Below are 120,438 nucleotides of genomic sequence, written 5' to 3'. Positions count from 1 at the left end.
TGCAAATGCGAAAATGTTTACCACATGCACACCGTTATTTTTTTTAAAATAACAGATGAAAGTTCAGCATAGTGTAAATCAGTGTTCACCAACCCTGGTCCTGGAGACCCCCTTCCTACAAAGTTTAGTTCCAGCTGTGCTCTGTCACACCTGCTCCAGTTAATTAACTCCTTCATAAGTCCTTGACTGGATCAGATGCTACCTGAGGGGTGCAGGTTGGAGCTAAACTCTGATGGAAAGTAGATCTCCAAAAGGAGGGTTGGTGACCACTGATGTAAATGCTGTTGTGAGCATGCATGATTGCAGCTTGACTTGAAGCTATATGAGGGTGCAAATAAAAAGCAGGAACCTTTGATAAAAGATTGTCATTTATCCTAAAACCAAACTTAAAACACATGTTTATTGATTGGCTTTTAGGAACTGTTGAATGTGTTGCACTGATTGAGGACTGTATAGTAGTGTCAAAGTGTGTTGTGTGTTTTATTTGTAAAAAAGACTGCTGTAAGTTCAGGACTGATGGTGGGGCAAACTTGTTTATTACTGTAAATCACTTTGATTTTAAATGTGCTAATTAATAAAACTGACTTACTAACTTAGTAACAAGGAATGAGAACCAGTGCACTAAAGTATGTGAAATCTAATATGTTCCACTATGTTTTTCTCTCTCTGACCGTGATAAATAGGGGAGCGCAGGGCGCAACCCAACACAGGGTAAAGTGTAACACAGTTTATTTTGTAAATAAGTTAAAGTAGAATGTGTTTCTGGTCATCTCATATTGCCGTAGCAACATCATCTGCAATTTTGTGCAGATTCACTCTGAAGACTTACATAACGCCCTGTTACTTAACACAGATGAGATTCAGAATCTGCATTTCCTCATCCACAGCCTAAAACTGTAAAAGAAAGAAAACGTAATGAAACTAGTATCTGTTGTTTGGCGTTGACATAGTGATGCATGCACATTGGACATGCATGAAGTGTGAAGTATAAGCTAAGACAAAAATGTCATTAGCAGGAAGCGCTGCCTGGGCTGAAGCAGTGGTTTGTATTTTCCTTCCTCTTCTTCCCTCAGTTGACAAAAAACACGCAGTCTGTTGCTGAGTTTCCTGGTACTGGTGTTGTGAAGCTGATTCAGAGCCACATTAGAGAGCACATGCTGGTTTCACTCGCACTACTTTGACTATGGCAGGTGTGCATCAAGTTTGGAAAATCTACACCCTCTTAGGATATCTGCACCTCTGCCAAAGCTCCATCACTCCCCGGACCTCCTTCTTCCTCGGTTAGTACACTTCTAGTGTCCTCACGTTTTGTTTGATTTTTATTTGATTAAGTTGTTTTATTGGCGTAGTTTCTCTTTATTTGCCCTTGCCTTTTACTTATAAAAGCTGCGAGGAGTGAAAACACATGAGAAACAATGAGACATTTCTCATCCTCTGACCAAATTCATTCTTAGCATTAATCTTAAAAAGTTAATCCAAAAATGATCAATCTTAATCTGAAATCAATTAAACAGCGCTTATGAATCAGTTTGACAGAATTACGTCCTTTTGTGTTTTAAAGGCAATTGCAAATGATTAAAATGATAAATAAAGGTTCCTCAGTAGTTCCTGGCTTTGATGTGCAGAGGGGGGAAAAAAGCTTCAATTGATAAATAATCTTCACATTATGCGGTTTGCTAAACTTAATTTTTTGCAATTTGTTTATTGTTTTCACTGTAATTGTTATATACAGAAGAATAACATATTAATCCATCTTAACAAACAAACAGGAACATTTAATGGGAGCACATCTAGGAGAATAGGCATAAAGTCCCAGAGGTCTTGAAAATTAAAATAATGAAGAATTAAAAAAAAATTAGAACTCTTGCAAAGTATTACAGAGCTCATGTCATGAATTTGAATACTTTACAGTTTTGTTTCCATTTCATAGTATAATTTAAGTTTTGGTTTGAAATGATAGGAAACTTGTTCCAGGAATACATTCTTCAATGGAAAAAAAATCAATGTAGGTGGCTGAGACTCTTTCCATGAATTTAAACAGAGATGTCACTTAAAACCTTTAGTCTTGAGTATATTGAGTGGTATATTAACATTAGTGATTAGTGACCTTCAACATAGATTTGAAACAAGTCCAAAAGCCTGTAATTTCTGAGGAGTATAGTGTATTCTGTGTAATTCTGAGGGCCATGAAGAAAGATCTCTTTCAATGAAAGGGGCTGAGCCATTACTTTCTCTAATTTAGGTCTTAAGGTTGAAGAGTTTGGAATTTCTTGACTATGCAGCCAGACATAATAGTTAAAAAGTTTATCAGTTTTCATTCTTGGTTGTTTAGATGCCCATGTGAAGATTTTAAATAATTTCTTAATCCTTTTGAAATAGTTGGCATGTCTTTTGAGACTTTGACCCAAAATTTTCTTTGACTGGGCTCGGAAATAGTTTAGACATTGTCTTATGTTAAATTTTTTGTAGAGGTAAATGCTTTTCTATGGATATTGTCAGAATTTCATGAATCACTGACAGGAGTAACAGACTAACTAAAACTTGAAAAAGGTCCTTTTCACACATCTCATTTACAAAAACAGTTCTTTAAAGAGAAACTTTCATTAAAAGGTTTCTTCAGAAACAAAAAGTAGTTTTCTGTGCTATCACTCCTGAGAACTCTTTTTGGCACCTTTTTCAAGCGTGTATGTGAGATGATCCTTGTTTCTCACTAATACAGTTAACCAAATCTTTTAATGGTTTTGCTTGAGAAACTTAGGTTGCAGATATGACTGGGGGCCAGTATTCTTACTTTAAGGTTAAAGAAGGTTGTAAGAAGAATTTGTGAAATTGATGGCAGCAAACTGTCAAAAGCACATTAACTATAATGAACAGTGTCTCACAGATTTCAGGCCACTGATATCTCACTGAGTGCAGAGTGCATCAGACCTGCTGGTCTTGAACATTTCTTGCAAAGTGCTAAACCACAGGGGACACACAGCAGCTAGACAACGCTATCTATAGTGACCTAGTTTCTCTGATTCACAATAGACCAGAGCACAAGAGCATACAATGTTCCAGGTAAAGTACAGGGGTAATCTTGAGCATGCTAGTAATTCTATGGTAAACTATGAAAATGGAACTGATCTCTTACCATACATCATATTTAGAAACTGTACTTGTTTTATGAGCCCTTATAGGTACATCATATAGGTGTACAAATACAGACTTTGTTACCACGCACCATTTCTCAGAGACAGTTTCTGACCGCAGGGCTACTGTTGACCAGATGTTATTTGGGTGGTGAATCATTCTCAACATAGCAATGGCATTAAGTGTTAAGTGGGCACTAAGTGTATCTGGCAGTGTTGCTGGGGTTTTTAAACATGTCAGAGTCACTGTTAAAAGTGGCTTTGTGGTCAGAAACCATTGATCAAGAACTAGAGAACAACTAACACAAACTGTACACCAACATGATCTACAGCAGCCACTATTCAGGCAGGAGCACAACTCATATAACTGATCAACTGAGACAAAGACTCGGACCAACTGATAAAATAAGTGGAATCAGGTGTGCATCTGCTTAACTGCAATGAAAAGCTGCAGGCACACCATTCATTCATTTCCTTTTCTTATGATTTGTTTTTTATTGTTATTTTTCTCTGCATTTCTGCCTTTTAATTTTGTTTTTTTTTCTTTTTTCGGAAAGCATTTTGAACTACTAGGGGTTTCTAATAAAGTGATCCATGATAATAATTGAATATTATAAATAAAACAGGTAAAATATTACTGTTTTATTGTTACTGACAGTTTATGGCAAAGAATACAGAGAAACAGATTGACTATAGTCTGTAAAAATACACATCCATTTTAAAAACTCCAGCAGCAACAACACACACAAACAAATACACCACCTCCACGTCAGTGTCTCTGCAGTGCTGAGAATGATCCACCATCCAAATAATACCTGCTCTGTGGTGGTCCTGTGGGGGTCCTGACCACTGAAGAACAGGGTTAAAGTATGCAGAGACAGATGGACTGCAGTCTGTATTTGTAGAACTACAATATGCTCCTGTGTAGTTAGTGGAGCTGACAAAATGGATAATGAGTGTAGATACAAGGTGGGTGTACTTATTGAAGTGACCGGTTGGTGTATATGCAATACAACTTGTTTGCGTCATTCTGCAGAAGTGTTTCAAATTAGGGGTTAGAAAAGTGTTGGAAATGTATTCTTTTCCCTTTTAAATTCCTTAACCTTGGTGACACAAACTAATTACAATTTAAAAAAATTGAAATCTATTTATATATTTTCAGAGTTTTTCCTAGCTCTAGATTTTTGTCTAAGTTTGTCAATATTGGAATGTCAAAGAAAATCAGTAATAAAAAAAATAGACTTATGTTGACTGAACAATAAAATAATTTCTTAAGGGCTGTTTTGGTTGTCGCCTGGGTTCGATTCCTGGCCAGGCGACCGGGGTCCTTTCTGTGTGGAGTTTGCATGTTCTCCACATGTCTGCGTGGGTTTCCTCCCACAGTCCAAAGACATGCAGTCAGACTGATTGGACACGCTAAATAACATTGGTCAGATGGCACTTCTGCAGTAACCCAGGGTTACCTAGACATCACCCAAATTGATCCACAGCTTTCCTCAGAACAATACCAATAGTGGTGGTAACTGAAATGTTCACACAGAAAATGCTGTTTATGCTTCTTGTTTAACAGGAAGTCCAGGCCGTGTGCTGTCCACATACAAAACATCTGATGTGCAGAACACCACAGCGCTGCTGCTCAGTCCAGATGCTGCCACTCTGTTTGTTGGTGTTAAGAATGCTGTGCTCTCATTGGATGTCAGTCAGCCTGATGTCATTACACTGAAAAACAAGGTGCTGACATGTAGCACTTAAAAAACAAAACAAAGGCATTTAACTGATAAACACAGCTTGTGTTTGTTTCTTAAAATGTTACTGTTTTGTTCAATGACTTCTTTAGAGAACATCTGTTTACTCAGCAATATTTAACGTTAAAGAAAGAGCACTACACAAAATAACATCAGATTGTATTTTACAGTATAACTGGACACCTCTTAAAAGTGATCATTACAGATGTGGGACTTCAGACAAGGTGTGGTGTGTTTTGTTGTCATTATTATTCATGCACCCACCTGTTTATTTTCTTATCCTCATCTTAGAAGCACCCAGTAGTTGGAATAAGATTTATGGATGTTTTCAATGTTGCAACATTTCTGCACACCTGATAATTAATAGTAGGCTAATTTTGCTCTCTCTCTTTATCAAGGTCATGTTTCAGAAAACATTCACCTCTACTGCACACTTGAATAACGTTCTTAGGATTTCTTATTTTACCTCCACACACATTTTATTGGGCACCATTGGGTGCTAAATCACAGAGACATTTCACAGATTTGTCTAATCAGAATACAGAAACAACACATTTTAAATTCAGTAAATATGTGTGTGGTGCTTGTGTGTATACTGTAATTATTTGTTTATAGTAATGTCTTGATTGTGTGTGTGTGTGCAGAGCTGATGTTTGTGTACACTGGTGTTAAAAAGTTTGAAACCACTAAAGTTAAAATTTATTTTGCTTGATAATAATGTATACAGTGTAGGCTTATAACACTATAAAGTTACCAGAAGGTATTTTAAGATTTTTTATTCAATATTTCGAGCTTTGAGGGAACACTAAGAAGTTGTTAAATAATACTATATTGTAATAATTTTTTTAGTCATTTCTTGATCATTTATCTAACTCAATTTTCAACGTTTCAAGAGGGATTCTGGAGGTTAATTTTTTTTATGGCTTTATTTCCATTTTTCACTTTGTGTTTTCTGTGTAGCAGAGGTTAAGTGCAAGGTAAAACTGAGGTTACTTAATAAATGTTTTCTCCGGTTGGCTAACATTGTTTTCCTCTAACTCTCTGTAGAATTGTGCCAATTTCGTCCGGGTCTTGCAGTTTATCAACTCCACTCATTTGTATGCCTGTGGGTCATTTGCATTTAAACCTGAAGACATAATTCTTGTAAGTTCTATTGTTTGAGTAACACATTTTCCCCTGCCTATTTACTAATGTCCTGGTGTAAGTCTCCATCCATTCTGTACCTCTCTCTTAGACTGCGGATAGTCTGTCGGTCAGCAGGGCAGCACAGTCTGCCAAAGGTGTCTGTCCTTACAAGGGATCTGAGAGGAACACAGCTGTTTTTGTTGGTGAGGGCCCAAAGCATATTCAGATATGTGGATTAACAGCACCATCTATATGACATCTTGCAAATTACATGCCTGTCACTATGTTTGTGCATTTTGAGGCTGATTTTGACTCACCTAAATGTAAAACATGGCCATATGTATGTGTATTATTCACACTCTTTTCATGACCTCTCTGTCCACAGATGGAGAGCTGTATACTGCCACAACAAAGGACTATTCTGGAGTCACACCCATCATCTCACGCCATTTCAGCAAAGGACGAAACAACTTAAACCTTGAAACTTCCCAAAAAACACTCAATGGTTTGTCTTCTAGCTCCTGGTGTGCTGCATGCACCCTAAACTATGACAGTGAGGCAAAATGACTTCTCATTCTCCAAAGTAAATGCTCTTTCTGTTTGTCTCAGATCCTACGTTCATCAGCTCCTCTTACATTCCCAGCGAGGGGAAGGTGTTGTTTTTCTTTAGGGAAGAGGCAACAGAGTACAGCTTCATGGAGCGATTCACTGCGTCACGTGTGGCCCAAGTTTGCACAGTAAGCGGTTTTCTCCTTATCCTCAACTGAATACAACTAAACCAAGTGGGACTGAATTGGATGCAGTGTTGTGCTTTCTGGGTGTGAATATTTACTTAATTAGAAACGTCCTGAAATGCCTAATTTGGGAAACTGTTTTTCAGTAAAAATAAATTAGCATGGCAATACAGATACAACAATAAACACTACCTGTTAATTCTTTTTCATAGTAGCCATAAAATGTAATTTCCAAATGCCCTGGAGATTCCTCAGTTGAACTACACATTATTTGTTTTTCTTTAATAAGGATGATTGAATAGACTGTGGCATTTTCATTAAAGACGCTGAAGCAGGAAATATATTCTGAACAGAAAAATGTTCTGAATTTTTTATTTATCTCACATTTATAACACTGAAAAGTAATAGGTGGGTAAAAACCAACTTGCCTTAGGCAAAACGCTGGAGGGGAGGTGGCTACTGTGAACAGAAAACTACACGACAGTAGGTGTATACAAAAGAGGAACAACAGGCATACAAAAACAAATACACACAATAAACCTCAACAGCAATGAAGCATCAATTGCTAAACAACTGGGAAAGAGGGCAGCGGTGCATAATGAGAGCTGTGACATTGCCTGCTGCTCTCTCTCTCCCTCTTTCTTGCACATGCACACACCCATCTCTCAATTTATGCCATCTTAGTGTTGCTGGTATGGGGCGCCACTATACAACCCAAAAAATTCCAAAAAAGTTGGGATGTCACCTCTCTAAAATTCTCTTTTTATACCCAGTGAGTTGGTTGCAAATTGCTCCTCCAGCTGTTTTTTATTAGTAGCACTTACTTTTCCAGCCTTTTGTTGCCCCGTCCCAACTTTTTTGAAATGCGTTGCTGCCATCAGGTTCTAAATGAGTTAATGCTTTTCATGAAATGGTAAAATGTCTCACTTTCAACATCTGATATGTGTTCAATGTTCTTATTTTAATAAAATATGCTATTAGATTTGCAAATCATTGCTTTCTGATTTTATTTACATTTATTTATATTTTACACAGCGTCCCAACTTTTTTGGAATTGGGGTTGTATTTTGGTGGAAATGTGATTTACAAAACCAAAAGCAACAGTTGTACACATTTTTTTTTATATGAAAAAAGCTGCAGTTGTGCTGTCTGTTTTATCTTAGCACGGCCGTATTTGTGGAGAAGTGTAAATTTTTCACATTAGAGGGTTCTCACCCCTCCCCTTTTACCCCCACCCCCATTGCTTGCTAGCAGCTCAACACAGAGTCACAACATTTCATACACAGACTGTGAGACAACAGTATCTTAGGTAATCTGATAACAGAGGGGTGGGGGGAATAATTAATCAATATAATTTAAGAATGTCCAAGTCAATTTTTTAAATCTGCCAGCTGAATGACCACTAGAGGGCCTTCAGAAAGAGGCTACACAAGTCCAACCATTGTAGAACAGTGCATTTAATTAGGTCATTGAGGTATGCATGGGGTAAAAATAAGGCTACTACATACATACTTAAATATTTTGGTTCAGTTATTTAATGGTCTGTGGTGTAAATGAAGTATGCACTGATTGTAGCAAAGGCATGGGGCTAAAACTTGTGACTGTTTTTGTTCTGTATTCTTGTTTTGCTGAAGTATCGAACTTCCTTTTATGTCATCAGTGTAATACATTTAAGAATCATTTTGCAGGATGACAACGGAGGGGAAAGAATCCTTCAAAAGTGCTGGACAACATTTGCTAAGTCCCAGCTCATATGCCAGACGGAGAAGCAGCCTTTCAATCTGCTCCAGGACATTGTAATGATGCCACCAGCAGATGATGAATCGCCTGATAATATACTGTTCTATGGCATCTTCACATCTCAATGGTCCACACACAGCTACTAACTCACAGCATTTACTTCGTTCTCCAGATTTCTGGAAGCCATGTGTTAACTGTATGCATGTTTAGACTTCCATTACCTTATCTCTTTGTCTTTCAGGGCTCTGGGACCCAGTCCGACTGCAGTGTGTGCTTTTACACTAGGAAGCATTAAGGCAGCATTCTCAGGAGCCTACAAGACCTACACTGCAGAAACCAACCAATGGAAAAAACAAACTAATCTAAACTCCAAACTGGGCAAAGTAAAGTGGGCTACATCTTGTTTTCACACATCTTACCTATCTCAAATATTTTTTTGCTGAAAATGAATACTTTCAAAATTGCAGTATAGTTAAAATGTTGAAATATAAATATAGTCATTCATAGTGGTTTGATGTCAAATGGTTCATTGTAGAGAAACTTACCAATGTTTTATTTTCATAATGGTTGTGACAGAAACCACCACTGAGCCTACATAAGTTTTTATATGTAATGTTGCTTGTGTTAAAAAAGAAGAAAATCTATTTTGCCTTACAACGTCCTGCATGGATTTTAAAAATAGATTTTAGGCCGAAACCTTTTCACAAAACTATCAAAAATAATTTTCAGGCAATAGACAGAGTATTGTAAACCCTTTTATGTTAGAACTTTCTGTGAGGTAGCTTTTGGAGGCCAGATATCTGGTTCCTTCCACCACCCCTGTGAACAATTCTGGTGTGGTAGTTTTCTCTAGAAAGTAGCATTTTACATCAAACCACTCTGGATGACTTAGTTTCCATCTTAGCAAATTAATTATTCAGACTTTTTTGCAGTGTGGGATACATAATGACAATGACATCACATTGAACTTAGTAAAGAAAACCTTCCTGACCGCTACCACTGTGAAGTCTGAGGGAAATAAGCAGCTTCTCATAACCAACGAACAGCTGTACAGTCGAATCACAGCACAAACAGTCCAGGCTGCCAGTGGTCACAATTACACTGTCCTCTATCTGCTTACTGGTAGAAATCTGCTACAACTATTCCAGTACACAATCATCTTCTTTTTTCTCTTAATTATTAAGTTACTTCCCAGACTTTCATGACCCTGTTGCAAATCTTTACTCTAGAGACTGGATTCCTTCACAAAGTTGTATTGCTAAAAAACGGATCCCACATCATTGAAGAGATCCAGGTTTTCACACAACCACAAACTGTCAAAAGCATTCTTCTTTCTGTTACAAAGGTACTACATCATGTTTTCTCATAACTTCTTGTGTCTAGTCCTATTATTTGCTTTAGCATATACACTGCATTGCCAGTTTGCACTTTTTACATTGTAGATTGTACATTCTGACATTTGCAATTAGCAATTTTAGCATCAGTTAATCTTCAGTGGTGGAATGTGCAAAACAACAAGTGTGACTTTAAACAATAAAAACATAAAACATAAAAATATTGATAAATCATTTCAAAGGTTTGATCTGCGATCTTGTGAGTAGGGATCAAAGAGATCAAAAGTCAATGGCGATAATCGTGAAAACAGATGGGCAACAATCCCATCCGAATTCTACATTGGTGTGTAGAATTTCATCTCAGAAAGCACCACTTTTCTTGAATGGGCTACAACAACCAAACACCATGTTAGGCATCATTTTTGTCAGTGAAGAATAAGAAAAGGTGTCTCCAGTGGACAGAGGACCATCAAAACTGGCCCTGTTCTGAAGGTCAAAGGTGGCACAACATGCTACTAGATAGATGTACCTGATAAACTGGCAATGCAGTCTTTACCTCAGTTCAGTCTGAGATATAGCCAATTTTCCTGTTCTGTTTCTACTCCCAATGTGAGCATTGTTTTATAACAGCAACCTCTGCAGTATCACCCCTGTCTATACTCAGATTGATGGAGAATGTGTTATATATGGTTCTGTATAGAGCATTTTTGAGAATGGTTCTGTATAGCACCAAAAAGCGTTCTTCTTTTGTTACAAACTTAACATTGTAACAAAAGAAGAACCTTTTTTGGTCATAACAATAGAAGAACCTTTGAAGAACCATCTTTTTTCAAGAGTGTAGGTAAGAGGAGGGTGGAATATCTGCATTACCTACCCCTTTAGTACAATGGCCATGTCCAAAAACATATTACTATACTATATGATCTACACTCATGAATGCACTTCCAGTAGGTGTCATATGTTGGCATACTATTTAGTATAGTAGTATATGGGGTATTCCTTTCTACTAACTCAGGAGTGGGGAACTTGGAGGACCAGATTCCTTTTTGGTGATTGGTGATTTTTCTGCTCAGGCACACCTCATTTTACCCATCAGTTAATTGTCAGGTTTAGGTGATGTGTTACTCCTGGTCCTGGAGTACCCTCTGTCCTGCACATTTTAGTGTTTTCCCAGCTCCCAACACACCCACTTCAAGTCATGAAGGGCTTGTCAATGAGCTGATTGGCTGGATGAGGTATGTTGGGAGCAGGGGAAACACCAAAATGTGTAGGCCAGAGGGTATTACAGAACCACTGTGCCAGAGCTGGGAAATCACCAAATTGGGCTGAACTCCAGCCCACTGTTCCCCACCCCTGTTTTAGCCAATGATCACATAGGACAGGTGTGTTAGGAGCTGTACAACTATGGACAGGTCCTTGGGTTTTTTTTAAGTGTGTGATGCAGCACACCTGGACTGGGTTGCACCAGGTTTGTGTAAGTTTATACTTAAGTTTGTGTGAAAAGTCTTTACTCTGTCCTTAGTTAGCACTATCCTATGACTAAATTCAGTCGCACCACAAATCTTAAATAGTAACAACTAACTAATGCGTATGTCACTTTAACATGACGATATCATGTTCAGACCAGTCAGTAAACCTGCTGCCGTGGAAACTCAGCAGCAGTTGGCTCTGACTTATCCATGGAAAAAATATCCAGCCTAGAAGAGAACGATGTATAGGTTAAACTGAATAAAGCTAATTATCTATAGCCACTGTCTGTTTATTCTTTAATATTTCCTTGAGAAAGCCAAATATGCAGCTCTTTAAACAATGTTTTCTGGCTGACCGACACAACAGCAGATCAGTTTAGCCTTTTGTGCAGCTGCTGAGTCTTACAGAGCTGAGCTGTGGGTGTTTAGCTTCATACTTGGAGTTTAAGCCAGGGCAATGATTGGAGACGTAAATAAAATCACAGCATATAGCGAGTTTTTATCTTAGTTAACCAAAAAAGTTATATTTTTGGTCTTTTATGTGCTTTCTATGTGGTTTCTGATGGTTTTCCCTAAAACTTACACCTGCTCAGGGGGAGGTGTAAATATTTAGAAACTACTAAGCTACTAAGCTGGTGCAACTCATTTGGATTTAGTAATGCATAAACCTGAACTTTGTAAACCTGAACTTAGTAACTTACGTTACAGATAGCCTACGATTGAACTTATGCAGAGCTGGTGTAACAGAGGTTCTCTACTTACATTTGACAATAACAAATAATTTGGTGTGTCCTGTACAGGGTGTGGTATTTGTGGGCTCATCTGAAGGTGTGATCAGGGTTCCTGTGTCTAACTGCTCCTTCTACTCGAGTTGTGCCGAGTGTGTGCTGGCTCAGGATCCATTCTGTGGCTGGGACTCACAGGGCGAAGCCTGCATCCCAGTGTCCGATATGAAACCTGATTTGTGAGTTCATTTGTGGTGAGAAAATCACCAAAGAAGTTTCTTTAGTGTGACACAGATAATGATCGTTGTTCAATACTAATGTCTTTTATTTGGCATGTTGTAAGTAATGAGTCAAATGTGTGCAATGTTCCCTAACTCTCCCTCTCTTTCTCTGTGCATGGAACATCTCAAGACATCAGGATGTAGAGAATGGCAATGCTGGAGAGCAATGTAAAAACTTGAAAATTAGTAGTGGTGCACTTGTTCCAAGTAAATACACTCGACTTACTTTTAGCTTTCAAATGTGTTTTGACTATGAAACTGAGTGGTCTACAATTCATTCTAAATTAAACTATGTGTCTCTATGTATGTCCCTCCTCCAGAGGTGGTGTTGGTCCAGCTGTACCGCTTGGTCATGCTGCCATGTCACTCAAGATCCAGACAGGCCAAAGTGACCTGGAGGTTCTCTAATCACAGCACCGTACCCCAGTCCCTCTATCTGCAGCATGAAGATGGTAGCCTGGTCTTCTTTGTAACTCCCAACACTGCCCGGGAATACCTCTGTGTAACTGAAGAGCAGGGCTTTCAGCAGACTGTAGCCATCTCTCTGAAGATACGGGCTTCCTCTCGTTCCCAGACATCCTCTCCTTATTCTGGGCTGTACGCTGGCAAGGAGATGGAGCCGATACCTACACTGGACTTGTATGAAGAAACAATTATGCATCAGAAGAGCTACTATAACGAGATGGTTGCTGTTTCATCTCTGTTGGCCATATGCCTCTGTGTGCTTGCTGCTGGGGCATTGCTGTGGTGGAGGAAGAGCCAAAATAAAGCTGACCCTGCTCAAGACATTGGGATACCGCTACACATTAATTAATCTGTATTTTTTACTGTCGTCTGAACTGCTAAAGCCTCCAAGAAGTTACCACTTTCCTCCATACAGGGACTCTTGAAGAACAACCTTTTCCTAGCTTTGTGGTCCCCAGAAGTTTTTGAAGTCTTTCAAAGTACATGGAACTATCAGTGGGCCATGGATGCAGTGTTTATTTGCAACATTGGGAAATGTGTTTGCTCTGTTGCAAAAGAAGTTTAGAAATTATGCTTTTTTAAATGTTTAAATGAGATTTCTTTCTGAGTGTAGAGCAAGAAAGTCTTCAAGATCATAGTTCGACAGCCAAACAAGTGGAAATATTTGCAGAAAGGAAATGAAGCTACTGCTCAAAGGAACATACAATCCTTTGTCCTTTATAGCTTTATATCAGTGTGCTTTCCACACGTAAGACTGTGAAAACGTGCAGTTTCGTACAGAATAATATATAAATATTTGAATATTCCTTTGCACTTGTGTTTCACTTTAACTTAACTGAATGTAAAACTGTATCAATAAATCATTTTTTAATAAATGCAAACTGTCTTTTGCATGACGATCTTAAACGACCAGAGTTAGTGAGGTGCTGGGGATCTATTCTGTGTGAAAAACAAGTCCAGTGGCTCCAAAGGAGTTAATATTCTTCAGCAGGATTTGGGCTGCGTCCGAGTAGTTCAGTGAAACCTGCTTTCAGTTGTCCTGCCCTTGATTTTGCCTGATCGTAAAGTCATGTGGATCCACCGGCTTGTTAAATCAGCCGTTCCATTTAGTGAGGCAGTGGGCTTTAGATCGGGCACTAGTGAAAGCAGGCTGGAAAGGCTGGTTTATCCAACTATTCAGACACGGCCCTGTAGTTCCCGTATATGATGAAGACTAAAACCTAAACCGAAACTAAACACTAGCTACGGTTATACGCGGCTAAGATTAACAATACGGGAACTTCAATAGGCGTTAAAGCACAGGTGAGTTTGGCAGAAGCTGTAAGGCTTCGTCTGTGTCGCCCATGCGGCTAAAATGACAGCTTTCTGAGGGAGAAGCGACACCTGCGCTGAAGTTTTGTGGACGGTTCCTGTTACAGATCTGAACTCAACACAACAAAGATGCGCTTTTTACTCGTAAAGCAGGTCTTCAGGTCTTGATAAAGACACATTGAAACGCTTAAGTGTGGTTCATAATAGCTGTATGATAGATCTATAACTAAGCACAGATAACGCAGTATTTTTTATTTGATTTTGTATTTTGATAAAGCATAATCTTGCAAAATGGCCACTGCTGCCCACGGAGTTTCAGAAAGAACCTGGACGGGTTACTGGATCAGCCATTTTCCTTGCCCTATTGTAAAAAAAATAAATAAAAAAAATAATAATAATAATAAAAGAATTTTGATTATTTAAATGTTTGATTGAGAAATTAGCTTTTTTACTGGTCATATAGTTAAGCATGAGTGTCTTCAAGAGATCATGGTTCATATATACATATATCGACACACATTTTAAACGACAGCAGACGATGCGTTGGAATCTAGAGCGTAATTTCCGTGTAAAAAACAGTCCAGTGTGTCTGAATGAGCTGTTATGATCCGCAGTGGGAGGAGAGAAGCTCAGTCGACCTGTAATTCCCCTATATGATGAAACCGAAACTGAACTTTAGTTAAGGTGTAGGAGGTGAACACACTTCTGGAGGCATAAACGCGCTGGTAAGTTTGTTAAAAGCTCAACAGGCCTTTATCTATATTGTCTAGAGGCCTACATTTGAAATGTCTTTATTATGAGAGTAACTAAACCTGTGCTCGAGATTAGCTTTTGAATAAAACTGAAGCTTCTCATAGACATAAGACAAGCATATAGGTTGACCGTTTAAGCGTTTAATAGCGTGAAGTAGCACAGATGAACAAACGTTTTCCTCCTGTGATAACGCGCATGCGTAAAGACTGGTCCTGATTTTCACCCGAGTATTATTTGCTAAGCCTAAATCATAAAGAAATGCTGTTTACAGTTTTAGCTTAAATAAATACTGAAATAAATGTGAGTGCACAGCCAGTACTGGAAGCGGATTGAGTGTCGAGTTTTTACAGGTTCGGAGCCCATAATGGCCACATCCGTGACTGCCGCTGCTCATGGAGTTCGGGTGGTGACCCACATTATCCCTCTGGACACCACTGGGCCTCCATGTCCCAGTGAGAACAAAGAGAGCCAGATGAAGTCAAGCTTGCCTTACATGACCAGGATGTTCCTGAAAGTGGAGCCCGTGGCCCTGGGGGTAAGTGTCCTTGCCATGGTGTAAAATGATGTGTTCATGGAGATAGAACCATAGAAAGGCACTCCAAAATGGACCCTGGTTTAAAACCATACCCTGTCTTGTCCATGCAGGGGAGTGCAGGGCACAGCTTAACACGATAAAATGTAACAGATTTTTAAGTGAACTAAAACATGCTTCTGGACACTTTGTTCTATTGCCATGGCAATGTGATCATTGAACTTTGGCAGGTGTTTGACAGACACTTCTTGAGTTTCACCCTGAAGATTCACTCATGTTTGCATTTGTTCATTGTGTCCTGAAGTCACACACCTATTTTATTTTTCCCAATCAGTGGCTGAGTGGCACCATTCTGACCGCAGAACACTAGAGGGCGCCCGCGAGTGAGTCCCTAGTGACTGGCAGAGAATGGCGCTAAATATCTAAAAATAATAATTAAAAATTGTCGTCTTTCACACAGGGAGATCATTTTAACTTGAGGAAAGTAGAATGATGTATTACCAAAGAACTTACATTGACATAAAAAGTGAAAGCTAACTGGTCGCTCCATGGCAACACCACGCACAGCAGTGAAAAATATTACAAATAAGCGTATTATAACTACAACTGATGCTGGTGTTTGGATGGACACTGAATGTTGACTTTCTTTTAATAGTCCAGAGATTTTATTAAATGTTTATAAACATTTTAATGCTTGAAACTCCTACAAAAAATAACTTACTTTATATATTAGTGCTTCTCATACAATTTACTGATGATTTGAAAAGCTCCCACTTGAGACTTGATTAATTTCTGCACTTTTGTGAGTAATTACCTGCCAGGGTCTTTGGGGAAACAGTGAAAGGCTTTTTACTGTTACACTGGTAACTTCTACAGTTTATTACCTAATACTGTTTTCTTTAATTCCACTTCTCTCTTCTCTGCCAAATTGTCTGTGGGTTCTATTTTTATGTATTATTATTATTATTATTACATTTTAAATGTATTTTAAACAATCATGTTAGGGGTAAATGTACAGCTCCAATTACATATAGGAAGAATTAAACATGCAAATTTATACTAAACCTATTCAAATCAAGGATAATACACACAGAAATACCAAGTAACAATTTTTTTAATTACATAAAGAAAATAAGAAAAAGATTAATCGTTTAAAAGTAAACAAAACATTAAAAATGTTAATAATAATAAATTTGGCCAGTATATAAGTCATACATGCATATGATCTATGTTGGTCAGTGCAGTGTTTTAATAATTTCATTGAACAGAAAAGATGTCTTTTTAGCTTTTTGTTCTGTTGTATTTGTAATAAAGAATCATAAAAAATTCAAGTCACAGCAGAATAGCCTAAAATTAGGAACCGATGCCATGACACTGGATCTGTGTATATAAAATTTGGCCAGTAAGGTTAAGTTTTATAGCCTCATTTAGTCTACTCGAATTAGTATCATAGTTTAGGAACAAGACCATCGTCTCATTTACAGAAATAAATTTGTGTAGAACATGAATGTCTGTAGGTTCTGTGCTGTTTGGCATTTTCAGTCCAAAATGTCGGCAGCGCTACCGCAGCACCATCTAGCGGCGGTTGTCAAAAAAGCACCAGAGTTTCGTCTCTTGGGCTTCTGTACTCTGTGGTATTACATTAAAAGAAAAGAAATTAAACGCCAGCGTAGTGATGGTTGGCTGGTTAGCTCATAGGGGTGGAGGATATAAACTCAAATTTATATCACAGTATTTTAAAAAAGGAAATTTATTTGTAAGACTAACAATAGTAATATCAATAACAAAACAACACAGCAATAATAATAAAGTCATTGTTATTACTGCTATTATAACTGTTATATAATAATGCGTTGTATTACAATTATATAATACTATATAAAAATGGGTTTTAAATAATTTTTGTTTTGTCCTCTGTTAGACTCTGCAGGTGTTCATTGGGCTTGTGATGATTGCTGTGGGAATAGCTACTTTGGTCGCAGGTACGCAACATGGAGAAGTCCCACTGGGTCTTGGAATATCGGTGAGTATTCACACCTTCCGCACCACAGATAAACTTATAGGGAACTCTTAAAAGTATACCTTGGATGAGAGTTTGGCTCAATCCCATTTCACACCCTTGCCCCTACCACTTAACCTTTAGCTCTCCATTTTGCGTGATCACGCCTAGGAGTAGGATGTCCAGATTTTTGTTGAGATAGAGGAGTAGGGTGAAGTGTTAGGGCTACATTACCCTCCAAACAGAGGTTTTTCAGAGGACAAGATGGCTGCACAAGCGATCAAAGAAACCCACGAATGTGATTATTTTCTCCATTAAAAAATGACAGCAACCATTGTTTTATCTTTTTATCTTTGTTTAATGGCGTTTAATTGTATTATGCTCCTTTTCTCCATAACAAGCATAAAAAATCGCTAGTATGCCGATGTCTCGGAAGCTGTTTTTCCTGTTCCACCTTAAATAGTCCAGCAGTTCTGATGCCTGAGGCGCCAGAATGTAATTGCTGCTCTATTTAAAGTGGAATGGTAACATTTTAACAAGAAGCAGGTGAGTAGCTGACTTCAGCTGCATATCACCGAAGGGTAGGTGATAATAAATGATTGTCTTATCCCCCCTCTTTGAAAGCATATGATGCTCTAAATTTAACTAAAGACCAGTAGCGAGGTTGCTGAACTTTACCCTCCTCTGCTGTCACTGCAGACTGGCAGGGTCGCCTACAGAGCACTGCTAATAGCTTGTTAATGTTCTTTTTATTTCAGGGTTGTCCCATTTCATTGGGGAAGATTTCAACCACTACCCCTTGTAACTCAGTTCCAAGGGGCAACGTGACACTCAAAAACAAGGAGTAGGGGTAAAAATAAGAAATGGGATTGGGCCTCTGTATCACTCTTTAATTAAATCTGAAACATGGATGAAGTACTGTACTGTATTAACTGCTCAGTGAAATCCCAGTCACTAGCATGATCACTGTTTTCTCCTTTTATCCTTTAAATTCAGTGATGATTACTGTTATGCCATCACCTTCTGTTTTAAAGCCACCGGTTCCATGCGGTTAATCTGGAAATATCAAGTTAATGAGCACAGATAGCAAGCTTACAGTAATGAAGTATTAAACAATTTACTCATTTTTTCTAGTGTATCATCTGTGGATCTGTAACTCTGGCTGCACACAAGGGAACCTCTCTTCCACTTGTAAGTGATTCACGTGAACTTTGTAAAATTTTGCTCAGCAAATCGTAAAACGTATGGTTTTTATCAACGTTACTATGCAGTGATTTCGTCCTAAATTACTCTTCTTACAATTTTTCCTTTTTTCACCTTTTTATCATATTTGAAGTTCCTGTATCACAGTACCTTAAGTTTAATGCTGTAAAATGATATATTGTAATTTGGTAAAGTATATTTTGTTTGTTTTCTTTCTGTTCAGATTAAAAGCACTTTGGCCCTGAACATCATTGGCACGCTGCTGTCCATTTCAGGCATCTGCTACTTCTGCGTTGAGCTTGCCATCAGACCTGATCTGGATGATTGCAGTACATATGATGGCTACTGGGATTGCTGGTATATGGCACAGCGATTCACTGTGAGTCTTCTAATGCCATTGCTGTCTGCAATGTTGTTTTCTGGGTACAGATAGTTTTTTTGTAAAAAGTAATGATCCTGCGTTGTGCACAGCAGCTTAGTTTGTCTGTCTAGACTTGGAAGCACCTGTCTTTAAACCTCCTCTAATTGCTGCAGTGTTACTTTTATTGTAACAGTGCTCAAATGCCAGATGTGCAGATAGGCTTCTTCCAAAGTGGGTAATTTATAGTGCACAGCCCTGCTTCATGTGTAACTATCGTAGATTGCGTGACTCATATTTGTCATTCTTTTCTTATGTTTGTGTTCTGTAGACTATAATGGACGGACTGAATGGTTTGCTGTTAGTTTTTTCTGTGTTGGAGGTGTGTGTCTGTATCACACTTGTCGTCTTTTCCTGCAAAGCCGGCTGTCCAGCCTCTGAGACCAAAATGGTAAGAAAGGATTAACCAATCATTTTGCCCGCTGCTTCCGTCACTCAGAACCCTGACATTTACTCATGATTTTTTGCTCTACTTATAGTATGTGCACATAAAAGCATGACATTTGAAGAACAGCCAATCATGTTTGTGAAGCACGAAGAGAATTTTTTAAAAAAAGAAAAAATAAATCTTTGTAAATATGTTGTATTGCATTTATAATACATTAAACATATTGGAGTAATAATTGCTTTATATTTTTAACACTTATGTAGTATAATATTCTTCATGTTAGTGATTGTATAATGTTAAATAACCACAAGAATAGAAACATTGCAGCTCTCTGCTTTTTCTTTGCAAAGAAACATGCATTTAATTTACTATTTCACTTTTCACCTTATTTGGAACACAAAATACTGGGTACATACAGTCTGTGTCCAAAGTTTGTAGACACTTGCTCATCCAAAGTTTCTTCAACTTCAAGGGTATTAATAAAGAGTTTGCTGCAGTAACAGCATCTACTCCACTGGGATGGCTTTACTCTAGATGTTGGAACATTGCTGTGAGGATTTGATTCCATTCAGCCACAAAAGTATTAGTGAGGTCAGGTACTGGTGTTGGATGATTAGTTCTGTATCATAAACGATACTCCAACTCATCCCTAAAGTATTGTATAGAGCTCAATGACTCCAGAGAACACGTTTCCACTGCTCCATAGCCAAATGCTTAGGTTCATGTGCGGCTGTTCCAGTGACCCATTCTGTTGGCAGTCCTGTGCAAAACTTTGGGTGCTAATGGTCAAATTACATGTTCTTTATTTACCATTGCTGGTCACTGCCAAAACCAGTATCTGTTGTGTTTTGGATGCTAGTATGCTGGTCAACCAGCACCTGACCCGCACTAGACCATCAGCATAAATCAGCATAAGCCAGTTTAGACCAACAAGTAATTCATGCTGGGATGTGCTGTTTTTTTCAGCAGTACACAACACGCAAGAGTTTAATAGACAGATGTGGAATATAAATTTGACACTGTTGACGCACATCATTTATCTGTTCAGACATCTAACTGCACAGTCTAAACAATGTTGGAACAAAGAACAAGTAAGCTATGTTACAAGCATGATCTATGGCTGTATGCAAGTTTTCTAACACCTCATTGTAATCTTCCTGCTAGCATGCTTTAGTGTATTGGACCATGATGTTCAAGCTCACTCGTGATATACAAAACTAAACTGCACTACCACACAATTTTTTTTTGGAATCTACTGAGAAAGTCTGTTTCAAGTGTAAAAATGTGAACTCTACACTATAATAATACATTTATCATGAATGTCATCTAATACAGTCATAAGCCATCCAAGAGAAGTTATCCATTAAAAAACAATTTCTGAGTGCTAGGAGTCTTTAAATTGGAACCACCCAACACTGCATTTTACCATTTTGTCCTGTATCACAGAGCACTGTTTGCTTCATTTTGTAATGTGAATGGGTGTCAGTAGAAATGGTTCACACACTGTATGATCGTATATAAACCTTGTTTTATGGCTTGTACAAATATAATGTTGACAACAATGCATGTGACTGCTGTAATTTATGCATCTGTTGTGGTGGATTGCAGGTGGTGAAGGTGCAGACATCTGACCAGCTGTGCCACAGCAGCCATGAGGCTCTTTTGACTGGAGAGGATGTGGGTGCTTGTGATCACCCTCCAGCCTATGAACCCTAAATGGGCACTTTTATTTTTTTTTCACCCACTATATACCAAGCAAAGTAACTAGACTACTTCACTAGCGTTATAGCATCTGAACTGATTTAATAGCTTCTCTTATTTTACTCATTCTTTTTTGCCACAGTAACTTTTAAGTATGTACAGTATAGTAAGTCTTCAGCAGTTTAATTTCACTTACCCAACTTACCCACTTACCCAAAAACAGCTTTTCACAGTGGCCTTGTGTAGTGTGGAGATCTTTATTGTTTCTTGTGTAGCTTGTGTTCACTGTAAATAAAATCCGAAGTGCATTTCATGTGTACGCCTCAGTTCATTGTGCAAACATTCGACTCATTGATAAAAATTCTCAGTGAGTCTGAGACGTAAAATATATTAATTTGGTCTCCTCAGCCAGTATAGCAGAGTAAGGTCATACTTTTGTTCATTGTGTCTTTGTTCAGCCAGCAAAGGTGCATTTAACACACTCTGAGACACAGTGTAGGCTTTTTTTTACAGTACATACGGTCTTAAGAATTATTGACATCCTTCATGAAAATGAGCTTAAATATATAATAAATAAACCATACATGCAATGAGAGATATTTGGGGCTTAAACAAATGGGTAAGCTGCATATGTTTATTTTAACATTGTATTTTTGGAAGAAAAAAGTTTTCCTTAGATTTCAAAAATATTGCCAACCCCGTTTTTAATATTTCGTGAAAAGCCTCCCCTGGCAAGAATAACAGTGCCCAGCCTCTTTCTGTGATGCTTAACAAGGTTGGAGAACACTTGCTGAGGGATCATGGGCCACTCTTATATGCAAAACATTTCCAGTTCCTTGATATTCTTGGGTCTTTGCTTTTATGCCCTCTTCAATACACACATTAGGTTTTTATTTGGTTTAGATCTAGAAGGCCATTGCAAAATTTGGTTTTGTGTTCCAGCAACCATTTCTGTGTGGACTTTGCTGTGCATTTGGGGTCATTATCTTGCTGAAGGGTCCACTCACAGTTTTAGCCTTCTGGCAGAGGCAGACACATTTTGGGCTAAGATCTCCTGACATTTAATGGAATTCATTATGCCATTGATTTTAACAAGAGCCCCAGGAACCTTAGCAGCAAAACAGCCCCAAAGCACCAATGATCCTACACCATACTTAACAGTGAGTATCAGCTGCTTTTCATTGTATGCAGTCTCTTTTTTTGCCAAACGCGATCATGGTGTGTGTGACCAAAAAGTTCCATTTTTGTCTCATCTGACCACATTACACAATTCCATTTGTGGTTCACATTTTGCAAAGGCACTGCATTTCAGAGAACTCTTTCAGAAAGTTTCTAGTCATTAAGGTGGTGTCTGTTCTGGATTATGGATTGTGAAATTTGAAAACCCTCAAATTGAACTGAAAATTTAACTAAAATTGAACTAAACTGTGCAGTTTGGAACGTTGTGATCCGTAGGGTTTTTTCTTTGCCTCTCTTATCCTCCTCCTCACTGTCATTGGGGGTAGTGTGCATCCTCTTTCTATCAAATTTTCAACTGTTCCATGCTTTTCAAACTTTTTATCACTCTGATTGTGCTTAATGATTGTGCTTCAAATACTGATTTTTTAACCATTTCCTAAACTGTTCAGGTCCACAGCTGTCAGACTCATTTGAGTTGACAGCTCTTTGGTTTTACCCATGTTGATGGATGAAAAAGGGATTTTGCATGCATATTACCTTGTATTTATACCACAGGGAAACAGGAAATGGTCATAGATAACAATGGAGTTCCTGGAGACTAGGAGCAATAAAAAGAATAGATTTTTTCCCCAAAGATACAAATTTCTTTGGTTTCATTTAAAATATTCTTTTGTGGGGGAAAAAGAAAATATTCTTTTTTTAAAATCTAAATGTGAAAAAGCATCCGCACACTCAAATCTGTGCAAAATTCTTTTAAATATGAAGGTTTTCAGTCAGAGACCTTCTTCATGGCATGAACAGGTCCATCAGTTTCAAATGGGTGGCTCAACATCATGGGAATTAGCCCTTAATCAATGCACTACAAGTTAAAGACAGAGTGTCCACAGGGACCTTTGAGAAACATTAAGCACCTCCGATATCCAAAATACACAAAGAGAATGCACAACAATAGAGATATAGGCTATGTAAACATCAGGCACCAGCCATCGTAAAATATAAAGCTTAAAGAATCCATTGTAGTTTATTCAAATAAAAATGCTCATCAAATTCTCATTAAGATATAATGGTTGCAGTGTTTCTAAGGTGCGAAACCAAAAAAGTTCTCTCTGGCATAACTTCCTGTCAACATCACCCCCTCTATGCGCAACCCCATTTCCAAAAAAGTTGGGACGCTGTGCAAAATGTAAATAGAAACAGAACGCAATGATGTGCAAATTGTTTAAACCCTATATTTAATTGTAAATAGTACAAAGACATCATATCAAATGTTGAAACTGAGAAATTTTATTGTTTTTTGAACAAGATATGCCCTTTTTGAATTTAAAGCCAGCAACACATTTTTAAAAAGTTGGGATGGGGGCATGTTTACCACTGTGTTGCATCACCTCTTCTTTTAACAACACACTGTAAGTGTTTGGGAACTGAGGAAACACTGCTGTAGTTTTGAAAGTGACATATTTTCCCATTCTTGTTTGATATAGGATTTCAGCTGCTCAACAGGCTCTCCTTTGTCATATTTTTCATTTCATAATGCGCCAAAAGTTTTCAGTTGGTGACTGAAAACAGGCCGGTTTAGCACCCGGACTCTTTTAATATGGAGCCATACAGCTGTAATATATGCAGAATGTGGTTTGACATTGTCTTGCTAACATAAGCAAGGCATTCCCTGAAAAAAATGTTGTTTGGATGGCAACATATGTTGCTCCAAAACTTTGTATGCATGGTATGTTTGGCCTTGTCCCTTGCGTAGAGATTTCTCCAGATTCTCTGAATCTTTTAATGACATTATGTGTCTTAGATGATGAAGTTCTTTGCTATTCACGTTGAAACATTATTTGCCCGTGCAGTCTTTCACAGAGTGGTGAACCCCTCCCAATCTTTACTTCTGAAAGACTCTTCTTATTCCAAATCATGTTACTGACCTGTTGCCAATTAACCTAGTCATTTGTGAGATGTTGCACCAGGTTTTTTTTTGTATTCTACAATTTCACCAGTCTTTTGTTGCCCAATCCCAACTTTTTTGAAGCATGTTGCTGGCACTGAATTCAAAATTGGCATATATTAAAAAAATAATAATAAACTTTCTCATTTTCAACATTTCATATGTTGTCTTTTTACTATCTTTAATTAAATGCAGTTTAAATGATTTGCGCATCATTGCCTTCTGTTTCTATTTAAATGTTGCACAGCATCCCAATAAATAGGGTTATAGAATAATCTGCTCTATGCCCTGGAACATAATGGAGGAAATAGGATGTGAATGTCCTGTATGTTTTTTGAAAGAATACACTATTCTTAATAAGAATACACACTCTTGCAGGAATCATTTCTAGATAAATGGTTAGCAATTTCTCTGTTTTTGAGGAACATTTGAATCATTATATGTATTGTATAATTAGTGTGATGCTATTATTACTATTCTGGAGTTGACTGTACACCTCTATACCTACACACAATTTAACAAGCTGTTGTAAAAATTACACTCTTCAGAAGCATCCAGACAACCACAATGATTAATAATTTTCGACACTCTAAATTTCTGCATATCTTGATTGTTAAAATGTGAATAAAGTAATTGAGAGTGGAAAGTAGCAGTTTTATTTACTACACAAATGAAAAGTTGACATACACACGTCTTCTTAGTTTTTATATGTAATGTTATGAACGATAAAATAGTTGCGGTAAGGGTAAATCTGAAAAAAGGAGTTTTCTTATGGTACTGTTTTTTTTCGTACAACGATCCACATGTACCTCTTAATGAATTTATTTAAAAATCTGTTTTAGGCTGAAACTTTCTCAACTGTCATTAAAAAAAATATGTCAAATTCATAAATCAGGCAGCATATTTATCTCACAGGCGTTATGTGCTTTAGACGTTTGGTTCCTATCCCTGACCACTTTGAACAATTGTGACTCTGTAAGTTTCTCCAGAATAAAGCATTTCGCATCAAACCGCTCTGAATGACTTTGTTTACTTCTTAATGATTTAATTATGTAGAAATTGTAAAAAGTTGATGTAACTTCCTTTTAAGGTGCGCCCACTGCTGACACAGGTGTTCAACTGCGCATTCGCAGCTTCAAGCATTGGCAATAGCATGGGACGCTTTGGAGCAGCCGCACATGAGCCTAAGATCACCATGCCCAATGCCAAGCGTCAGTTAGAGGGTTATGAAGATCTCCAAGCACTGGGCTGTAGGGTTTTCTGTAGAGATGGACCTCCGTCCAGTACCTTTGGATGAGCTGAAGTGATCCAGAACTAATCATCCAACATCCAACAACCTCACTACTCGTCTTGAGGCTGAATGCAATCAAATCCTCACAGCAATGTTTCAACATCAAAAGCCTTCCCAGCAGAGCAGAGGGGTTACTGCAGCAAAGGGGGACACACTCCCTCTTAACACCCTTGATCTCACAACAAACGCTGACATGCGGTGCTCATAGGAAACGTGCAGCAGTGCATATTCAGTATGTCCTGCAGTCTGCCAGACTAGCCCCAAAAATCCTTTACATAATTCATAAGTGGGTTAAAAATACACCACGCCGGGGCTCCTCCATCATGCGAAGTGCTGCATGAGTGTCCTGCCGAGTGAGAGAGAGAGAGAGACTGAGTTTTTTTTCCCGCCTCCCATGATTACATCAACAGTGCTGCATCGTGCTCGCGCTCGGGCTGCGGCGACCCCTCCTCGATTTGCACGAGGACAGCTCTGCACAACTGCTCTACAGAACAAGGTAAGAAGCGCTTATAGAAACACACGCACGCGCCCAAACGCTCACATTTACAGCCGCAGGGGATGTCTCACTTTTAAGGGCGAGGGCTGTGGGAGTGTGCGCGTGCAGTAGATGATGCCAGAGGAGGCTGCGCGTGTGTTTTGATGCTGTGATCGTTAACTTGCTGTATTTGGTGACAGTGTTTTGGCACTCAGCCCCGTCTGGAGCCAGCGCGATGTACCCGTCTCAGATGAAAGCGTTCAAAAGCGCCGAGCCCAAAACCCTCGGGGTGAGTTTCTCTCCAGCCTTCCAGCTGTGCTCGTGCTACACAACACTACAGCAAAGCAGCCTATAGCCCGCACACTCATTTAGCCATAGAACTCCACCTTATGACAGCAGGGCAGTCAGTGACCTCGTGGGAATGTTATTCAGGCAGATTTAATTATTTATTTATTTCTGCAGATGATTGGGTGTATGGGATATTAACGTGTGTTTTTTTCGCACCAAAACACTTCACATTGCTCAAAACGAAGCACATGTTAGTGCCTTTTTTAAATGATATCAGGCTCTCGTCCGAAGAAAACGCCCATATCTGAATCACGCAAGCACACACCCATACACATAAACAAACAAGCAGGCTGAGAGATGGAGCAGAGCTTTGGAGCAGCGCCATCAGTCTTACACATTTTCCACCTTTTTAAAGCACATTTGAGACGAGAGAATGGGGGATAGTAAACAACCTGCAGCAATAACATACAGTACTCTGACACTGCCCACAATACAGCACATTTTCAATTAACTTAAAAGAGGATCTTGTATTTAATCACCCTTCAGGGGTAAAAATTACGAATTGCCTTTTATTTGCATTCAGTTCCATAATTCAGAAAAAATTACTTTATTCCCATTGACTCTGAGACACTTGGTAGCTGTGTCTGTTTTTCTGTTTTGAAATGAAACTTTCATGCCAGTTTAGGAGGCCAAAAATGACCCTTTTACAATTTTTTTCAAATCTGAATGGCCCAGTTCTGGAATCCTTAGCAACTTTAACAGTCAGGCTATATGCATCAAGCTCAGGTTATAGTGTGATAACATACAGACCCATTAATGCTGTAGCTCAAACGAGTGCCTTTGTTATTGTTTTATCTCACTGATAAAGGACTTTTGCTGTTTATCAACCTCATCTCTATCTGTAGCATGTGGCCAATTAGAGCCGTTTTGACATGTTTCATTACACTAATTTGAAAAACACCAGAGTATTCTTTTAACTGTTTATCTTGTCTTTAGGCAGTGGAGATCATTATTGGCACACTGGCAGTCATTCTGAGCACGATCGTCTATAAACTGCACTACCACATCCAGAGGGAGATCATCATCCTCATTCTCAATGGTGCACAGGTGAGGCCGGGATCCTATTACAGAGCACAATGAACTTGTTTGAAAACATTGCACAATAACATAACTTTCAATCATGCAAGTGAAATCAAATTAACTCAAGCAGACATAGCATTGGCTTAAATCAACTTTAGCTAAAGAGTTTAGCTGTCTCAGGTAAGATAAGTTACGATCTTATGACTATCATAAATGACTAAACAAATAAATTCGATTTTATGATGTACATTGTCAGAAATAAAGGTACTGTGCAGGTACATTTTTCGCTCATTATAGTACAAGCAATGTAAATGTGTCTTCAAGCTACAACAGTGATTTTGTGATCTAATGTTGTGAAACAGAATAATAAAATAAAAAGCCTGGAGTCGAGACGGGGTGTGTGGAGTCAGTACAACTTAGAAAATATAATTTCACTGGATTATGGTACAAATATGTTCCCTGACTAAAGGTGCTGAGATGCATCTTTGAGGGTACAGCACCAGTGACAGTGATATCTATATAAATTAATTCTTTAATAATCAGTAATTATTAATATTTAATAATGAGATCTGTAATGAGAGGAAAGGTCTTAGCCATAGGATTGAATTTTGGCTGGGCTTTTGCACTAGTTAAATTACAGTTCTCAGTGCAGAGAAATATATAGGGCCATTAGCAGGTTGTTTGGCTGTGGTATATATTAGTGATGTAATCTTTCAAAACTGCTGGAGTAATATAATGTTTTATGTTGCTGCTTTCTACAGCTCATTATCACTGGAATTGTCTTGGTGCACGCTGGTAGAAGGCCTACTAAATGTCTGGTATGACATATTATATTCTCTAACATAAAATCCATTTGTGTGCTGTGTTTAATTTGTCCTCAGATCACAACAATAAAATGGATGTTTTAAATGACTGAACAAGTATATAAAATGCTGAGCAACTCACAAACATATGCTTATTACATTTTTACAATAAATGTGTACTATAAATTCTATTAAGCATCTTTATGTTAGAAACTGCTGGACAAGTGCAATACTGAACCTTGGAGAACACCCAGTGCTGATTGAAAGCTGAAATCTTGCAACTTCAGCAGCTTCAACAGCTCTGCCTTTTTTTCTTTTTTTGTGAGCCAAAGAAAAGGCAAATAGGTAAATGCCACTGTCTAGCTATTGTCCAGTTTATTAAAAGATGCTGTGCTTGTTTTTTTCAGCTCCTCATGCTTGTCGACACTGTGCCTTAAATGCAGTTTCAAACAGTGGACAGCTCGAGTCGATTTTATCCTCTTGAATCTGCTGCTGCACCACTCTCTTGATGCGCTTGGATGAAAATGCTAACTACTCAACTCAAAGGCTGATTTATTGTACCTGCAGTCACATCAAATGACAAAGCCTCCTTCTTTACAGCATTTATAGCTGTAGTAACGTCAGGGATGCTGTATTTATTTCATATTTGTTATGTTTTTTGTAATTTGACCCCTTGAGATCGTTCCCAGTGGATATTCCACCTGCTGTAATGAGTAGCCCTCGCTTTGTCACTCAGCAAGAGTGCCCAGCCTCTATCCTCTGGGAACGTGTCCAGCTGTACTCCTTTTAGACTTGGGCCACATGGTAGATTTCTGAGTAATCGAAACTGCAGGGTACACCCATACATTTTAGCAAGTGTTTGTAACCTGGATGCTGCTTGGTAATGTTTGTATGTTCACTAAAGATTTATTTTTTGCTTTCACAGGTGGGTACCAACATTGTTTTGCAGTTGCTGACTGCGGCATTTGACATTGTTGGATTTGGTCTCATGGCCAGACATGTACCCTTCCGTGGGGAGTCCTACTATTACAGAGACACTGAGGTAAAAACTTACTATATCACACAGTTCTGCTCTGATTTAATAAGCCTGCATCATACAGACAGACTGAAAAATGCAGATGTAACACACTGCCAGTAATCTATGATCATTTGGCTGAGAGATGTAAAACTAGAATTGGGGAAAAAAACATGAATGTGTATTCTGAGCCCTGGCCTTGAACAGAAGGCCTTGATTGTGTTGTGATGAAATACATTTGTGCATGGTGAGTTGAAATGCAGTTAAAAAGCTTCTCATAATGATGCTCAAATGGGAAAATGTTATACTTTTATACTGAGTAATTCCTCAATAATCCTTGATAAATTGTGAAATTTAATTTTTAATGTCTGATACAATGATATACTGCAAAGTTATTCTCTGATTAGCTAACTAAATATAATAGTTTACAGTATCTAGTAGGTAGCTCACAACATTAAAAATGAACTCCCACTCAAATAAAAGAATAAGGGGTACACTTTGTAATAAGGTATGTATCACCTGTGAGAAAAGTGTGACTCCAGGCTCTGCCCTGCTCCTTTCAGTGGTGTTGTGATCCACTCCATTCAGTTTGGGCTTGCTGTGGCGAAGGGGAGAAAAGAGGTCATAAGGAGGTGAGTTATATTCTGTGCTTTGATGTCCAGTAAGTTTTTCACATGCATTTTTTAACTGGCTTATACACTTACTTGGCATGGAAAGCCTCTCTAATATTGCAGCATAGATTACATATAACATTTTCCCTTTGAGCATCTCACATATTATTGCATTTTATATAGTAACTCTTACTTGCTTAGAAGTGAACACATACTTAGTTTACATGTAGGATCAGTTTACCAGACCTAGATTAAGCCTAAACCTAGTTTGAAAAGCTAAAACTTCCAAAATGAATCACCACTGGTACTGACATTTAGTCCAAGACTAGGATTAATCCATGTCTGGGAACCTGAGGCATAATGTGATCATCACTCCGAATGTTGCATTTATTTTTGTGTTATTTTCTTTCTAAATTTATTTGCAGTTTTTGGTGAACGGCATTTTAGGCACTCTGATTGGTTCTTTGGTGCTGGCATGTATAATTGGTTTGGTGGTGGCACTTTTTGGACTGTACGCCCTGTCTGTTAGTGCTATTAAGGTAAGCACAAACTACCCTCACAGGTTACTGCTGTGAAGCTTTATTTTATTCAGGGTTTTCTAAACCTGTGCATGCTGAGGAAACAGTACTACATTTAATTAATTTCTACTTCAGAATGATCATTAGATTCAATGTATTCATTTTTCAGGAGATATTTCTTACACTAGTACATTAGATTAGTACATTAGATATAAGATAATCATGTGCCACAAGAAAGGGGGAAAGTCAAAGTGGAAAAATTCACAAAGAGTTCACAAATAATTGAAAGATGAAAAAGACAGAGAAAATGAGACTCCTGACAACCATGTAAGACCTGGTAGACCACCAAACTGTCCCCATCAGATAAACAGTACTTAAAACTTTCATCTTTGAGAGAGAGGAGAAAATCAAGCTCCACTCTTGCTTCAGATCTGAAAAAATCTACATCCACATGATGTGTACCTGTCAAGAATCTGTTACTGAAAAAAGAAAACAGACAAAAAAGAAGAAAATTTGAGAATAAAACAAAGAAGCTGCTGGTGTTCTCAGAACAATTGCCTGACCACCAGACCTCAGCATCACTGAATGTGATAGGATTACTTGGTTCATGAGAAGCAGAAAATGCAACCAACTTCTAAGGCTGAACTTTGGAGGTGTGGAAAAATGTCATTGCAAATTTGAAAAAACCTGAAAGCAAGTCTCCCAGGAAGCAATGAAAGCCATAATAAAGGACAGTGGACACACTAAATATTAAAACATTGATATTATATTTAGTTGCCAAGGTTTATGTGTAATGTTCTTTTAAAACACCACTCATATTAAGAATTTGTACTTAATGGCTGTTGCATCATGTTTTGCACTGTTCTGTTTTTCACTAATATACAGTGTTACTGTACCCAGCTATTTGGGTTATGGAGGTTAACCGTGTAGTAAGTGTGTTACAGCAGTTAAATGTTGGTGTAAAATGAACTTGTTCTGAGTCATTTAGTGTTTTTCATGTTTTCCATTTCTCTTCCCTGTTTGACCACAGGAGCTGACACCCATTCCAAACTCCACAGCAAACCCACAGTACGGTTCTGGAGGACAGGCCAAGTCTGCAATGCATGCTGGGAACTGACACTACAAAAGACACTCACAATATATGATCAACAATTTTAGCACAGTTTCACACCAATCAAAAAGAGGACTGTTTCACCTACAAAACACTCACAGGTAAAAAAAAACAAAAAAACTTTGTGACTGTAAACAATTTCTATGTACGTAAAATGGCTAGCTGTCTACTGTTTGGCTGTTTTCTCACCTTCAGGCTCTGAAAATGTGTACGATTTTAATAGCTTAGCTAAATAGCTTCTAGGTCCTCATTCCTTTTGCAATAATAGACAGTAGTTTCTTTGCATGACAATACATCTGTAGTAGCAACAGTTAGCAATAGATACGAATGCTGTATAATTGGAACTGTAAGGGATCTTTTCTGAAATGCTAAACCGTGTTAAGATGGATTACACTCAGAATCTCTCAAAATGTTTAAGCTGGACTACAACTGCTTGAGAAACTCAGAAGAACTATGGATGAAGAGGTATGATATGGTAAACTGGTGCTCATTTGGTGCTTGATTAATGCAAGCCTGGCCTGTAGTACTGAAGGACATCATTTGCATGAAACATCAGGCAAATCATAAAACTAGTGAAACGTAAAAATACTAAACAACAGTTATCAAGCTTTCCCTTAGAAAAGAAGAATTGGGCCCTGAAAGGAATCTGGTCAACTCAATAAATCAATGAAAATTACACATTAATAAATGTTAAATCACCATCAGCATATTTGTAAGAAATAAATAATACACAAAAAATATGCATTTGCTTTTTTGCACTGAAGTATAACCGTATAAAGATTTTGCCAAAGAATGAAAGCTTGATAAATGTTACCCAGTATACTCTAGAAGACACATTTGAAACTGAGTGTGTTTCTAATGGGGAGGAACAATGTCAGAATCATCTAAGTGTAAACACCGATAAATGACTGGCATTGCTTGGCTTTTTTTGTCATCTTGTTTTATCTTTACTGATACTTCAGGAAAGCTATGATGACTGCCAACTTTGTAAGTGCCACCACTTGTGACCAAAATTATGGACACTCTAAAAACAAGTCAGAGGTTGAACCCTCATTCAAGGGCTCAACTGGTGTAGTAAATCCTCCTGTGGAAGCATGTGTTGTCAGTTCACAATACTGTTTGTGTCAGTATATCATTGCCTTTATGACAGCATGTGAGATTTACATTGTGCCTGTATTATATGACCTCTTTATATGTAGTGATGTGAAATGTAGACAGTTTCATGTGTGTTTATGGATGATTGATACTTAAAATAAATACAATTTACTAGACAAAAAATAATGATTTTTACTTGTTTTTCTAATTTAAGAAATGAAAAAGAAAGCAAGAAAAGTAAGTGAAAATCTAAAGGAGGTTTTAAGTTTATTTGTCATTTGCACATGTCAGGACATTCATGCATCGAAATGCTTGTGGTGAGGCCCAGGTAATCACTCTATAGCAGGGCAGCATTATATACTTACTAAAAACAGTGCAAACAAAACAAATTAAAAAACAAAAAGAAAATACTAAATAACTGAAATATAATAAATAGACCTATGTAAGAAAAATCTCTGCTGTGTATAAGTATACTGAACAGGATAATCTGAGAAGAATTATACATATTTATCTCTATGCATATATATATATATATATATATATATATATATATATATATATATATAAAAAACAAAGTGAAATGGTAATAGGGAAGGACTCACAGCTTCACAGCTTGTTCAGGAGACTGTGGGTAGAAAGTGTTCATTAGCCGGGTTGTTCTAGCCTGGATGCTGCGGTATCTGCTGTGGTAATATATGGAGTTCTCATGATTAATAACATGAAAGTGTGATTAAAACTAGTAGCCTATCTGTTTCTGTCTTAATTGCTTAAATGCCAATTCATTTACTTGGCTGTTTTTAGTATTCCTTGTTTTTTATTTTGTCATCAAATTTATTTCAATTATCAATTATCAATATGAGCTAATTGGTGGAGTTCATTAGCAGTATTAATCTACAGTCACTATTAGCTAGCTAACTGTGCAAATGTGTGCTTTGATGTCTAGCAACAGTCAATTGGCATAACAGTAGATAAAACATTGTAGTTAAGGCTGTCAAATCATGTAAAAATTTAAAAAATCATTTAGGCCTACTGTATAAACAAACGCTACAGCTACACAGTCATGTAAGCTGTAACATTGTCTGTCTATACAAACTTGACCAGATGCATCTGCGACAGAATAATCTGGAATTACCTTATATTCATTTAACCGAATAATTAATGGAAAATATTATAGGCTGAGGTACAATAAACAACCTATTCATCTATCTATCTATCTATCTATCTATCTATCTATCTATCTCTCTCTCTCTCTCTCTCTCTCTCTCTCTCTCTCTATATATATATATATATATATATATATATATATATATATATATATATATATATATATATATATCTGTCTAGAAATGAAAATGTTTCCAAGTATAGGTATAATTTTTTTTTTTAAATCTATCTTCAGATATATATGCAATCCACATTGCTGTAGATAGGTAGTTTTTTATTTGTCTGACCTGCGACTTTTATTATGAAATAACAGCAGCCATTTTTAGGAGAGCGTCTCTGCTGAGGGCTGGATTTGGGTTTGAGTTGGAGAAGTTTCTACAGCAGGAGTGTCAGTTCATTTTGTAAAGATTTTCTAATATAATGCCTGTGTTTTATAGGGGATAAGATAAGTCTGTTCCTTCGGTTTGCTGTCTTTTTTTCCAATTATCTGCCTAACGTTGCGTTTTTTGGCCACAGAGATAGCTCGCTCGCTATTTTCCGGCTACATAAGCTTGTGGTAAATGTTTTTGAATAATTGTTAACAATGGAGAAGGTACGAAAAATCCTTGTTCACTTGTCGAAGGATAACGCAGCCCCGCAGTGTGCCCGGTTTGTTCAGGTTGGTTGTGTAAGAGTAAGAGCTGCCGCCAGTGTGTCAGACATGATGGGGAGGGTGTGTGTTTGTTTGTTTGTGTTTTTAACTGTAATTTTATGATCACTGCGATTTTTTTTCCGTTTGTTTCTAGAGCATTACTGGGCACTTTACAGGAAGTGTTGACGACCAAGCCACTGTGAATTGCTCCCTCGAGAATAATCGATTTGTTCTTTGTGAGGGGAGTCAGGAAGGGGGCGTTCCCCTGAAGGTTAGATTTCAACACACATCAGTATGACCAGCATCACTGTATAAGCAAACCTTCCTTAACATTAAACTGTGAATCTATTAAGATGTTTGTGGTTTCCATTTGTCGGATATTGCAGTGTAATCATGTAAAGCAGCGGTTCTTGGTTTTAGTGCTTTCCCTGCTCTAATACCTAAACTCTGGAAAGGCTTGTTAATTAGCAGATGAAGTGAATTAGGCTAGCTGGGAGCAGAGGAAACTCTAAAACGTGCAGAGAAAACGAACTGAGGAATCCTGATGTAGATCTTGTGTGTTGTTTGTGGGTTAAACTTACTTTCTGCCTGTAGAGGGCGCCGTTCTGCCCAATCAAATTCCTCTCTCACTCAGAGGCAGCCTCCCTACCTCCAGATACACTGAACCGTGGGGTGGATGTGGGCGTGGCCGTCCTGCTGGAGACGGCCAATCAGAGGCTGTTGCTGACCAGGCGGGCTGCAACTCTCAGGATTTTCCCCAATGTCTGGGTCCCGCCTGGTGAGTGTGGTGCTGCAGAAAGTGTCTTCCGTCTTCTGATGTAGCAGCCGGAAACCCATGCTCATCTTTTAACGGTGGCTTTAAGGAGGAGCCTCGAATAACGGGCTCATTTTGTTCAAGATCAGAATTTATAAGTCGTATGGGATAAACTATAGAGATGGCGGCAATCATGGATTGATATTTTATTCATAGCAGCAGAAAATGCAGGTTAGGATACCGGAGAGAAACAAAAGAATGAATCCGATCCAGTCCTAAAATGTCTTGAAAAAGCACACATTCATGCTGTGTGATGTTGTTAGCTGCAAATTTCGTCCTGTGAGGATGTAGATCAGTTTGAGCATCATGACTTAATTTTAGATGCTCATCTTGTGATGTGCTTCAATTAAAACTAGTTCATTTTAAAGCTTAGTAGTTTTTTTTTAACTAAGAATACAGGATCTTGCACTATATGGCCAAAAATATGTGTACACACGTCCTAATTTCGAGTTCAGGTGCTTCAGCCACACTCGTTGCTAAAAGCTGTGTAAAATTAAGCACATGGCCTTGCAATCTCCATAGAAAAATATTGGCTGAAGAATAGGTCGTATTGAAGAGCTCAGTGACTTTAAACATGGCATTGTCATAGGATGCCTTCAGTTTGTCAAATTTCTGCCTTGCTAGATCTGCCCTGGTCGACTGTAAGTACTATTATTGTAAAATAGAAACATCTAGACAAGTAGTGATAGAACATACAAACTCACAGAGCAGGGCTGCTGACTGCTGAAGCACAAAAGGCATAAAAATCACCTATCCAGTGTTGCATGACTCACTACAGAGTTCCAAACTGCCTTTGGAGGCAACATCAGCACAAAAACAGTGTGTCGGGAACTTACTGAAATGGTTTTACATGGCCGAGCAGCTGCACACAAGCCTTTGAGCCTAAGATTACTATGCGCATTGCCATGCGCCAGCTGGAGTAGTGTAAAACATGCTGACTACTGGACTCTGGAGCAGTGGAAACATTTTGAATCGCACTTCACTATCTAGCAGTCTGATGGACAAATCTGGACTTGACGGATGCCAGGGGAATGCTACTTTCCGGAATGCTTAGTGCCAACAGTGAAGTTCAGTGGAGGAGGGATAATGGTCTGCGGCTGGTTTTTCAGGGTTTGGGTGTGGCCCTTAAGTTCCAGTGAAGGGTAATGTTAATGCTACAGCAAACTTTGTAGCAGCAGTTTCACAACTACATGGTTTGACGAGTTTGGTATGGAGGAATTTCCAGAGCCCTGACCTCAGACACCTTTGGGATTAATTGGAACGTTGATTGCAAGCCAGGCCTTCTCATTCTGCATCAGTGCCTGACCTCACAAGTGCTCTCTTGACTGAATGGGCACAAATGCCTACAGACACATTCCAAAATCTTGTGGGAAGCCTGCCCCGAAGAGTGGAGGCTTTTATAGCTGCATACTAATGTCCATGATTTTGGAATGGGATGTCCAGCAAGCTCATACAGATGTGATAGTCAGGTTTCCACATACATTTGGCCCTATAGTGTATCAGTAATGTTTAAGTTTTATTAAGGTTACAATATTGGTATCATGTCTTCTTTAGTAACTATGAACTAAAGATTAAAGCCATATGGCTCAAACTATGACATAAACCTATCCTGTATGGGGAAAACTGTGGACTAAAAATTCACTGCTGATCCTATTTCAATTATATGGTCATTATTGCTGATCATGTCATAAGGAGTTCAATTACATTGTCAATAGAGTGGGCCCTAGATCATGACTAATTCTTTTAAGATCCATATGAACCTCTGTAGCTTTTAACTGAGTTTCAGCTAATAAAGATAAATGGGTCAAGATTGAGTAGTGCTAACACGTAGCACAAACTAATGGTGGTTCTCATTTTCTGCAGGTGGTCATGTGGAAATGGATGAAAAGGTATGGTTTTATCTACCTACACCTATACATGCAGAAACCTTTTGTTGCACATTGTCACAAATTTCTTTGAACAGCCTTTATTTTAATGGGAATCTTCACTCACTTAGCAATGGCCTCATTTTCTTTGCTCCTGCTGTGTTAGCTGCTGGACGCAGGCCTGAGGGAGCTGAGGGAGGAGACTGGGCTCAAACTCAATCCTGAAGACATCTCCTCTACTCGACTCCTGGGCCTCTGGGAGGTGAGCTAATATTGCTGATTGGGTGCTAAAGTTCAGACACATGAGGCCAAAATCTGTCAAGCTGCTACAGATTTGTTGTGTAATCACATGAAGCTAAAAGACTATTGCACAGCTTTGGTAAAAAAAAAAAAATCCCTTGAAACACTGATGAAATTGCTGAAAGTGTGGTTCAGGGGTCATTATAACCACAGTATCTCAGCTCAGTGTGCTGGGTTTAGTTCACATTTTTGCTTTTTTAATCCTGAGTTCTTGTTTAACGGTCATCCAGATGATCATACATTTACATTTGCATTTAGCAGATGCTCTTATCTGACTCACAAAAGTGCTTTGCTGTCCACTCAGAGAATGTTTCCCCACCAGTACAAATAGGTTCCAAACTACCCTTGAGCTCACATACTGCCAGACACAAAAGCCATTGCTGATACCTAGAAAGAAAGGTACAGAGTTAAACACAGCATAAGTGCAATACAGTAAATTTCATTTTCAAGTACTTATATTAATGCTCGCTTAAGTGCTTTCAGTTTGCGTTTGAAGACTGTGAGAGAATCAGCTGTTCAGACAGCCAGTGGAAGTCCGTTCCACCACCTGGGTGCCAGGACAGAGCAGAGTCTTGATGCTTGTCTTCCATCCGTCTTGAAGGATGGTAGGTCAAGCCAAGCCACCAAAGCTTTAAGGGCTCAAGATACAGATTAAGTTGACCATTGCCATAAGGTAGGGAGGGGCTTTATAGGCAAGCATCAGGGTTTTACATCTGGTGTGGGCAGCTACAGGAAGCCAGGGAATGCAGGGAATGAAGTGGAGTGACATGAGTGAACTAAGGAAAATTGAGGATGAGCCATTCTTCTGCATTCTGGATCAGTGTTAAAGGCTTGATAGCCCGCATGTGAAGACCAGCCAGGAGCGAGTTGCAGTAGCCAAGCTTTGAGATGCCAAGAGACTGAACAAGCACGTGGGGGGCCTCCCGAGAGAGAAAGCGTTGAATTCTCTGGATGTTCTACAGGAGAAACCTGCATTACCAGGTCAGGTTTGCAAAATTAGCTGAGAATGATAATTGGTCATCCTTAATCACACCAAGACTTCTTGTATCTTCAGATGGAACGACCAAGGAGTTTTTGAATGAGATGGCAAGATCATGTAGGTGAAGGGATGAATAGCATCTCAGTCTTACTAGGATTGAGCTTCAGGTGGTGAGCTGCTGTCCATAAAGAGATGTGAGTCAGACATACAGAGATGCGACAACCTGAGTTACAGAAGGTGGGAAAGAAAGCATTAGTTGGAAGTCATCTGCATAGCAGTGGTAAGAGAAACCATGAGAAAATTTTCACCAAGAGAATGAGTGTAGAGTGAAAAGAGAAGAAGACCCAGCACCGACACCAGTGGAGAGCCTGCATGGGGTAGATGTGGACCTATTCCATGTTGCCTGGTAAGAGCGCCGCTCCAGAGAAAGATCAAAAGTGCCAGGTCCAGAACACTGCTCTGTGTATCTATAAAGACTGGTTGAGGGTGAGATCAAAGGATGATAGCAGTGGTAAGAGGCAGGATGACTGCAGCTTTTTCGATGGAAGGTTGAAGAAGAGAATGAATTGATGGGGAAGAGACTCGGAAGAATGTCTAACTCGTCTATGAAGTTGCCAAAAGGGCAAGGAGGGCAATAAATGACAATGATAGGAAGTTTAGTAGGGAAAGATACAGTAACAGTCTGGTACTCAAAAGACTAAAGATGAGAAAACGAGAGTGGAGTGAAAGATGAGAAAACGAGAGTGGAGTGAAAGATGAGAAAATGAGAATGGAGTGAAATGCCACTTTCTAGACAAAAGCAAACCTGTGCCACCAACCCTGCCAATGTGTCTCGGAGAACGGGAGAAGTTAAAGGCAAAGGATAGTCCTGCTGGAGTCATTGAGTTCTTGGGGTGATCCAAGTATCTATCAAAGGCAGGAAGTTCAGCGAATGGAGGGATGTTAATATATCCTAAGTTGTCAGCAAAGTGTCAAGGCATGTCTTGTGTTAAAAGAAAAACATTTGCTTATGTTCATATTAACGTCTTGTCTCTGCTGCAGTCTGTGTATCCACCCATGCTGTCCCGAGGACTACCCCAGAGGCATCACATAGTCACGTACATGCTGCTGTCTAGTCGCCTCACAGACTTGCAGCTACAGGTAATGCCAGCATTAGTGATATATGTAACATATAACAGTAAGATGTGAATAGGCAATAAAGCATTAAGCTTACAGTATGATGAAATACAACAGTGTTTAAAAAGCAGTGTATAGCAGTATTCAGTTTTTCTGCAAAGCAGTTTAGCCCCATAAGAGAATACTATGGTTGCCAAACAACATAACGATTAAAGATTATTGCATGAACAGTGAGTTTTTTTTAATAGTAACTTGGTTCATTAATACATTATTCCAGTCATATGTCTGAATATCAAGTATTTTAAAGCCAGTTGGATTATAGAACTGCAACAAGGTATTCCATTCTGTAACATTCTGTTATGGTCTGTGTACTAAAGAGTAATCTGGAAAGTAATGGAGAAAATGGTGTCAAATTCCGTCATCTGTGCATATCTTTATTATCTGTAAACATACATCTATTTGAAGCCAGTTTTATAAACGCTGCTTTGTTCTTACATAGTCCTGTCTGAGGCCAGAGCCTGGGGAGGTAAGTGGATGTGTCTGGGCTGATGTAGGTCTGGTCAAGGCCATTATATCTGCTGTGGATGGAGAGGAGAATTCTGTTCATTTACCTGCTGATCTGCCTCAGTATGTCAGGTACTTTCATTTTTTTACTTTTCATCTGTGGTGTCATGTAATATTGTTGTGTATCTCAAAGATGGATTGAAAAAGTGAATGTTAATGTAACCAGATTTTGTTCCAAATAATAAAAAACAAATAGGAGTTAAAAGTTTTTCACATGGTGGTGACGTGCTGTGGTGCTATCTACATTCTCTCTACGTCCTTTTTTTCCCACAGAAGACATAAGGCAAAGGCATTACATAAAGTAATTTAAGAAAAGCTGTCACTCAGTCAATCCCTTTTTCTTGTTCATGCAAGTCAAATAAAACGTATCTATAAAGCACATTTTAAATCAACTGTGTTGCCCAAAGTATTGCATGGTCATTTAAATTAAATATAATTGAAAAATTGCTGTGCTTTTAATGTCCTCCATGCTGCTGTTTGGTTTTGTAGTGTGATGGAGGTGTCTCCAGTAGGTGAGCTTTCTGAGTCCATGGTGCCGGTGTTAGTGTTCTGTAACCGAGCCACAGCGCAGGGTGAGGATGTGGAGCGGGTTAGTACCGGAACAAAGTTCGCTTTAGAGCTCTGGCTGAAGATCCTAGAAGCTCACTGTGAGAAGACCTAAAACCAGCAGACTCTTCCTCTTTCTGTCAGCCCTCATCTGTGGAACCAATGAAGCAAGGCCTTTAGGATCACTGTGCCATTGGCTTGTTGTCCTGTTAATCTTTCTGCATCCAAGTTATCATACCTGGCTGTTACCTTCAGTGAATCATTGTTGTTTTAAATGATTTTGTTTTTCTGAAGTGTCACCTTAAAGATCTGTCAGGATCTTAAAATTAGTTGTTAGGTGAGACATTTATGTTTGTTTGTTTTTTTTTTGATCGCTGTAATTTTTCACCGGTCTGTAAGAATTTAGTATTGCTACTATGAGCCACAAGGGGGCAGTAAAGACTATGTCCCCTTTAAAGTGACATCTGAAATTAATAGCCAGTGTGAACATGACAGGCAGATTGCTTTTTAATTGTCAGAGTAAAAACATATTTACATGTAATGTAGGAATTCAGATTAATTTTTGTGACTACTGCTTTAATATTCACGTTTTATCCTTCTTCTACAGAAATCAACCAAACCTTATTCAACAAGGTAATGAAACATATGTATATAAAGCGCAACCATTATCTGTTTCTTTCCCATTTGTTCAAAACATACACTGTAAAACAGAAAGTGTGCTTACATATAATGATAACAGTGGCACATAGGTTGTGCTGACTGATTTGTCTTATAAGGACTATGACCACTCCTATGCTTATATGTGCTATTTGGGTCACAGCTAAACTGCTTGCCTGTGGTGCTTATGAACTGAAAGGCCTAAGCTGTTTCATGAAATCTTAATCAGTGATTATATTGATTATCAATTTTATGGCCTTCAGCATACTGACCATTTATTGAAGAGAAAAATGTAGCACAACTGTGATAAAGAACACATGTGAACATGAAAGTGCTAACGCTGTTGTATGTCTGTACATCCTGGTCAGCAGATCTTTTGTGAACCCTAAGTCTTAAAGCAAACTCAAAGAAAGGGTGTATCATAATGTGTTTTGTTTCCTTTATTGAGCAGCAGAGGAGGACATCCTTCCTGTGGCCTCTTTATTGATACTGAATTTCACTCTTTCTCTGTGCTTTCAAAGCAGTTGTAAACACATGTACTGGCTGTTTTTTCTTCAGAAAAGTGTCAGTGGTGAAGTCTGAAAGTATACATTGTTAAACTATCCATCACTGATAAGCACATATGCCTGATGTATGCACACACGTGTCATTTTCTTTTCAAATACAGAATCAGAGTTACTTCATTGGCCAAGTACACGTGCATGCACTAGGAATTTGTATTGGTGGGATTGGAGCATATATAAATAGAAATATTTGCAAGTAGTAAACAATTAATGCAAATAAATACAAAAATATAGCTGCAATGAACAAAATACACATTTTCTGAAGTATGTAAAGTTCGTACTTGGTATTGAAATTTGCCATTCCGTTTTTATGCTCTCAAGTATAATTTGATCTACTGTGATCTGATTTATTTCTTTATTTTGCTCAAAGTTCCAGGAAGAGAGCCTAGACTGCATTGTTATTAAGTTTTAAGCCATTTTTTAACTTTTTATCAATCCGTCAAGGCCTGACTGCACCTTCTTATGCCACACAAGTCCAAGGAAGATGTTCTGGGTTTTCTCAATTTCATAGACATTACAGGCAGCATCAGTAATGCAGATGTAAGCAGATATCTTCACATTTTACTTGTCACATGTGCCTGATGTGACCCCACAGTGGGTGCAGCCAGTGAGTAATGCCTAAAGGTTTTAGATTCCTTTAAGAGCATACAACCAAACTGTGCTCAATCATTTGGATGTACTTTAATACTTATCAGTCTCAGCCCCACCTGGTCTGGACATGCTTGGGTGGAACAAGGTGTGGATAGAGATGCAGATTAATCACAAGATGAAGCTTGTACAGAAAACATGAGACAGATTCAGTTACTTTGTTGTTGTAGTTCAAATCTGATACTGTTTCAATCTACCCTCTACTATATGAGTGCCTACTATTAGTTTGAGATGTCATACACAAAAAAAGCAATATATTGAAAATGTATTACAAATGTTCAATTTCAGTCTGGAATAGACAGATAACATAAAATAATACATTTCATTTTCACTTCTATTTCAGGCTAAGGTCTAGTACATTAGTGACTTTCAGGTATCAGGTAAATAACACATTGAAAATATATAGCAGTATATTCTATTTATATTTTGAAATATTCTGATGCATATAACAAAATACAGTATTGTGTAAAACCCAGAGGCCACCCTTTATTTATGTAATTTTTGTTAAAAACTTGTTAAGTGTAAGTTATTCATTTTTCAGCATCAGAAAAAACGTGTATTTAACAGATGTTTAACAATTATCCATCATTCTCTACAACTAAATATAATATCATTTTTTCAGCATTTAGTCCACACTTTGATTTAATTACATTTTCCATTCTTTTTGGGAAGCTTGCTTTCAGTTTTTCAAAGAAATTGCAGGGATTCTCCAAGGATCTGTCCAAGTTACATTTTCTGCTTCTTACATTCCAAGTAATCCCCAGCACATTCAGTGATGTTGAGATCTGGACTCTGGGGTGAATAGTCCATTTTTTTTTTTTTAGAATAACAGCTCCTTTTTCTTTGTCTCAGTAATGGCTTCTTAACAGCTATGCATCCTTTCAGACTCGTAGTGTTGAGTTGTCTTCTCACAGTGGAAGGATGGACAGAAACACCTGTGGATTTTTTCAGATTGAAGAAAGAGTGGAGCTTGATTTTCTCCTCTCTCTCAAAGGTGAAAGCTGTACGTACTGTTTATCTGATAGTGACGGTCTTGGTGGTCTACCAGGCCTTGCACAGTTGTTAGGAGTTCCTCATATTTATCTTGTTAGAAATATCTCCTAAAATAAATAACTTAATTGGTGTTTTAACTGGAAATTATATAAATGAAGGGACTGGGACTGGTCTGGGACTTGTATGTACATTACTGCACATGTATATGATTTTTGGTCCTATTTCAGTCCACTCCCTAGTATATTAGTATGTCCTGTACAAAAAAAAACAGTACACTGTATGTTCAAAAGTATCCAGACATCCCTTGTACATAAAAATTCAGCGACTTTAAGATGCACCCATTACACAGCTTTTATAATATTTATAGAAAAGCATTGCTAATGGAATGGGAAGCTGAGGAGCAACCGAACATAAGGACACCATGCCAAATGCCAAGCGTCAGCTAGAGGGATATGAAGACCCCCAGCAATATTCTGTGGAGCAGTGATGGAACTGTGCTATCTGGATTGATGGAGCTCCATCTAATACATTTGAAATGAGTTGGATTGGAATTTGTGATCCAGAACAAATCATTCAACATCAGTACCTGACCTCACTAATTCTACTGTGGCTGAGTACAATCAAATCCTCACTGCAGTGTTCCAACATCTAGTGTAAAGACTTGCCAGATGAGTAGAGGCTGTTACTGCAGCGAAGTGAGGACAAACTCCCCATTAACACGTTTGATTTCAGAAGTAACATTGGATGAGCTTGTGTGTGTGTGTGTGTGTGTGTGTGTGTGTGTAAGTATGAGTAACTTTTAGAAACCCTCTAAAAAATAATATATTGAAAAGTATTAGTCATTTCATACATTACAATGTATTACATTCTTTTAATATTTTGGAATACACTGATCACATATAACAGTATATTTTCTTTTGGGCTGGAGATCGATGACGACCATCAATGCTTTGTTTGAGAGTGCGTGCACAGTTTTTAGATCTTAATTCATCTCAGTATGATTTTTATAAGTTGTACCAAGAACAACACATTTGAGGAAAAGCTCCCTTTTGTTTAGAATATCCCAGAAGAAGCAGCATTCATTACACTCGTTTACTCTCTTTTCTTTTGAGCTTTAACAGAATCTCAGTGCTGGTCCCATCTGCACAAAGGCACCTTTCTATTAGTACAATAGCCCTGAGAAACAGTGACCCAGGGGGCTGAGGTGATATGGACACACAGCTTATCATCCCTAAACTTACTGCAGTCCAGCACAATTAAACCAAGGAGGTGACTGAAATGTATTTATATTTTTCAACCAAACACATTCCTTTTTAAATAAAATATTACATTTTCTTTTTAAAGGAATATATCATGTTACATGCTCTTTTTCTTTGCTGCAGAGCATCATAAACTTAATTAAAATTACATATTACTGTAAACAAACAACAACTAACACGAGCCATTTAGAAGCAATTCTTTTATTTATATAATCAGAATATATACACTAGCATAATCAGGCAAACCATTTTAAAGCAAATTGATCCTGTCTTATGGAATATTACAGTCATGTTTACAGTCACAGGTCATGTTTTCAAAATTCCTTTGGAAATAACTGAATATTGTAGGAAGGTATTCCTGTTTGGTATTACAGTCTGTTTGATATTTGGTATTACAGATGCATTCAAAAGCAGGGAAGGACAGATGAAAGAACAACAAATGAAGGGGAGTCAAACGAAGCACCTGAATGAAGTTGAGTAGCTGTGAGTAAATCATGATGTGATTTTCATTGTTTCATTTGAAGGTTTATTTCTTACGTAATGAAGTGTTGCAGCATCACTTGTTCACTACGTACATCCCAGTCCGGTTTTTCGGAGGTTTCTCGGAATCTGAGTCCTGCTGATTGAGATGTTAAGATGTTAAAATACCAATAAACTGTTTGATCTGATTACAGACATTTTTTCATAACCTTGTCGATGATGTGTGAACATGCTGGAAGCAGTAACCTCAATACATTGCTACTCTAACTTCCCCTCTTTACAACCACAGATTTGAAATATATAAATACACAAGAAACTTCTAAATGTACAATGAGTGTACAATTAAAGAACTAAGTTAATTTCATATGAATTTATTTGACCTGTAAGAAGGGTAGAAAATGAGGGCTTTATGTAGAGCTCAGGATTTCCTTTCCATGAGCTGCTGTATGTGAGCTTGCTGCAATGCGACCAGCATGCAGTCTTACTAACAGCCCATCAAAGGCCTCTTTGTGTGAGGGAACTGGAGCAACAGTCCAGAATGACCTCAAGCAGAGCCATAGTGTAATCATTTACACATTGTAATGCAATATGTATCATGCAAATCTTTCTAATGAAAAGTGAAATAAAATAAATGGTATTTTTTTCCACCAGTATTCAATTCTTTAAGACACATGGCCTTAAAAGCCCATGCAAATGAAAACATCTTCAATCCAGCTAAATCCTAGCTATATATATTTCACATTTTGAGATGTTGTAAGAATATTATGAGATTGTAATTTGTTTCAGGATTTTCTTTTACTTGCTTAAGTGATTTTATCTGCTGAAGTTGTCTTATTTTATTGGTAGATAATTTTGCTTGTTTCCAGAAAAAAATGCTATGCCCTTTCAGAGCTTGTGTGATTAGCTGTCTAATCTACAGGCGGTGATAGCGTCAACTGACCAAAAAGTTAGTCCACAAACACATTTGTGCATTATGAAACATAGAGCAGTGTGTGAGGGCAGGATTACACTCTTAAAATTAAAGATACCTAAAGGGTTCTTTAGAGCGATCTCACAGAAGAATCACTTTTAGTTAAAGAACCTTTCAGTGCATCATTCCTTTTTAAAATACTCCTTCATTTATAGTCTTGTCCCATAAAATTCCTTTTGGCACCTTTATTTTGAAGAGTGTACTCCAGAATTCCTCGCTTCACTGCTGGGGGTTGAGCTGCAGACAGTGCAGTGTAAAGTCTGATAAGACAGCAGCTCCAGGGCGGTTTGGGAAACAGAAGCTCAGAGCAGGAGTAGAGTTTCCCACGCCTCAAATTTCTCTGTCAAAGCTGCCCGTGCACAAAGAGAGGCCTATACAGGTCTGAGGGAAGTGGGGCTGCTCAGTAATGGCAGCCAGCTTTGCCTGCTTCTGAGCAACATTGTGCTGGCATGTTTTACATGGATGGAGATGGAGATGGGGGAATGCTAATTCCTTGCAGGAGGTCTACTGTTACCTCCACATTAACCCCCACAATTCATGTTTTTTCTCCCCATATACAAAAAACACAGCTATTGTTACTATCTGTGTGTTCTTGAACACATGTACAACTTAACCTATAAAAACTGTACCTTTATTTCAGTTGCTCATATCTCTTGCAGGGGAGGTAGGCCTATTTGCTTGATTCATATGTGTACATTGCTTCCACGCTCTTAATAACAAAGAAACAGTTTGTAAACAGTTCTTGGCTTGGATGTATTGTTCTAGGAAAAACTTCTTAGTTTAGAACCTGAGGAGGTTCTTTAAGCTTTAACAAGTTTCTTCACACTCACACATCTCATTACATAATTGGTTCTTCAAAGAAGCATCTATTAAGGGAACCAAAAGTGGTTGTTCTATGGCATCTTTTTTGCACCTTTATTTTTAAAAGTACACATGAATGAAGTGTATTACACTAACAAAATTATTACCAAAGTTAAGTAAAATGAAAGACACTATTCATTCATGTGCAACCATTTGAATCAGGTAAATTACTTTTTAATGGCAAAAAAACAGCAAATGCAGAGGCTCAGGTTGGTATGAGTGCTCTCAAAGCATTTTGATGTAAACTGTAAAGCACTGGGCCGTGGCACTAAGGTATAGATCGAGATTTACTCACCGGTGACTTGCCGTTGTGCGAGTCAAACGTGCTGTGTGTGGAGTACATAGGAATGTCAGGGTTATAGTAGCCTGGGGGGTCCGGATCAGACACGTTCATGAAGCCCCGTCGTCTCCACCAACAGCACCAACACAGCAGCTGCGAGGAGGAGTAGGCTTCATTTACGTTTCAACACAATGCTAAGAGAGCAGCCATGTTCATTTCACCAACACTCTTAAAAATAAAGGTTCTTAAATGGTTCTTGGTTTCTAAGACAAGCCTTTCAAATGCTGTGACTTTTATTACATCCAATAGATTATTATTCATTAATTACATGGAAACAATGCAAATTGCTTGTTTTAAGAGTAAGGAATTCAAGTCTGGCGGGGTGTGCGGTTCCATGGAGTTTTTGAGGTTAATTGGTATAGAACATTTTCATTATATAGAGGTTCTTCAAATCTTAACTAAGTTCTTTATGTACTTAAAAAAAGGAAATGTAAGAGTGCAGAATCTTTTAAAGGCATAAAGAACCTTTGCTTGATATAAAAGTTCTATTCCAATTAAAGGGTTCTTCCTGGGACCTTCACATCATGTGGGGGTTCTTTAAACTTTAAACAAGGTTATTTACACTCACACATCTCATTTACAAAAATGTTTCTCATCCATTCACCCATTCAATGGTTCTTTAGGGAGCTAAAATTGTTCTTCTGTGGCATCACTACCTTTATTTTTAAGAGTAAATGAGAACAGTGAATTGGAAAAAAAAATAATAGCGCATTAAATAACATCACAGTCACACTGAGGTACAAAAAGGCTTTTATATGGGAAATCAAACAATCAGTACAGAAATAATACAACAGGATCTCCAGTATGTTACAGTCTGTTCAAAGTAATGTCTTCATGGTATCTAAAGAGTCATGGGAGATCATCACAACACTAGTGTACTCTTTTTACAGCTCTGAATGGTTTTATTGGGAGTCTATGTGAGACTCACCAGCAGTATGAAGAGGAGGAGGAGGAGGAAGAGTATGATGGCCGCCAGCACTAGCAGGGCCACGCCCCAGCCGGGCACGCCTTGCTCTGCTGTTGAGCCCGTGGTGGTTGAGCTGGAAGTGGAATGGTGCACTTGGGCTGTGCCTGGCACTTCGGGGCCTGAAGGCTTCTCAGATACATTTCCTCCAGGACTGGCTGAGTGATTGGCAGCTGAATGACTGGAAGATGCTGTGGTGAGGTTGCTGGGATTCACCGTGACACTGGTGCTGATCGTTGCAGTGAACGTTTCATTCTGATGATGCGAAGAATTGTTCGCTGGATGTACAGTTGAGTGAGTCTCATTATTCAAGCTGGTGGACCAGTGCGAAGTTGTAGAAGTGACATGTTGTGGTGGTCTAGAGGTGTGAGATGTAGGATCTGTGCTGGAATGGTTGGTAGTGATCGTTGATGCATGTGTAGAAGAGTTTGTGGAGGAGTGTGCGGAGGTGTGTGTGGAGGAGTGTGTGGAGGAGTGTGTGGAGGAGTGTGTGGAGGAATTTGTGAAGGATTGTGTGGAGGATTGTGTGGAGGTTTGTGTGGAGGACTGTGTGGAGGAATTTGTGGTGGATTGTGTGGAGGAGTGTGTGGAGGATTGTGTGGAGGGGTGTGTGGTGGAATATGTGAAGGAGTGTGTAGAGGAGTGTGTGGGTGGTGAGCTGCTGGTCACGGTGGTGTGTGTAGCGGTGGTGAGTACAGTGGTGGAGGTGCTGACTGAGTGAGGTGTAATTGTTTTAGATTCTTGCTCCAGAGGGAGCATTGCAGCTGTGGGTTCTTGATCTGTGAAGACATATCATACAGATTAGAATCAATCATATTTAACCTGTACAATACATAATTTATCTATACTGTACACAGTCCCAGACTCGATGTGCATGCATATGCAAATGTTAATCCCTTATGGAACAAATTTGTAGTAATACTACAGGAATTTCTTCAAGATTCCTATTAAAATCAAATTCAATTTGGACAGTTACTACACTGTAAAAATGTTATCTTTGCAAGTGAAGTCATATTAAGTCTAGTCAATATGCCTAATATTTCTCATTTTGAGATTGTTGTGAGAATACTATAAGATAATTTAACTTTACATATTTCAGGTAATTTCAGCCAGTGAAATTATCTGCAATAGTTCTTGAAACAAGAAAAATAATCTGCCGATGGATTATGTTATCGCAATGTAAAATTACGTAAAACAAGTTTGACAAAATCTGGAAAATGTTAAAATTTTCCAGATAATGAAATAATGAAATAAAATAATGAAATAATGAAATTATAATCATAATGAAATTGAGATGTTTTTTTTTTTGGTAAGGCGTACAGTTGCTTCAAATCAGTGTCTAATTTTACCTCTATCACACACTGTCATTTTCTTTTTTTTTTGCAGTAAAAACTCATTCTGATCAGAAGTTATCAGGAGGAAGGTTTTCTTTTACCTGCAGTATAGCTGGTGTTTAGATCCAGAATCAGAGATGGATGAAGTTCGTAATTAGAAACAAAGACATTTTTCACAATAAACTGATTGATTTGCTTGCTGCCAAACAGTGCAGTGGAAGTGGCAATCACAGATCCATTGCTGAGGAAAAATAAAATTATGCATGGTTAATAAAGCCTAAGAGAGTGTCATTTTTATGTTGTGCAGCATATACTTATAACAGTATCCGCAGTTTCTCTTAGAAAAAAGGATGAGAACCTTTAAAGGGAACCAGGCCATGGCTTGTAAAAATAAGCCCAGGCCAGATTTGCCTTTATGTACTGTTCTCACAATCATGTTAACTTTAAGCATTGTTGCAGTGTTGAGGATAATCTGAAATAATACTCTGTTTTAATGCTGTTTGAAACATTATTACCTGAAAGTCATGTCTGAAATGCCTTCATACTGGATCGATGGTGTATAGCTATAAGTGTTGGAAAACTGAACAGAGAGGGAAAACTTAAATGTGGTATTTGTACAGCTTTAAAAGGCATAAACACATAAATGCCAATGCGAACAACTACTGATACACTGTGCTTTCGCATGTTATATTTGTTAGAGCATTACCATATGCACTTGTTGGCATGTATAGTTGAGCTTTTGTCTTATGCCTCGTGAGTCACCAAGTACTGTTTGACCTGGTGTTATCTGAGGCTGTACTTTGAGGATAAGGCATCTTACCACATTCTCTACCTCCCGTCTCAGTATTTTGTACTGCATTGATTGTTGGTCCGTGAGTGAGTCATTGAAAATCCGGTTGATGATTTTGATGCCAATGATATAGGCAGAGCTGGCATGTGCAGACGTCGTGCCACCGTCAGGAGCTACAGTGACACTGCCAGGCAAAACAACACCTGCAGATTCAACACACTCAGAGATTATTAGGTCTGCAGTGGCCAAAGGACTTTTGCCTGTTTTTCTTGTTTTCTCTTGTTATTATTATTTTTTAACTACAGTAGTGCATATTCTGAAATGTGCAAAATTCAAATAAAAATGGCATAATAAAATAACTTAATGTATAGATGGCATAATATGGTGTCTTCATGTTATATGAATTTGACCCAGAATAACACAAACAATATTCCACTTCTTCTGGAACAAAATGATTGGTGACAGACGGAAAGCAAAAGTTGTGCATTTTGAGTTTTACCAAAAATTGCAAACATAACCTCTTTTAGAAGCCAAATGTTATCTCTTTTAAGAGCGTACAGTTGAAACGGTAATTGAAATGATTATTTTGATCTTCAATTACAACAAAAAAACAAATAAAACATATTCCGGTGAAAATGTTAATGCGAAATAGCTCATTTTACTGAACCTCAATTAACTTCCTTGTAACAAGTTTTTGTGTGAGCTTTGAAAGGAGTTTCACATCAGAGTTGTATAAACAGTGGTTTCAAACTACTCAAAGAATCAAATCTCAGAATTGGACCTGCTGAATTTGAAATGTGAAATATTAGAACAGTGCTCCTCTTGATACTGCCATGATTGGTGTAAAATTGTAAAATATGTATGAATCTTACCTGAAAAAGATACTAGGAGCCCAATAATCCAGTACAGAGACTTTTCCTTCATAATGTACGGCTCAGTGGAGTGCTAATCCTTCAGGCTGTAGACTCTTCTGGTCAGGTTTAGTCCTAATAAAGCAGTGCTTTGGCCTGAGTGCCTCACTATAGGAATGAACAGTCTCTTTATTGTTAGAGCACCTGAGCAGGTACTGCAGCCAGTGGGGTGGGACCCAAACTGCTTAATCAGTGCGTCACATTTACGCTGATTCTTTACAGCAAAGGCGACCATGTATCTGTGTGGAAATGATCGAGAATAGAACTAATCAGTACAAACTGAAGGAAACTGTCGACAACAATTAAAAATGTGTTCACTGATTAAGAGGTCATAGAGGTTGGCAGAGTAGAATGAGACAGGAGAATTTAGGCAAACATTTTTAATCAATTTCTTCGTCAGATGAATTTTGCTCTACAGTGCCCGCTACTGATTCATTTTAGAGCTTCATTCTGAGCCACTTTTAGAGCTTCATTTTAAAGCAGGGCTCCTGTTTCAAAATCAAAGGCTAAAGACTGTGATTAAATTTTTTTAATGCTGCAAAAACTGGTATATCAACAAGTAAAATCATCTTAAAACTAGTCGATATATCTAATAATTCTCATTAGAAGATTATTGTTTTGGTTTTATTTTAAGTAATGTTATGTAGTGAAACTGTCTAATTCCAATGGCAGATAATTTTGCTTGCTTCAAGAAATAATGCTTCAAACAAGGAAATTCTAATACTGACTTCAGATGATTTCACTTGAAGATTTGAACTGGTAGTGTTTTAACTTGTGTGAATGTCCAGTATTTGGGGTCAGTTCCTCCCAGCCAGGGCTTAATTTCCAACAGCATAACGGTGTGAAGATCTTAACTATCAAAGAGAGTACTATCACAACTTTTTTTAATCAAAAATACTTTTATGCCTTTACATAGTTCTGTTTCTTTACAAATTAGTTGTAGAGACGTTACGTTTATTGTATTATTCCATTGTCTCCTTGTTGTGTATCTTGGGTGATTTATCATTGTCTAAATATTTGGTTTGCTTTTTTTGTTTTGCAATGGTAAAAAAGGTAATTGTTCAAAATCAGAAACAAAGAAAAATCGACTCCCTTTGTGTGTGTGTGTGTGTGTGGGTGTGTGTGTAAAAACATATTTATGAACTCTGCTTTGCATATGTTATGCAATTATCGGCATGGAACCTCTATATGTATTTTAGGAGAGTTAACGGAAAGTTTGAAAGCACTTAGCCTATTTGTGGCTTTCAAATTGAGGTCATGAACCCTGAAAACAAAAGAGACAAAGAGAAAAGGGAAGATTTGTTGGCTTGCAAATGTGCGTGTAAGCATCTTTACAGCGTTTGTCTTCTGAACCATACGTTTACAGGGTTACTCAAGAAGACAAGATGTTTTGCAGCCTCTTTCTGACATATCTCTTTGAGCTTGTGTACATTGGTAAGGATGTTTATTACTATTTCTATATTAATGTATTAATCTGTTAGCATAAATGATCTATACGTTTTCTAGATTTATGTCCTATAATATTTGTTATAGATATATTTGATATAGATCTTTATAGTTTTTCAGCCAAAACAAAAAAAAAGTTTTTATGTAGACTTTTAACTGTATATATGTGTGTGGTTGTGTATTATAGGTGCAAGTCTGCTTTTTCAGTCTCCCAGTGTGACTGTGGATGTGGGTACAAATGTGACATTATTATGCGATATATCACATGCATTTGGTCAGTGCTCCTCTGTCAGGTGGCTACTCTACCAGCCAGTAGGTGGCCTCAGGATCTACACCCACCTCAGCAGAGGCTTCAAGGCCATCACCCATGAAGCTCAGCGAGACACGCAGTGCCTACTGAATATTCCCCAGGCCAGTCTTTCACATAGCGGCACATTTTACTGTCTGCTGTTGAATTTAGGGGTGGATTATATGGGTAATGGAACAGAGCTGACTGTCATGGGTAAACATACTCAAGACATCTATGCTGAATTACTCTCTATAAACCTCAATATGTGAAATACTAATAAAAAACACAGAAAACAGTGATTAGTAAAGTCTGTGAGAATGTTCCTAGTCTTCAATTAACCCTGTCCCAAATTTTTTGGAGCGTGTTGCATGCATCAATTTCAGAATGAGCATATGTTTAAAAACAAACAATTAGGTTGATAAGGTAAAACATAATATCTTTGGTTTTTGTACCAAATACTGTTTAAATACGTGTGATTTACAAATCGCTGCTTTCTGTTTTTATTTGCACCTCACTAACATTTTTGGAATTGAGGTCTGTATTTATATGTACACATCAGGTTCCCAGTTTTGATGTGATTTTCATTTGTTTTCATCTCCGTTCTAGACACAACTGACAAAGCAAAGGTGAATGAAGACCACAGAATGATTTCGGAACAAGGTACTATATTGGATTTAGAGCAAAGTAAAACTGTTGTTGCTGAAACACACCCTGTAATATCAGTAGTACTGAATGAACTTTTGTAGTACTAACTGAAGTTCAGCTGGTTTTAAATTCATAAGACATCTGTCCGGATGAAGCTTTTTTGACTTCTCAAGTATGTGTCCTTTCTGGGCGATTTTATGAAGACCTGTTAAGGAATCATGTGTGCTTGCATTGCAGCATAAGGATACGTTTTACTGAAGGGTACACTGACTGTGCCCTAACTGTGCAGATTTAAATTAAAAAGAAAAAAAAAGTCTTTTGTTATAATTTTTTATTTAATTAAATGTGTAAATGATGCTGAAAGAAAGTGGAGAACACAGCAGCTGCTCTTTACATTGTGTGAACATTTCATGATACTATGAACTAATAGAATGCTCCAAAATTGTTTGGAATATAATCTCTTTGAATCAATGAATTTACATTATAAGTGATTTTTTTGCCTTCTCCTGTAAAGATACTATTTTGAAGATTCATTTTTTTGGACAGCGCTGATCTGTAATCCTGAAACAGATATTAAAAATTAAAATCTTTTTGATGAATCTGCATTATCGATTTACAGTATTTTTTTTATGCACATAAGATGACTTTTAAAAGTACCTGTATAATTTTGGGGATACTAGCCTTGTTGGTATAGAAAAGAAAATATGTGGTATAACCCATCCCTACTGGTTATAACTATCCTGTGTAAAATAAAATAGATTAATTTAAAACCTTGGTACAGCCTTTTGACCTAAATCTAATGCTGAGTTTCATGTTAACTGTAGAAGTCGAGGAAATTCCTTTTTAAAAAGTGTAAAAGTGTCCATATTTTCCCTCTTCAATTGTTTATTTCAGTTAAGGAATGTCAGTGTTTACTCCCCTTGGCAGTTTTTGGAGGCGTCTCCCTTCTTCTACTCATCTTAACCATCATAGCAGTGTGCAGCTGGCAGAGGAGAGGTATGCTGCCTGTGAATATGTTAGAATAAATACATCTCAATTACTAAAAAATACAAGAAAGAAATATTTCTTGCTTCTGGCATCAGGGATCATTATAACAAAAGTATACATGTCAGGCTAAAGACTAAAGACATGTAATTTAATCTTAGACCACTCAGAAAGGGCTAAAAATGCGAGTGCATGCACTGCATGTAAGGAGTAAATGTAATATTTTAACAATAAGGCATTCTTCTCTTTAGGAATAACTCATCAAAGGAACAGCAATGCAACAGGGAAACATCAGCAAGTAAGTAAACACTATACTCTATTCTGAAACTGTTTTTACAAGTTGGGAGGTTACATTTACACATGTCGTATATATCAGGGGCACACAACACCGGTGGGCCAGTGTCCAGAACAGTTTAGTAGTTCTCTTACTCAAACACATCCACTAAACCTGGCAATTAATGGATGAGTTGAATCAGGTGTGTTTGAGCAGATAAATCACCAAACTATGCTGGACACTGGAGTTATGCATCCCTGGTATACGTGCAGGTATGTCATGATGATAAATATCACTTCCCTGTGGCCATAAATCAAATTGTTGAGATTGCTTTTGCCAAACCATATGACCCCTTTTAATTACAAGATCTTATGCCCATAAAAGAGATAAACACGTTATTGGGTATTATTGGTATTTAGTGAAAAATACAAAACAAAACAGTAACACTCCCTGGCTCTTCTTATCTCCCATTTTGTCTTCAAAAATTTAGAATTCAATGTTTCTGATGTAATTCTCACATTCTCCACAGTCTTCAAGCGAGACGCAGTATGCTACCCTTAAGTTTGGACCTAGGAGGCAGGAGGGTATTACACATTCCTGTACCTAAGACCTGTGTAATACAACAATCATTTTAGCAAAATCTCAATGTTACTCAGTCTGGAACATAAACATGCCACACTTCTGCAATTTTGCAACCATGTTATTAACATCCATTTATGTGCATTTCATTTTACCTTGAGAATGAAGTCTTTATTTAGTTTTAATCATCCTACAGAAGCCTAAACAGAGTTCTTTGTCAATGTACACTCAGTGAGCCAGTTCTCCACTAGAAGGCAGTAGATTACTTAATTTTGAATTGCAAGGCTGTACAGTGTACTTACATTCTGACTTCTTATGCTCTTTTGCATTTGTTCTCATTTCCAGTTGACGTTGTTTGTAGCCTGTAATTAAAGCAAGAGGATACAAGTGATTGTAAATGTGGATTATTTGTGAAAGCACCATAAGAACACACATGAAAGGTACTATTAAAAGACCACTGGTGGATAAAGTACAACTTCTGTACTGGAGTGAAAGTAGAAAAAGAGAAGAGATAGGGGCACATACTAGCACATTATATTTTTTGCTTTTTTATTACTAATAATTTCTCTATACAAACAACCTGTACATCTCTGTTACAAATAAAAACAAACTTTCCAGCTTCTTCTGTTCAGAAACAATGTAGCTAAAAGTGGTCTGAGTGCAAATGTTAGGCAGGGTTGACTGGGGATTGAGGGATGGTTGTAACAGTCACTAAAACAGTCAGGTAGATTGATGCAAACATAGTTAATTCAATACAACTCTATAAACTAGACAAGATTTTCAATCAAAATACATTAACCTCTTATGTTCCAGGGTATATTTAGGATTTTTGCCTGAATTTACATGCACAAAACTTGCATGTACAAATTATTCAGTAACTGCAAGAAATAAATGTGAAGCGTTGGTGTTTTTTATAAGCTCTCCTCAAATTGGCAGAAAATGTGTTTTATGATCATAATGGGTCTTTCAGTAGAAAAAAAAAGTGAGCTCAGCTTCATTCATTATGATGTAATTCAAGTCAGAGCTAAGGATGTCAAGTGGCTTTTCCAAGTGTTCTTTTGGTATCTCCAAGTGTCTGTTTCATTCCAAACTACCAAACTAACAAGCATTGTAACATACAATGTGTGGGTTGTTTGGTGGGCATGAGCACACACTGCCATGCTATACTGGCTCTATTTTGACACAATAGGGGCCAGAAATCTCTCCAAAATGCCAAATCAACCTCAAATAACTTTCTACAACATCTTAGGCCTTCTGTCCATTGCTGGAAAATATGAATAACCCAAAAAATATATGTGGACATGACATAACTGTCAGAGTCAAAACAGGACATTCCTGAAGACAATCTTCATCAGTACTAACAGAACACATTATTATACAAACATCTCTCTCTTCTAATAATCCCCAATTGTGAAGCAGCACTAAGCCTGTGGCTGTGTGCTATACGTGTGTGCAGAGTTATCAAATAGGGAGTTTACTGATGCTCATTACAACAACCATATACAACAGTGTTGTACATGGTTCTATATAGAACCTTTTAGAAAATGATTCTATGGAGCACCAAAAAAGGTTCTATTGTTACAAGCCCAGTTGATAATCGTAACAATTGTACAACACTTTTTGGTGCTATGCAGAACAATTTTCAAAAAGGTTCTATGGAACCATATACAACACATTCTCCATCAATCTGAAGAACAATGTCACCATGCAAAGAACCATTTAAGCATGAAATGGTTCTATATAGAATTCATGTTTCCAAATAGCACTATTGCTTTTACTAAAGAACGCTTGAAGGACCATCTTTCTTAAGAGTGCACTGTGGCCATCATTGTGAGTTTAACAGCAGGTATGGCACCTCAGACAAAATATATAAATAAGAAAAACGCCATTATTAGTGAATGTCACCCTTTTCATCTTTACTGTATCACTGACTGCACCAACTGCAGAACATACTTCTGGCGCATTTCATACAGTAAATAGGCAGCAAAGCAGGGGCTAACAGCTCAGTGACTGTCAGGTAACACATGACATACAACTGACATTAGGCTCCTCGAAGTGTTTACTGTCAAAATTCAACATAAAAAGTAAAGGATATGCTGTTTATTTTCTTACATTCTTCAAATATCAAGTTAGAAATGCCAGGAGCATTAAACCCTGGAGTGTGAGAAGCATTAAAGCATGGAGTGTGAGTGCTCAGTGCTGTTAGCTTAGCACTAACGATGTATGAAAACTCCTTTTAAAGCACTTACAGAAATTAGCATTATTGTAGCAGAGCAATCGCTAACAAAGACTATTAGTGAAGATTTTCTCATTAAACACAGCACATTAAACGTATTATATAACACAAAGGTTCATACACCCAAACACTGCAATGTGCTTCTCATGCTTGTTATGATTGTCTAATCCATTTCTGAAATGACTGCAGTATTCTGTGCTTTACTTTATGTTCGTGACATTAAATTACAGCTGTTTAGTGTGTTACTGGTGAGCACCTGCATAAGTTAGTTCTCATGTGTCCACCTTTATTTATAACAATTTACATTAAACTCTTGCTGGGATGTTTGAAAGCTTACTAACACAGTAATTTGAATAAAAACTAAACATTGAAACCTATTTTTTTTACTATTATAATTAACATAGACATACACATATATCTTATAATTATCATAATAACAACATCTGTTTACAACCGATATGATAGAAACCAATCTGGCCATCATAGGTCATCATCATGGCATGTAGGTCATCGTATAATGTCAAGCGACACTCATGAATAAAGATGGTTGCCCAGGAAAAGCCTCCGACTGATTCACAATCAGAGGTCATGATAGCCAGTGGACCATGAGACATCATACGTGGTGTATAAAAGGAAATATTTTTATCGATTTACCTTCAGAAATGTTAATATGTTCATTCACAGAAGCAGCATTTTACTATGGGTAAGTAGTACGTCAATTAATCAATAAGCCATTTATTTGACTGTTTATAGGGTATAATAACTGGCAACATTACCAAAATCTAACAAAATAAAATTCTGTTTGTTTAAAATCAAGGTACCATAGGACAGACAATAATTTATAGAATTTAGTGCATTTACAATTGAAACTGCATAAAAATAATTGATTGGCATTTGTGAAGTCACTGCGGTGACATGCTGTTTTTCATGCACAACATGATTAAAAATAACTAAAATAAAAATTTTAAGTTAAATCATTTTCAACGGAAAAACTTTAAATCTGAAAAGACTTGCAAAGCAATCTCACTGCCTGAATAGGAACAAGCTCTTGGTAGCAGGGGCATTGCACAAATTTATTGGCTTGGTCAAATGCAGTCCTGTAGAGGAGAGGAGGGGAGGTTCTTTCCAAGCTAAAGAAGAGAAGAAGAAGACAAGATGCAGGAATAAGGTTGGGCAATATGGCATACATGTAATATCATGATGCTTGAAGTTATTTTCGCATCAGATTATATTTATCAGGATAATTTGTTTTTGTGACACTTGCTAGTTTGAAACAGACACAATACATCAATAAAGCCACATTTAAAATACTATTATAAACTATGAGTTCAGTTAGTTTTATTTGGCATTTTACACACCGCACTGCTTTAAACTCAATTACACAGGACTTTCACAAAATTCCTCTAGATGGCACTCAAATTCAAATTCACACTCATGAAAAATGCAAACTTGGTAAGCGATGCTCAAAGTAATGCATTCCATACAGCTCTGCCAGTTGGGTCATCCTGCACCAGATTCCTACCACCATCTGAATTTGAAAAAAAGCTAATCTCTACCCACTCTACGAGTCATTAGCTGACCAATTACAATCAGCAAACCAGGGCTGTACTGTTTTGGTCTGGGGGTGGGGGTTGGGTAGCGGACTTGCTCTTGTGTTTGTGTGTATGGTTTTGTATAAGTTAGTCCAAAATGTTACCATCCCTCCAGGAATTCTCCCTACAGTCTCCTGATCACCTCCTCTGAGTGAATCATGAGAAGTATCTGTCCGATTGGTGTGAAAACGTGCAGGTCATAATGGTATATGTATACGAGAAGATCACCAAAAGTATGTTCTATTTGAATCTGTTACATAAAAACTACATAAAACTACATAAAAAGTCTGTTACATTTTACCCTGTGTTATGTTGTGTCTTGCTCTCCCCCACAAAAAAAATGATTCTCTCCTCTGGAAAAACCAGCATAAACCAGCATGCCTGGCCACCAGCAAAACCAGCATATGCTGTGTTTTGGATGCTGGATGACCAGCTAAACCAGCACCAGGCCAGCATAGATCAGCATAGACCAGCATGGAATCTATATTTCAACTGCAAACAGGAAAAAACAAGTTAACTGTTCATGTCTGCAGCCTCACAGGTCTACATAATAGAACTTATTCATCAAAATAATTTAATAATGACAATAACTCACAGCACTTTCACTTTTTAAACTTAAGCATATTTAAAAACTAGTAACTCAAGTAGAAATACAGCTAGAGGAATTCTATTTCTGCTTTCACTCATGTACAGAAGTTTTGTACTTTGTCCACCCCTGTAAAAGACATTTCAAGAGACCATTCCAAGAGTGACTGAGAAAAAGCTGAAATGAGTATAAGAATGAGATTAGCATGAGGATATGCGGAAGCATGGCGGCCTTTATATCCTCCAGAGAAACATACTGAACTCCTCTATCTCTGAAATCAGGCTGATGTCATATCTTGTGAATGCTTTTCTGGCCCAGGTTTTGGCAGCTGCACTGTTAGACTATTGCAACACAGATGAAAATTAATGTTCATGGCAGGGTCCCTCTGCCTCTATAAAATGATATCCTCTTATATGAAACTACTGCATTACTATTCGTGTCTTTTTAATGTCTTAACAGATTTTCTGAATTTTCACCTAACAATTGCTAAGGGCATATTAAATATGTGTTTTTCTAAAGAAATAAAGGAGCGTCACATCTTAAGATATATGAATTCGATCCTACAATCTATTTTTTCAGTATGTTCTTTTCTGTATATGCACAGCGGCTATTGATGTTGTCAGGTGCTTCCCAAATTCAAAGATCTGTTGATTGATAACATAACACAAGTTTTATTAATAACACAGATATGGTCAGTGGTGGTCAGCTTTATTGATAACATGACATTACTCACACCAGCTCATAAAAATAATGTCTAAAGTCACAATATGTATGATTGCTTTAACAAATATTCTACTTGCTATTTAATAAGGTTAGTCTAAATAGCTTCATGGATTTGTAGCATTACATGTTTATAGTTTACATGTTTACATGTTATAGAATTTGTCATTGGTGTTAAATGTAAGTGGTGTTACATATTTATTGATCTTATGTTTTTTTTAATTTACTGTTTAATATTTTAAAGATTGCTAGGTGTGTAAGATGTCTTTTTTTTTCTAAATTTTGAAAATAAACAATAACAGACAATGCAACTTAATTTTTATGTTATTATTGAACTAATGTTTAATTTAAAGAGAAGATAAAACAACAGATACTAAAGGTGAATTTTTTTTTTGCTTAGGTTAGAGAGAAAATAAAACAACAGATATAGGTGTATTTAGCAATACTAACAAGGAAATCAAATTAATATTTTTGCTTTTGTATTTAGCAAAAATAACGTAATTTTTATAATAAAAGTCTACTGCAATGCATCTTTTAAAAGCTAGTATATACATTTTTTGAGAGACTCAGTATTTCATTTCAAAAACTGATAACACTATTGACAAAAATATGGTACTATTATTTTAAATGTTTCTAAGAATAACATTACTATTCCGCTCCACGTTTTGTATATTTAGAAAGAGGAAATGATGTTAAATACAACCATATTTTACACTTAAAATACGTATAAACTTTTTGGGAAAAATCGCACCCTGTTATTATTAATAATATTTTGACAGGGCCTTTATTATAGGTTCTCCCGAATCTAAGCCGCGCTGTTTCCGGCTGGGCCCTGTGTAATTCCCGTGTTAGAGGGGGTGTGATGCGAAGATGGCGGCTCCCTCAGAGTTGTTTTGCTGGAAGGGAAGTTGGGGTTTACCTTCAGTCGATACGGACAGTCTTATTGTTCTGGTGGGTCTTTATGGGCGCTCTGTTTCCTACAGCTTTATCCTCAGACTTCTGTCTGGTGTTTTTCCTGCTGTTTATCAGTCACTGAGTCTGACTCTGATAGTGCGTATCTGAGTAAGAGCCTCTGTGGACAGAGACTGGCTTACATACAACTCACTGAATTTAGGCCAAGGTAACCCGCTAATCGTGATCGAGCTGCGCTGTTACGGAGTGTTGAACTAGACTGTACGAGACTGAAGTTGGGTTCTCATTCGCCAGCTTCGAATTTTCCGTTCCACCTTAAGTGGTACAGTAATTGCGTTTTAGCGCCAGAAACGGGTGCAGTAACTAACGTTACTAACTGCTGCACCGTTTAGGGTGGAACGGAAACATGGAATAAGAACCTGGCTAATAGGAACCAACTTAAGCTATACTGAATCCTGCAGGTGGGCTTTCACTTAAGATGCTGAAATGTCTTACTCTACATTGTTCCCTCGTGACGTCTACAGTCTACACAACCCCAGATGTGTGTAGTGAGTAAATGTCTAAGCTTTAAGCCTTAAGAGTTGCTTTTACACCACTTGCTGTATTTGATGGATCTGTCTCCCTCAGTGTAGGTTAAATCTTGTCAGTTACCTAATACTGACATTATCTTGGGCACGAGAAGTGAACATGACCAAAAAAATAACTGTCGGACCAATTTTAAGGAATGAATGAGTGCAGTTCCACTGACTTTTTGCATCTCATTAATTGTGGATTACATGCAAGTATCTTGAAGCGATCAAGTACCAATATGCACTGCATGTCCAAAAGGATCCAGATACCCCTTTCCTTTGGTGAATTGAGTTGCATTCTTTGCTAGTACAATCTGGCATTCAGTTGCACACACACAGTTTATATAATCTCCATGGAAAAGCATTGCTAATAAAATAGGACTCACTTCAGCAGCTGTGCATGAGCCTGAGGTCACCATGCCCATACCAAGCATCAGCTAGAGGGGTTTAAAGCCCCAGGTCCATCCAGTACCTTTGGAATCTGTTGTAGTTCAGTTTATGATCCATAACTATTTATACAACATTAGTACATGACCTTCCTTTTGATTTCAGCAGCAACAATGGACATGTTGGATGTTCTGGGCCAGTGATGATGTTCTGTATTTCTGTCAAGTCTTTAAAGATATAATGTTGTAGCATATTGTTTGTTAAAGTGGTCCAGGCTGTGTGATATTTTTTTCTTGTACTCTGCAGTCTGATATTAATAACTCAACCATTTACCACATCATAGCTGTGTTCTGATTAGACCCATCACTGATGTGACCACAGATTTTGCAGATGCAGTGGGGCGTAAGATCAGTTTGCAAAGTATGATTAGGTTTGTTTAATTCAGTAGATGATATTTGCAACATTTAGACCCAACTTCAGGATGATTCTGTGTAAGAGACTGGACTGGACACTAGGGAGGCTTTCTTAACTAAAAGACAGAGGACCCCATTGTGTACAAAGGGATCGTGAGCAGAATAAATGCATCGTTGTCATGTTTGATACTAAATCTCTAAACTGTACTAATATACCTATACTGCTGTGGTTAATATAACCAATACTCTATCATAGTTACAGTGTAGTAGTTACACAGTGCACATCCATAATTTTGAATGTTTAGGCCTGACCACCATTTTGTCTGTGATTCATATGTGTTGCTGGGTGGTGTTGCCTATCCTGCACACATATGCACATAGCACGGCTTGAATACACGGTACTGAACATCTGCCTTCAAAATCTGCCTTCTAGTCACATCCCCATGTCCATGTTATCACTACGTAATGTTTTTTTCATTAGCCCAGTCCTTAGACAGATATTGCGGTTGCCTGCTATTCATAACTATTGGCTTGATTCTCTACTCAGGATTAACTTAAAAAAATAAAGCCATCAGCAGTAAAGAGTATAAAAACTGGTTGAAGTAATTTCTTTGGCTTGTGGGTTTCTACTGTTGAAAGTGGAGAAATGACCCCTCTTGGAAAGATTTCCTCAACTCTTCTTACTTTTCCACCGTGTTTTACCGCAAAAACCGTATCCATGTCTCTGCATCACCGCCGTTGCCATGTGGATTTAATGTGATTCAGCATTGCTGTTTCAAGGTCTCTAACCTTTTTTACTTTCAAATAATGTGGGTTGTCTTCTAAGGAAATGGATTTTTTTGTCCTTATTGGTTTTCAGTACATGGCAAGTTGACAACAGCTATTGGTATTGCTATTAAGAAAAAACTCAAGGATGGAGACTGAGGCTCCCTTTTTATTGTCAGAAATCATGAACATACTGTAATAATTAAGCAATATAACATCTAAAGGCTATATTTTGGCCTACCTCACCCAATGAGGTGCTTTTGGAATTTATGTTGAGAACTTTCCTCTCCTTGGCGGTTGGGAAAATGGCTGAGAAGTTTTTTTTTTCCTTAGTGTGGTCTGTAACCACAGGCTGATTCCTGACACAGTAGCAAGTGGTTAGTGACATCCTTACACTCTCACTTTGACTGTATCGAAACATATAGCCTAACTGTATTCCAAATTTTCCATGTAATTTCTAGGTATTTGGGATGATGTGGTTTTCCAAGGCATGCTTTTGCATATTTCATTATTGTTTACAGACCGCAATTTTCCAGTGAGTAAAATTAACAGTGTGAGGGGACAGAAAAAAAAAATTACTTAGTCTTAGTAGTGGACAATAGGGGTGCGGGAAAAAAATCGATTCTTAGATGCATCGTGATGCGGACGTGAACGATTTTGAACCGATTAACAAACGTCAAAAATCGATTTTCTAAATATTTAATTTAGAACGTAATGTTGACGGAACGCAAAAAGCGGAACTTGGAAGTGCGGAAGTGCAGCGCCCGGACAGTCTGCGGCAGCACGTAACAAAAACACTACTGGATGAGCGAGAAATCCGAGCGGCTCCCTCTGCATTAAAAGCCAGGTTAGATCAGGAGTCACAACACAAATGATAAGAAGAGACATTTTGTCCTTTCAACAAAAATCAAACCAGCTTTGGAGCCGCAACATTTAATGCCCAGTATGTGTCAGTGTGTTATAATGTCCTAGTATAGGCTAAAAATGATAAACGAGAGCGCAGATTTACTTCGCTCTGCTTTAAGCTTTAGCCGCTTTCCTCCCCTTTCCCTCAGGAAACTTTTATTCAAAACTAGAGCAGCTTATTGTAAAATGCGTTCGACTGTTTTACGAGGCTGAAGTCGCTTCTTATTCTCCGGCTTCTTGTTCGAATTTTCCCGTTCCACCTTAAATTCTGACTGAGGCGCCGAATGTAAATACGACACCATTTAAGGTGGAACGGGAGAATTCAAAAGAGAAGCGACTAAATCTTCGTAACTGTTTAGTGTTTCACAGTCTCTCGTTGCAGATTTAACGTACCAGGAAACCAACTGCGCTGCTTATAAATGCAAACGCATCGTTGCTATGTGACCTGCAGTCTGCACAGCAGTTCTCAGTTGTTGCGAAACAGTCTCTCCAACGAGACCAAAACCGAAGTTATAACATCACTAAAGAAAATGGGTAAAATAGCTGTAACATGCTGCGTGGACATCCACTGCCACTGGATCTGTTGTCACCGTAACTGCACATTTTATCGCAGATGAGTAGCAGCAGCGTCTCATGTGCTCTAAACAAGAGCACTGAATGAGAACCTTCCAGTTCACTTGCCACATCACTTCCATTTGATTTATTAATAAGAGATATTGGAAGTAAATTCATTATGGATCATTACAAATACTTTGGTTTAAAAGTACCAAGTCACTTTAAATAACAACAATAACACAGTCACTTAGTCACTTTAAAATGTATATTGTCTCTATATTCTGTGTATATTTTGTGTATATTTAATGTCAGTTAGTTTTTCTTTTTACTTATTTACTTTCTGTAGAGTGATTAGCTGAGCCTCACCACAAGCATTTCAATGCATAAATGTCCTGACATGTTCTGCAAATGACAAATAAACTTGAAACTTGAACTCACACAGTGAGTAAATAGAAATGGGGTATAGAAAAAAAAGATGCATCGAGATGTATCAATAATCGTTTTATAATCGCATTGCAGCCCTCTGAATCGTAATGTGCCTAGAGATTCCCACCCCTAGTGGACAATATAGCAAAAAAAACAAAAACATCATGATTCTTCAGGATATTTTCATGACACATGATATGCATCAAAATAAATTTCTAAAGTTTGACAAGTTGGAACAGACAAAAAAGACAACGTTTTAAACCACGTTTAAAAATTTAACCTTTCACATTTAACATCTCCACCCAAGCTATTTAACAGGAAGGATGGAAGGCGACTCATACAATTAATAAAACTGTAATAATGTAATAATATAGCCTTATCCGACTGCTGATTTCTCAGTTACTTTACATGATACTATGCCGTCAGTACGCTAGTTAACAGTGAACTTTCTTATGTTTGTTGTAGTATAATGTGATATGAGTAGTTCTCATTTGATTGCTAATATAGCTAAAGACCAAACCGTAGAGTTTGCATTGTACAAGCATAACTTGTTAATTGCCTTTATGAACTCTCACATTTATGTCATAGCTAAATCATATGTTTGCCTAGTATGTGTGTTGCATTGTTGCCCATCTAAACCAATCTTGCTATTTCAAAGCTAAACATAGTGGGCAATCCTCATTGTTTCCTCACTGAATCTCATAACTATCTGAAATCCAAACCCTGGATTGAGCGTAACAAACTGGTGCTGTGTTGTAAACTGTAGTGTACGTGTGCCAGCAGAAGTAAATTGACAGCTTTAGCGTTCATGTTTCTTCTGGACAGCCTCTGGGCATACCAGAGCTATAACCATACAAATGATTTATTTTCATCTCGGATTGTCTCTGGTTTTACGACATGCAGTTTAAAATTGTAGAGGAATTCACCTATAAATTTGAAGCCATGATCTCAGACTTTGATGTCGTTAATGGTGCTCTTCCAACTGGCTGCACTGCTGCAACAAGGAGCGAAAATACTGGAGAACTTTAGAGCTCAGCTGTGGATTTTCTCTGCTCCACTACACAGCAGATGATGCATAACGATGGTAAAGATACTTCTAGGCACCATTTGACTTTTAATTTCTGGATTCTGCAGTTGTGCAACAAGCTTTAGACAAAACTATTTGCTACAATCAGACTGGCGTAGCAGAAGAGTTTTAGGGCCTTTGAAAAGGTTCTCTTTAATTGGTGAGGAATGTGTATACATTGATTTCACAACCTGTTAACTACCTTTACACAGATTCACATAATGTGTTTTTATGATTTGGTGTAGATCAGTTTAGATTTAGTTTTTTTCATTAAGGAAATTGTCTTTAAAGCATTTGCTTTGGAAGAGAATTCTTAATTTTTCGAACTCTGTAGCATCCTTTGGTATTCTTTAGTGGGTTATTGCCCTCTTTGCCTACATTCTTTCCTTAGGGCATCTTGCTTTTCCTTCAGCACTCTCCTTTGTAGTTCCTCACCCAGCTTTGAACAGGAACTTTAAGACCTGCAAACACGGTGGAAAAAATTAGCTGTGTTTTCCGTGACGTTGCCCTGAACCCCCCCCCCCTTCTATTTTATCTCCCTGTCTGCTAGTGTCTGCATGATGATATGTGACTTCATATCTGCCATGTTTGTATACTTTTTCTTCCCAAAAGTTAGGGTTAAAGGGCAATAACACAGTAATACTGTGAACTGTTTCATGGTAAAAGCAGACAAAGGATATGATGTGGCTTTTATAGTTCTAGCCTAACACATTTGAAACCATTCTCCAGACAGCACCCTTGCCTCTTTGTCTTAAAGAATTCATCTGGAAATAATCTCTTTATTTCCACAGCATGTTTGTGTTATTATGATAATAGAAATAGAAAAGTGACATCATTTGGATCTGTGGATCCTCTTCCTTGCCTTTAAAAAGCCTTTTTTCAACTACTTTGCAGTGTTCTGCTATTAAAGATGCTGTGAGGCATTTGACAGCTTAGTACTGGAGCTTTCATTAATCAGATGTCTTAACTTTCCCCTTTCCTTTTAGTACAAACTAACCAGTATCAGTTTCTGTTGACTTTTTACTGGAACGCTGTGTATCCAAAAGTTTGAAGACATCTGCTCATCCAGCGTTTCTTCTGAAATCAAGGGAATTAATATGGAGTTTGTCTCATCTTGCTGCAGTAACACCCTCTACTCTCTGGAAAAAAATCACTAGATGTTGGAACATTGCTGGGAGGATTTGATTGCATTTAGCAGCAAAAGAATTAGGGAGGTCAGGCACTGATGTTGGATGGTTAGTTCTGGATCACAAACGCTGGTCCAGCTCATTCCAGAAGTATTGGATGGAGTGCCTTTACTCCAAATAACACAGTTCCACTGCTTTACAGACCTGGAGGGCTTTATAACCCTCTAGTCAATGCTTGGCATTGAGCATGGTCACTTTAGGCTGATGTGTGAGTGTGCCAGACCACTCCATTCTTTTGACAGTGCTTTTCTGTAGAGATTATAAAATCTGTGTGTGTCTGGTCATTAAGTTTAAATTTAATGCCTAGTCATGTGGTGATTGGCTCTTTACTCTTTGCCACATGAGCAGTGAACTGCTTTCTTTTGGTAAATAAAAAAACATAATAACTGAGCACTTCAACCTGTGCAACGCTACCAGGCCCAGTAAACACAAATCAAGACTACATTAAATCTAGACTCCCCTCCAATTAATTTTCAAGAATATGCTTCATTCCACATGGTCTGTAAGTTATTGACTACAGTTGTAGGACTAATTGTAAAATTAAAACTTCTCTGTCTTCCTGTTTCTTTTTGTTTCTCTCTCTTTTCATTTTCCATTATGATTCCGCCAACACCACTCTCAGCTCATACGCACATTTTCCCCTCCTTACAAAATAAGCTGCCAACTGGAAATTAGGCTTCAAACCTGCAGTTTTACAAGTTGAACTGAAATACTTCACACCATGTCAGAAATTTCCTATGCTTAAAAAATGAGGACGCCAGTGGAAAGAGGTTTCCTAACAGTTCTTCGCCTGTCTTTGTAACTGTGCTGTATGAGGCCAGGCAGTTATTTTTATGACTGTGGGGGTTTTAGCATTTTTGCTTCTTGCTATTCAGCTTATTTTTACAGTAACATGCTGTCTGTATTGTTCATACTGCTCTGGATGTGAGCCCTGAGCAGAACTAGCCTATAGAGAGTGTTATTGCCCTCTACTCCGGCAGAACCACTGGCCCCTGAAAAGTTTGTCCTGGTTCTGATTTGATTAAACGTGGAAGCAAATTTGTTCCTTACCTGGCTGAGCCCTGGAAAGCTGTGCCAGAATCAGGCTGCAAAATTTCACTGCAAGTAGACTAATAAAAAATAACAACTTTTACCCTTGCAGTTGGTTGTAGTTAGTTACTTTTATTTGGCCATATGCTTTTTGCGTTAACATCAGGCATTTCTAATTGCTTAAACTACTGAACAATTATATATATTTTTGTGTTTTTGTATGTGTGAGTGTGTCCATCTACTGAGAAATGCCAGATACCACTGAATGTCTTGCAATTGTTCAGGCCAATTACAGGGTTATGGAGTTCATGAAGCACACTGTGACAGTACTGACATGTACAAGAACAGCTATTCGCTGTAGTCTTAATGTTGATAAGCAGTGTTTTATTTTATGAAATTTGTGTAGGTGTATCTATGCTGGATCTCCAGTGGTGACGACCATTGCTATTGTATCGCAGACTTCATTTAGATTTTCATTGCATGTTACTAGAACATGCAGTGAACAAAAGAACATTGTTTGAATGTACCCACTTTAAAACAACAAATCTGAAAGACAAGTCTGTAAATACTTGTAGCTACTATAGCATAATTGTAGCTATTTGTATCCAAGTGTACTTATAACTTTGTTGGCTTCTTAAAAGACCCTTTACGTTTCCAGGCATATGCACGCTTTGCTGGTGCACCCCTGAAAATTCACAAGATCTCCAACCCCTGGAGGAGTCCAACAGGTAAGCAGATTTTTTTTCTCTGTGGACGTTAATGGTCAGTCTCCTGGCAGCCAATCATCAGTATTGTCAGTGTGTTGCTTTTAGGCTGATCAGATTACATGTGCTGGCAGAAAAAAGTCTATGCAGGGTTAAGACTGACCACACATATGCTGGAATGATTTGAACCAGTTCTGTTTGAGTTGGAGGATGACTGAAGGAATTTGGCCACTGTTGTCCCTCTTCTTTCCTCTAGTAACAACCTTATCTTGAATCTTTCTTTCTGTTTATTTTTCTTTCTGTGTTTTTGCTTTCTGTGTCCCTGTCTTCTTTGTCTACTATGTTTTATTTGCCGTGCTCAAAGTCACTAACCCCTCTGCCCTGAACTGATAAGGCTTTCCTTTAGCTATATGGATAGAATTTGCAGTGAGTAATAATTTGTCAGTATTGGTTAGTGTTAGCAGTAGTAGCTCTCTGCAGTATAACAGTACTGGATACTAATTATTGTTACTGCACCTAGTAGTGTGAGTATTGCATGCAGCAGTCTTACTGTGATATGCTAGCAGAATGTTTACTTGCACACTAACTGAACCCCAATGCATGTTGATGGTATGTTGTGGCTTTGGGGCTCGTCTGCTAGGCATTCTCCCAGCCCTAAAGACCAAAGAGGAGGGGAGCTTCTCTCAACCCAGCAAGATCATCATCCAGCTCAGGAAACAGGTGACCTCACTAACGATTCTTCTGTCTTACGAAGTTGTAGGTTTTGTGAGAAGCTTACAACTGTAAATTAGAATAGACTTTGTGTAGGAAGCCATTGAAGTTGACAGAATGTATTACAGTCCCTCCAGGAATTTGCAGTTGCAAATATAAGCAAATTCAGCCAACCCTCAAAATATTTGTAAGGACTTGCAATTTTGTGCCGTCCCAATACTTTCACGGTTATTGTAAACGTGAATCTTATTGTGCTGGGAAGCCATGGACAATGCAAAGACGATCACTTGTCAACAGATATTTCAGCTAAAGACAAGGCAAGCCAGTTCTCAAATGTTTAACATGAAAGCGTGATGATGATGGTCACTTTCTCATCATAAAACATAACTTTAACTAGATTTTTGTGTGCCTTTATGGACCATTATGCACAGTGTTTAGTGCATAATCGACAATCCTGATTTTTTTTTTTTTTTTAAACAAGAAAGTATTGCGCTGATTATTTTTTTTGTTATACTAGTAGTAATAGTCCAGGTCAAGTGTTTTGAACTTGAATCACAAAAAAGGCTAAGAGATCATCTTGCATTAGAGAGATCTTCTGTTGTGAGTGTTTTCTTGGTTGCTCTTTGCACTTTTCTTGAACTGTGCAGAATAGTGTAATTGCTTAATGAGTGTTTCCTGTTGTGGTGAGTTGGACGGAAAGCTCAACCTGAAAAAAAACAAGCCTGAACTCCCTTAAGCCATACTGACATTTGTTTTATAGAGAGGGAAATTAGACAGCTCGTTATGGTTCTACTAGTAGTTTAGCATTTCCTCAAGAGGTTTGAAAACACTTTGCCACATTTTCAGGTCCATGCTTATCTCACTATAGTCAGCCAGTGGCGTGTTACTTTTAACATTCATGAGATAGAACTTTTAAACTAGAATGGTGTTGTATTATGACAGCACAGGTCATGTATAAAGTTTTCAGTTGTTCTTCATGGATTTGACAGCTTGATCTAAACTTATGTGTCTCATCCAACATAAAGAGATATGATTTGTTCCATTTGTTTCAGAAATACAATGCAGACTATGACCTGTCGGCAAAGGAAGGAGCAGACACTCTTGCGTTTATCTCTCTGCTGGAAGAAAAGCTGATGCCTGCTCTGGTGAGACACGCATGAGGAACGTATAAACGAGCTTGTGGCGATAAGCGATCAAGTCTTGTACTCACAGAACCGATCAGTCCTCACGATTAGGAAAAGTGGACTGGGGCAACAGTTATTGGAAGAGGGCCACTATCTTATCAGAATGACTTTCTCGTTTCCCCTCATTGTATGCCGTAGAGTTTTTCTCCAATGCAAGCTCTCTCTTCTGTCGTCCTTTTCCCCCTACGACTCATTAGTAGGCAGAGGGTGAGGGGGTTATTATCTCCGGTATTTAGTGGCTGCTGTATAAAAATTCCAGACAGTTTGCCCTCAGTCGGAGCCAGTAGAGCTGTAGTTGTGCTCTCTTTAACTCCTCCACCACTGAAAATTAAAGGCAGCCTGGGGATGTACCCAGACTTTATCCATCTAGTGTTTATCATTGTTTTCCTCAGTGCTGCTTTAACACTGAAGAAGTACTCCTAAACTGAATTCAGCTGGATTATTCGTATGACCTTGTACTGCTGTTATGAAGAGAAATCCTGTGAAGCTTGTGCTGTGTGCTGTGTGCTGTGCAAATAACATTTTAGTATAGTTTTAGAACAGTGATCTCAAACATTTTTGAGAAGCTTGGACATTTTCCTGCATTACCTCCCCTTGTTTTCTGTCCTTCTCTTTTTTTACCCTCCCTTTTTGTCTATCCATGCCCCCACTCACACACTCCTGCAGATTTACACTCTGTGGATTGATCCTAAGAACTATGTGGAGGTGACACGGCGCTGGCATGCAGAGAACATCTCCTTTCCCCTCAACTTCTTTCTGCCCAGCCGTATGCAGCGGCAGCAGCTAGAGAGAGTGAGACTCATGCGGGGAAACAGCGCTCTGGAGGCCGGCGAGGAGGCTGAGAAAGAGGTAAAGAGATACAGAATAGTAGGTTAGAGAGGTAGAAATGCTGGGATTTCGTGAAAGAAAGTGGAATGTAACGATACACCTATTGTATTTTTGAAACTCAGTTAGATTTTTGATATTTTATGTGTAAAAATATCTTGATTCTACATAGCTTGAGTTAATATACTACACAGATTGGTTTATCTTTATCAATAGAAGTTCTAAAATAAAACTCTCTTAATAACTACCATCCTCCAAAACTGCAATTTCTGCAGCAATTTCAAAAAAAGCCTGGGTGCATGACTTAAGTCCCTCCATCCTTCCCTTCCACTTTGCTCTAATATAATGCATCCAAATGACTAGTTTTGATTATTGACTGTGGTTTCCACAAAATGTCAAATTTCAGACCCCGGAACTCAGACTATTGTAGATCAATACTGTAGCCTCGGTACAGAAGACGACCCAGAGTCTACCGTTTTCTCTTGGGAGAATGCTCTTTATTGAAATAGCAGAGAGGGTAACTACTGCCACATGGGGAGTGATCACTCTAGTTAACTACAAGAAAGGGCACGATTTAAACCCAAGCATGACTTTAGCACAATCCAGCTATTAAAACAACAACATTAAAGCATTTTATTTAAACTAAATAGAGGCTGCGGAGGGGTGCACAACATTCTGGGAGTCTTTGCTGTGCCCCTCTCTGCTTTCACAATTGGCATTTAAGTCCAGTGTTGGTGCCATAATGCTATATTGAAATTGTTACATTTTTATAATATAGTCATGTTGTCTTGCAGAGCCTAACTTGATCTCATAATGAGTATACATGTCTGGAAAGTAGACTTTTGGGGCCCAATTGCAACGAAATCTGCCGCTAAAAGGGTACGTTCCCTCTAAAACCCACCCCCAAATTCATCTAATACATGCTCTTTTAACTCTGAGGTATAATCAATAACACAAAACAAGGAAATGAAAGAGATTTTCCTTACAAGAAGTGATGTTTATTGTTACCGCTTAAAATGTGTTCTCTGTGAATGCGACACGCACATTTACCTGCTTAATTGGAGTTTTCTTTAGAGCTGCCAATCAGGCAGTGCTGACCAACACATTATCACTCCCTTTGAGCTTTGGATTGATTAAGAAATTTCACACTTAGTTTGTTCTCACCCTAATAAGTCAACATTTCCACCCACATTAAGCCCAAAATTTCTCCTAGTTGTCCCCAAACATTCTCATTAGGAGGTCATGTCTGGCCTTGCAAAACTAATAGGGATCAAAGGAAGGAGTCTTAAAGAGAACGCTGCTGCAAAGTATAGGTCCACTGCTGATCTATCAAACATGATTCAAATAATGAAGTTCTTTGTGATGATCTGAATATTACAGCCAAACGTGTTGAGGGACGTACTGGTGCTGTGTAACACTTTAAGGGCTTTCTTGTGCTTGTAACACACTCACAAACAGAGCCCTGCAGGCTTGTCTTTCATCACTGTTCATCCCTGCAGCTACACTCTGATGATGTCATGGAAGCCAATGTGGCAGCCACATGGATCTAGTAGTGATACTGTGATTTATTCTCCACAGGAAAAAACCCTGCGAAATGTAATTACATACTCAGACATAAGTGTCAGCGGGAATGTTTTTCTTCTTTTATAATATAATCTTTTATTTTTTGTTCTCTCTCTTCTTCTTTTTCATTGTATTTCTCACTGAAGCTGTACCGTGATGCTCAAGAGTGCATGAATCTTCTGTCTCAACGCCTTGGCTCCAACAAATTTTTCTTTGGAGATTCGTAAGTATTAAGCAAAAACACACTGGCTACTCTGTTAGAATGACGCTTTGTAGACTGTAGTTTCCCCAGCTGAAAATAGTTTTCTCCACAGTCGGACTGAACAAATTCACACAAAACATTCTGGGCCCATTTTATTAAAAGTGACACCCAAGAGCCAAGTAGGTGATAAGGAAAAAGTCCTTGGTATATCTGGCCATGTGTATATGTATATACATCTAATGTTTCTCCTTTTTACAGCTGCCTACTTATTAGTTGAAGTCTGTGAAGTTGTAGAGTAGTAAAAAATCATTGTATTCATTTTTATTATTATTTTTTTTTTATTGAAAACAGGGATCCTAATCTTTTGAAATGTGATTCTAAACTTGTGGCTGCTAGATCAGATGTCAGAATGGATCCACGCTTCTAATGAAATGATACGATATACAAACTCAATATTTGAAATTTCCATAAAAAAATCTGAAAGGTTCACTTGTCAGACAGCAATACACATTTCCACTGTGTATTTCATAGGAGTTCAGATGAGCTTAAAATGTTTTCTGAACATTTAACAGCAGTCCTAGTCTGAAATTGCCCCTGTCCCAACTTTTGTAGAACGTGTTGTAGGCATTAATTTCAGAATTAGTGTATATTTTCAAAAAACAATGAATTTGATAAGATCTAACCTCAAATATCTTGTCTTTGTACTGCTTTGATTTAAATACAGGTCTAAGTGGATTTACAAATCATTACTTTCTGTTTTTATTTGTATGTAACATACTATCACAAGGCAGGTTCCCTAACCCCCAGCCCACGACTGCCCCCAATCCTGGAGCCCAGAGTTGGGGGCAGTCGTGGGCTGGAGGTTAGGGAACCAGCCTTGTGACCGGAAGGTCGCCGGTTCGATCCCCTCAGCTGACAGTATGTTGAGCAAGGCACCTAACCCCCAACTGCTCCCCGGGCGCCGTGGATAGGGCTGCCCACCACTCCGGGCAAGTGTGCTCACTGCCCCCTAGTGTGTGTGTGTGTTCACTAGTGTGTATGTGGTGTTTCACTGCACGGATGGGTAAAATGCCGAGGTCTAATTCCGATGTGTTCAGTTGGCTAAAAGGTTAATTTCATTTCACTATCCCAACTTTTTGGAATTGGATTTGTAGTATTTTGGAATATTTTTGAAATTGGGTTTGTAATATGTTGTGATACTTTACTTTGCCCTCCAGGCCCTCCTCCCTCGATGCCTATGTGTTTGGCCACTTGGCCCCTCTTCTGAAAATCAAGCTGCCCAGCAGCAGACTGCAGCAGCATCTGAAGTCACTGGACAACCTGAACAGCTTCTGCTGTAATGTCCTGTCCCTCTGCTTCCCTAGTGAGAGTCAAGGTGAGTAACCAGTCACAGATGTAGTGTGCTTTGAGGTTAGCTTAACCATTTTGGGTACAGTAGTCATATAATGAACAACAGTATTGCTCCTGCAGTGTCATATATTGCCACAGCCTGAATGAAACCTTGTATTTCCAATTTTGCCTTTTTTTTCCTTTTTTCAAAGCTTTTGAAGGGAAGTATATAAAAGATTTGATAATACTATTATATAGCCTTTGTTTCTTTCCAAGCTCTTAAAAGCAGTTATTTTATTTTTAAAAAATGTACAGCATCCCTGTACAGGCATCATGTAGGGTTTGTGATTTGTGTGTTGGCAGAGGGAGTGGGACGGCCAGCATCCAGCGCTCCGGAGGGGAGTGACTTTGACCACGAGCCGTATAAGAGACGCAAACAGCTGCTGTCTGTCCTGGTGGCTGTGGCAGCCATGTTGAGTTACGCTCTCCTCACAGGCATTGTTGCTATTGAGCATGTGCAGGAGGAGGTGCCAAAACAAGACACTGCCTCCATGAGAGCGGTTTATGAGGAAGAGGAGGAGTGATGGAGGGAGGAGTAGAGAATGAATGTGTGCACTTATTATATCCAGGTGGGCAGAGAATTCACTGAAGATTTGCGCACCAAAAAAAAGGTCAGCTTCACTACATATCTGACCTGAGAGAGAATTCTAAATGTAAATTGTAAACTCGGGCTTTGGTTTGGTTTCTCCAGCATATACAGTATGACAATCATTTATGCTACTTTTTTTCACAGTGTTTGTTTTCTTTTTTTTGACATGGTGCTACACATTGTAGTATATTCTCGGTTTTTACTTTTTAACATTACCTGCTCATAATGTAGTATAGTGACTTGAATGATCTTTGTGTATATGTGTAAAGGTCACCGTGGTACTGTGCAGGAGATGCTCAGTATTCTGTACTTGTTTACATATCACTGCTATCCAGATTCCATTTGTGGACCAACAACTAACAGATGTGTCAAGAATTATATTTCAGTTTGCTATTTATCTAGATAAAGTTGATCAGTAGCTTTTATTCATAGTACTTGGAAGGAAAACTCTGTTGCCTTGTTAGTTGGAGACTCGACACATGTTCCTGCTCGTCCTGGCAATGTCCTTGCCGCCTAATTAGCAGCGGAGTAGTCAGGCAGTAATTGACCTCAAAAATTGTGCATCATTTTGTTGTTGACGTCATGCTCATATTAGAAAATTCTGGTCAAAGCAGATTTCTATATGATGAAGAACGTTTTTGAAAATTGCGTTCTGTGCTTAAAAAAAATGTTCCAAACCTGATTCTTTTGTCCTGTGAACATTTTCTGCTCTAAATATAACTGGATCCTCTGAAATATGAAGGTGTTTAGCAGTCAAAATATGAATAATGCTAAATGCATGCTACAAACAAGCTAACACTATTGCACATTGACATGATGACACATGAAAGTAAGTCTACTGTTAAACTTCACCATTACTAAATACCAACACCATCTGCTTAAACTGTAGACTAAATGGCTTAGTGACCTAATAGTTCATAGGATCTGGCAATGTTTGAAAGAAAAATGTCAATACAGGCTTTGGAACATTTTTTGTTTCCCACAGTTTTCTATTCATTTTTCTCAGAGAAAATCTACTTAAGAGTTCTGGAGTTCCTAATATGGGCGTGATGCCGACTTCAGAATGACGACACAACTTCAGAATGACGTCTGTAATGTCCAGGGTAAATAATCTTTGCAGCTCTGCTTGTATCATTGATTCATTTTATTTTTTATTGCATTTTTATATTTGCTTGTTCTAATGGCTTTAAAGCACATTGTAGGTCAATGTTTGAAGCTGGAGCTTTATTCAATGGCTGTTTGCCTGGTTGCAACAGAGCATGAGTAGTTCATCAATAATTATTTGTAATATGAAGCATTTGCATCCAAAAACAGTTGTGTGTGTGTGACTTAGCAACACAGACGATTCCAAAAATATTTATCCAAATGTAGCTCTAGGGTACAAGCCTGAAAACGAGGCTCTGTGCAGTTGCTAATAGAGTTTTACCTTTAATGCCATACTTTACGAAGCTTTGTGTGGAGTTTGTAAGTGTAGGTGCACTTCTGTGCCTGAGTTTATAGGAGTGTTGAAAGAAAGTATGTGTTTGGGGACCATACGTAATTTTTATGTCTCTATAGATGCTTGGTCTGCAAAACCTGTTTCTTCTGCAAAAGTAATAAACTATCAATCTTATGCTTTTGCCACCTTCCACATTCCATTCATGTCTGTACTGCTCTACCTGCTAAACTGTATCTACATCCGGTTCCAAATCACAGTCAGCAGAATATGAAATATAAGTGAAGTATGACTAGGATGAATGTGTTTCAGTTTAAAATGTGGTTTCAACTGTTTCTGGGTTTATTTGTTAAGTACAAATCTCAAGCTCCTTAGTCTGGCTTGAGAGCACAGGCTTTTGATAAAGTGAAGTGGAAGATTTCTCACCTGAGAAGCTAATGGAAAGTTCTGTTGCTTTTATTGGTTGTTCCTGTCCCTCCTCTCGTGCTGGTGGTGTTTTGTAAATATATCTAAATTTATTTTCTTAATTTATGGACAAATAAATGTGCTTTAAAACCATTGAGTGGATCACCTTTTTTGTATTTTGTCTTATACGGTTTGCTTGCCAGTCTGTTGTCTTAGAGGAATGTGAACTTGGGGTTTGTCGCTGAAACACAACTCAGAGAATTCCAAACAAGCATCCTTGCGGGACTGGAACTGTGGTTGTTTGGACGAGCCCAGAGGGTCTCTCTTTTATTCTCCCTTTTTCTTAGTGAGGGGTAGTAAACCGGTCTCAGTGTTTCCGAAGCATCTTTGTGGAGCTGCTAAACCGCAGGCTTTCTCTGCACTGCACCCTGGGGAAACACAGCTGTATATTACAGCAAGGCTCAGGAATCCCACCTTGGCTCCTGTTCACTCCAGGGTTTGTTTTGGGGTGTGTGCGTGTGGAAACTTTGTCAAAGCCACCAGAATTGGAGCAATCACTGTTACCCCTGGCATCACTTCCCCACCCCCCAGCCTGATTGAAGGAAATCCCTGTGCTGGTCTGGTGTTTGTGTGTGTGTGTGTGTGTGTGTGTGTGTGCGCTAAAGGAGGACTGTGCCTGAAGTGCAGTCACGGGAGCCAGCGTTTAATGACCTCAAAAATGATCTGGAAAACGTCCAGAACAGGAAAAATACTCTGCGATTTCACTTTGTTCCATGCAGTCATTTCCATTCAGACTCAGCCAGAGAGGGACAGATTGGTGGAGGGGGGGGGGTGTCGAGGGGGGGGGGTGCGCGATCAGGGGCGGTGTATGCCTGAAAATGTGTGCATCATGGTTGTGTCTGCTTCTAGTTTAGTTCGGGGCTAAAAGGTGTGAGTCATGCTCTCAGGCTGACCAATGCTGAGCATTAAAACATTTCTCTCCAAGCTCACATTTTCCCTTCTGGGATGAGAACTCTGTTAACAAGCCATCCGTTCCAAGCAGGCGCATGATTGCATGTTTAGCGTGCCTCTTTAGCAGAAATGCTTTCAAATTGAGGAATGGTGTTCAAGGAGTGTAAGTACTGTCCGTTTCTTTCCAAGTCTCCTGCTTTCAAGGTCCAGTAAAGACGAAGTATGAGAGAGAAAAAAATCCCCCGACACCTGCTGTTAAAAGCGGTTGCTAAGGCAACAAAGTTGTAATCAAAAATAAACTTTTTTTTTTTTTTCTAGGAGCAGGGGAGGGTGTGTGTGGAGACCGACTGGACACTAGCTGCTCTGACCTCACTGATTGCTTTGAATTAAAAGAGTTTTCTTCTTTTATCGAGCATAGTTACGTGCAAACGTTTGGACACCCCTGATCAAATTATATGTTTTCTTGATTTTCTAAATGAAAATAAGTTAACACATCATCTACAGCGAACACACTTCTACACATTTTAATGCACTATTACTGTTTATTTAATGAGTTTAACATATTGGAGGAAAAGAAATAAAACATTGTGGCCTGGGCAAAAGTTATAGCACAATATATTTTGTTTTGTTCAGTTTTTTTTTTCCAAAATTATGCAATAAAATTTGCAGATGCCAGATTTAAGTTTGTTCCCTGTAAACTTTTCTCTTTTCACAACAAAACATTTGTATACGACTGTACCAAACATATCCTTACATCAATATTATAAACTGAAGGTTTTGTAATACTAGAAAAGTCTCTTTAACAATGTTCTAATGGAAACAGTCTACTCTCTAAACTGCATATTCAACAGGGCTTGAAGAGGTCACTGAGGGTCATCTGTCGTTTGCCTGAAGGGGTCAACTGTGTGGTCTCTGAAATACCTCTTTACCTGAGAATACCACCTTTATTCCCCTGTCATAGTGCTTTTTTTTTTTAAAGACACCAGAGCTTTATTTTTGGGAATGTCCTGTTAAATATGTAATCTTTATATAGAGCATCTACACAACACATGAAACAGGCACATAACAAACAAGGATTTAAAACCAACCACACTGTAAAATATTCCCAGTTCTGACATCACTAAGGAAATACTGAAAGACATTTGTGTCTGAATAAGTGCTGTGTCTGTTGAGTGATTCAGCAAGGAGAGAGCTAAGATGTGCCAGTGCCCAACTACTGCAAATTAAAAACTGGGTTCCTGCCTCCTGCTTGTCAGCAATGTCTATTGCATATTAAAGTCCACAGTGATATGCCAGAAACCCATCATTAGTTATGAACAGGCTATGTTATAAACAGATGCACTAATCCTATTAAACTACTGAAGTACACAAAGTGAAAAGTTCAGGACTGCATTGTAACCTCCTCCTGAACTCATCATAAAGGTGTAATTCTATTGAAATTTCTGTATAATTCTGTCACTGTCGCTGAGAGTCACTTAAGTCATTCAGAGTGTTTTATGTTAAATGGTGCATTGTGAAGAAAATTACAGACATGTATTCTGTTTACAATGGTGGTGACAGGAACTTTGGATCACAACTTCACATCAGCCCACACTGAATGGCTTTGTTCACAATGATTTCATTATGTTTTTAAAAAATGGTGGAATGCCCTAATGTACACAAATATCACTACTCTCCCTTAATTTGGTCCCTTCCATGTTTAACACTGTCAGATAGATACTGAACCATAAGAGAAGCTAAATGTGAGGTATGCTGCAATCACTGACTAACTGAACATCTTTCAAAAGCAGGCTGCTTACTATTGAGTAATAAGCTAGTTTTATTGATATGCACTAAACCAAATGGAATGCAACCTGTGCCCTTAATCATGGTTCTTCAGAGAACTGCTTGGCTTGCTTTTACTGGAGGACATGGGTTTGGTTCCTGTGTTCTCCCAGAGAGAGCTACTACATCACTTTAACTACCTGGTTGTTTTTATGGATCATTCTTCACACAAAATATCCAGTGATAATAATGAGAATAATAAAACTATCTTCTCCATGCTATCGCAGATTTAGATATTTTTCTCATCTGTACTTTTGAAACCTATAAGTTTTAAAAACAGTATTTTTTTCCACTTTCTAAATTATATATGTATTGATTAGATGCTATTAAAATATATTTGCTGTTTTTTTCTTGTTTTTATTTTAATGTTGTACACTGAGAACGAGGCAATCATAAAATTATAATTATGCCCACCCTCGCATATCGTTTAATAGCCATTTTTAATGCAAAAACTTAACAATTTGTTTTGTAAGTAGCCTTTGTTCATCAGATTACTACCGCTAAGATAACTCATCAACTAGAACCAGAGCCGGTTTAGGGGAACCTGGCCACTCCCGTTATATCAAAAACTGCACAACACCAGAGGGCGCCCACGAGCTAGTCCTCAATGAATTGGGATGAATAGCCAAACGACTAACAACGAAATTTTCAAATAGTTTCTAACCACTTATTCAGGACTTTCCTTTATTCACTACTGAAAAAAGAATCCTTTATTCACTTATTTGCTACTGAGTGCTGGTTAGTTAGCATTACTGCTACTGAGCGATTGGTTGGCGAGCGGAGCAACTCACTGGCTGAACACAAGATCATTTAAGTTTGTAGCTTAACAGGTATTCTGTAAACACGTTTTTGTGTTTGTCTTTTAGAAAAGACTTGTCCCGTCCCAGCACGCTAATGAGGTTCAGAATCCATATTAATCCATAGTGATGTTATTATGAAAAATCGGCATTCAAAAATACTAAAGCGTAATTGGGAGAGAATTAGCAATAGAACAGAACAGAGAACTTGTTTATTTACTGAAGTTCATCGTAGGGCGGAAAATTTATAGACTCAGACACATTAGGTTTATAAAGGAGAGCCAAAAGACTTGGATAGAGTGGAGACCAGACTAAGAACAGTCTACTGTCATGGGGAAATTGAAACAGTAACGTTACTGAAATAAACAGGAAATGCTTTTCGTAATCAGTGTATTTACACCGAATAGCCTGTTAGCTATGTATGTGCCAGTACTTTTATCCCGTAGCTACCACTCGTATTTATTTCATTCTGTTTCTGATAAATGTTCTCCCGGGGATTCCTATGGCAAAATCCTCTTAAATGGTTTACATTTCTGCAACGCAGCGAACTAAATTAGTCGCCATGGCGACCAAATCTCTCAGAAAACAAAGTCAGAGAAGTTAGCAAACACTGTTATCCAGCTGCTAATTAAGCAGTCGAGCGCCAGAGAAGTACTCGCCCCTAGGCTACTGCTTCTCTCTCTCTCTCTCTCTCTCTCTCTCTCTCTCTCTCTGAGTGAGAGAGCAGAAGCAGCTGGCTGCTCGACCCAACTACATCACTCAACTACATCCCCTCTCACGCTTTCTACATGAGCAGTTTCAGGAGCATTTCACTTCACTGCTTTCACAACCGTAACTCGCTGTTACTTTTCTCCCCCTGTTTTCTGACTGGAGTTTGTCATTATCCCGGTTTGAGTGAGTCCTGCGCTCTTTCTCCGTAGACATGAATGCTAAACGATGCGTGCCAGCCTGGATTATACTGAGCATGGTGCAGCTGGCCTGCTGGGGTGAACCTCTGGATAAACAAGACCCACAAGGTAGGCTAGTTATATCTCAGGCTGAAACCAACTACTAACTTTATCTACTTATCTACTTTCTTGATCACTCACCCTTTATCAAAATGACTTGATTTAATACTTTTAGAAACTATTCATTTTTATTTTGCTGTATACATCTGTGTAATGTCTGTAGTGCTGTCTTGTAGTAATCTAGAATACCTGTAGAAAACTGTTTGTCCAAATTTACAGTGAGATTCTGATAAGTCTTGTGGAAAATCCTGTAGGATCACCATAGACTTTTTTGTATCTCATGACTGTATTAATGATTGATTTTTTGGACCCAAATGCTCTGGTTTCCATAGTATGCCTTAAGAGCCTGGGTTTCAGTATAATGGTTTAGTACCGGTTTACTAGTTTAATTATTTTGCTGCTTACAGGCAGTGTGTTAAATAAGATAATGTAGATAAACTCATTCAAAATCAAATCAGAAATGCCTTCTTCATGCCATACAAACTAAATGCGCAAAGCCAATGCTTTCCACGTTTAATGTGGTTGCTTTAATACGTGTGTGTTCCATGTGTTGATCTTTCTCAAGTCTTCCATTCACTGGTGCCTTTGGCAGCTTTTGTCCAGTGTCTGGATTCCTAGTGGAGCATGAAGGCTGAGGGTGAGACTCCAGTCTACGAGCCTGGAGGTTTCCCACTGCCGCTTGCTCCTGCCTCTCATTTCATTCTTTCCTTCTGTCCTTACCTCAGCCTCACACACTCAGCTCTCTCCTGGCTGTGCTCCTGCTGGCCTGCCACAGCCAATTGTATAAACGTTTTGATAGTAAGTGAGTCAATATGTCAAAAGTGAGTAAGGAGAGGCAGGGCGAAGGGCAGGGGGAGAGATTTATTGGAAAAGTTAGCAGGGCTCTTTAGCCCGCTGCTTGGGAAGGAACTGGGTGTCCCAACATGGTGTAGACTTGACACTTATGGATAGAGGTACTTGGGTCAGTTTGTGATGGTAATGCTAAACCTCTTTGTATTAAAGAAGAGTTTTATCCCTTAAATTCCAAGGCTTATTACATCCAAAGACCTTTTATTAAGTAATGACATGGAAAACAATGCAAACTGTCAGTTTGAGTGGAAGCCCGTACCCGCCAGCGTGTCCTGGCCATTTAAAGGGTTAAAAGGAGTGAAACACAGAAAGGCAGTTTGCACTCATGTTTGCTTTGCAAATATTTCTCTAAAATTGGGGCTAAAATAAAAATTGATCACTCACTTCAAATTTACGTTCTCTGTGAACATTATTATAGTTCTCTATAGATCATTATAAAGATGTCAGACTTTACCGAGGATTTAATTTTGTAAAACGGCAACATACAAAGTAAAGAAAATGTCACTTGGGTGTCTGTTACAAGCTTACAATGCTTCCCATATCCATGTTTAAGTAAAGCTGGCTTAAGTATTGACAGAACTGAAGTATTAATTTCTAGCTTGCTGCTAACAAAAACGGTATAATTTCAATTGAAGTGCTGGTGAAAATTAGCTTTGTCATAGAGGGGGTTCTCAGGTTACTTAATTAAATAATTCTGCATTGCTGCTATATAATATGTGAAGCTATTAGATATTGAACTGCCTAAAAGCAGCAGTAAAGATTTCACAAAATGGCATTAAAAATGGCTCAAAAAGCATTTTGTTGAAAAAACCATAGTTTGAATTTGCTGATACCTGCAGATCCTCTGATAAACAGTAGGAAATAAAATCTAAAGGACACATTTTAAATGCATTTTTTCCATATAGTTTATTTCTATTTTTGTTCATGTTTATATAGTGTTATTAATGTATATATGAAGCTCTTCAAATGTTTCCTTTTTAATGTTTTAAGTAAAATATCTTTGAACCTTTAAAAGGCATGCAAGATGTTATGATACTGTTGCTTGGCCTTAGAAAAAAAAAGATTATTCCATTCATCAAAAAAATAATTGCTGCATTACTCCAGTCCTCATAAAGTCAACAGTGACAGCCCCACTCTAAAAGAAAGGGATTACACAAGTAAGATAAGTTTTCTCCATCACATCATATAAAAAAGAGCTGCCGTTAAGGCTGGGCGATACAGCAAAAACATAACATCACAATATTTGACAATGTTTTCACAACACATAATATGTATCCAGATATTTTGTGTTTCTGAGGTTTACGAACAGGTTGGGATGGATAAAATACACCAACAGTGCAACATTTAAAAATGTGTTTCTGACTACATTTATGAATTGAAAATGGTAGGAAAAAGGAAAAAAACGTTCTTTCTAAATGTTCATTCCAAGTAATTTTGGACCATTTCTGTTGGTCTATTGGTCATGAAATGTGCACAAAATCTAAAGGGCAGCCAGTATTTTCAAATGGTGTAAAAAAAAAACAGGAAAAAAAGAGTTATGAGTTTTTGACATGACAGAAATAATACTGATTACTAGGAGCAGCACTAAACTTGTCTGGAAGAGTTTCACCACTTCCCCATTGCTTATAAGGTGCGAGTGCCTAAGACAACACTAAAATCTTCCTGTTCTGTGTTTCAGTGATAGACATGTTGGCCCTGCAGGATGTGAAGCAGAACGTGGCTGCTGTCGAGAAGATGTCTGGAGCTCTCAAGACTTTCAGCGATCTTTACATCGTTTCCACCTTCCGCTTGCCTCCCAAACTGGGTGGAGTACTCCTGGGCTTCTACAATAAGCAGGACAATAAGAAGTACCTGGAGCTCGCCATCATGGGCAAGATCAACAAAGGTGCTTTTTTTAGGCTTAAGACTAAATGTCAAACCTGATGACAGTGTTGGATACTGTAATGCTCTTTGTACTATAGCATGGCACACTGCAGCGCTAGCTGAAGCAGGACAGGTCAGACAGGTACAACTAATGACTGCCAGGTCTTAAGAACAACGCTCTTACTGTTCCTCTTAAAAAGACTCAATATTGGGGTCACCAGAGTGTAACCATCAACCTCTATTACAATATTAGCACCCATTGATGTTCTTTTTTCCTTCCACAAAGGCCCCATTGCACTACATAAATCATCCCTGATTACATAATAGCAAAGTTAGGTACATTGTAATCACTGGCATATTACTAACTGGTTTGTAATTGCTAATATCTGGTTTCAAATGCATGTATGAGGTGCTTGATAATAAAGTCTGTAATTACTAAATGGCTGTTCTACCAGCTCTGGTGCGGTACATTCGTGAGGATGGGAAGCTGCACACAGTGAACCTGCAGAGCGCTAACCTTGCGGATGGCCGAGCTCAGTCCATAATCCTACGCGTGGGTGGCCTACGCAGAGACAGTCTCAGCCTGGAGCTCTACGTCAACTGCCGTCTGGCTGACTCCGCCCAGCGCCTGCCCCCACTGGTCCCCCTGCCTGCAGAGGCGGAGCTAGTGGAGATTCGGAACGGCTACAAGGCATACGCTCGGCTTCAGGTGGGCTTATTGAGGCATTTTAGTGGCATTTTAGGGGTTTTGGATGTTTTTAATCCATGGTTGAGTTGCACCCATCCTTTACCGTAACACCTTAGAGACTTATTATTCACTTATTAATCTTGGTCAACGTAAAATTTCCCTTTCAGAACATATTTCTACGTGAATGATGGTATCAGAGGGGCCTTCTGAGGTAGCTGAGTGTTTCACTCAGTGATATGTGGGGATGTTGGACGAAGAAAAACTCATTTTTGATTCATGTTCACTTTCAGCCTATTATTAACTGACATTACATTCTCTTCCCACAAATACATTAGAAATTAAATGTGTATGTATTATTTGTTTGTATATGTATGAAAGTTCACACTATGACCAGTTTAGTGTATATTGTTGTGAATGTTAAATGTCAGCAAATCTCAGCCGTTCTACAGTAACTAGTGGTGTAGATTGCAGTGTTAGCTGTGCTGAAGCCTGTGATCTTTCTGCTTAGCCTATCAGTCGGGCATTTGTCCCTAGAAATCTTGATTACACAACATAAACTGTATTTGATTTGTCCTGACAGACACATACAAAGTAAAAACAAATATTTCAAATTAATAAAGTGATACTGATTTGCATTACATTGAATGGGATTTTGACCAAAGTCCTGTAAAGCTTTTTGAATTTCACAACAGTAGCTATGAGAAAATGCATTTGTGAGCAGAGCATGGATAGATCAATTACTCAGTAACTGTTATGACACCATGTATGTTAGAAGAGTAAATAATTGAAATCTAGACCTTCTGACAAGTCCTTAGAGTTTAAGGGGCTAATAATAGCCTTCTACATGCTCTCTCATTGTACTAAATTTAATAATAAAATGCACAGTTCAGCAACAATATCAAACCACGTACAGCTAGATTTTAAATAGGCATGTCTGTATGAGAGAGTGCTCAACGGCCAACTTGAAATAAGCCAAAATAGTCAAAATAAAGGATAGAAATGATGAGTGTGTTGCTGCTTGTCTGAGCATGACTCTGTGGTTGCAGGGGTCGGTGGAGTCCCTCAAACTGGCTCTAGGGGGCAGTGTAGCTAAAGCAGGAGCTCTGACTGGCTGCCCTTTTCAGGGTGACTCCTCAGCCTACAATATAGGTAATATATCAGACTCACGTATACAGTGTTTACAATGGTTTATTTGTGTCAGTGGATTCTAAGGTATTCTAACTGCATCAGTGAACATTTGTGGTAAGTTCTAGATGTAAAGATTGAATTTTGGATTTATTTATTTATTTTAATCTTTCTCTTTGCTTTTGATCACAGTGAACGGGGAGGCAAACTCTATTCTAGGTGAGATTATAGCCGTTACAATTATTGTGTCAGTGGGTACACTGTAAGACAGACACATAATGCAAATGTTGTTTGGTTGTCACAGGCGATCACACCAAAGCTCTGATTGGACAGCTCCTCATCTTCAACCAGATCCTGGGTGAGCTTCGAGAGGACATCAGAGAACAGGTGTGCATTTGTGTGGGTGTGTGGGAGTTTAAGACATGCACATTGATTATGGAAATATCTGTTTTTATTAGACTCTGTGAGGATCGGTCTAAATATGCATGTCATTTTGCTGACTGTAGGTGAAGGAGATGTCTCTCATTAGGAACACCATATTGGAGTGCCAAGTGTGTGGTGAGTGTTCCTGCAGTTCTCTCTGTGGAGTCCCTGAAATCCATAAACAGCAGGATTTAAAAATACACTTATCACCTGACTGGAGCAGCAGAACTCACCTGGCAGATTATACTGAACATTTCTGTAAAAGAAAGTAGAGCTGAAGAATGAATTGTTTTTATATCAAAATCACAATATGCAAGAGTGCAATTTTCAAATCGCATGATCTACAGTTTGAATTATTACATGCATTATCAACAACATTGCCTTAAGTTTTAAAAGGGGAAATTTAACCTAATAACACAGAGCTTGTGGTCTGCCTTCAGATGACTTGGAGTCAGAAGCAAACAAACACCCACGTGCTGTGTACATGACAGCACAACCACAACTAACTGGCAGTCTGACAGGCTATGTTCAGCATTCAAGTGGATGCTCTGGCCATCTTGGACAAAAAAACAGGCTCAGACCTTAAATTAAAGAAAATAATTGAAATACAAATCACTATCACAATGTAATAAAATATTCCCCCCAAATTGTTAAGCCCTGAAAGAAAGTTTTAGAGAGATAAATCACATGTAAACTGAGTCAGGATGACTTTCTCTGCTCTTTAAATAAAATCAGAGAAAATCAACTTCAGAACTTTAAAATAACAGTTGATACTCACAGCATCCTGACTGTAATCTTAGACCTGATCTGTTTATTTCTACAAAACTTTACCAAAGTGGTTGGCAATATGACAATGAGTTATAAATACGTCAAGGTACACTCTTCTGAGAACATAAGAATATGAGAATGAATATCAGTACTTCTAGAACAGTGAACAACATATATCCTTAAAATACAGATTTAGACCAATTATAAGTCTGCAAACAACAACCTATGTTTAATAACTGCATAAACTGAATAGTAACAGTCAGATGACTGAATGTTAGCTTATTATGCTGTAATCTTTTTTTTACCAAATATTTGATTATTTTCTGTTCTGTGTGGCACTGCTGTTGTATACAACTTGTCCAACTGTAAATTCACAATATCATGGTCATGTGTCATGAAAATGTCTTAAAGTGTCCTCCTGTTTGTTGCCATATCACCCACCCTTATACCAAGACTTACCAATAATTTCTTCTGACCTCTTTCTTTGCTTTTCTGTTCAGGGTTTCATGAGCCTCGGTCCCGTTGCCAGCCCAATCCCTGCTTTAAGGGTGTGGCCTGCATGGAGACGTTTGAGTTCCCAGGATATCGCTGCGGGCCGTGTCCTGAGGGAATGACCGGCAACGGTACCCACTGCCATGACATTGACGAGGTGAGCATGTTTCCAAGGTAAAAACAAATGCTGTGAATCAACAACTTAGATAACGTGAATGAAATGCACATACAATAATATAATTGCGCTTTGTCTCTCTCAGTGCATGTTGGCTCAACCCTGCTACTCTCCCAGTGCATGTGTAAACACAGTGAAGGGCTTCAGCTGTGAGCCCTGTCCACAAGGACTCTGGGGTCCACCTCTCTCAGGGGTTGGCCTGGAGTATGCCAAGAACCACAAACAGGTACAAAGAAGCACACATGCATATTGTCACTGCCAGATCAAAACCTTGTAATTTTTGTTTACATCACTTAAAATCTGCTCTTTACATTGTGTGATCATTTCATGATAAATGGATCAACAGAAATGGTCCACAATTACTTATCATTACATTAAGAAGTAAAAATGTTAAATAAATGTTTTTTTTTCCATTTTGGGGATAAAAGGCTTTGTTTCAACAGCAACGATTTAATAACTCCCATATTTTAGAAAGTAGTAGTTTTCTTAGAACTGTGTGTGGAGGATATTTATGATACACAAGCTGTCACACAACATCTTTCTCCTATATTAATGACTTTTTTCTTATAGGAATGCTTAGATATAGACGAATGCGTTGAAGTTGCCAATGCCTGCACAGCCAATTCTGTCTGCATAAACACCATTGTAAGTATTAATGTTAAATTAGAAGCTGGCACCATGAGAATTTGATAAAACATTGAATGTCAAAATGAGATCAGGTGGAACACATTGACTAAATTACATATAAACTGATTCAGTATTACCTACCTAGACTGTATAAATAAAACAGACTTTCTATGCAAACAAAGAAAATCAAGAACTCCAGAGGCTGTAAAATTGCCAGTCAATTTTCATTATTTCTCTTTCGTTACCGTTTTCTCTCTCTCAGGGTTCATTTAGGTGTGGTCAGTGTAAAGTTGGGTATGTAGGTAATCAGACTGCTGGCTGTTTTCCTCGGAAGTCCTGTGCCACACTCAGCTTCAACCCCTGTGATTCTAACGCCCACTGCATCATTGAGAGGAATGGGGAGGTGTCCTGTGCGGTAAAATAATTATGAAATTTTTACTATTTAATTGCTACTTATAATTCACATTCCTCAGCTGAGCAGTACTGAATGATTGGATTGAGGAGTTGCTGTGTTCTCTCTTCAGTGTAATGTGGGCTGGGCTGGTAATGGGAACACATGTGGTAAAGACACGGACATTGATGGCTACCCTGACCGTTCCCTTCCCTGCATGGACAATGACAAGCACTGCAAACAGGTCTGAAATCATCACACTGCCTGCACTCCAGTGTACTTTTTGCCTGTTACTTTTCACACAGCTTTATATGTGTATGCTGCAAGTGAAAGTATAACTGCTGCCTTTGCTTTTGTGAATTTGAAAAGTTAGCATGGGTCAGATCCTCTGCCCTGAGTAGTGTAGTAAAGCAAAGTGCTGCTTTATAGGGATTGGCAATATGGCAGAAATGTAATATTGCGATACTTGACATTTCCAATGCTTGTCCTGAGATTTTGTTTTATCTGAAGTTTGCTAACAAGTTGAAACAACAGTGCACCAATAAACAGCAGTACCCAATATAAAAATGATGGAAAACTATACTGAAAGGACAACAATATTTATTTGATATCATAAGGAACAGGAGCAGAAATGAAACAATTGGTAAAAAAATAATAAAAAGATAATGGCAAAGTAGACAAATATCCAGTTAACGTCTTGCTAAATGTGCCATAATGTTTTGCACAGTCCGCATTTTGTGTTTTTTTCCCCTAATATGTTAAATTCAGCAAAACAGTAATAGTGCATTCAAATGTGCAGAGGTGTATTTACTGTAGAGGATGTGTTAACTTACTTTCACTTAGAAAATCAACAGAACATGCGGTTTGACCAGGGATACCCAAACTTTTGCATATAACTGTGTTATCTTATTAACCTCTCCTACTGGCTTGCATTTGAAAAGACTCCTTTTGACTGTTAAGTGGAACAGTTGGATAAGAAAGTTGCATCCACAACCACAGGAGTCTGTGGCCAGGAGTTGGCTGTGTTCTTAGTGGGTGGGAAAGATGACCATGTCCTCTGTCTTTGTTGATTTAGAGCAATTCTAGCCAATTGTAGGTGGTCATGTATACAGAACTGGGTGGTTAGCGCTCTCCTTTAAGTGGGTTCAGCTGTCCTTTGACATTGCATGAGCAGCAGCATGAAAAGCAGCTTGATAACTATTAGGTTATTTGGACACTTAGATATCAGGTGGGAACTGGCAACAGTTAACATTGGGGAAAAAGTAGGCAAACAAATAAAATATAAAAGAAAAAAGAACATGATTCCTCCTGACAAGTTTCTTTTACTTCAGCCTTATATCTGCTATTCATATCTTTACTGTAGAGGATAATAACATCTTTTAAAGTGTAAGCATCTAGTAGTAGGTAGTAGATGTTGAACGTTTCTCATGAACTCATAATTTTACAACATCAGTCTTGCTATTTGATCATCTTCATTTGTGTGTGTGTGTGTGCATGATCTTTGGGTATTTGTCATTTTCTTTTGCAGGATAATTGTATTTACACACCTAACTCAGGTCAGGAGGATGCAGATAATGATGGTATAGGTGATCAGTGTGATGAGGATGCTGATGGAGATGGCATTAAGAATGTAGAGGTATGGTGGAGATTCATAGCATCTTTTGTCTAATATTTCTCTAACTGTAATTATGCTACCTTCATCTGTTTTGTGCTAAATAAAAAAAACAGTTGTTCCGCTGCTGTTTTGCATGTGAACATAGCACTGATTTTGTGGAATGTAGTGTTACTGGTATATAGTGAGGTGTGATCACTGTATGCTGATGTCTTTAACTGACCAGGATAACTGTCGGCTGGTGTCTAATAAAGACCAGCAGAACTCGGACACTGACTCTTTTGGGGATGCGTGTGATAACTGTCCCAACGTGCCCAACATTGACCAGAAAGACACCGACAACAATGGAGAGGGTGACGCCTGCGACAACGACATCGATGGAGATGGTTAGATGATATAAGATTCTGTTCCTGAAATGGTAACTTTATACAGGAGAAAGAAAAGAGCATTCATAAATTTAGTGCACATTAAACAGGATTTTATTCCAAGTATTTTTGGAGCACTTCTATTGATCCATTTGTCATGAAATGTCAAAATCAGATTATTTCACCAAGTATATTATAGATACCAGGTGAGTGCACACATTTATGACATAAATTAAACACACCAGACAAGCACACAGACAATTAACAAATATTTGAAAGACAATAAAACAGTAACTAAGTGGAAAAAAACAGAACTAATAGAATAAAGAATAAGAGAGTAGATATAAATGTGAAAGGAGCTTAAGAAGATGAATATGTGAATATGTACATATGCACATGGTCTGACGAGACATATCATAACTATTGTTCACAGTATATTACAAAATGATATGAACGTTTGTAAAAATGAACATTTGTGCAATTATATATTAGGACTTACATAGTTATACAATAAGGGAGGTTTTCTATGTTACAGTTGTGCAAATAAGCATTATGTTCACCTAATGTAAAGAGCAGTGTACTTAAAGCTATTTTTAAAGCTGAAAACTCCAAAACATTTTCTGTGCCTTTAGGTTATGGTTGCAGTTAGGATTTTGTCTAGGATTATCGTTAGGCTCAGGGTAATGGTTAGGGTTCAGTTTCTGGATGTGGTTAGGGTTAGGAATATTATTAGAGGGATTTAGCTACACTAACATTTAGGTCAGCACATGGAAATATAGTAATAATAGTGTGTTTCTGCCCATCTGTGTCTGATGTGCGTCTGTGTGTGTGTTTGTGTGTCGCAGGGGTTCAGAATGTGTTGGATAACTGCCCCAAAGTGCCAAACCCCATGCAGACAGACCGGGATGGGGATGGAGTGGGAGATGCCTGTGACAGCTGCCCTGAGATCAGCAACCCCATGCAGGTCCTCACACTTCACAAAGTAGAATCATGATGTCTTGAATAGTGAAAAAAGGCCTTATTTATTGCTTTTTCAGAGGTTTGAGGTTATTAAAGCAGTTTTCTTGGATTGTCAGAACAGATTCCAGCATACTCACATTTTCACATTTTTTTACACTTAAAAGGCAATTCCACCATTTTTTTTTTAATTACTGCATAATTAAATCATGAAGATGTAAATTATTACCCTGTTCTTGAGAAACGTGTGGAGAATTGTTCAAACGGTGGTGATAGGGAGCATTTAATTCCATAAAAGCTACTTCTCTTAATGTCATTGCATAAATTAGTTACCAGTAGCACTACCTGATGTCTGAGAAATTGCTTTACAGTAGTTTTGAGATAGTGATTTACCCTAAAACATATATTTTATAAATCCACTCATGGCAGAGAGGTCATGTAGGGCATTGTTAGGCAAAATAATGCAAAAAAACCCCCACTTTTTTCTATATTTGACATTACATATAAGAACTCAAGACACATGCAGGTTCACAAGTCATTTTGTGTTGTAAACATCACAGTACCTGGTTTCTAACACCACTATTGTAAAGAACTCTGAGTCAGAAAGTTTCTCTACAATGAACCTGTTTACATCAAACTGCTCTGAATGACTTTGTTTACATCTCAGTAAAGGAATTATGCAGAAATTTGGAAAAACTGTGCAAATCCCCTTTAATTGCTGTTTATAGCTTTCACCACATGTTTTAGCTGTACATTTTAAAGCACAAATGGCCTTTTTTCTTGAACGCTATGGGCTTCTTTCCCAGACCAGATTAAGCCTAAGCCTAGACTTCAAATGGATTGTGACTAGGCTTTATTCATGCCTGGGAAACCAAATTGGAAACATACTTTTGTTCTCTGTTTGTAAACAAGATCTCTTTAATTGGAGTCCAGCTTAATTACTATAAATGTAATGAAACGGGTATTATAACAATTATGTCTTTGCAGACTGACATAGACAACGATCTTGTGGGAGATGTGTGTGATACCAATCAAGACACGTAAGTTTCAGCACGTGTGTGCACACACACCCTGCACACACACACACACAAATTGGCTCATCTGTTTTGCTGTGCCTGAGACTCAGCTGTCACCCAGTACTTGCTTTAAGTTGTTTATTTGCAAAGACACAAACACTTTTACGCACGCCACCTGGAACTATTCATAAAGCCAAAAATAAGCTTTATTGATCTATTAAACCACAAAATGCAGGGTGGCCTAATGCTTTACTTGAACTACTTGTGTGTGAGGTAATGTGATTCAAATTGCCTGACCACATTGCTTTGGCGCCACCTAGTGTATCTGACCAGTAACAACATGCAGTAAGCTCCACAGCTGGAGAGCTTAATATGTATATGTGTTCGGCGTAGCCCACTTTGTTTATCTGTTTCTTTGACCAGTGATGGGGATGGCCACCAGGACACTCGAGACAACTGCCCCGATATTCCCAACAGTTCTCAGCTCGACTCAGACAATGACGGTATTGGAGATGACTGTGATGATGACGATGACAATGATGGAATCCCTGATGCTGACAGTTTAGGAGGTCTTGGCCCTGATAACTGCCGGCTTATTCCTAATCCAAACCAGAAAGACTCAAACGGTAATGAACCCAGCAGAAATTCCTTACCTGCAGCTTTAGCAAACAGTACAGCACATACCATACAGCATGCATTGTATTAGTGGTTGGCAATATGATATGAATATGTCATATGCAAAAGAACTCCAAATTCTATGTCCAAAAGTTTAAAGAGAACTGCTATGAAGTGTTTTTTTCTTAAGTCAAGGGTTTTAATAGGGAGTTTGTCACCCTTTACAGCAGTAATGGCTTCGGCTTTTCTGAGAAGACTTTACACTAGATGTTGAAACATTTTTGTGAGGATTTGATTCAGCCACAAGATATATATATATATATATATGCCAAGATAGAGACACAGTGTCTGATCATGATTAGGGTTATTACCTACTTAATTGAATAAAAAAAAATTTTTATTTTTCAACCTAGACAGTAAGTATGACAGCAACCATCTGCAGAGTTCAAGCCAATCCCGTTTTTTCACTCATTGTGTCTCCTGTTCTTCACAGGCAACGGTGTTGGAGATGTGTGTGAGAATGACTTTGACAATGATGCAGTGATGGATTTGATCGACGTGTGTCCAGAGAGTGCTGAGGTCACACTGACAGACTTCAGGGCCTATCAGACTGTCATACTGGACCCTGAGGGTGATGCCCAGATTGATCCCAACTGGGTGGTGCTTAACCAGGTGAGCCCCACCTGTCTGAGGAGGGTAATCATTGTAGAGCTCAGAACTCTGCATAGTACCTATCCTGGTGTGTTTTTCTCAGGAGTAAGTGTTACATAATTAATTCAAACAGAGAATGTGAATTAACATGTATCTGGCAGAAGAAGATTTATATTCAGTCAAGGTTTATGTCTAGTTAAATCACTGCACCTTTTTATTATTTTTGTCATGTTTATGATACTTAGTATTTTTATTGAGCATGATGCAGTGTTTATCCCTGCCTGTTTCTTTTGTTTTAACAATGATTAAAAAGTAAATAAGTAAATCAGTAAAATAAATACACAAATAAATAGGATAAAAAATTAACTATGTTTATGTAATTTAACTGTGAGAATTAATATTACTTCAAATAATAATAAGAAACAATAATAAAACCTTAAAATAATAATAAGATCTTATTCAGTGCTGTGTTGTTTGACTTTTAGGGTATGGAGATTGTTCAGACAATGAACAGTGACCCTGGACTGGCAGTTGGTAGGTAATCTTTCAAAGCCCAGCATTTACACACCAATCACTTGCCTTCCCTTCATTAGCAACATTTGCATCCACAGTGGTAGAAGAATCACCAAGTGTTTATATTTACAGTCATGTAACTATCACAGTTAGTGTCAACCTACATATAAGTTAAGATTTTATCATATGGGTTAGTTCTTTTGCGGTATGGTGATAATGTACAGCAAGATAACATGTTAGGTTTTTCAGTGTACTTTCTCACCTCTGTCTTTGTCTTCAAAACTGCACCATCTGCAGGCTACACAGCATTTAATGGAGTGGACTTTGAGGGCACTTTCCACATAAACACCGTCACTGATGATGACTACGCTGGCTTTATTTTCGGCTACCAGGACTCTTCCAGCTTCTATGTGGTGATGTGGAAACAGACGGAGCAAACCTACTGGCAGTCCATACCATTTCGAGCCTTGGCCGAGCCTGGCCTACAGCTTAAGGTAGAAATGCCAGTCAGATTATATTTACTTTGGCAAAGCTCAGTTTGTTTGGGACTGTTTTCCCAATAAAAGCCACACTTTTACCCAATGAAGTGTCATGATTCATTATTGCATTATTCCAGTGAATTATCATGATCCTTTATTTCAGTATTCAATAACTACCGTGAAACTTAATATGTAAGTTATGAGTGGAGTAATGAACTGAAGTGTAGACCCACATATAGACCCATTAAAGTATTGTATTGTGTTTGTGAATTAGAGACACTTGGTATACTTGGTTTACTTGTTAATAAGTTACACTGTAATAAAGGTGTACCTTTGGTGTGCTATTTCTCCCTGCAGGCAGTGAAGTCCCGTACAGGGCCTGGTGAGTTTCTCCGTAATGCTCTGTGGCATACAGGAGACACAGAGGGTGAGGTGAAGCTGTTGTGGAAGGACCCACGTAACGTCGGCTGGAAAGACAAAACTTCCTACCGCTGGCAGCTCAGTCACCGGCCACAAGTCGGCTACATCAGGTCAGTCTGTCTGAAACTGGGCCTGTGCTAGGACCAGCTCTCCAAAGAACAAACTTGACCTAAACTACCATTTGCATTCCTCAATGCCATGAAATTGCTCCAAGTAAACATGTGGTCTGTCTAGTTTCTAGCTGCTAGTATTTGTATAATCTGCAAAAATATTACTGACCGCACATTTTTGTTTATGACCTCACACGTTTTATTGGGACATCTTAAACAAATATCATGAAATATTGAAAAGCAGCGTTATAATGGGGCACGGGGGGATGGCAAAAATTTTGCAAGTACTATTTCAGTCTCCTGAAATACTGTACATATATTTTTATCTCCTATAATGCATATTTAATTACAGTATCTATCTAATTATGTACAGAACATGACTAAAAAATCTAATCTACAGATATATACTTTTATTACACTTTGATTTTACATGATTAAAATGTGTTAAACCATTTTGTTTCAGTGTATCTTGAAGACTCCTTTTAGCCACTAGAGGGTGCTATGCTGTATACAGTTAATAGATGCACTGATTCCAATGGGAAGTGAACAAAATCCTCATTGGTGAGCTGGAAGATGGGGGGTCTGGCTGGTTGTCCTTAAAATTTTCTTTTCAGCTCCCCCTCCTCTACTCCTCCAGCCCTCCAAAACCTCTGTGACTTTGTTGAGTGCTTGGGCCCCCTGGCCTTCCATTGTTGTGGTTGCCATGCCAATGAAATCCTTGGCAAGAATTTCCTTGGTGCCTGTTGATATGCAGATCCAACGGAAACTACTGTAGTGGGCAGGCTGGAGAAACAGAGCGAGAGACAGAGAGAACAGGGACTGTAGAGAACGAGGAACATGCCTGATTTCCTGTATCGTATACCTTTGTAATCTAGTGTTATGCCAATTAGGTGTAGTCACACACAAGTGTTTCCAGAAAATCATAAAAATAATATGGTGCAGAAGATTTAACAGACTATATATTCATAGATATACAAATACATATGCATAGAGAATAGTTTATCCCAAATCATTTAGTTTTAAGTCTTTTGAAAAACTGTTGTTATTGGATTCAAAACAGTTTTTTCACTCCTCTGTGCACATTACTGCTTACAGGAGATGGAGGGAGGCCCTCTGTTAGGCTTGTGTGTGTGCGTAGCCAGTGCTTTGTGAAACTCCAAGCTCTTTCAGACACACACAGAGAAACACCTGCTTTGTATTCACGTAGAGGAGTGAATAGAGCTCAGCACACACACACACATACACTACATTTCACTTCAGCACAGCTTCCCTAAAGCATCACGTCATCCTTCCAACTCCTACAGCACTCTCCACTGCTGTACCCCAAGCACCAGCGACCACGGCCTTTGCTCATCCTGTCCCGACCATGTCTCTCTTTGACTGAGTGTGCGTGATCTTACACTGACTGCTACTCAAATCTAGCATTATGTTAATAATCAGATATCGCTCGAGTTATTGAAGTGCAGCTGAGTCTAGTATAAGAAATCTAGAACTCCGAGGTCTAGCTTAATGGCAGACTTGGTTAACATAGTTTCTCTTGTGTTTGTGCACATGGCAGAGTAAAGCTCTATGAGGGAACAGAGATGGTGGCAGACTCTGATGTGGTGATTGACACATCCATGAGAGGAGGACGACTTGGAGTCTTCTGCTTCTCTCAAGAAAACATCATCTGGTCCAACCTACGCTACCGTTGCAATGGTACAGTCTAAGCAAACATGCTTCTATAGCACACAGAAAAGGTTCTGTGAGTTACAGGGGAACCTTTTTTTGACCTAAGGTTCTTCACTAAGGATATTACATATAATAATAATAATAATAATATCAATATTATTATTATTATCATTGTTTTTGTTGTTATTGTTATTATTAGCAGTATTGATGCAGCAGAGAACATAATCATATTCCATCATATCCCTATGGAGATACCTGTAGCATAATTAAAGTGGCACACAATTTGAATTTGAACATTCTGGAACTGTGGATCTGATGATATTATCATTTCATCTTTAAATTCATAATACTCAGCAATATTTTCTTAGCAAAAAGTGTTCTGTATAGTAACACAACAATATTGGTACCTTTTTTGGAGCTATAAAGAAATTTCTTGAAAAGGTTCTTTCAAAAACCAGCTAACAGGCTTTTCATCAAACAAAAGAACCACTTAACCATGTAAAAAAACATCGAAATGGTTGCTGGAGTCGTCACAATTCTCTATGTAACCATTACCTTTACTAAAGAACTTTTGAAGGGTCAGTTTTTTGAAAGTATAGTAGAACTTGTAGTAGTAAAATTAGTAATAACTTTTGGTTCTAGAATCAAAAACTGAAATCTTTATTGATACATTTTTTAAATTGTGGTGTTACAAGACAAAGACATCACAGGATGATACAGATTTACAGCACTTAAACTATTCATACTTGTCTTTGTACAGATACGGTGCCTGATGACTTCCAGCCACATCATAAACAAGTTCTAATGCACATTCAAGTGTGAGGAATGAAAGACTCATAGATGGCCACCCTGACCTGCACTGCCTTTTCACATGGATACACACACTCTCACACAGTCTCCACACTTCGCTCCAAGTCTCCCGACCGGCCGCTGTGCATGAGTGAGACTGCTGAGCTCTTGTGTGAAAGGAAACACAAGATCAAAGGAGAGAAAGAATGACACCACATCCCTCTGACTCTGAAGAGGCAAAGCGAAAGCACAGAAAGCACAAACTGACCTTTTTTTTACTATAAGAATGAGCGTGCTGTAACAGGGAGGAGCCGCAGGCCATGTATAAAGGTGTGTGCAAGTGAGCGTGAGTGTGTATGTATGTATGTGCGTTTGGTGATGTGCGAGTAGCGAGAAAAAGGAAGGACGAGTAAAGATGTGTTATATGATGATCTTCACTATGATACCTAAGGTTGACAGGATGACTGTTCCTTGTAGGACAGAATCAATGGGCAGTTTGCTGCCCTGTCTTTGTTGTCCCACATTTGTAAATATCATAAGCTATAATGTGTTTAAGATACCGATTTGCCAAATAACACTCTTTTTCTGATGACCCAACCTGTGTCATCCCTGTCCCTGTTGTGTACACGTTTCTGCTAAATAGAGCTAGTTAACTATTAGAACTCACTGTTACCATCGGCAATAACAAAAGAATGTTGTATTTTTTATCTTAATCATCTCTCGTACATTGTTTAAACAAACTGCGAAATATCTAAATTCTTTCAATAATTTCAATCAACATGTTAATTATAATTCAAATTTTAGAAGAAGTTAATGTTTTGCATACAATCTTGTTTTCTGGGAAGAAATTAAAACCTGTTAATATACAATGAAATTTTAATGTAAATGTAATTCATCTCTAAGTATGTAATTATTCATGTATTTGAGTTGTATAACAAAAAGACAGTAATAGCTCTCGAGAAGATGTTTTATCATGTTTTAATGTTATTTTACAGTCTTGTGGAAAGACATTTGAACTTAAATATAAATTTAGTTACATTTTAGTACTATAGCAACTGCCGAGTGGAGGTTAAAAGAAAACAGGGCAGCCTAATAAGAGTTCAGAAAAACAATACAAGAAGTAATCGGTCATTATAAACACTGTGCATCAATTCTCTCATGACTATATGTGCTACTTCCTTTAAACAGTTAAACCCTTGGATTTAGGTATTCTGGGCCAAATAAACCACTGTTTATTCCAGTTTCAGCCGATACTTAATAATGCATTCTTTCTAAAGAAGCAAAAACAGTACTGTAAACAGGCTCGTTAAAAAAACAAAGGCAATTTTTAGTGCACATTTGAATAAAAGTGATTTTATTATCATATCATATAACAGACTCTCTCATAAGACCTAATGTCCCAAAACACCTAAATCCATACATAAAGAAATAACAGAGAGGGAAAAAAGAACTCCTGTGTGTAGACCTGTTGTTACTGGCTTCTCTGCTGCTATGAGTGGGATTGTGATAACAGTGGGGCTACCTGCTGTCCAGTGGTATTATAACCCTTGGTCAGGCTCTGTGCCTCCAGAAAGAGCTGTGAGGTCCTCGTGGACTGGGAGGCCGGGACGAGTGCAATATTGGTGGGAGATCGGACAACAGTGCACCGCACCCCGAGCCTGCCAGGCCCCGGGACACGTGGAACACATGAGGCAGGAGCTGAGGACAAACACGCCGTTCATCTGCAAACAGCACACAGACACAGGAGCTAGACTACTGTACTTAATACTTTTCAAAGGTGTTAAGCATGCTGACATATCCACACATAAAGATGCTTTTATTATTTGAAAGCATACACAACAAAGACTAGAGTCTGAGCAGAGGGCTGAAAAAAATCGTTTTCCAATGTACATCTGCATTTGATGTGACACATTTGAACAGAAGGATGTTAATACTTTTCATTTTAAAAGCCATTATTAATTTTGGCTTTTACTGTATTTTTTTATTTTAAGAAGGAACGCGCGGTGGGCGGGGCATTGCAATGGCCCCGCCCCAGAAAGGCCCCCAGTAGGTTTAGTATGAAAAAAAACTTTTTAAATTTTAGATTTCGTTACAATCCACCTCTAAATTCTTAAAAACACACGAAATTTATGATGTTTAAATACACAGACGAGCGCGTGTGCTCGTGCAGCACGTATTTTGGAGCGCCAACGAGCAACGCAGTGTTTCCTAGACAACAGGTTGCTTAGAAACGTTGTAGTTGGCGAACTACAAAAGAGCCTGACTAAAGCGTTACCATGGAAAAGTTAACTTTCCCCACACGAGCTAATGACTTACATACCAGATTGCCATTCAATTACACAGCGAGCTAGAAACTAAACACGGTCGATTTGCTCACGCTTAACTTAAAGAAACAATCAAAACAACGCTGTGACTCACCCAACGACACAGAATGGCCGTGAAACCACTGTTGGCCGCCGCGCTCTGCCCTCAACTTTAGAATTCGGGCGGTTTTACGCAAAAAAAGCAGAAAGAAAAGAGCTTAAACTCGCACTTCTCCGCACGTAGTTCTTCCCACCTTTACCGTAGTCCGTTTGCATGCTTTTGGCACGTCTGCAACACCGAGGTTTCGGTTCTTGCCTTTCTTTCCCCAAATCTCCCCTCACAATAGGAGTCCCGTCCCGCAGAGCCCCGCCCCCATCAGCACAGTCAACAAAGAGCAGTGTGGAGAGAGTGTTCAGCGGAGCAGAGAGAGAGAGAGACAGAGACAGAAAGAGAGAGGGGTGATGGAGAAGAGAAGAGAAGAGGAGAGCTTTAGCTTTCTGCAATAATCTGGAATAAAATAAACACTGAACAGTTTTTTTAGATTCAAATGTGCTTATCGGTTGCACATGATTATAATATGCTAAATATGCAATACAGTTGCTGTCTTTCAGTTTTTTTCATGTGCATCCGATGGACACATTAAAACATCTAAAAGGTGCAGTAGTAGCTGAATGGCTGAGCAGGTCAATGGAAAGGTCGACTTTGCCCTAAATAGTCTAAAGATCCAGTCTACATATCAGATTACGAACTTGTAGCATAAAGTATGCTATTAATGGCAAATACCCTAAACCTGTACTTTCATGACAAACTGCCCACTTCACGTGTCCTGGTTCGGCCTCTGTTAACATTTTGACCCAAATGAGTCCCAGTACTCTTCCACCTGTCGAGAAGTGTGTGTCACAGCTGCTGAGTCAGCCGGCGGGAAGAAGCCTGACTTCAGCCTGGAGGGAGCTCTAACTGGACTGAATTTAATCAGAATACATAATAAAAGGAGAAAAAGGCCTATCGAGCAGGTCTTTCTGAAGAGGCTCATCACTGAGTGTGTGTTTGTGTGGAGGGGTGTGTGGTGGTAGTGCTGGTGGGTCAGAGTTTTCCTCCAAAACTTGCATGCACAGCTCTGAATGTCACAACCAATTATCACTGACAAAAAGAGCCGCTCTTGATCGCTTTAAATATCAGCTATTGTTTGTAAACAATGGAATGCCCCATTTAACACAATGAACAGAGTGGAGCAGTGAAAGAGGGTGAGGTGAAATAAACAGATATAGCTGCACTGTAAAGAAATTAGTGGGTGCTGACTTGGTTGCTTTCAAATTTAGATTTTATTGAACTTCAAATAAATTTCAAATAAAAGGCATTATTGTTATGTCAAATTATTCTTAGAAGTTCTATTAACTCACATTTTTAAGACAGCTATCATACTTGCTTGCTTAAAGAGCTCATATGCTGAATTATAACAGCTGTTATTCATTTTTAAATTGCCATTTTCCAAAACTTTCTTTATCACTGATGTTGTGTTTACATGCAGTCGACACCAACATGAATTCTATAGTTCTCAAGGGAGCAGCAATAGAAAATTGTACCACCGACAGCACTGTCCTGCAGTAGTCAGTAGAATGTTCTGTCGAGATTTCAATTTTCCCAACTTTTGCCTTCACTCACAGGAATAAACCAGATGTTGATTTCTTACATTTATTTTTTGCAAGCCATGAACACCAACCAAATGTCTCTTTATTGTCCAGGCAGACCTTCAAAATGCAAAGTCTTTAATAAACCATCTTAAATCCATCTTAAACAAACAATCAACACAGCTAAAGTTCTCCTTTGATAATTGTCCATTTTCGAGGGTAACACTGTCACTATGACAGTGTGGTTTCTTGCATGCTGCTAGTGATGGTGTACATTTTGAGGCATGGAACGTTTTTTTCATGCCAACATGTAAATGCTGCATTAGAATTAAATAGGCTGTGCTTGTAACTGTACCTTTAAGACTGATATGTGTAAAAAGCCCTGTTCAGAATGGCTACACCTTGCTGAAACACTGAAATATAAGAAAATGTGCTGGCATTTTGTGAATGTATTCAAAACAGGATGTTTCGCACATCGTCATGTTTTCTTTTCTATTTTACGTTGTTTGAAAACACCAGCTTCCCTTTACATTGAGTCAAAGTTTCCTGATGAATGAACCAACAGAAATGGTCCAAAATTGCTTAAAACAGAATCATTACTTTAACTTACATTAACTTACATTATTAAGAATGTTTTCCCTTCTTTTGTAAAGTTGATTTTTGGCTTGGTTTTGTTCCAGCAGAGACAGTATATGGACTGAGTGGACAGGGGAATGAGAGGTATGTTTTAAACAGATGTACATGTACACGGTATATCAAACTCTTTATAAAAGATTAGGACAGTTGTTTTCCATTATATGGGCCCTTAAAGCGGAATTCCACCAATCTTTCAAGATTTCTGAATAACTTAGTCTTTGAGATGCAAATTAAGTCAGATTGGTTTGATGTAAAATGGTTCATTGTAGAGAAACTTACAGACTCTGATTTCTTTACAGTGGTGGTGATAAGAATCAGGGGCTGCCATGTCCACAACACAAATATGTCCGTTTTACTTACTGTGCAGAACCACCAGTGAACCTCCACATGTCTTCTGAGTTTTCATATGCAATGTTGATAATGGCACAATAGTGGTAAATCTGAAGTTTTCTTTAGGGACTATTTAGCCTCTTAAAACATTAAAACATTACAATTATTTAGCCTCTTAAAACAATGTGTCAGCCATCAGACAGCATATATCTAACTATTTCATCTACTTTCTGTGAGAAAGATTTCAGAGGCATTAAACCCTTTAGACATCTGGTTCCTATCACCTCCACTGTGAACAATTCAGATTCGGCAAGTTTCTCTAGAATGGAATATTTCATATCAAACCACCCTGAATGACTTTGTTCACATCTCAACCATTTAAGTACGTACATTTTTTTTAAAAATCGGTGGAGTTTCCCTTTAGGTGAAACAGCCTTGTACAATGACAAATCCCTGTTCGTGGCTTCAGTCACAAATCTTTGTGTACAGAGGCGAACACATGCTCAAATAGTCAGATCTCTCACCAAACCGGCACTTTTCTCAAGTGCAGAGCAGCACACGTGCTTCACAGAAGGTCTTCGGATTAGCGTTTTTACAGCCACGTTGTTGTTGTTTGCTGTTTATTTTTACTGGTTATATATTTGCAATTAGAAATGAACGTTTATTGAACATAACACCACCCTTTTGGGACGAGAGGGGGATGTAAGAGCTTTAGCTACTGCTGCACTGGTTAAAATAGCCCTCGCGCGCTGTGCTCTGTTCGCTGCTCCTCCGCGCGCAGCTGTCGCGCGCGTGGCAGGTGCGCACTGCGCGAGGAACTCTCTCTCTCTCTCTCTCTCTCTCTCTCTCTCTCTCTCTCTCTCTCTCTCTCTCAAACACACACGCGCACACACACACGCTAACTTACTCACTCACTCCTTTACTCACACTTACACACACTCTTAGTTTTGCACGCGGGAAGGTGAAGAGCAGCGGTCAGTGCTTTAGTGGATATGAAGTGTGCGAGGCCCGTTTAACGGAGTGACCATCTCGCAGAGGTAAGTCATCAACACATTTATGTATAGAAAGATCGCTGTAGATCTCTGACTGACTACGAGAAGTTTCTGGCTGTAATGTTATGTCACGTGACACTGGCAATATCCTTCCATTCCTATATTTCCGTCTAGCGTTTATCTGCATATTCTCCAACTGATTACGAGAATTTGCGAGGTCACGTGACATGAACAACTAACGCTCATGCATTACCGTATGGGTAGCAGACAGAATTAGTTCAAGCTATAGAGCAGTGAGTTAGTTTCTGAGTGCAGTGTCAGTAATCACAACAAAGATTAAGGCGCTGATCCAGTATGTTCAGTCTTTCAGATTCCAGTGACTGGTAATTGGTGATTGATTTATACAGGTGTCTGTTTATATTTCACTTTGGAGCACACTGAGATTTCTGAACTGTCCTCCGGGCTGAAAGTGCATGCTCGAGTTGTCACAGATCAAGCGTTTCAAAGAGCCCAGCTCTAAGATCAGATCTCAGCAGTCCATGCAGTTCTAGTCAGTGCTGTGTAAAATGCATAAACTGAGCCCAGATCAGCGTTTTTGAATTTTGAGTGGTGCTAGAGGTGTATAGGGCAATGATGTCTGAGGCTTTCTGTTATTTCACATGACAAACAACCAGTAGTAGGAATGCATACTTTATGTAAGTTGACAGTGAACTAGCAGTTCACTAAGTTTCAAGTTTATTTGTCATTTGCACAACATGTCAGGACATTCATGCATTGGAATGCCTGTGATGAGGTCCAGGTAATCACTCTACAGAAAGTAAACAAAGTAAAAATAGAAATACAAGAAAATACTGAAACTGAAATAATTTAAATATACACAAAATATAGAGACAATACACAAAATATAGAGACATTATCAACTCATGTGTCGGTTTGGCATTATTGGGAGAGATTAAATCTCAGTAAACAACTTTAAAGTGTATATTAAAGGATAAGTGATCAATCATGTCCATACATTTCCCATCTGCTTAGAGTATGGGTCAAGCCTCTCTTCCAGGTGGACATAAATGATGACACACAAATCCAGCAGGGGGTCTGCTGTACTGGTTTGGTCTTCAGGACATGTGTGTGTGTGTTTGTCCTTGTTATATTCTATTTTCAAGACAAAACTGCCCTGACTTTAATGGAAAACCAGAGAAAACCAGGGAAAAAATCAGGACCAACTAAATGGTCTTGACTTTAAAATGTGGCCTTTTCAAAAGCTACGTGTTTCGTTGTTTCAAACCATTTCTTATTGGTTACTGAGGTTAAGAATTAGGGCTAGAAAACACTTATTACATATAGATACTTACATGTATACACAATGCATATAGGACATTATGTATTACATATATGTAATACATAATATATATAAGACATTACATACAGGTATTTACAGGTATATGTAACTTAACTTGTAATGGAACGTAATGTAGGAAGATTTTTTCCAGGTAATTTTGAAGCATATATATATGGTGTGTGTGTGTGTGTGTGTGTAAAAACTTAAAACACTTAAAATCATGTATCATGTATAATGTGAAATAAAGATATGTATATGACGTATATACCCCATATCATAAAACCAAACCTATGTATGTACAGGCATTACACTTGCAGTGTAAATGCTTTCCATGGGGGATTCATTAACAGTAGTGAGTGTGTGTTTATGTGTGGATGCACCTGTGAATCAGATGCTGCTGTGATTAGTAGGTCGAACCCCAATGTTTGTCTGGGATCTTCTGTTGTTTACTCTGTTGTTTCAACATTCCGGTGTTGTCTCTGTGTTCCAAGACTGGAGAACTGTTCTCACACTGCTTCTGCTACTTTGTACCAGCACATGTTAGGTGAAGTTTAAGGTCGGAAGCATCTACTTCAAAAAAATGCAACATTCTCTGCATACATACACTGAAATATACTAACAAGTGTGAACAAATGTGAGATACACAGGACTTTTATCAGCACAGAGGCCCTCCACAACCGAAGATGTCAGAAATAGCTTGGCCATTCTGCGCATTTAGAGACCCAGTTGAAATTAGATTGCTGAGGGAAGAGGATAGCCCATGTGGGGCAGAATGCTGGAGGCTCTACTGTATTTCCAACACCTGCCTTACTGCCCCAGCATTTCAGCCCCAGCTATTTCAGACGGGACTGGGGTGGGGAAGGTTTGAGGAGTAGGCTGGCATGGTGGTGTATATTTAGAGGCCTCTATTTCTGCCCTGTAACTGCCCCCCCTCCCCCATTACTACTGTCCCCTCAGCCATCCCATCAACTGGAATAAATGTCATAGCTGGCTCTGTCAGCGTTTCAGGAAAGCATTCTGTACATAATCTAACGCAAATGTGCGTCAACGTTTGTGCAAATTCCCTGAAGCTGAATTAGACCCACCCAAAATATATAAAGATCCTGGAACAGGTGGTGGAATGTACCAAACAGAATCAATGCAAGTGCTCAGTGATGAACACTGAAATATGATCTTGGAGGCTGTCATGCACATTTGCCAAAGGATTTCTCCTCTAGTCAGTATTTCATTTTGTTCATTGTTCCTTTTGTTCAGTCTAAAATAACATAAACTCAGTTTGGACATCCACTTCAGATTAGAGCTTTTGGCCTCATCACATACAAACAGAGGCCTTCGAGTTTGCTTGCTTTCTCTCAGTGTTTGCTCTCCACTCTGCAAATAACGGAAGGGTCCAAACTGCAACATGTCCCTTTCAACAGAAGCAATGCCATTCTTAAACAAGAATAGACCTTGTGTTTTACATGGTTATATGACACAGCTCACTGCATTTGCAGTAAAACATAAACAAGTGTTTATATTAAATATGATCTTCTTTCTACAGTGGAGTCGAGTTCAATTCAAAGTCTACCAAAATAGCAGCATTCAGCTCCTGGATATGACTTAACAGCTGTGTTTATATATTTTCCTCCACTCCAGAGGCTTGACGATCTCACGTCTTTTTCTGCTTGATGGATTTTGCAGCTTCGTTCATTACTTCGGACCAGCCTTTTACTGCAGATCCAGAGCATCATTCTGACACCTGAGGTAAGAAGGTCGTACAGTCAGCCCAAAATGGTAACTAATTCTGACATTTTTGCATATCACAATGTGTCCTGTTGCCCTATGATGACAACTGTGTACCTTTTTTAGTAATCAAGAGACAAAAAAGCATTTAATAGCTTTTCTTTCTGGGTGGCAATTAACTACACTCTTAAAACAGATGTGTTAAAAAACAACACATTCTGTCTCTGACTAGACACATCAGTGTGTTCAGTTGAAAACAACACATTTTGTGTTACTTTTAATGCAGGATGTATAAAAACAGTAAACAGCATTACACAAAGTGTTAAAACAGGTAACATAAAAAAGTGTGTCATTATTTAACGCATCACTTTTTAGAGTGTAAGCATAAAGAAATGAAACTTTAGTAGTCACTTGTTAATCAGACTGAACAGAGCACTGATTTGAGTTTCATTTGTGTTTGCTCTTGTCTCCCTCATGTGGATGCTGCCTGCAGTGCACGTCAGCGCTTCGCTCCACAGTCACAGTGTAAGGAGCTCCCGCAGCCTTCTGAGGCTGTGTGTATGGATGGGAATGGGAGCACGAGCTGGCTGCACTAACTGCACACAGGCCACATGGAAGAGTCATAGCTTCACTGTGCTGCTGCTTGTTCTCGTTTTAGCTCCACAAGGTGAAGTTCATTCATTTGCTTCCTCTTTCAGGAGTCACATCAGACATGTTTTTGCCTTACTTAAACAGAGGTATTTCCACTGGTACAATGCTTACTGGAGCACTACTTGTAATTTAAAAGTAAATTAAGGGGAAATTTCACCAATTTTTAAAAAATATCTAATTAGTTCAATCACTGAGATGTAAACAGAGTCATTCAGGATGCTCTGATGTTAAATGCTGTATTTGAAATGCTGCATAGAGAAACTTACTGACTGATTTCTTTACTGTGGTGGTGATAGGAACCAGAGTTCACAACATCTACAGTGCAAAACAGTCATTTTATTTACCACCCAAAACCACCAGTGAAGCTATATGTGTCTTTAGATGTTTATATGTAATATTAATGATGTTGAAATACTGGTAAACCTGAAAAACTAAGTTTAGTTTTCTTCAGGTATTATTTTGCCCTACAATGACCTGCATGAACCTCTCCATCATGAAAAGATTTTACAAATATATTTTTTCACAAAACTATCATAAAACAATGCCTCAAAAATCTGGCACTGTATTCACAACCATTTTAATGCAATAACTTTCTGTGAGGAAGCTTTTAGACACATTTTGGACATCTGGTTCGATCAGAAGTGGTTCTTCTATAGCACTGCTCCAAATAATGCTTTTTGGTTCCGTTTGGCACCTTTATTATACTTTGTTTTACTGGTGTGAAAGTCACCAGTACCAAACCTTGGCTAGAGGGATGTAAGGCTCTCTGCCATTGGACTGTGGAGCAGTGGAACTGCAGTCTAGTGAAATACCACTGAACACCTTTGGGATGTATTTGGAGCACTATTTGTGAGCCAGACCTGATCAGTCAACATCAGCAGCTGATCTCACTAAAGCTCTTTGTGGCTGAATGCACTCAAATACTCGCAGCAATATTCCAACATCTAGTGTAAAGACCTCCCAGAAGATTAGAGGCTGTTACTGCAGTAGAACGGGGAAAACTCCCAGTAAATACCTTTGATTTTAGTAGCAAGACTGGATGAGCAGATGTCTGGATACTTCTGGTTTATTTTGCACATTCAGAGACATTCGAGTCTTTTGGTTGCTGGAGAATTTAGACTTTTCTTTTACTTTGTGACTTCATATTTTGCAGCATGGACCCAGTGTCGGATCCTGAGGTGTAACTCCGAGTTTGTGGCTGCCACCTTGGAGCTGGGGAACAGTGGTGGTGGGAAAGAGGCGGGTAATGCCGGTTACTGCAGCGCCCTGCGCTCCTACGCCCTCTGCACCCGCCGCACTGCCCGTGCCTGTCGAGGCGACCTGGCCTACCACTCCGCTGTCCAGGGCATAGAGGACCTGCTGATCCAGCACCGCTGTCCCAGGACGGGCCCAACGGCTCAGCCCAGGCCACTGCCCCAGGCACCACTCTCTGGGGACGCCTGCTTCTATGAGAGGGGCTATGTGCAGCGCGAGGGGCGTGCCCCAGAGTACCTGCACTGTGGTGTGTTTGGTGACCCCCATGTCCGCACTTTCAGTGATGAGTTCCAGACGTGTGCTGTGCCTGGAGCCTGGCCACTCATTGACAACCAGTACCTCTACATCCAGGCCACCAGCTCACCCACCAGAGGAGGCTCTTATGCCACTGCACTCACCAAGGTCTGAACAGGGAGAAGAACACTGTTTATTGTCAATCCACAAGTACAATGGCAATTCAGTATGTAACACATTGAATGTGATGCTTAGACTGCAGTCAAAACATAAGAGTCTCTATTTATATGATGAGAAATTCATGGAGGGCTTCTGTCTTCAGGCCTTATGGTGACCCTGGAACTCCTAGACCTCGGGTTAGCATGTACGTCTAGCTGTGTTTTCAGAGTCACCCCAGGACAGAGAAATATTACATTCTGAATGTAGCTTCAATATCCTCAATAGGGCTTGAGGTAAATTCTTCAGCTACAGCTAAATTTTATTCAGGAGTTTAATGTCCTGAACTTCATATATTGTCCTGGAATATGGTCATATGTGACGTGACCTGAAGACGTCACAATTATAAATTCATAACTGATATTATTGCACCACTGTTGTAATAATAAATAATAATATGTTTTTTCATTATATAGAGCCTTTCCAAATCTAGAGCTATATATATTTGAAAGTATATCGCTATTGCCAGGACAAAACCTCGCATCTCTATTTTCTGTATTTTTTGTTTTTCAGTTTTTGACATAATTTACATTGTGTGTAAATTTCATGATGAATGGACCAAAAGAAATGACCAAAAATGACTTTGAAAAAAATCTGATCACACACTGACTTACATTAAAAGAAAAGGTTTTTTTCCCTCTCCTGTAAAGTTACCATTTTGGAGACGAGGTTTTCTTCTGACAACAGCGATATGTTCTTCACATACTGCGCCCAAAGGTATCTGAACAGTATCCATCATTAGCCATTGGTAAACTGTAAAGAAGCTTTTAAGTTTACTTCATAAAATACTTAAGAAAATAATATTTGTTTCAGAGACAGACACTTTTAGCACAACCTCAAACTGATGGTAAACTCTTTGTGTGTAAGCCTGGAAAGGAAATCCAGCCCAGACTGCATTGAGAGTACTGTATTGAGTCTGGAGCAGTTTTTCTGACAGTGATGTCAGTGAGCTTGTGTTCATTAATGGGATCATGAACTCAGAAGAGTACAAAAGCATTTTGGATGCAAACCTGCAGGAGCCCGCAAAGAAATTTCTCAAGGCATAATGATCGGATACATCAGCCACCTGTTGAAAGAATATTTTGTCCAAAAGGAAATGACAGTCTTGGAATACTCTGTATAAATTAAATGCCAAGTGGTTTGCTCTTTTGTTTTCTAATACAACGAACTTAAGACATTTCTTTAAGAATGGCGTAAATGTCCAAATACTTTTGGGGGCACTGTAGCCAATGTGCTGATATTTGAAATCTTTAAGTAAGGCCCAATACTTTCTTCATTTGAAAATTCTAAACCAGTTATCTTAACTACACTTCTCAACCTCAGAATTCCTCAACATGTCATAACTGAATGTCTTGTGCTACTATAAAAATACACATTTGGACTGTCATCATTATTAAAGTTATGGTTTGACCCAGAGCCATTTCTGAACATTTGGCAGCCCTTAGAAAAATCATACTTGGGGGAGGGGGTGATATAATAATATGACTATATTGTTATATATTACTTAATGGCATAATCATATCATTTTGTATGCAAGCATGAAAAATCAGTGTACAGTGTTCACTCGTTTTGCTGTCATGCACGCGCTGTGAGCATCTGTCCCTCTCTTAAAACCTCTCTCCGCCCCCCTGTTCCCCTCTGCAGATCACCATCATCTTCAAAAACTGGCGGGAGTGCGCAGAGCAGCAGATCTACCAGGCGGAGCTGGATAACGTACCCCCGGCCTTCGCGGACGGTTCCACGAGCAGCGGGGAGCGGCGGGGTCAGCACAGCCTGCGCGTGCGCTCCCAGGCGCCAGGACGCCACGCTGAGATCTGGGCGGCGCACATCGGCACCACGCTGGTGGTGCGCCAAAGCGGGCGCGCGCTGGGCCTGGCCGTGCGCTCGCCGCGCGCCATCGTTGAGTCGTACACACCCGAGCAGGACGTGCAGCTGTGCGTGTGGGGCTGCCCGAGCTCCCAGCGCTTAGAGACGCCGCACGCGCTGCCCACTGCGGCTGCGCACGCACACTGCTCCGCGTTGCTTCCCGCGCGGGACATTTACTTCCAGGCTTGCCTCTTCGATCTGCTGGCCACCGGGGACATGAACTCCAGCTCCTCCGCTCTCGACGCCCTGGAGGACGCACGTGGCATGATCGCTGACCCTGAGAAGGTGCATCTGCGGGCAGCTGCAGGGGTCAGGGTCGCGCCGCGGCTGCCCGCGCTGCTGGTCGCGACTTTAATCACACTGAGACTCGCGCTGTGATTTGACCCGTCCAGGCTCCGCCCACGAGTGCGGCCTATTTTTAGATAATGTTGAAAGGAATGTTGACAAAACTCCCACTCAGACACACACACCCCTCTTTAACCAGCAGCAGGGTCCCACACACACTCACACACACACCTCTTTAACCAGCAGCAGGATCCCACACACACTCACACACACACCTCTTTAACCAGTAGCAGGGTCCACACACACACTCACACACACCGCTCTTTAACCAGTAGCACGGTCTCACACACACTCATACACACCACAGCTGCGTTCCAAAAGCTAGGCTGCATCTCAAATGTCTCTCTATGTAGTGGACTATGTAGGTCATGAAACAATGGCTTCTACTACCAAACAGTGCATTATATGTCTGACAGAAAGCCATTTATATTAAACCAAAACTGCGCAACTCCCCATCTAACATTTAGTGCACTATTTGGGTGTAGAAGGCATAGTTTCATGACCTATGTAGTGGACTATGGGCTATAGGGAGTAGGGAGCCATTTGAGATTCAGGCTTAGGCTGCTACTTTATTGAAGGCTGTTCTAATCAGAAGGTTCTTCCAAATACAGCCGAGAAATGCAGCCTACATTCTGAAGGTTCTCAAGGACGGTACAGGAGTATCCAGGAACGCGGGGGGTGTGTTTTAAGTTGGGGTGCTGAAATTTTAAGCGCTGTGTATGTTTAACAATGACGTGCATTATTTTCTTTTTTTCCTTTTGAATTTTTCTGATAATTTACATCAAACAGAACGAGTCATAACATGGAATAATGGGGCGAGAGATGATACTGATGCACATCCTCTCTCTCAGTGTGCGAAATACCCCCTGGTATTTTGGGGGTCCCATGCTGGCTGGCTACTCTAGCATTGGTCGGCTGCTAACTCACTCTCTGTAGTGATGCTAGCTTCAATGGCCACAGAATGTTTGGTTTAACAATTCTTTTTTTGGAAATGTACTCCTCCACACATTATTGTAAAGTTTTACAGAGCTATCCTGGACATAGTTACAGTTGCTAGGCTATGAATGAACATCTGGGTGAACTAATATGCTGCAGCGCCACCCTGAGGCAGACCAGTGCTGCATCAGTAGTTAGTTAAAAATACCAAAGACAGAACACAGCATACCGTCATACGTTTATTTTCAGGAACCTCCCAGAATTTTTCATTTTGAGACATTCAGTGGGTCCAAGAGGCTAATTAGCAGGCCCTGGACCCCCCTGGTCCGCCTGTATTTCGCACTTTACGCTGTCCAATCTCTGGACGACCTTTATGCAAATTAACTGAGCGATGACCAATCACATTGTTGATCTGTTGCGCTGCAACCGTTTGTGTCTAACCCTCAGTTTAACGCTGGAACGCACACAGAGCGGGATGTATAACGATTTATAAAAACGTTATTATTATATTAGATTAGACTAGAATGATTTTTTAAAGTTTAACAATAATATTAGACTGCTTTGGGGTTCAGAACTGGCTTATAACTTTATACACACTTTCTCTCTTTGCACCTCAACTTGTTTGTGTTTTAGCAACACGCCACTGAAGCGGCTAACAGTTGTTGACGGAAGTGATTCGGCTCACTGTAATGAAAATACAGCATTCACTTAACAGGGAACAGCTATTGAAGATATTGATATTATATACAGAAAATATACACGTACACACTTTAAAACAAGCACGCAAGTTTTTACTTATGCCCAAATTATTATAAAGTTCAGAATTTTGTATTATTATTATTATTATTTATTGTTTTTTTTTGCAGTTGCAATCGTGAAATTGCTTCCCAAGTCCCTGAACCTATCCTTCATGGTCTTCTATCACCCATAATCCTTTGCACACGCGTCAGACCCGAAGAAAGTTCAAGAGTAACGTCAACAGATAAAACTAACAACTACTCGTTCAAAAACACCAAGGGAATGTACAGTAAAACATACAATTTGCTAATTCTTTAGTTGTATATCTGTGTAAGAGTGTGTAAACTGAATGCACGGTGGGAAATACACCTGCCTTCAGTTTTTACTTAGGTTGGCATTTAATCACAAACACGTACTGACGTGCAAAAAAAAAACAAAACAAAAAAAAACAGCTAAGAAAAAATACAGGCAAAAAAATACAGAGAAATATACAGTAGATCTGTTGAAAAGCAGCAGGCAGTAGCAGTGCACACAAAGTTTAATTTCACTTTATGTTTGTCAACTGCTGCTATAGAAGCATGTACATAAACTACTGGCTTTAAAGGATGATGATTGGTTGGTGGGCCGTACCCCTCTAAATGACCCCCTGATGCCAGGCCTGTACTCTGGGAGGTGGTGGCTCAGGGGCCCTGAAGAACGGCTCATTCCGCTTGTAGCAAACAGCCTTGCACACGCACATATAATACTTAAACACTCATACACATGAGACCCTTATGCAGTCTCATATACACAAGAAGCACACTCATACACACTGCATACACACTTTTTAGCTTATTTGTCTTGCTTTGTCAAGCCAACTTACAGCTCATTTACAAGCGTTCAGCGTCCCTTTTAGTTTCAAATGAAACTTATTTTGAATGTGTGTGAAAGGGCACACCGTTAGGACAGATGAGATGGTTTTGGAGCTGATGCATAAGTGAGCTAACATTAGCATGGTGGCAATTTCGTTTAGGTCAGTGTTTCCCCACGCAGTCCTCTGGGGCTTTCCAGACAGTCCATATTTTTCCTGCATCCCTATGTGTTGTGAGTTAGGTTGGACTGTCCGGGAGATCCTGATGACGGGGTTGGGAAACACTGATCTAGGTAGTTTCCAACCTGAATTTCTCATTAGCTAGCAAGGGATTTTACCAACGTTCTGTAGGCTAAGGCTGGTCCAACCTACATGGATAGGTCTGGAAAGGCCATGAAACACTGACAGACCCAACATTTCCCAACAAACACCAAAGAAATAGTGGCAGTTGGCTTTTTGTACTGTTTCAGAACAGAAACGACAAACCAAACAAAGCAGTATTAACGGAAAAGAACATTCTAAAACAATGTGAATGGTTTTGGTAGTGGTAACCTATGGTGGTCGAGAAGACCCAACAAACCGCAAATAAAAACATTCTAGAACATTTCAAATAGTAGAGACCATTTTACAGAGTCCCAACAATAACAAATATGTATTGCACCCCAACCCAGTGTTAGGGTTTGTTGGTGTTTGTTGGAGAAGTCCGGGTCAGTGTGTTCTTGGCTTTAGGGATAAGCGGATTGATATGGATTGATAAGTATCAATGTTTCCTAACGTTTCCTTTTGAGAATCAGTCCTCACTTCAACATATTGACAGGTTTCCTTTAACCAGTAGCTTAATATGAATATTTATCTTTTTCTGAAATGTAATGCATATTGATGCTGGTAAAAAGTGAAAAAAGACAGTAGCAAATAATCATTGTGAGGAATAGGAACTAATGCTGTCTCCTTCTGCTCCTCACACCGGCACAAAACAAGACGCAGTGAATGATCTGCTGTAATCGCGGATCATATCGAGTTATTTCACTCCATCAAATAGCCTGATTTTAGTTGTTTATTTAAGACTAGTGCAAGGGCTTTCAAGTATACATCGTGATGTCCACATTTACTGGTTTTCACTTTAGAAACGAGAAGGTTTTACCCCTTTAACATGCACAAGAAAACTTTTTATACTACTGGTAGTGATAGCCTACGGTGGCCGAGAGGACCCAACAAACTGCAAACAAAAAAACGAGCTGAAAACGCAGAAAACATTTTCATCAAAATGACAACATGGGCGCTGCATTTTACAAACGCGCTGCAAATTCGTAGACCATCCGCAAACTCAGAAAGCAGTTTCATCAGAATGACGACACCAACGTTAGATACATTTTATAAATAAAAAAAATTGCAACTTCAGAAACGCTGATAAGCCAGTCACAAATCACGGAGGTGTTTCCGGAGGACACTTAAAGAGGACGGAGCCATTCAGACTTTTAAATTCTATACAGCACAAACATTCACCGGTAAAGTCAACTTATTTGAGCAGATTAATACTAACACTATATCGTAATGGGAATCACCTGTAGAGTTTAACTGTAAAAGTTTAACTGGTAATACCAGAGAACTACCACAGCACAGCTATGACATGTGAGATAGCAAACTAGCCAGCCAGGTTAACCATGAACTTGGAATGTGAGTTCCTTTGGTATTGTCTGCTTCTGTCAGTGATTTTCCATCATAGATATTTCATCCCCTTTGTGCCCTTTGAGTCTTCCAGAAACATTTCCGTTGTGTTGTGACTGTCTTTGCAGTGTTTCTGAAGATTTAGCTATATTTGTAATTTGTGTTTGTAATTTGTCATATTGATGAAAGTGTTTTCTGTATTTGCCGCATGTTTGTGAAACGCAGTTCAGGTATAGTCATTTTAATGAAAGCGTTTTCTGTGTTTGCAGCGTGTTTATGAGTTTGCAAAGTGTTTTAATTGTACTATAAGTAGGGTCTTATCAGCCGCCTCAGTGTCGGATAAAGAAAAGCAATGTTATCGATTAAAAAAATAATAAATCAATGGCATCCATACTGTGAATTTGTGGTTATACTGATGTCATTGAATGGCAGCTATTACCTAATAGTAGGTTTTATACAAATCATCAGTAACGCCTCATTCACTATATATAGAGTTCAGTGTAGTACAGTACTACACTGTACTCTGTCAGTAAAACTCATCTTGAAAATTTGATTACTGATCATCTTAAAGAGGTTTATTGTCACAGTGTCTCCAAACAAGATATAATTTTATGAAACGTAAGCCTAATAACCACAGTGTTAATTTATTTTTATGCTCAAGTTAAACTGATACAAACTGTAGCTTGGTTGCTAATATTGAATAATGTTGTTTAATGTAAAAAACGTTGTTATTATTACTGATATGTTGAATTTTTGTTTACTGGAAGAACATAGTGGATATAGTACACAATGGACTCTAGGAGACAGTCTGGCACTGACTCTCAGACAACTAATTCATTATGTTTTTTAAAAAGTGTGTTAGTCCAGTGACATTGATGTTTAAATCTCGATATGCTCTTTTTCAGTTTGTGTTATGGATGAGTATCAGGTTTAAAACAGTGTTAAAAAGGCAACTACTTTTGTGTCAACATGTACAGTGAGTTCCTTATATGTGCACATATATAAATACAATCACATCAGTACAAATAACTTGCACTGGCCTCTTTTGTCATTTAATAAGTTACCTATTTGCAAAGAAAAGCTACGACCCTTGAGCTGCATGGAAAGGAGAATGGAGAATGTCAGCAGGTAAGTTGGGAAACTTGACTGGAAGGTGTTTGGACATTTATTACCTTATATTATGAACTGTACCAGCAGATTTCTATAATGATTATTCTGTCATAGTGGAGCCTATTACTTTCTTCCACATTTATTCAGATCAATCTCTGTTACTTTGTGGAAGGTAACATGTCACTGCTCCTTCCTTCAGTGTTGTAGAGAATTCAGGACTGGATATTTTAATTGCAGCTTTGATTGCTTATATCAGGGCTGCCCAGTGAGGGGCCTGTAGGCCAAAGCTGGCCAATGGTAATGTTTAATTTGGCCATCCAAGTTACCCTAACCCTACCCCCTCACCCAGTGAGAGAGCAAATATATTTTTATCCTGTATAACTTATTACATTCCTAATGTCCTTGTTTTTTAAGTATGTTAGTAACAAATATAGTGTAATGTTATAAAATACATATTTAATATTATCTTGTTTATTTTTATACTGCTTTTGTTTTTTTGTACACCTCTCCACCATAACCCTTGCACTTTGGCCCCCAAGACAAAACATTTGGGCACCGCTGGTGTATATATTACTATAATACTGAGTAATATTCTGCAATACTCAGCACTGTAATACTAAAAAGTCAATACACAACTTTATATTGTAAGAGCTGAAACTGTCATGAACCTATAAGAAATCTGAATAGGCTTTTCAAATGAGAGACCTAATGCTATAATTTCTGAGATGCCCAAGTTTCGTGTTTATGACCTAGACTGGGATGGAAAAAAGACATTTCAGCATTGCTTGTAAAGATCACTCAGTAGGTGGCAGCATAGCTATCTCCACTGGAGAGAGTGAGATGAATTTGCTCAGTCATCTGATATGACAGACTGCGTGCTGCCGCCCATGTTCTCCTGGCTGGTGATGTAAAGCACTTTAATACTTTCGACACAGGTTCTTTGTTGAAGATTGGATTTGTTCTCAACTTGCAGATTACGTCACACTTCACATTTTTAAATCCACTTCAGTATGCTAACGGATTTTAAAATAAAGGAAGGGCTGTCTGGAGTCTATGAACTTGGTCTGTGCTCTTAGTGGAATGTCCTGTGTCAGTCTTTTGGCTAAATGTGTTTAGACAGAAGCAAATTAAGAAGGCAAGCTTAGCTGCACTTAATTATAGTGCTGACTTTAAAATTGGTGACTCAGCGGCATTCCAAGCTCATAGCTTTTAGGTCACTGTGTCAATGACAGTTTCAAAGACAATATACTGAGTGGCTTTTTTTTTAGGTATTTCCACTCTGTACATGTGTCTAATATGCTGCCATATCCTTCACAGTCAACTGCAAGTTGTAATGCACCATATCAGTTTTGGCATTAAGAAAAAAATGTGTGGTGCAATGCATATAATTTTAGTTTGTATACCACATGACATGAGCTAGTGGTTAAATGTACCAAAAACAGTCACTAACAGTCATTTTTACATTTCCCAACCTCTGTTTAGGCCCTAAAACAGGTTGTTTTTGTTACTGTCCCTTTATGACTGATACATCTAAAAGACCTTTGTTCTGATTGACTTACTTGTAATTGCACCTAGTTCAAAAAGCTGTCTTGGCTGAAAAACTTCTTATAACTTCAATATGAATTTTATAAATGTGTTGGTTTTTGTGACAACACAAACAAATTCAAAACAGGATGTTTTGCAGCTTAGTTTCTATATATGGGCTATATGTGGACTGGGGAATGAATAGTAGGTTTTAACGTTTATATGCCAGATCAATTTTTTTTTTTTCCCAAAAAGAAATGAACATTAGATTTTCTCTGTGATATAAGCCCTTTAAAGCTCTCTCCCTACAAAATATATAAACCTGTGCTTTCCCCTTTAAATTGCAAATACATGCCATCATCATTAGCCTACTCACTTAGAAAGCACTGTCTGGTCTGACTAATCAGTATTTTATTAGGGAGCATACCTAATGATGGTCCACTCAGTTTATGCCAACACTTAGTCTCTGGTAAAATATCAGGTGACTCATGTAAGAGGCTATACATGACTGACGCTGCTTACATAGGGTACCAGATTCTAGTCCAGCCAGTCAACTGACTTTTGAGTATAACCCTGGTGCAAAACATTACAACCATTAACATGTATGAATGAATGAATTAATTAATTGATGAAATAGGTATGGCAGCATATTTTAGGTACATCTATAGAGTGGGTCTATATTATATAGTAGTGTACCTAATAAAGTGGACACTAAGTGTAAGTAAGTTGGATGCAAAATTTCTAAATGGGATGCCGAATGCTGAACCATTCAGCACCTTGTGCCTTTTAAAGCTCCACATATTTTACTGGTGAAGTGGACAGTTATGTACATTAAGGCTATTTTGTGTGGGGTCACCTTTTGTTTAATAGAAAAAAACAATGTGGGAGTCTTCATTACATGGGAACACAAAAGAATACAGTTCACTGACTTCACTGATCACAGCCTCAAGCAGATAAACAGAGATCTGTAATGTAATACATTTTCAGAAAGACTCTGGTCAAATAACAGATGTTCTGATGCTGTTTCGAGAACGACCAAGTAATTACTGTCAACATGTGTACAATACAGTACCAAGAGAACACGCTGTCTCTGATAGGCTGCCCATGTAGGGGGACGGACATCAGGCGCGCCTCTT

At 38.6% G+C, this 120,438-nt stretch overlaps 9 protein-coding genes across 15 annotated transcripts; 8 read left to right on the top strand and 1 right to left on the bottom strand.

Annotated features, from left to right (window-relative positions):
* Positions 1-1,071: 1,071 nt before the first annotated feature.
* On the top strand, positions 1,072-13,630 carry LOC118816850 (semaphorin-4A). Its single transcript, XM_036583446.1, has 14 exons — positions 1,072-1,280; positions 4,702-4,862; positions 5,047-5,100; positions 5,924-6,019; positions 6,111-6,204; positions 6,387-6,506; positions 6,611-6,738; positions 8,424-8,602; positions 8,717-8,858; positions 9,408-9,597; positions 9,705-9,820; positions 12,079-12,242; positions 12,415-12,491; positions 12,605-13,630. Exons 1-14 carry the CDS (start codon positions 1,184-1,186, stop codon positions 13,096-13,098), a joined length of 2,112 nt encoding a protein of 703 aa, XP_036439339.1. The 5' UTR covers positions 1,072-1,183; the 3' UTR covers positions 13,099-13,630.
* A 242-nt stretch (positions 13,631-13,872) lies between these two features.
* On the top strand, positions 13,873-21,362 carry si:dkey-7j14.6 (uncharacterized protein LOC556585 homolog). 2 transcript variants are annotated; one of them, XM_036583429.1, is made up of 8 exons: positions 13,873-14,051; positions 14,675-14,785; positions 15,164-15,348; positions 17,267-17,368; positions 18,479-18,535; positions 18,771-18,926; positions 19,237-19,356; positions 20,962-21,362. In XM_036583429.1, the coding sequence occupies exons 3-8, from the start codon at positions 15,178-15,180 to the stop codon at positions 21,067-21,069; spliced, it is 714 nt and encodes a 237-aa protein (XP_036439322.1). In that variant the 5' UTR covers positions 13,873-14,051; positions 14,675-14,785; positions 15,164-15,177; the 3' UTR covers positions 21,070-21,362. The 2 variants fall into 2 exon arrangements, with proteins under 2 accessions (XP_036439322.1, XP_036439329.1); XM_036583436.1 differs by lacking the exon at positions 14,675-14,785 and having other exon boundaries at positions 13,892-14,051.
* Positions 21,363-25,876: 4,514 nt separating this feature from the next.
* si:dkey-7j14.5 (uncharacterized protein LOC556563 homolog) lies at positions 25,877-32,638 on the top strand. Of its 2 annotated transcripts, XM_036583413.1 has the most exons (8): positions 25,877-25,962; positions 26,142-26,230; positions 27,226-27,336; positions 28,071-28,127; positions 29,038-29,154; positions 29,691-29,759; positions 30,164-30,277; positions 31,287-32,638. In XM_036583413.1, the coding sequence occupies exons 2-8, from the start codon at positions 26,177-26,179 to the stop codon at positions 31,371-31,373; spliced, it is 609 nt and encodes a 202-aa protein (XP_036439306.1). In that variant the 5' UTR covers positions 25,877-25,962; positions 26,142-26,176; the 3' UTR covers positions 31,374-32,638. The 2 variants fall into 2 exon arrangements, with proteins under 2 accessions (XP_036439306.1, XP_036439312.1); XM_036583419.1 differs by lacking the exon at positions 29,691-29,759.
* A 1,313-nt stretch (positions 32,639-33,951) lies between these two features.
* nudt17 (nudix (nucleoside diphosphate linked moiety X)-type motif 17) lies at positions 33,952-40,707 on the top strand. Its single transcript, XM_036583403.1, has 8 exons — positions 33,952-34,284; positions 34,412-34,528; positions 34,852-35,035; positions 36,935-36,960; positions 37,103-37,198; positions 39,257-39,355; positions 39,831-39,967; positions 40,385-40,707. Exons 1-8 carry the CDS (start codon positions 34,210-34,212, stop codon positions 40,554-40,556), a joined length of 906 nt encoding a protein of 301 aa, XP_036439296.1. The 5' UTR covers positions 33,952-34,209; the 3' UTR covers positions 40,557-40,707.
* Positions 40,708-43,376: 2,669 nt separating this feature from the next.
* On the top strand, positions 43,377-56,218 carry LOC118816785. Of its 3 annotated transcripts, none has more exons than XM_036583394.1 (8): positions 43,377-44,571; positions 44,960-45,044; positions 52,578-52,645; positions 52,845-53,159; positions 53,553-53,606; positions 54,519-54,587; positions 54,827-54,873; positions 55,379-56,218. In XM_036583394.1, exons 3-8 carry the CDS (start codon positions 52,597-52,599, stop codon positions 55,454-55,456), a joined length of 612 nt encoding a protein of 203 aa, XP_036439287.1. In that variant the 5' UTR covers positions 43,377-44,571; positions 44,960-45,044; positions 52,578-52,596; the 3' UTR covers positions 55,457-56,218. The 3 variants fall into 3 exon arrangements, with proteins under 3 accessions (XP_036439287.1, XP_036439274.1, XP_036439281.1); XM_036583381.1 differs by having other exon boundaries at positions 54,486-54,587; XM_036583388.1 differs by lacking the exons at positions 43,377-44,571; positions 44,960-45,044 and adding an exon at positions 47,902-48,465 and having other exon boundaries at positions 54,486-54,587.
* On the bottom strand, positions 47,090-51,363 carry LOC118813048 (flocculation protein FLO11). The gene is made up of 6 exons (XM_036578185.1): positions 51,173-51,363; positions 50,331-50,503; positions 50,026-50,090; positions 49,612-49,751; positions 48,141-48,955; positions 47,090-47,305 (listed from the first exon to the last, which is right to left on the bottom strand). The coding sequence occupies exons 1-6, from the start codon at positions 51,222-51,224 to the stop codon at positions 47,141-47,143; spliced, it is 1,410 nt and encodes a 469-aa protein (XP_036434078.1). The 5' UTR covers positions 51,225-51,363; the 3' UTR covers positions 47,090-47,140.
* Positions 56,219-61,384: 5,166 nt separating the features above from the next.
* Positions 61,385-77,937, top strand: mtx1a (metaxin 1a). The gene is made up of 8 exons (XM_036583371.1): positions 61,385-61,513; positions 69,436-69,505; positions 70,122-70,201; positions 71,245-71,337; positions 72,043-72,225; positions 73,911-73,987; positions 75,184-75,341; positions 75,659-77,937. Exons 1-8 carry the CDS (start codon positions 61,433-61,435, stop codon positions 75,877-75,879), a joined length of 963 nt encoding a protein of 320 aa, XP_036439264.1. The 5' UTR covers positions 61,385-61,432; the 3' UTR covers positions 75,880-77,937.
* Positions 77,938-82,071: 4,134 nt separating this feature from the next.
* On the top strand, positions 82,072-99,554 carry thbs3a (thrombospondin 3a). The gene is made up of 24 exons (XM_036583359.1): positions 82,072-82,187; positions 82,277-82,372; positions 84,891-85,097; positions 85,531-85,784; positions 86,810-86,912; positions 87,081-87,107; positions 87,193-87,275; positions 87,395-87,446; positions 88,580-88,728; positions 88,832-88,972; positions 89,317-89,391; positions 89,636-89,788; positions 89,898-90,008; positions 91,293-91,400; positions 91,603-91,762; positions 92,587-92,705; positions 93,686-93,738; positions 94,138-94,340; positions 94,823-95,001; positions 95,466-95,514; positions 95,791-95,987; positions 96,330-96,502; positions 98,061-98,200; positions 98,934-99,554. Exons 1-24 carry the CDS (start codon positions 82,145-82,147, stop codon positions 98,993-98,995), a joined length of 2,937 nt encoding a protein of 978 aa, XP_036439252.1. The 5' UTR covers positions 82,072-82,144; the 3' UTR covers positions 98,996-99,554.
* Positions 99,555-104,737: 5,183 nt separating this feature from the next.
* Positions 104,738-117,697, top strand: hjv (hemojuvelin BMP co-receptor). Of its 3 annotated transcripts, none has more exons than XM_036583333.1 (5): positions 104,738-104,897; positions 107,872-107,934; positions 108,407-108,580; positions 109,718-110,220; positions 111,913-117,697. In XM_036583333.1, the coding sequence occupies exons 3-5, from the start codon at positions 108,478-108,480 to the stop codon at positions 112,510-112,512; spliced, it is 1,206 nt and encodes a 401-aa protein (XP_036439226.1). In that variant the 5' UTR covers positions 104,738-104,897; positions 107,872-107,934; positions 108,407-108,477; the 3' UTR covers positions 112,513-117,697. The 3 variants fall into 3 exon arrangements, with proteins under 3 accessions (XP_036439226.1, XP_036439212.1, XP_036439219.1); XM_036583319.1 differs by having other exon boundaries at positions 107,827-107,934; XM_036583326.1 differs by lacking the exon at positions 104,738-104,897 and having other exon boundaries at positions 107,055-107,934.
* The last annotated feature ends 2,741 nt before the right edge of the window (positions 117,698-120,438 follow it).

This window comes from Colossoma macropomum, unplaced genomic scaffold (genome assembly GCF_904425465.1).
Source record: "Colossoma macropomum unplaced genomic scaffold, Colossoma_macropomum, whole genome shotgun sequence".
Lineage (NCBI taxonomy): Eukaryota > Metazoa > Chordata > Actinopteri > Characiformes > Serrasalmidae > Colossoma > Colossoma macropomum.
Note: the sequence above shows the minus strand (reverse complement) of the source record. Positions and strands in the feature narration are given on the sequence as shown.

Coding starts and splice junctions, on each gene's coding strand:
- LOC118816850 (XM_036583446.1), top strand. CDS start 1,184: ATGGCAGGTGTGCATCAAGTTTGGAAAATCTACACCCTCTTAGGATAT. Junction 9,821..12,078: donor TTCTTCTTTCTGTTACAAAG/GTACTACATCAT, acceptor TGTCCTGTACAG/GGTGTGGTATTTGTGGGCTC. Junction 12,243..12,414: donor TCCGATATGAAACCTGATTT/GTGAGTTCATTT, acceptor GAACATCTCAAG/ACATCAGGATGTAGAGAATG.
- si:dkey-7j14.6 (XM_036583429.1), top strand. CDS start 15,178: ATGGCCACATCCGTGACTGCCGCTGCTCATGGAGTTCGGGTGGTGACC. Junction 18,927..19,236: donor ATATGGCACAGCGATTCACT/GTGAGTCTTCTA, acceptor TGTGTTCTGTAG/ACTATAATGGACGGACTGAA. Junction 19,357..20,961: donor CAGCCTCTGAGACCAAAATG/GTAAGAAAGGAT, acceptor GGTGGATTGCAG/GTGGTGAAGGTGCAGACATC.
- si:dkey-7j14.5 (XM_036583413.1), top strand. CDS start 26,177: ATGTACCCGTCTCAGATGAAAGCGTTCAAAAGCGCCGAGCCCAAAACC. Junction 26,231..27,225: donor CCGAGCCCAAAACCCTCGGG/GTGAGTTTCTCT, acceptor TCTTGTCTTTAG/GCAGTGGAGATCATTATTGG. Junction 27,337..28,070: donor TCATTCTCAATGGTGCACAG/GTGAGGCCGGGA, acceptor TGCTTTCTACAG/CTCATTATCACTGGAATTGT.
- nudt17 (XM_036583403.1), top strand. CDS start 34,210: ATGGAGAAGGTACGAAAAATCCTTGTTCACTTGTCGAAGGATAACGCA. Junction 39,356..39,830: donor TCACAGACTTGCAGCTACAG/GTAATGCCAGCA, acceptor GTTCTTACATAG/TCCTGTCTGAGGCCAGAGCC. Junction 39,968..40,384: donor GATCTGCCTCAGTATGTCAG/GTACTTTCATTT, acceptor TTGGTTTTGTAG/TGTGATGGAGGTGTCTCCAG.
- LOC118813048 (XM_036578185.1), bottom strand. CDS start 51,224: ATGAAGGAAAAGTCTCTGTACTGGATTATTGGGCTCCTAGTATCTTTT. Junction 50,504..51,172: donor GCTCCTAGTATCTTTTTCAG/GTAAGATTCATA, acceptor TTGAATCTGCAG/GTGTTGTTTTGCCTGGCAGT. Junction 47,306..48,140: donor TCCTCCTCTTCATACTGCTG/GTGAGTCTCACA, acceptor TCCTCCTCGCAG/CTGCTGTGTTGGTGCTGTTG.
- LOC118816785 (XM_036583381.1), top strand. CDS start 52,597: ATGTTTTGCAGCCTCTTTCTGACATATCTCTTTGAGCTTGTGTACATT. Junction 53,160..53,552: donor AACAGAGCTGACTGTCATGG/GTAAACATACTC, acceptor TCTCCGTTCTAG/ACACAACTGACAAAGCAAAG. Junction 54,588..54,826: donor GTGCAGCTGGCAGAGGAGAG/GTATGCTGCCTG, acceptor TCTTCTCTTTAG/GAATAACTCATCAAAGGAAC.
- mtx1a (XM_036583371.1), top strand. CDS start 61,433: ATGGCGGCTCCCTCAGAGTTGTTTTGCTGGAAGGGAAGTTGGGGTTTA. Junction 70,202..71,244: donor TCATCCAGCTCAGGAAACAG/GTGACCTCACTA, acceptor CATTTGTTTCAG/AAATACAATGCAGACTATGA. Junction 72,226..73,910: donor GCGAGGAGGCTGAGAAAGAG/GTAAAGAGATAC, acceptor TTCTCACTGAAG/CTGTACCGTGATGCTCAAGA.
- thbs3a (XM_036583359.1), top strand. CDS start 82,145: ATGAGCAGTTTCAGGAGCATTTCACTTCACTGCTTTCACAACC. Junction 88,729..88,831: donor ACTGCCATGACATTGACGAG/GTGAGCATGTTT, acceptor TGTCTCTCTCAG/TGCATGTTGGCTCAACCCTG. Junction 91,763..92,586: donor CAACGACATCGATGGAGATG/GTTAGATGATAT, acceptor TGTGTGTCGCAG/GGGTTCAGAATGTGTTGGAT.
- hjv (XM_036583333.1), top strand. CDS start 108,478: ATGGGAATGGGAGCACGAGCTGGCTGCACTAACTGCACACAGGCCACA. Junction 108,581..109,717: donor TCTCGTTTTAGCTCCACAAG/GTGAAGTTCATT, acceptor CATATTTTGCAG/CATGGACCCAGTGTCGGATC. Junction 110,221..111,912: donor ATGCCACTGCACTCACCAAG/GTCTGAACAGGG, acceptor TCCCCTCTGCAG/ATCACCATCATCTTCAAAAA.